Source organism: Lontra canadensis, unplaced genomic scaffold, assembly GCF_010015895.1.
Source record: "Lontra canadensis isolate GAN:19392208 unplaced genomic scaffold, GSC_riverotter_1.0 scaffold38, whole genome shotgun sequence".
NCBI lineage: Eukaryota > Metazoa > Chordata > Mammalia > Carnivora > Mustelidae > Lontra > Lontra canadensis.
In genome coordinates, this window is record NW_022631032.1 from 6,226,084 (window position 1) to 6,370,262 (window position 144,179).

At 48.2% G+C, this 144,179-nt stretch overlaps 1 protein-coding gene across 1 annotated transcript; it reads right to left on the reverse strand.

Moving 5' to 3' along the window:
- Positions 1-10,330: 10,330 nt before the first annotated feature.
- On the reverse strand, positions 10,331-100,465 carry PDIA5 (protein disulfide isomerase family A member 5). The gene is made up of 17 exons (XM_032869511.1): positions 100,288-100,465; positions 80,100-80,226; positions 77,105-77,192; positions 67,406-67,489; positions 67,067-67,112; positions 62,938-63,030; positions 59,561-59,621; positions 50,653-50,720; positions 43,273-43,364; positions 43,111-43,182; positions 36,645-36,781; positions 24,185-24,255; positions 23,501-23,661; positions 21,563-21,693; positions 17,454-17,524; positions 10,960-11,094; positions 10,331-10,567 (listed from the first exon to the last, which is right to left on the reverse strand). Exons 1-17 carry the CDS (start codon positions 100,330-100,332, stop codon positions 10,487-10,489), a joined length of 1,563 nt encoding a protein of 520 aa, XP_032725402.1. The 5' UTR covers positions 100,333-100,465; the 3' UTR covers positions 10,331-10,486.
- Between the last annotated feature and the right edge of the window lie 43,714 nt (positions 100,466-144,179).

The window sequence follows — 144,179 nt, forward strand, 5'->3', positions numbered from 1 at the left end:
CTATCCTTTTCCCAAGGAGTGAAGAGGCAGAAAATTCTGGTGATTTGCAGGAAATTCACCCCTTGGGGTTACTGATTTCCAACGACAAAATGCTGGTGGCATCTCTTCCTTCCTTTTGCTCATTGTGAGGGACTTGGAGCTTGAGGGGGGAAGGCATCTGGGACCCATGGGGGCATAGTCCTCAGCTCAGGCTGTGGGGTGCTCTCATGGAAAGAATGCCTTTCCCCTAAGCTGAAATACTTGGAGTAGGAGATGTGGCTGGAGAGGATGAAGACATTCCTGGAAATGTTTTCTGACTTTACAATTGGAAGTGATCTCAGTGAACAGAAAAGGAACACACGGGGAAGAATCCAGTGGGGGTGCGCTGGGAGGCTGGCTTATATCAGAAAGCAACAGGGAAGAAGGAGGGCATATAAGGAGATCCAGAGGGGGTTCCTGGGAAGCCCAGCAGACTGGGGCTTGCAACAAAGAGCTACGGGGAAGGAAACCTGGGCTCACTGCTCAGAGCCAACTGCCTCATGCTGATGGACCAGGTAAAAGAGTGAACCCCACAATGATTATTTCTGTTTACTCCATCAAAAAGAACCATTACTGTACTGAAAAGGATAGGATGATCTTGGATGATAAGGAACTGAGATCCAAGACAGAAAGCTTAACTGAAAAAAATATGCAAAAACAGCCAGGGAAATTCTGAAAATAAAAAAGTAATTAGAATGGGATTTTATTTTATTTTATTTTTTGAAGATTTTATTTATTTATTTGTCAGAGAGATAGAGACAGTACAGGCAGGCAGAGTGGCAGAAGGAGAAGCAGGATCCCTGCGGAGCAAGGAACCCGATGTGGGACTCCATCCCAGGGCGCTGGGATCATGTGACCTGAGCCGAAGGCAGCCCCTTAACCGTCGGAGCGACCCAGGCATCCCTAGAATGGGACTTAAAAAAACAAATGAAATGAAAATGGACAAAGTAATGGAACAGGGCATGATGGATGGCATCCAAATAGATTTTGAAATTTACTATGAGGTGAAGTGGCATTTCAGTGGGGACAAGACAAACTCTTCAAAATGGTGTTGGGGGGAAGTGGCTAGCCATTTTGAAAAAACTGAAATTGAAATAAATTTGAGATGTACTTTAAAATACCAGGAAGAACACAAATGAATTTATACAGTTGACCCCTGACCAACACAGGTTTGAACTGTGCAAATCCACTTAAACGTGGACTTTTTTGACACAGTACAGTACTATAAATGTGTTTTCTCTTCCTTATGATTTTTAAATGACACTTTTTCTCTAGCTTTATTATAAGAATACAGTATATAATGTATATAACCTACCAGATATTTGTTAGTTGACTTTATATGTTTTCAGTAAAACTTCTGGTCAACAGTAGGCTACTAGCAGTTAACTTTTAGGGAGAGGAAAAAGTTATATGTTGTGTTTTGGTTGCATGGGGAAGTTGATGCCCCTAATCCTCATGTTACTCAAGGGTCAAATGTATGTGACCTTGGTGGAAAAATATTTTCTGGATCTGGGTATCTACATATGCATACATATACATACACATATACATGTACACACATACATACACACACACACATAAAAAGCATACCGTATGTTTGTGAGCCTCAGAAAGAAAACAAAACAAATTCTTGGCCAGATACACATCAAACTTGACAGCAATTATTTCTGGGGCATGAAACTGGAGGACAATAAAGACAGTTTCTCAGGCAATTATCATATGATCTCATTGATATGATGAATTTGAGAAATAAGACAGAGGATCATAGGGGAAGGGAGGGAAAAATGAAACAAGATGCAACCAGAGAGGGAGACAAAGCATAGGAGACTCTTAATCTCAGGAAACAAACTAAGGATTGCTGGAGGGTAGGGTGGTGGGAGGGATGGGGTGGCTGTGGTGGACACTGGGGAGGGTCTGTGCTATGGTGAGCGCTGTGTATTGTGTAAGACTGATGGATGATTCACAGGCCTGTACCCCTGAAACAAATAATACATTATATGTTAATTAAAAAAGTATTTACTAATAGTGCTATTAGATTTGAATAACCTATAAATCATAAAAAAATAAAAACATTTCTCTCTCTCCCTTTCAATCTCTCTCTCTATACATACAATTACATATATGTATATAACTTGATTAACTTAGTGTACATAAATATATTACTTCTATATATAAATATACATATATGTATACACACATATCTAAAAATATATGCACACTAAGTAAATAACTAAATACATATTTTGTGTATAATATAAATGTTATATATTTCATATATATTTAAGTATTAGGTGTTAGTTGATTTTGTTTTGCAGAGAAGATATATAAAACAAAGACAAATTTGTAAAAAATCAACTTTGGTTGAGAGTTTGAAGAAAAGCACTTGCTTGCTCTAAGTATAATTTCAAATTTTTTGGCCCAGAAGAATCTCTCCATTGGGGTCTGAAAGAATGTGAGAGGTGGTGATGTCTTGGTCCAGGAAAGGGAAATGGTACTGAGCAGCATTATGCTGGTTAGTTCTGCAATCACTAGTGGGTGTTGGAAAGGAGGCAACTGAAAGTTCTGTTGGTTATGGGGGAGAGAAAAGGCCCCTGAGTTGCATGTGAGCTCAGCCACCCACTTGGACAAGTTGCCTAACCTCATCTGGCCTCCTGGAGCCTCTGCCTCTCCATCACAACACCATGGAGGGGTATAAGCCCTGGATGAAACGGGGCCACTAAAGATGCTTCCAAGCGGCAGGGGTTGTGCACAGGTGAAGGTTTATTATTCTTTCAGGGGGTTATTAGATTGAGCACAGGAATGTGGTAGCCATAGTATATCCAGACCTGAACAAAATAACTGACGTCACTTTTCACTGTATTTTTCAGGAAAGGCTGGAAGATAGGAGCTGGAGGCTGAGACAACTGACTGGATTAGGAACTTGCTGATGACTCTTGCCTATGGATGCTGGAACTAATGGATTGACAGAAAGTTTCTATTGGCCTGTGACAAAGTTCCAGGCTATCCTCTGTCTTTCATATTTTAATTCTTATAAAATTTGCAAGTGACATGAAGTTAAAGATAGAAAGCTTGTCAGAGACAAAAACAGAATCTAAAACATCCTGGCAGGCTAAAACAAAGATGGATTTTCGAGATAAATGTAACTAGAATAATTTTGTCTTACAATTATATAAAAAATATAATTTGCAAAGATCTTGAAAAATTCTAATTCCCAGAGCTAGCCAGAGTTAAAAAAACAAACAAACCCAGGTAATCTCATATATTCTTGGTAAGAATATAAATAGGCACACCACGGAAGGAGAATTGACAGTATATATCACAGGTGTTAAAAATAAGTATATTCTTTGACCCAGAAAGTCACTTCTGAAAATGTGTAAAATAACAAAACCATAGATGTCCATCCCAGCATTATGTATGACAGAGAATAACTATAAATAACATACACAGATTTGTAACTAAAGGATGGTATTTACATAGGCTGAAATGATATATAGTGACAGTTCTCAACTAGGGGGGTAATTTTGGCCAAGTCTGGAGTCTCTTGGTTATCACGACCTGTTGGGAAGGGGAGTGCTACTGGCATTTAGGGGAAAGAGGCCAGAGATACCACTAAGAATTCTCCAATGCACAGGAAAGCTCCCCACAACAAAGAATTATGTTCCAAAATGTCAATAGTGCCAAGAAATAATGTTGAGACCCTCTACTATACAGTCTTTAAAAATTAAGTTGAGGAAGAATACCTAAGGATACAGAAAAATTTGTACACACTCTGTAAAATGATTTTCAAGTCATAAAATACTAAGAGATTTCATTTGTGTGTGATTAAAAAAAAATTGGAAGACAGGGGTGCCTGGGTGGCTTGGTCAGTTGAGCATCCTACTTCTGATTTCCACTTGGGTTGTGATCTTGGTGTGGTGGGATCCATCCCCGCGTGGGGCTGTGCTAGGAGCTGAGTCTGCTTGTCCCTCTTCCTCTGCCCCTCCCCCAACCTGTGCGCATGCGTTCTCTCTTTCAAATAAACAAATGAATAAAATCTTTATTAAAAAATTAAAAGATAGTACACCAACCTATTGAATAACTGATGAGTAGCAAGGCTATGAGTGATTTAAGTTTTCTTCTGCATGCTTTTCTGCATTTTTCCAGGTTTCTTACAACACATGTGTTACCCTGAAGATCAGTGAAGAAAAAAATTTAATGAAAATGAACTATCAAGGGTTGGTCTTTCTGTAAACAGTAGGAAAGTTTTGATGGCTTTTGTTGAGAGCAAGCTGGTAAGCTTAGACTAGATTAGCCAAGATATATCTTATAGGATCTGGAATGAGGGATTCATGGTCTTTTCCCACTATTTTTTTCTGGTCAGTTCTCAGCTGGACTCTTGTGCTCAGTACTGGGCACTACATTTTATCAGAAATGTAGGAACTGGGGCGCCTGGGTGGCTCAGTGGGTAAGCCTCTGCCTTCAGCTCAGGTCATGATCTCAGGGTCCTGGGATCAAGCGCCACATCGGGCTCTCTGCTCAGCAGGGAGCCTGCTTCCCCCTCTCTCTCTCTGCCTGCCTCTCTGCCTACTTGTGATTTCTCTCTCTCTCTCTCTCTCTCTCTCTCTGTGTTAAATAAATAAATAAAATCTTAAAAAAAAAAGAAATGTAGGAATTGTATATTTACACAGTGCCTATTTATGCAGAAAAATTTGGAAGTGGGTGTGTTTTCCTACTAATTGATTTAGTAGAAGTCGTGATCTCTGTCTGATCCAATAAACTGAAAATTCTCTTCAGGTAACTATAGGATGACGCCCTAGGTAAATGCCCAGTCTTTCAGAGCCGCCTTCTCCTACAAGGTGCAGACAAACTTTCACTTTACCCTTGAGACAGCCAAGTAGGGACCTAGACCCACAGCGGGTCCTGCAGATCCTTGCGTGCCCTGGTAGTCAACACTGCACCTGGTGTGGTAGTTGCTGAGGGCCAACTGGGCCTGCTCTGGGGTACGTTGGGGCTCATGCGCCATCTTTCCTTCTCTAGTCCTGGCTGGGCACCACCTCATATGGTGGGTGGTGTGCCCCCCAACCCCCAAGGCTGCCTGTGATGTCACTGAGGGGACACCCTCTAGCAAACTCAGCCAGACTCTGCCAACTTCTGCAGTCTTCTGTGGGAGCACAGGGGAACTCTGGGTCCTGGCCACGCAGGACGCACAGCTGCCTAGAGACAGTTAAACTCAGGCCCTCCCTGTTAAACTGGGTCGCCGAGTTTATGTATTGAGGGCAGGCTTTTTTTTTTTTTTCCATGTGTAATTTCTCTGTGTGTGGCTGTGGGGCGAAGGGGGGGGTAAGAGAAGCACTTTTTATTTTGATGTAATTTTAAACTTATAAAAAGTTATATATACCCTTTGCCTAAGATTCACCAGTTATTTATATTTTGTGTCTTTGGCTTTATCTTTCTCTGTGTGTTTGTATATACGTATGTATGTATGTGTACACAGACACATTTCTGTACATACACACACACACACATATATATATACATATATACTTTTTTCCTGAATCACCGGAAAGGAAAAAAATCCCAGAAAAAGTTTTGATATAGACAAGATTCTCTAAAATTTATACGGAAGGGGCGCATGGGTGGATCAGTCAGTTAGGCATCTGACTCTAGGTTTTGGCTCAGTTCATGATCTCATGGGTTGTGGGATGGAGCCCCATGAGGGGCTCCATGCTCAGTGGGGAGTCTGCTTGAATATTTGCTCCCTCTTCCCCTCCCTCCATGCATGCTTACTATCTAAAATAGATACAAAAATTTTAAAAATAAAATAAATAAATTTTATGTGGAAAAAGAACGGCAACAGCTAAAACAATTTTGAAAAAGGGAGAAATCAGTCTACTTGATATTGAGACTTACTATATAACAAGTACATTATATAAGCATAATCTTATATAATTATAAATATCATATATGATATACGCTATATATCCATATATAATCAACAGAACAGAGAATTCAGAAGTAGACCTCTGTAAGTACAGCCAACTGTTTTCTGACAAAGGTGCAAAAGCAATGCAGTAGAGGATAGTCTACCAAAACTGGTGCTGAAATAATTGGGACACCACAGGCCTAATCTAAGTCTCACACCTTGTACAGAAATTAACTCAGAATGGATCATATATTTAAATGTAAAACTTGAGAAAAAAACATAGAAGGAAAACTTTAGGACCTAGGGCTTGGTGATGAGTTCTTAGATACGACACCAAAAGCATGATCCACAAAACAAGTTAAATTAATTTTGTTAAAATTAAAAGCTTTTGCCTCTGAAAGACACTGTTAAGATTAAAAAACACACTACAGATAAGAGAAAATATTTACAAGCCACATACCTGGCAAAGGATTAGTATCTAGAATATATAAAGAACTTCCAAATTCAACAGTAAAAAAATAACAGTCCAATTAGAAAATGGGCAAAAGACAAGAGGCATTTAACTGAAGAGGATATACAGATGGCAAATAAGCACATTAAAAAATAGTCAACATTTCTAATCATTAGGGAAATGGACAGTGAGACCATGATGACATATTACTATACACCTATTAGAACAGCTAAAAATTTTTTAAAATGACAAATGTTGGGCAGGATATGGAGAAATTGCATCTCTCATACATTGTTGGTAAGAAAGTAAATGGTACAACCACTCTGGAAATTTTGGCAATTTCTTTAAAAGCTAAACATACCCTTAACATATGACCCAGCAATCATATTCCTGGTATTTACCCCAGAGAGATGAAAATTAACCTCTGACAAAAGGCAGCTTCATTTGTAATGGTCCCAAACTGGGAACAACAAAAATGTTCCCTATTGGGTAAATAGTTAAACTGTGGTACATCCCTCCATACCATGGAATACTGCTCAGCAATAAAAAGAAACAAGTTACTGATACATACAATCTGGATGGATCTCAAGGACATTATGCAGAGTGAAAAAAGTCCAACTTAATATATTACTTATTGTTGGATTCCATTTATATCACATTCCCCAAAGGAGCAAAGGCTAGAGATGGAAAACAAGTTAGTGGTTGCCAATGTTTGTGAGGAGGAGGGGAGAACAGGAGTAAACATAAAGGAACGCAGCAAAAATCTCTATAGTGGATAGTTTTGCATTTTGATTGCAGTGATGGTTTTACAAATTACACACACGATTAATGGCACAGACATGTGGAATTTCAAGGGACCCTGAACAGCTAAAATCATCTTGAAAAAGAAGAATGGAGTTAGAGGAATTTCCCTTCCTAATTTCAAGCTTACTACAAATCTACAATAATCCAAATTGTGGTACTGGCGTAAAGACAGACATCTAGAAAAATGCAATAGAATAGGAAGCCCAGAAATAAAACCTCACATATATGGTCTAATGATTTTTGACTAGGGTGCCAAGATTCAATTAGGAAATGATGGTCTTTTCTACACATGGTGGTGGGGAAAATGGATAGCCTTATGTGAAACAATGAAGCTGGTCCCTTACTTTACATTTAACTCAAAATGAGTCAAGGTCCTAAACATGAGACCTAAAACTATAAAACTCTTAGAGGGAAACATAGGAGAAAAGCTTTGGACACTGGATTTGGTAATGATTTCTTGGATACTAAACCAAAAGCACAGACAACAAAAGAAAAAATAAACTGGACTCTATCAAAATTAAAAACTTGTGTGCATCAAAGGGCATTATTAAGAAAGTGAAAGATAACCCACAGAATGGCCGAAAATATTTGCATATCAGATCAGATAAGGGATTCATATCTAGAAAATATACAGAACTTCTGTAAGACAGCAATGATAAAAAAACAAACAACACGTGGCAAATGGGCAAAAGAGGTTTTTCCAAAGAAGATCTATAAATGGCCAAAAAGCACTGAAAATATGCTCAACAGGGAAATGCGAATCAAAACCACAATGAGATCACACACACACACACACACACACACACACACACACACATCACTTCTTAAACCCAGAGCATCACCTCCTTAAGTTTTTGGAAGCCAAGCACTTCTAGAAAGGGAGGCAGTAGTATGGAGAAGATGAGAAGTGTTGGGGGGCCACCTTTGAAAGCTCCAGTTAGGCAGTGATGGGGAATCACTGGTGTGGGGAGAAGCATGGGGGATGCAGAGGAAGGCAGGAAGCTAAGGCAAACCAGCGGGGAGGGGAAATAGAAGCAGTGACCCAAAGGATAGAAACTGAGGTGAAGGTTATGTCAAAGCCCAGAAAGAAGATTGGGAGTCAGTTCTCCCCTAACCCACAGACCCTTCCTGCAGAGAAATCTGCCTGCAAATGCAGGGCTCGGGGGAACCGAGGCGGGTGAGATGACAGCAGGTCCTCGAGGAGTAGGGAGGGATCTGCACTGAAGATCAATGAACTTCACATGAAACAAGAGTGGGCATGAGGAACGGGACTAACTAGATGCCACAGTACTGACACCGTCTGTGCAGAGCTCCGGAACGGGGGAATGGGGGTGAAGGGTGGGAGACAGTGTATAGATGAGGGTGGGGTGGGGAGTGGAGGTAGGGTGCTCTGTCCATAGAGGCCACCTAGAGCTGGGGTGAACTTGCTCAGGTCATGCCCAAAGTCATGGTAAGCACTAGACATTCTGACAATGCCTTATAAGAATCAAATCCTGCAGAAGAGGATGCCATTTCCCAGTGCTTTCAAGCCCACACCAAGAAGCCAGGCCAGGCAAACCTGACCTTGAGGCTCAGAATAGACAAAAAGCCCGCCCCACACCTTGAAGGTGGGCACCAGTTGTCCTCAGTCGGGAAGTGGCTTTTGTCAGGTATTGTTCTAAAGATGCAGTTAAAAACATTATTATTATTTTTTTTTTGAACACACACGCAAACACGTTCCTCCCACAAAGCCTCCAAGTCAGCATTAGGAAAAAAGCATGTCTGTGCACACATATGCTCTCGGGAGCCCCTTGTAGGAACGGCTGCACACTACACAGTGTCAGGATCACGTGCCTCCTTGTATGGCCGCCTACAGTATCCAGCAGGAGCGCAGGACATGTGTTTAAATACATGCTTCTTTCATGCCCGTTCACCTGAGGCAAGACCAGGGCCACTGCTGAGAAAGTACGTGCTTAGGAGAAAAGAAGCAAGGCTGAAGCGGCAGGGGGTGGACTGGGGAGCTGGGAACCTCCAATTTCACCTGACAGAGCCATGGCACCTGTCAGCACAGCCATGAGGAGCTCTGCGGCTCTGTGCTATTGGTCCCTTCTCAGCAGACCCATTAGCAGGAAGGCTGGAGGCCACCGGGAGGGGACCAGGCTAGGAAACAGGGCTGTTCCTGAAGGCCAAATTGCCAACAGAAACACGCAAGTCAGAAGCTAAGCACTGCAGCTTGGGCAACCCATCTTCTGAACTGCCCAAATCCAAGGCTTGGATGGCAGCTTATAAGTCAAGTCAAGGCAGAGGGAGGAGGGGCCATTCTACCCCCTGAGCAGACAAGACACAGGACAGGGTTCTCCAGCTCCAAGGGCTCCAAGGGCTAGTGTTAAGTCACCCAGCGATGCAGAAAGCATGACTAGTGTAAAAGCCAGTTGGGAGAGAGATGGAATGGAGGAAGGAAGCAGAGTAAGACACTGGGGTAGACCAGGCGCCTGGGTGGCATCCCTCCACAGAGAACATGGGAGTAATGTCTGGAGGTTACTGTGGCAGGGTGACGGGGGGCTGACCCAGCACCTGCATGGCTATGGAGAATATGCCACCCACGTCTGCCCCTTCCAGTGTGCAGAGCAAGCAGCGGCACAAAGACCCCTCTCCTACTCCATTCTTAGAAGCCCGTTTGAGCCTGGGCTTGACCACTGCACTCAACTCTGGATTGGAGATTCAGCTTTTTTGTGAAGGGAGAGCAGGGAGGACTAGAGAGAGGAAAAGAGAAGACAAGAAATGGTTGACAAAGAGAAACATGTAAATGAAGTCCAGGAAAACACACCCAAGCTGAAACTGAAATGATCCAGAAAAAGCTAGTACTTAATGACCGTTAGCTTCAGCTGCCCATTTTCTGATTATCTTAACATACTTCCTCCCCAAACCAGTCATTTCTAACAGGATATGCTGTGGTCCGATCTCCCTGTCCTGGTTTCCAATGGTTGAGAGGGGTAGTGTCCCATGCCATCCTCCTTGTGCCCACCCTCCACCCTCACATGTCTCTCTGCCAGGCAGATGGGACACTGGCACGCAACTAGCTCCCCACCTCCCAGGAGAGGACATGGCATGAGACACAACACGAGTATCCACCTCTTCATCTCTGTTAGTTCAGGCTCTGTGGAAACAACCCATACCACCAAACAATCGGTTTAATTTTATTTCAAAAATTGTACAAAATGGCCATAAGCGGCTATAAAAAATTTTGTCTTTTGAACACGTGGAAATTCAGAAAGAACAACAAAACAGGTATCATTCACAGTGTAATGGAAAAGCTTTCTCTGAGGCAGAAATTACAACTCTTCCTTCTTCTTCCCTAGTTTCTCATGGTCTCCTTCCCGGAGCGTTCGAATAAAATTGGTAAACCCCAATTCCTGCAGGGAAGGGGAAGAGAAAGAGAAAAAAGCCTTTAACCCCTGATGCAGATGTGCACCCTCTCCCCCTCTCCGCTTCTCCTGACCCTCCAGGTGCTCACTCCTCTGGACACAGAGAAGTGGCCAGTAGAGGCAGCCGGCCATGTCGGGAGGGCTTGCCTGGCTACTTGCCTTGCCACCCCACCCTGGAACCCACCCAGGCTCTGGGAGCTGGACTCCAGAACAATCTCTGGGGGCACTCTCCCAGCCAGGCCCATAGCCCTTGCCTTCCCAGCAGCGTGCACATGGCTAACTTCTGTGGTGTCTGGGAAGTCTCCCTTTGCTGCCCTTCTCAGTGGCTGTCTCCCTGCTCAACAGAAAGAGCTCAGAGCAGATGCCTCTCCCCAGCTTACCGTCCGTTCACTGTCATACTTCTCTGCAAACTTCCCATAGTGGTAGTAGTGGAATGTGGGGTAGGCCTTGACAGCTTCCTGCTGACACAGGTCCTGGTTCTTCTCTTTGACGCAGTCCACAGCAGCACAGGCAATCTGCGGGCCCGGAGAAAGGCTGGGTCAGCGCAGGCGGCCTCCCGTTTGAGACCCGAGGCCTGGACCCTCTGCACATGGACCGCACTTTAGGCCCACACTGTGTGCTTTCTCTGATTTCTCTCAATAGAGACAAAGAGCTGAACCAGAGCTTCCCCAGCTCAGAGCTCCATTGAGACCGCCACGGCTTGCTTCCAGTTCTCAAGGCAGATGGGTAAGGTTAGGGGACTCAGCTTGCAGGGGCCTCAGACCACCCTTTAAAATCAAGAGCATAATGGCCATCAAGGAAATGATGACCTGAGAGCATTTGTAAACACTGCAGGTTTTGTGATGCTTTCTGTGAGGCATGGTGGGACTCATTCATTTATCAACTAACACTTTCCGAACGTCTGTTTGGGGAGGCAGTAGAGTACCAAGGTTAAGAACAAGCACTTTGAAGGCGAGTTTCCGAAGTGCAAATCTGGGCTTAGCAGCATAGGAAGACTTTCGGAAAATGACCTAGTCTCTTGGAACCTCAGTTTCTTCATCTGTAGAATGGGGGTAATAACAATACCTAAGTGATCAGGCTATTATGAGGACTGAGCAAGAGAATCCAGGGGTGGTGACTTGGCGCAGGACCCGGCACGTTGTTAGTAGTCAGTAAGTGTTCACTGCTCTCTTAATCACTCCTCCGGCCCCCAGACACGAGCTCTGCCCCTAGTAGGGGCTCAGCGTCTGGTCAGAGGGGTCAGAGAGAAACAATTCCAAGGCACGAAAGGAGGTATGAGGTGATGGAGGAGCTCCAGGGTGCCAAGGGGAGGGGCACAGAGGTGCTCTGCACATTTGCCATCTGAGCAGTGGCCTGAAGGAGGAGAAAGAAGTTCCAGCTGGGGGAGCACATTCCAGGGACCAGAAGAGCTCAGCATGACCAAAGCAAATGGAATTTTCAGTCAGAAGGAGGTTCCCAAATTGGCCACTGGCCTCTTCCTGCCAGTCTAACAAATTCCACAGACTGGTAGTTTTCCCTTATTTTTTACTGTTCTTTTAAAATAAGAGGGTATAAAGCAGACCTGGGGAACCTCCTGTCTGTTGAGGGTCAGAAAGCAGGGAAGGAGGAAAGAAGGTCGCTTTATGGCAACACACCAAACGCAAGCATTGCAGAAGCAGGGCGGGCAGCTTCTGATTAAGAGTGAGCACGTACCCAAGGGCTGCTATGTGCTAGCAGTACACGGTGACCTTGAAGAAGTCCGGCCATTTAGTGACCGCCACTCTTACTGAAGGAAAGCAGTTAATAGATACCTAACAAGTGAGATCATTTTAGAGCCTGGTGAATGCTCTGAAGAAATTAAAAGAGGGTGATTCAAGACAATAGCCAGAGGGGCTGCTTTATGGCCAAGGAGGCCTTTCCCAGGAGACAGGATTTGATCTACAACCCGAGTCAGGACTAGGCAGCAGGTGCAAGAAGGCCCGAGCAGGAAGTACCCGTCCAGGGGGACCCACCCACACCAGGACTGGAGGGGACTGAGCACGCAGCTTCCGGGAACCAGAGCCCATTAAGGCATTCCGACTGAACTCTCACCATGCTTGAAATTTCAAGTGATTACATAGTCACAGCTCACATGGTTCTATGGCTACGGGTTCTTCCCATGGGGATGGAGGCCCCTTTCCAAGTAGAAGAACCCTGCAGGCCACCGACGGTCCTGGTTGCTGCTCACTGACCTGGTGCCCAGGTGAGCAGGAACCCTGCTCTGCAGGCAGTGGGGCGAGAGAGTGCGGAGCGAGGGGCAGCCTCCCCTCCTGTCACCAGTGGGCCACCAGTGCCACCCCCCCGCCCCCCTGCTCTGCTGCTTCCCTCCCACCTCAGCTACAGAACGTCTGTACGATAAGACTTCTTAGAGCCGAGTTTGCAAACTCGCCGCACACGATCCGTATCTGGCTCTCAGTCCTGTTCTATTTGGCCCACATAGAATTTAACAACAACAAAAAAAATAAACCTGAATTAGCTGCCAACCTAGAAAAAGAGCCAGAAGATTTTATATAAAAGTTTGGCTCTCCAGCTTCTGTGTGAAAGCCAGATTGGACGGCATTCGCCCTGCATTCCCGCAGGCAGCCACTGGCTGGAGCGGAGGGCAGCTGTCTCTGTCGGGCAGCTTCAACGAGCTGCTGGCTGGCGTCCGCCCCGAGCCCGATTCACCGGGCCGGCAGACGGGCCCGTATAGGCCTCTGAGAACCCCAGCTCACCCTCTAAAGTGCTCTCTGAATTATTTAGAAACGTAAGGCAGATGCTCCTCCGGCTGTCCTCATAGTACCAGCTCTTGGGGCTCAGCCCGGGGGAGGTGGTACACCCCAGGCAGCCCTCTGCGTCCGCCCCCTGAGAGGGGCCAAGGCTCTCCGCTAGGCTGAGGAAGTGTTTGATGAGGGTTGCTCCGGGTGGCTGCTCTCCCTGCATCTGCTTTAAATTATGAATTTAATTTATATACATGCCCCGAAGCTGTGGGAAATACAGTGTACAGTTTTATAAATCGACTAAATTAAAAATGTGTACTTATTTCGAATCCCCTAAACTAGCTGCCAGCCACATACACATGGAGTGCCGCTCCTGGCCACAAAGGCTCCTCCACACTCCGTTTCTATGGGAGGAGAGGAGTCGAGCGTGGCTCTTTCTCACGGAAGCAGCTTAGATTCTAGAAAGGAGACAGCAAATACACCTCTTCTCACCTATCCCAATTTCTCCTGTCTGGATGCCTGCCCACCCTCCACACACTCACTCTAGGTTTACACGGACTGAACTGTCACTGAAGGTACACGATCATTTCTAGATTTGTTCTGCCATAGTTGGTATCCTGCCAAGACCCCTTAGCCAAACACTTGCCACTGGCACCCATAATTCTTGGCTGCAGGGAGCCCCAAGGAAGGCCAGTGTTGGCCGGAACTGGAGGACAGGTCCCCCGGCTTCCTTGACCTTTGGGTGAGGCGATTCTGTTCCTGGTGATGCCTCCAGGGCTGAACCCAATTATGCATGCACTAATCTGTTCATTAATACAAATGTTCTGGCTCCTGTCCTGACTGTCCCCTCTTCCTCCATCCCTGAGGCTGGGGCCTGAGACCATTTCCCAAATAAACCCCCTACACAGGAGTCCCAGAACCTGAGTCTGCTTCTGGGAGACCTCTGACAAAGCCTGTTTATCTGGTTCTGAGCTGCCCCTTCCCAGCTGAGCGACTTTGGGAGAGCTTTGAACCTCTTGAAGATTCAATCTCTTCTTGTGTAAAATGGGAGACAGAGAATACTTAGTTGCTTATGCTACTGTGACTACTACAAAGACCTGACATAACCCACTTAAGCATCAGTGGAAGAGGAGTTTTCTGAAAATATCAAATGCTACTGTGTGGTCATTCAGTCAACATTTACAGAGGTTTCACGCATCAAGGCTGGAGGGAATTCAAGGACCAATGAGGTCTCTATGCTCAGGGAGCTTTCCTTTCTGATGGACAGACAGCCTTGTCAACGCAAGGGTACACACACCATGGCCAAAGTTATAGCAGTCCCCTCTGCCTCGGGTCGCCTGTCCTGGGATGACCTTCCCACTTCGCTGGCCAGCCTGACCCAGGCTGGGGACACATGGATCTGCCATGAGAGATGAGCCCCACCTTGCCGGCCCAGTGGAACCCTGCCCCTGCCTGCATCGGCCAGCCTTCCACCTCAGGCCCGTGTCCTCTGCGGCCCCTTCTCTACGGCCTTTGGTGCCAACATGAGCAGCACGCAGCCCTCTCTCCAGCCAGTGTGTCAACTTCTCAGGTTCCCTAGTAAGCTCCTAGGAGTGGGGGAGGCTCCCCACCTAAGATATGAGCTGCCTCATGCGGCTTTATTGATTCAGTAAAATAAATCTCTGCGGGAGCTAATATTGACTCTGGCTATGAAAATGGAAGTGAACAACCAACAGCATATTGATTGGGGAAGGAACAGGGACTGGCTTCTGGGTGTGTTGGGGGGTGGAATACAATTCTAGCTAAGAGGTAGCAGCACAGGGTGTCTGGAAGAAGTGGGAGTCAAGAGACTCTGTTCTGGTTGTCAGCGACTGGCGGCTGGCTGTCCCTGGGCAATGGACACAGCTCCTCTCTGGGCCGTGACCCCCATGAGCAGGAGAGGGCTGGATGGGCCACTGGACCCCAAAGAGCAGCCACTGGCCAGTACGAGAGGCAGCTCTTAAAAGTTACAAATTCCTGGGGTGGATAGGTGGCTCAGTTGGTTAAGCATCCAACTCTTGATTTTGGCTCAGGTCATGATCTCAGGGTCGTGAGACTGAGTCCCATGTTGGGCTCTGCACTGAGTGTGGAGTTTGCTTAGGATTCTCCCCCTCCCTCTCTAAAAAGAAAGGAAGGAAGGAAGGAAAGAAAGAAGGAAGGAAGGAAGGAAGGAAGGGAGGAAAGGAGAGGAAGAGAGAGAGAGAGAGAGAGAGAGAGAAAGTTAGATAAATATTACAAATTTCTAGAACCATCCCTAGACCTCTGATGGGACAGTTCTAGGATGGCACCCAGCAGTTGTGACATAGGTAACTTTAGTCCTCCGGGGCGAGAGCGAATGCTTCCCTGGTGTTACCGAGAGCCATGGAACCAGGAACCCCAGGCCTGCCAACTGCCTGGCAGAGAGGACATGAGATTAAAACAAGTGAGAGTGATCTCTGGCTTGGGATAAAGGGAGCTGGAAGGAGAGAAGAAAGGAAATAACAGACAGGATATGACCCCAGGAAAAGGCTAGTAACATTACTGTACCAAGCTGAGACAATTAAGCAAAGGCATTTCAGTGTCTTGGAGAAGGAGGGCTCCCTATGGAAATGGAGTCCCTGTGCATCAGCAGAGGGGAGAGAGGAAGAAGAGGACTGGCCGTTGGCTGCTCACTGTGGGCACAGCCAGCCTGGCCCCACCTGGAATGAGGTGATCCCTTCACAGACCCTGGAGCCATAAGAGACCTTAGCATCCAGGGGACAGGGACACCCCACGCCTCAGTCACTTTCCTGTCTGTCCAGAGTTTTCCAGGTGAGGGGTGATGGGGGTCAATGTGGACTGACTGCCAGTCCCATGCTGGCTGCAGGGAGCAAAGTCTTCTCCACACCAACTAACACCCAGACTGTGACGGAGTCGTGCTGGAACTGAACCTGGGTGGCAGAGGGGTCTGGGTGGGGAGGGAGATGGAAGATAGGAAGCCCCTTCTTGCCACACCCCTCTTGATACAGGCCAAGGGGCAGGCAAAGGAGAAAAGATTTCTGGTCCTTATATTCCCTCCTGATGTGATGAAGGGAGCCTCAAGGCATAGCCAGACTTTGTGGGTGACAACTGGACATCCTGAGTCCAGGGAAGGGTCCAGGGATCTGAGGCCCAAGTTTGTCCCCTCCCCACACATGTCCCTATGCCCCAGCCTGGCTCCCTCTGACCTTCTGTCCCTACAGAGCTTACATGCCGTCACTGTCACCCCACCCAGGGCCAACTCTAGCGTGTCCTGGCGTGTGTGTCCAGCCTGCTCTAGCTGCCCCTAAAAAAACCCCACCCGGTGCACATACATGCAGCTTTGGGTTGGGTGTGTATCAGCATGCTTCTGAGGCCTGGTGGGGGACAGGTTCCCACAAGAGTCCCAGGCTGGGAAGAGTCTTCATGATCATCTACAGCAGGATGCCAACCTCGGTGAGAGGAGAACTCAAGGCCTGGAGAGTTGACAGGACTTATCCAAGCCACCATGGTTCAGCAGCAGTCAAGCTGCACCATGCCTGAGCTCCAGGTCTGCCCCTGCCACGCCACCCCTCGGCCCCAGAGTCACACACTGCCCTCATCTGGTGGCAGCCCACGCTGCCCTGGCTGCTGGAGCTGCCTGGGGAGGTGCCTGGGGGTGCCCTCTCCCCACACTTTAATCCAATCTGCAGTTCTGGCTTGTTAATTTTATGCTTCATCAGTCGGCAGCTGCAGGAGCCTTTTACTTCGGCAGGACGAGGCTCTGCAGACAGCCTTGCCCTCCTCCACCTTGACTGCCTCCAGTTCACTTTTGTTGGATATTTTTTATTTGTATTTTCAATTACGTAAGTAATGCATGACTACAAATCCTACTGTAAAAAGAGTCAAATGCTAAAAATAAGCAGGTGACCCCTTTTCCAATCCCCTCTTCCCATAAAGGGCTGAAACAGTTCAGGGTACCCATTTCAGCGAGCTGATTCTTCAGCAGAAACTCAGCCTGCCCAATCCTGCCTTATGAAAAGAATGTCCTGGTTCCCAGGAATTCCCTGATCTCAGCAGAGTCTATTCAGGAAAGGGAGCTAAAGTGGAAGGGAGGGAAGCAGAGGAGCCAAGGGCTGAGCAAAGTCAGGGGCAGGACAAGAAATGAAGAAGGGTATCCTTACCTTTCGGTCCTCTTTGAAGACATTGGCGGTGGCGGTAAAGTGTGGGATGACCTTCTTACAGTGCGGGCACCCTGCGGGGGAGGGGAAGGATCAAGTGTTGCGCGTGAGGGAGGCTGCAGGGCCAGGGGTCCTTCCTGGCACTGAAGAGAAGCCTTTCCAGGGGCTTCCCTCCACCCAACAGCAGGTGAGGGTTCATCTAACTCCCACTCCTTACACACCAGACTGTCGGTCCACGTGTCAACCCAGCCACTCAAACACTGCTCTGTGTGTCTGCTGTCAGCACAAGGACTTTGGAGAGAGGTCTGCTCTTGCCCGGGACCTACCACCCCAACCTCCCGTCACACACTGAGGCTGAAGAGGCTGGGGGCGGGGGAGACAGTTGCTGCAGTCTTGCTCTGCAAGCTCCTTCCACAGAGGGCTGCCCTCGGAGCCAGCATAGAGGGGGGAGCTCTGGGCTCGGAAAAGGAGGATGTGTGCTCAGGATTCTCTGAGCCTGTCACAGAGTCCTCTTCTTCTTCCCTAGGGACTGCAGTATATGCTGTCCACTTCATGGCTGAGAGAACGGGACTGGGAAAGGTGTGGGGAGGAGGAACTACTCCACCTGAGCCCCCACTGCTCAATCCCCACCCCGGACCACATGGCCAAACCAAGCCCCTGGTCCTCATGCTAGCCTTCCACCCTTCGCTCTAGAGTCCACCTGAACCTGCGATTCAGGGACAGGAGATCCAAGGTCAGGCTGAAAGGAGGAGAAGCTACAGTGAGTCCCCAACGCTTCTCAGGGCCCGGGTTCCTGACTGAGGGAAGAGGCTGATCACAATGGACAAGGACCCATAACTCCAGAGGCCCTGGGTGTGACAGTGGTGCAAGGGTCACCTGACATGACAGACCCCCTTTCCTGGCAACCTCCCTCAGCGTTAGCCGATCCAAACCCAAGCCCCCTTCCTGTAACCATTCCCCAGATGCTGCACACAACTGCCAGGAGAGCAGAACTGCTCTGAGGGAGGAGTTCCCTGATGCTGGTAATTAATTCTGATCAAAACACAGGTGGGAGGAGCCGAATGCCCCACAGGGAGAGCTGGCGAACAGTAGGGCCAGCCACGGCGGGGACAGAAATGGCTTTGCTCATCTGCTTTCTCTCTTTTTAAAATAAGGTAACAATGACCGGCATTTCAAAGAGTTCTGTGAAACCAAGTTAAGGCTAGACTACAACTTTAATATGAATTTAACATGGGAGCCAATTCCTGAGATGGGCGGTGCCCCCCATACGGCCTGCTGGCGGAGCAGCCAGCTGGCCCCAGAGCAGTGGGGACAGTGATGAGGAGGGGCAGTCAAGGGATTCTGCCCACATCCACTGCAGGTGTGGGGAAGAGAGCTGGGCTGCCTATGGGTTCGAGCAGCACCGAATGCAACAGAGTGCCTAGCACAGCCTCGCTCGTGGCAGGTCTAACAGATGATTGTTTAACTGGCTCAATGGCAATTATATATGAACACTTTACTAATTTGACCCAGCAGAGGAAAAATAGCTCAGATTCATGAAAATGTTACACTCAAAAGGAATGATGGTTTATACATTCCAAAACATTCAGAGGGCACAGTGTGCTGGCTGACAAGGCCTGTCAGAGCACCAGCCCTAGAGGTCCCTCAGGAGTGGCACATGGATGCCCCACTAACAGCATTAGGCTGGCTGGAAATAAGTCGTCCCCTCCCTCCAAATCTGGTATCACTATTAATTTTTCCTTTTAAGCTCTTTGCTTACTGAAAGTATAAAGCTTAGTGCAAATTCTGATTACCATCAATTTAAAGTATCTAGGTCTCAGATTAATCACCTGGTGTATCTAATTTTATCATTATCCAAAAGAAAAGGCAAGGCAAATAAGTAACTGGAGGGGAGGTTGATTTAGAAAGGGCATGAAGATGTTTCCCAGGGATCTCAGGTGGGCCAGAAGAGACACGATTTTTTAATTGGGGCTCTTTAAAAAGGTACCACCTTTGTGTAGCAGGAAACCAAAGATTTCCAGAGCAGGGAGTCAGAAACAAAGACCGAGGACAGGATAGAAAATTCCATAGCTAGAGACTCAGCAAGCCGGCCTAAGAAGGGCAGCCATCTGGACCAGACCACTGAGAGCAAAGTGTGTGTGTGTGTTGGAGGGTGGAAATGTTGGAACAGGAGAGAACAATGAAACAGCTGGAGGAAGATCTGTGTAGAAACTGGGGAAGCCGGAGATGGGGGGAGGCGGGAGGCTGGGTACATGGGGAAGCTGGGAAGCAGGGGACATGGTGGGGAGGTGGGAAGTGGGGCAGGGAGGCAGGAGGTGGGAGGGAGACTGGGGAAGGCTATGGGGGTTGGTTTTTGCTTTCACTTTATACCTACCTTTAGCAGGGGTGTGACCTTCCTGTGGTATTGGTTCTTTATATGTAAATAAGCATCAAGAAGTATTACATAATACATAAATATGTATTATTTTTGTAACTGAAAAAATTTTTGAAAGACTTGTCTTTGGATAGATTCACTTCCCTGATGAACACGTCTCAGGAATCTGGAGCAGAGTTCAGGGACAGGAACATGCAGTGGAGGAAAAGGGAACCTCTAGGTGTGAGGCCCTTTGACAGAAGCTGAGTCGCCGGGTGGAGCGGCCCTGAATGGGGTTGTTTCTTGCCAGAGTGGACTAGGAAGCCCTTGAGGCCAAGCAGGGACCACACCTCCTTCCCTTGTATCCTGGGCCCCAGATACCACCCAGCACCCAGTGGTTCTGTGAGGGGGTTCATCAGCAGCCCAGAGGGTAGGAGTCCTGACCCCAGAGGTCTGGGGTAAGCGGGGAGCATTTCTGGGGGGAAAGTATTTAGTCTGGACATACAAAAGCCCACCCAGTAGCCGGTCAAGGACCTTGACTTGTGCGGCCAGGCCTTCACTGCTGCTGAGGAAGCTCCTCCTCTCCGAACGAGGTCTGTGACAGAAAGAGCCCCTCTGTCATACACTGCTCTGAGGCCTTGGGCCGGTCACATGCCCTCTGCTGTCCGTCCTGTACACCCCATTCTGCCCAGACAGAAGACAGCTTCTTAAACCCCACTCAGCCTTCCAGGCATGCCCTAAGGACAGATGAGAACAGCAAGAAGCTCAGCAAGAAAGAACCCAAAGTCCCACTCCCACTTGGAGAAGAAAAGGCAAAAACAGAGTGACATGCTGGCTGCCCGAGGGTGGAGGTCTGAGGCTGGGAAAGGTAGGCAGAGGCAGACCCTCACAGAAAGTGAGAGGGAGGAGAGGCATTAGGTATTACTGACACTGGAAAAGTGGGGCAGGAGGGGAGCCAACAGGAGGGCTGGCTACAAGCAAGCGGGTTTATGACTAGATTGAGTTGCCTGGCTTCTCCGTGGCGCGGAGCTTTATTATCCCCACTCCATTAAGCAGAGCTGTAACCTGGGGGAGAGAGACAAGGGCAGCGGAAGAGTGGGAAATTCAAGAACGTTCCCTGTTAAGTATCAATTAACTTCAAAATTTTATGCACAAAATCCAAAGGTCACAAACACACGTGTCACTTCCTCAACTTAAACTCTGATGAAAATGGGGATCAAGGGGAAGCTAGGTCAGAAGAATGTAGTGTGCTTTTCCCACAGCCTCAAACCCGATGGCGTCAAAGCCATGTGGGGACGTCAGGGAGGTCAGGGAGGGGGCTGGGCTGGGGATGCTCAGGAAGACAAGGAAAGCAGAGGCCAAAATGGGTCAGCTAAATTCCAAGGTTTGAAGGTGAAGTCAGTGCCTAGTAGGATGCCAGGAGAGCCAAGGGGTGGAAGGAAGGGGCAAGTGGGAGGCAGGCAGCCTAGAAGATTCCAGGGACCAGAGGAGACTGAGCAACTTTACGGCAGTTCCTGCCACAAACAGAAGTGGACGGCTTAAGCACCGATGTGAGAAAGGCTCCCCAGAAAGAGGGAGAGACCCTGACAGAACAGACAGAAGGAGGCCCTGGATTTTGAAGGATATCAGCCTGGAATGAGACAGCACAGAGGAGCCCAGAGTCCCCCTGTGGCTGCCCTGGTCCCTGGGAGGGGTCTTCTTGGTCTGGTCTGGCCTACCCCTCTGCCTCACACCATGGTGAGCACCCCCAGCTACTTACAAGGGGCATAGAACATGACCAAGGTGTGCTTCTTCTTCTTCAGGGTCTCCCGGAAGTTGTCCCCGGCCAGGTGCAACACGCTGGTCTGCTGCTCTTCCCAGGTGGGCTCTGGGGGTGGCGGGGCCTCAGGGCTGCAGGAATGGGGGGAAGGGTGGGGAGAGAGTCATAAGGAGAGGCTTGGGTGAGGGCAAACACTTCCACCCCCACCCAGAGGAGCACTCAAGAAGAAATCACTTCATATCCTTTCTAAAATGTAATTCACAAGCCAAGTTTAAACCGAACAACTCTGTACCGTCCGCGGAGATACTCTGATTCCCTCTGAGGAGCCTATCAGGAAGCCATTTTGTGAAGGTGTGGGAGACCCGAGCCCCTTTCAGGGCGGGACACCTCTCCAGGTACCAGCTATCCTCTTGCATGGGGATAGAAGCTCCTTTGCCCGGGCTCCTGCGTCCCCAGGCCAGCCTGCTGGTGAGCACATCACAGTCACCCACAGCACGCCCCTTGTGCACAGCCTGGAAACACCACCGGACTCACCAGTGCCCAACCCTGCTCCTGGGTGACACGTCTCAGCTCTGCCTGAGGATGCTTTCTGAGCTCCCAAAAGAACTGCTATTTGTGTCTAGACAAGGCCCCTATGCTCTCTCTGAACTTCAGTTCCTTCATCAAGGGAACAGGAATAAAAACTCTGACCTGGGGGTGCTTGCATGGCTCAGTCGGTTGAGCTTCTGCCTCTTGGTCTCGGCTCAGGTCATGATCTCGCGTGGCTCGAGCCCTGCATCATGCGGGGCTCCGTGCTCAGTGGGGAGTCTGCCTGGGATTCCCCCCGCCCCCCGCCCCCACCCTGATGCGCACGTGTGCATGCTTTTTCTCTCAAATAAACAAATCTTAAAAAAACAAAAGCTAAAACCCCTGACCTCACAGGATCTGAGCATGAAATGGGCAGCAGATAAAAAGGCACTTGGCAAAGGCTGGGAGGGAATTACCACTTACGTAGCAATACGGTCACTGACAGCTTCCTCTCCCTCACAGGAGAGGGAAATGCTCAGAACTGCAGGTTCCAAAGACCTTGGGGGAGTGGGAGGTCCTTGGGCTAGTAATTACGAGGCTACTCAGGTTCTCTGGACTTGTAGGCCGTTAAAGGCTGAGCTGTGCCCTGCTCCCCATTCACATGTTAAAGTCCCAGCCCCCTTGGAATGTGACTGTCTTTGGAGATGGGGGTCTTTAGAGAGATAATTAAGTTAAGATGACGTCACTGGGGTGGGCCCTACCCTAATCTTACTGGTGTCCTTCAAGAAGAGATTAGGACTCAGAGGCAGATGGAAGACCCTGTGAAGACACGGAGCAGAAGACAGCCAAGGAGAGAGACCAACCCTGCTGACATCTCATCTTGAACTTGTGGTCTGTGGAACTGTGAGAGAGTAAACTCCTGCCATTGGGCCATAAGTCTGTGTTTCCTGTTGCGGTAAATCAGCAAACTACTACACAGACTGAAGAAGCACTTGACCGTCTATGTTCTCAACCCCAAACCGCCACAGGCTGCCTCGTGGATACTCCCAGAGGTCCAGTCAACCACTAGCAGACCTGGGCCTGAACAAGTCCAGCTCTGAATGTCAAGAGCTGTGTATGTCCTTCAGCCATTTCAAGCACATGGAGTAAGATGCCATGATGAAGCCTGGGGCTAGGACACAGGGAAAGGGGGGTCCCTCAAGAAGAGAAACATGCCACCCACTGCCCCTGGTGCCAGTGAAACAGGCTGGGTGAGGACACGTGGCCTGCACACCAGAGATGGCTCTGGAACTGGGGAAGTCAAGTCCGCCTTGGCTCCTGTGGCCCTGAGCCAAGGTCAGCAGTTCCTCAGGGTTCCTCTGTGTCCATGGGGCCAGCTCCAGGGGCCGGTGGCCAGGAGTCGGGATGTGCTGCTGAGCCCGCCACACTTACTTTCGCATCCAGTCAATAAAGTTCTTCTTTGTTCTGAGCGCAGGCACTGCGGATTTCTCTCCATTCTTAAAATACTTCAGTGTGGGAAACTCGGAAATGTGGAATCTCTCTGCCAAGGCCTTGTTGACGGTGGCATCGACAGCTGCAAGGACACCAGAGCTCTGGGATGGGGGAGAGGCCAACCATGCATCACAGCCTCAGACATGGTGCCAGCAGAAGAGGAGCCCAGATGCCAGCCCCCAACGCCCCCAGGACCTGCCAGCACTTCTCTGGGGTGACTGGCCCCCAGGGCTTATACATCCGCAGGATACGTCCACTGGTGTCCACGGTTTATTTGTGGGCTGAAGGGAGACTTTTAAATCTGTCCTACCAACTAGGCTGTGTAGACCCTGGCTGTTCCCAAGAGCCAAGGTCCCAGAAAAAAGTGGGTGAACTCTGGGGCTTCACCCCAGGGCCACAACCTGGCAGAGGCCACATGGACAGGGTGGGAACAGGACCTTAGCGTCACTCTGCGCCCCTCCATCCCGTGTAGGGGCCCCTCCAACCTAAGACATGTGTATTTGGGGCGGTAAAGTGCTGTAGACCTCCGGGAGCTTGCAGGGGAAAGTCCCTGCAGGGATCCGTGTCACTGAGTCTTCAGGGAAAAATGGTTGGCGGGGGGGGGTTTCAGGAAAGGAAGCTTACGTCTGCTTCTCCGTGGAGGACTTCCGCTGCGCTCTCAAACTCTGGCTTCATTTTCTTACAGTGACCACACCCTGTGGGAAGCAGAGAAACCACTCCCATGGCACGGAGTTTCCAGTGAGGTCCCCTGCCTCTGTAAGACAGCGGCGCCCTATTCCCAGACACCAGGGGCACCTGAGAGAAAAGCAGCACCAGTGCAGAGGACAGAAACCTTTCCCCTAATCCACTCAGTGCGGGCGGGGGAGGGAGGCCAGAGGCAAAACCAAAGCAACTACATAAAAAATACTGGCAACATACACATATATATATAGGTCCTAAGGGCCAGGCACTGATCTAAGTGCTTCAGAACCTCACAACAGCCCTACAAAGGTATAAGCTGATATTATCTCCATTTCACAGATGAGAAAACTAAGGCACTAAGAAGGTAGGCAACTGGCCAAGGCTACAGACACAGCACAGACACACAGTATGTGCCTCCCAGCCCCATGCCACTACCCCTGTCATCCCCTCCACCCTCTAGGCAGAAGGGGGTCTGCGCCTTGAGTTGGGAATAAACATTCCCAGAAGCAAGAATACATTCCAACTGTTCCCACGTGGGAGGACGTATGATAGGACGGGCGCAGGGATCTGGATCATCTTTTCTGAATGCCTCTTTCTTGGTATGAACACTGCTGTGCCCTCTCCTTACCACCACACAAATTCAGTAATGTCATGAATAATCAAATATGATACATTAACAAGTAAATGATCACTTTGATAGGTGACGTCAGGACATTTGCAAACAACTTTTGTTTGCATAGAGTACTTTCTGGCTTTTAATGCTGCAGGGCTGTTCAGCGAGGTGGTCCAGACTGGCTCAGGCCCCCACACAGCCAGCTTCCGGATCTTTCCAGACAGGAATCAGGCTAAGCAGCAGACAGGGGCAAACCACGGCCTTCTCATGACGGGGGCTGCTGTGTGGCAGCCGACAGCACCGCGATTCTCATAACTGCCTTGAGAAATAGGGAGGCAGACAGACCTCCAGGATTAGCCGAGGACACCTCCGACAGCCTCCAGAAGCCACTGAGCCACAGAACGGGCATTCCTGCTTTAATTGGAGCAGGGGACTGGGACAAAAGTGCCTCTCTCTTCCAGGTCATTCCCGCAGAGACCAGCCGTAGGTGGCATTGGGACACAAACCTGTTCCTTCCGCTGCTGCCCATCCCCAGCTTCCTCAGTCCCTGCATACCTGTCCCTTGTAGGGACAAGGGGTCCACAGTGGCTATGCTGCACCCACCAGGCACTGACAGTAGAAACTATAAATGATCATTCAGCTCCCGGCCGGAGAGCTGCCGAGCTCCTCGCCTGGACAGAGCACTCAGGAGCCATGACATGACCCATCGGACAGTCCCTGATGGCATCCAGCCCAGGGAGCAGCTACGATTCTCAGCTGCAACAGCATTTTGACCCTTCTCAAATGGGCCCCCAAATGAGGGACACCTATGGGCCTGTGCTCTGACTACAGCCCACTCCGGACTTCATGAGCCATAGGGGTGACATGGTTGTCATGAAATTGAAACACAAGAATGTCGTTTTCCAGCTAGAAACATCTCATGCTATCACAACCCATTTGTAACATTCTAAGCCACCAGGTTACAAAGGTTTTTTGTTTTGATTTGTTTTGGTAAGTGGGTTGTTTGGAACTGAAAATGTGTTTTCCCCAAAGAAACAATTTCGAACAAAGATTCCTTGCAGATTTTCAGGAACAGCCACAAAAACCCATTTAACAGAATGTGCCCAAAGCACACAGAGCACGCACTGCTACTTCTACTCCACTGAACCATCGCCCAGATGGAAAACAGGCAGCCCACCGTCCGCCACCCCGGCCTCTCCCCACACTCGCTGTAGGCAGTGGCTGCCCACAGAGGCGAATGGAGAATGTCTCCTTTGGCTCAGCTTGGGGCTCTGGGCCTTCCTGGGTCACTGACACGCTTGAGAATATAATAAAGCTTCTTTTTCCCTCCTCCAAAACTGATGCCAATATAGTCCAAATTTATGTATCACTTCACAGGGATCCAATCCCCTGACTGACTCCCAGATCCCAGGTTAAAAGCCATGGCAGACGAGGCCAGACTCTGAGGCATTTACTTTTCCGTGCGAGGCGGGGCAGAAGAGCACAGAGTTGCCCCATGGGAGTCCAGGCTTGGGTTCCCTCTCACACCCATCCAGGTAATGAGATGTTCTCAGGAAGATTCCACTGACATAACACAGAATATGTAAAAATGAACATTTTCCTGGTTCTCACTAAAATAAAAGGAATAAGTCATTTTGGGGGGGTTATGGTAGGGATGAAGGGATTCTAGACTCTTAATGGGATCCCCCTGCCCATCTACCTCCAGGCGGACAGCTCCCTGCAACCCACCCCAAGGTACCAAGCACCCCACTGGCCTGCTGCTAGGCTGGCGTTCCCTGACTGGGGTGCTGGAGGCTCACCTAACATGAAGACAAGTCGAGAAAAGGAAGCTCACTCCTGGTGCTGATCTGTCACCCAAGAATTCAGCCTGCCCCGGAAAGGAGAGAGTGAGTGGCTTGAGTCCAGACCCACTCAGCCCAGGAGGCACAAGGGAGAACATCAGGGCAGGCCTAAAAGGACCTGGGCTCAAGACTCCAACTGGCCTCCAAAGAAGGCAGGACAGGCAGGGAGATGTACCCCTGATCACCCTCTCCCCTAAACAGGAGATGAATGCTGCAGTCAAGGTGGGCAGTGGGATGGAGTGGGGAGGGAGTGGAGGGAGGACAAAGAAAAGCCAGCCATTGTCCCTGACAGAAAAACCATTTCTTTCCAAAATATCCCAGTCAATATGGCAGGACCCGTGAAGATGAGAAAATTCACCTTCAAACCTTTATGAGATTCTGGCCCTTGAAGTCACTGCCCAGATGAGGTGGCAAATAGACTCCATATCACTGGCCAGCTTCTCTCAGTGGTGGGCCAGAGATACACTCTGAGCTCGAGAACTCGCTCACTGGGACGAAGGGTCTGTCAGACATAGGAGGGAGAGGTAGAAGATATGCCAGGAAACGTGCAGACTCTCTAGCCTGCACTCACGCCTCTCTCCTGAACTTCCAGCTCAGTCTCCCAGGACTCTCCTGAAAATAATGAAAGTACTTGCCCTCTGTCCTGGGCTTCCACATACTTTCTTTGGCAGCCCAATGAGACAGACAAGACAAAGCTCCTTAGAGCCAGAAATGGTGGCTCTGGAAGATGAAGTGACAAACGTGGGGCCTCCATATGGGATAAAGGTGGAATTTCTGAATCTGGAGTTCCCATCACCATGTCCACATGAGCCACCTTTTCTCCAAAGTTCTCCTGGCCCCCAGCACCTGCTCCTCGTCACCACAACCATGGCCCCGATGGACCAGGCCTCTCCACACAGTGCCTACCAACCAAGCTTCGGGCCCTGCTCTGAGTTCATTCCACCCCACCAAATCGCCCACTCCTCTTCCACTCACAAAGTCCTTCTTATGCATACATTTCCACGCCATTTAATTTTGGCCGGCCTTGTGACTGTTCCATTGCTGTCTTCTGATACTTAGGAGCAGCCAGGACATCTTTTCAAAACATAAATCAGGTCACACTCCCTTGGCTGAAACTCTGCAATGGTTTCCTGTCACAGGCAGATCAAAATCCAGACCCTACGATGGCCACAGGCCACGCACCATCGGTCTCTCCTACCCACCAGCTGCAGCTCCTGTCTCCTCCCTCCTGTCCTCCACTTTGCAGCCCGTGGCCTTCTTTCTGTTCTATCAGACCAAGCTCCTTTCCACCTCAGGGCTCGTCAAGTACAGTTACCTGGAACACGATCTTTCCTCCAGGTCTGTGCATGGCTGATCACTTCACATCATTCAGGCTTTAGCTCAAATTTCACTTCCACAGAGAATCCTCTGACCAGCTAACCCCAAGGAGCCTCACACATCACGTCTTTTCCAATATCCTGCTCATCTTCTCAACGGTACTCAGAACAGTTGGAGTAACCTGCTTATCTGAACCAGTCCGTCCCAACCAGAGTGGAAGCTCCCCACAGGCTTTGCCATCTGTCCGGCTCACCGTCACATCCCTCGTACTGAGGATGACAGTCCGCACGCTTTTTGGATGATTTAACCTCATGGCTGGATGGTTCAGGTTTACACCTGTCCACACAAGGTTTAACTGGGTGAAATTCTTTTGGGGCAAGAGTCCTGCTTAGACCTGAACAGTTGCTGGTTTGACTAAACACCTCTATCTAGCATCTCTGGCAGCCAAGCCGGTCACTAGGCATGTCCCCTCCCTCCCCACCACCAAGTGTACACTTCTCCTGCTCCTTACAAGGTCTGGAAAACAGCTCTGGAAATCCATCTATGGATGTTGTTCTACAGCTTCTCATTCATACCCTAAACTAATCGTGGCTTGTGCTTCTCCCATGAATTCGGTCAGCAATCTGAACAAGATAGGAAGGCCAAGCAACAAGCTTCTATAAAGAAAGTTTATGAGAAGGAGACTGGCCAGGCCCCAAAGAGGAGAAAGGTCCAGCTGCGCAAACATGTCCTTTGCTGGTACCCACCTATTCTGGAGACCCATGGGTCTTGGGTCATGCTTGCCTTGACTCCAGCCCTAAAATCCTGGGCCTGGCCTTCAGGATGTCCTGGTGGCGTGGGCTGCAGGACAGCCAGAAGGGGAGGTTAGAAAGCAGGAGCAGGACTCCAGCCCACTGCGTTTTAGTGTTCTGATTGTGATTTGATAGGCCATTAAGTTTTACTGACGAAGTTCCTTGTTGGGTTTTTATCATCTGTGTAAGTGTGCAGACGCTGATTTTCATGGCCTGGCACAGAGGCTGCATGTCAACTCTTTGAGCACACTCCTTCCTGGCTATGGGAATGTTGCCTCCTGTCAACCCCAAGCTTTCCAATTCCCCTGGATTACATTAACTTTAGATACACTTACGCTTCTATTACAGACCAGCTATGGAGACATTCCTGGATCCTGGAACAGGAATTTTCCAGGGAACCAAGATTAATCTGGAAAGCTCTCTTATAGTTGAGCCTCTACAGGAGGCTGGATTTTCCTATCCACATTCCTACTGCCTTGCCTGGAACCTGGCTGAGGGCATGTGAGGGAAGTGGGGCTCCTACAGATGCCAGCAGAAACACTCATGTTCTAACATTGTGATGAGCGCCCCCAGAGACCTCAGGGCTCTTCTAAGGCTTCCAGCTGTCTACACAACAAAGCTGACTTGTAGATACTCACAGATACTCTGGGGCAGACTCAGACGCTGATGGATGCTTCCATCCATCATGTGGCCCTCTTCGTGCGCAAAAACAGAGTGGGTTTTTTTTTCTTCCTTTGTATTAGTGGAAAATATAGATAACAGGCTTTTAAATTTTTTCTTCTAGGCTTCTATCCTAAGGAAATAATCTGACATGTGGACAAATATTTATGCATAAAACTGTTCTCTGCAGTGTGATTTATAATGCAGAAATACGGTAAACAACTCAAACCTTCAACATTATGGAGCTCGTTAAGTAATTTATGGTGCCATTATACAATGGAATATTATGTGACCACAAAAAGCATATACAGAAAAGCATTTTTAATAATATAAGAAAATACAAGATAATCTTAAGAAAAATGTAAGAGAAAAACATGCATGGAAAAAAAAGGACTTAGAGAAATAAAATTAAATCCTTTCCTCCCATCTGGCACAGTGGAATGAAGAATCCAGATGAATTAAAGAACGAGACAAAAAAAAAATATATTATAACAAAACACAGGGCACTAGTTTTATATCTGAGGGGTGGATTTCCTGAGCAAGCCATGAATCCCAGAGGTCAGGGTGGGGAAAGGCAGTCTTGCAGAAGGCTCAAGGGTGCAGGTTTTAATCCTAGTTCTACCTTCTTAGCTAAGTGACCTTTGGCCAGTTTCTCAACATTCTGATGCCTTTCTTTCCTAACCTGTAAACTGGGGATAATCATAATACCTACCTCATAAGATTTGTTACGAACGTTAAATGAGTTAGTATATGGAAAGTGCTTAGAAGGAATGCCTGATCCATAGTAAGTACCCCATAAATATTCTTCTTACTATTTGACCACACAAAAGATAAAACTTTTGTGCAATGAAAGGTACTATCACGAAAGTAAAAGCTGGCCATAGACTACAAAGAGAACATCTGGAACACAGAAAAGAGATAAATATTACTACCCATAAGTACAGAGTTCTAGGTCAAGAAGAAAAAGACAACCCAGTAGAAAAATGGGCAAAGGATACAAATAGGTGGTTCGCAGAAATACAGAAGGCTGACTAGCACATGAAAGGACACTCGATTTCTCTGGAGGCCGGGGAGCTGTGCACAAGTTGCCCTTTTACCCAGTTTGGCAGGAAGATGAGAGGCTGACAGTGTCCACAGCTGGCAAGGATGCAGGCTCTGTCACACACGGCTGGGGCATGGCCTCTGTCACACACAGCCGGCATGCAGCTCTGTCACACACAGCCAGGGTGCAGGCTCTGTCACACACAGCTGGGGTGCAGGTTCTGTCACACACACAGCTGGGGCGCAGGCTCTGTCATATACGGCCAGGGAGCAGGTTCTGTCACACACATGGCCAGGGCGCAGGCTCTGTCACACACGGCCGGGGGTGGTGGAACCTTTCTGCAGGGAAACTCGCAGTATGTATCGAAGCTCAAGCACACATCCCGCAGCCCAGAACTGCGGTTTCAGGAGTTAGTCATAAATATTTAGACGTGTTCCCAAATACATATGTTTACAAATGTTCATGGCATTGTTTGAATAATCAAAGGCTGTCGGCAAATGTCTATCAACGGGAAATGATTAAAAATCTGTATCTCAATGATTAAATGCTATTCAAAGATTAAAAAGACTGAGGTAGATTTATACACCAACATCTACATGTACACAAAACAATCTTCACGACCCATTGCTAAGTGAAAAGAAGCCACAGAACAGAAAGACAGGAAACGATCCTATTTACATAAAGAATAAAAACAAAAACACTGTTATTTAGGTAGAAGCACAGAAGGAGAAGGTCGTTCTGACTGGTAGCAGTGGTCTGCTCTGGTCAGGGGGCAGGGTGGGCAGCGAGGGCTTTCACTGTTTGCCCTACAGTCTTATATCTCCCTTGGACCTTGGATGGTCAGTAACAAAAATGCCATTATTATCCTTACGTTATTGGTACAATTAAAAAATTAAAGTGATAGGGGCACCTGGGTGGCTCAGTGGGTTAAAGCCACTGCCTTCAGCTCAGGTCATGATCCCAGGGTCCTGGGATCAAGCCCTGCATCAGGCTCTCTGCTCGGCGGGGAGCCTCCCTCCCCTTCTCTCTCTCTCTGCCTGCCTCTCTGCCTACTTGTGATCTCTGTCTGTCGAATAAATAAATAAAATCTTTAAAAAAAAAATTAAAGTGATAGCACGAAGGAGTTTATGGCATGATGGTTACATAAATCTACACATCAGAAAAGTAAGTCAGTTAACTATATGCTAATTGAAAAGCCTTAAAAAATGGGGGAAAAGAAACTAGAAACCAAGTGAAAAATGGTTGCTTCTGGATAATAGGATTATAGCTAGGTTGTTTTTTTTTTTCCGATATCATTTATACTTCTCTGTACTTTCTAGATTTTCTACAAAAGTTGTATTACTTGAGAATAAGAAGGAAACTAAGAAGCAGAAAATGTGGAGTCTGACAGCAATCTGCCACCAAATCTAAAGGGACAGCCCAGCAGCCTCCAGCACACGTTTCTAAGAAAACATCTGCAGGGGGAGGACGGCGTCTGGGTGGCTCAGTCGGTTGAGTATCTGCCTTCGGCTTGGTTCATGATCTTGTGGTCCTGGGATTGAGCCCTACATCAGGATCCCTGCTCAGTGAGGAGTCTGCCTTTTCCTCTTCCTTTGCCCTCCCCCCTGCTCATGCTCTCTCTCTCTCTCTCTCTCTCTCTCTCTCAAATAAATAAATAAATAAATAAAATCCTACAAAGAAGACAGGCTGCTCCTCAGGGACACCCTCCCCAGGAGCCCCCCTATGTTCCTTCTGCTGTCCCCACATGAGTGATGCTTGCTCAGGCAGTGTTATTTCAGCGCTATGACCTCCTCTGGCCCAACGGAGGTTTTTGGAGGAGGAGGAGCAGGTGGATGTTAGTGTAGCAAAGTAAGAAGGACAAGAAGAGGAGTGAACGCATGTAGTCTGACTTTTCTCCTTCAGGATGCCGCAAAAAGAAACAAAAGGCCAGGGGAGCAGCAGAAGTCTGTGTCCTACTGCCACACCCTTTGTGGACACTGTGTCCTCTGGGGATCGCAGAGCTGGGCCTAGTGCTGCAGCCTCCTGCACCCATGCCAGGCTCCACACTGAGGGCCAGATGGAGGAAAGGGGGAAGTGCGGAGTGAGGGCGGGCTGCCCCCAGGGCTCTATGTGAGGCCCCGGCTTGGTCCTTGCCCTGTGCAGTATACACCCTCCTCTCGGAGCCTGCTACTCCCCACGAGGCTCAGCCTGATTCTGGAAGGCAAGGTCCATGGGGCAAGCCCGCTTGTAAATCTCAGCTCCCATCGCTCCCACGGTGTGACCTAGGTCAGGACTGGAGCTCATGTGCACGGAGGGGCCCACCCTGTGCTGGGCCTGTGCTTATTTGCTCAGTGACCACTCAGACATCAGGATGTAGAGGAAGCAGAAGGATCTGTGTGAGGTTTCTAACCTACTCCAGCTAGAATCAGAGGGGAAGGGAGAGAAGGTGATGAGGCTGAGGGGGCAAGTGGCAGGAAAGCTGGAAAAGGGAAAGAAGCAGCCCACTGGACTGCTGATGATATCCAACAATGAGGGGCCCGTGTGCCTTTCCTCAAGAACCCAGGAGAGTAGTTCCATAGGCACCCCATGAAGGTTCTAGGCATGGAAACAAGTAATTTGCCTCTGGAACCTACACGTGCCAGGGAACAGCCACGCGAGGCAGGCAACAGTCAGGTGGAAAGCTGAAGACCCTTTCTCTTCCTGGCCTTTCAAGAGCAGAACCCAGGAAGAAAGAGACACTGAGCATATACTCTGTGCATAGAAATAACAGTGTAAAGAGGGACTGCAGCTCTCTCTGGGAGTCAGTATCACGAGTGTGAATTTTCTTCTCTATATTTTCCCATATTATCCTGTTATAATATGTACATTCATTCCTCTTTAATTACCAGAAAGTCCTAAGAATAAATTCAGCTTTTCGGTTTGGGCCCTACTATTTCAGTCTGTTGGCATCTTCAAAAATCTTACATGCAATTGTTCAATATTTTAGCTAGTTATCCTTTTTCCAGCTCTAACCTTTGGAGATTTAGAAGTATGCCTTTTTTTTACACATATAGTTTTAACGAAACTGCTGAATAAAAAACAAGTACCGCCCTCCAGCTAGAACGAAGCTAGACTCACAGTCATTCAGCACCAAGAAGGTGGGCCACTCCACCCCTTTTCCCCCATGACAGTCAGGAAAGCAGAGACTCGCTTTTGATAAAGCAAGGACATGCTATGAGCCTGGTGGTAGGTATCATGGAGGGCACATATTGCATGGAGCACTGGGTGTGGTGCACAAACAATGAATTTTGGGTCACTGAAAAAAAAATTAAATTAAAAAACAAAACAGAACAAAGACATGCTAATTCATCAACCCAGTAAGCCTGTCAAAAGAAATAAACCAGCGATCCTTTATATAAACTATGGTTTTTTCTGTTGACAGACCCCAACTTGTTTTTCTAACTCTCCAGCATGGTCTGTTTCTAAACCACTCCTTGTTTGGTCTGAGATGGAAATGTGTCATACTGCTGTGATTTCCAGAATTCACCTTTTATGCACATGGGAAACTTAGGACAGCATGGCCAGTCTCTGGCCTCCTGATGTCTGTCCTTTTCTCCTGGTTATCCAAACCCCACAAAAGTGGTTCACAACTTCTCTGGATTCCCTGGAGTTCCAGCATGAGCTGCACAGGTAGGCAGCCAAGAGCTCTCTGCTCCCAGCTATCTCCTCCTGGGTTCCGAATCCTCTCAAAAACCACACACAGTCCATCCCTTGCCAGATGACATCCTTTGCGTGCTCCTGTATACGGAGGGACTGAGCAGAGCTAGGACTCAATGGGAGCATTAACAGGAAGCTTCACTGCATGCTTTTGTCCTGATCCCTGTCCCTGTCAGTCCAGCAGAAATAAACCCACATAGGTGTGCGCACACACGCGCACACACACACTGGGCTAGCCTCATTAGAGAACGCAGGGTTCCTCCCAAGCAAACACCCACCAACAGAAGCCTCAGACGTCTCTGTTTGCTAAGTTTGAAATCAGAGTCCCCTCAACAGGGCTCTGTAAGGAACGCGGTGGGTTTCAAAATATTTATTAATAACAATGACTGACGGGGAAAACAAAAGCTGCCATTTGGTTCCCTGTTCTCTTTTTCTAACTTAGCTCTAAACAACTTCACTGGTTTGTTTCTTGTCCATTAAGCCCTCACTCTGTGTCCACAGAGGCCCTTGCGTGGGGGAGGGGTGAGTGATGAACAAGATCCTTCTGGTTCAGGAAGGGAAGAGCATGAGTCATGAGGGGAAGAGAAAGGGAGGGACACTACAGACAAGCTCCAGCCCCCAGACCCTGGAGGCATTAGCTCCTACAGTGAGTTGCTCACCACCTAAGACTATAACAAAGAACACAGACAAAAAATTCCAGTCTATGTGGTACATACTGTTTTTGGATACTACACAGGATTCATCAAAGGGGATACACACTCTTCACGCTCAGATGCATCAACCATGAACCCCTGCTCAAACCACTTGGTACTGTGTCGGGCTGCAAGGGACAAAGCTCCAGGGAGGAAGTGAAAATGGCCAGTCACTACCGACCTGCTCTGTGGGGACAGGGATGCAGGTGGGCTGATCCCAACTCCACGTGCCACGTGAATTCCCGCGGGCCTGGCTTCTGCTGCAGCTCTGAGATGGGCCCGAGAACACGTGTCAGCCGCGTGCACACTGCGCTGTGCTCATTAAGGCCTGGGCAGAGCTGGGGGTGAAGTGCTCTAAAGGCCCCATCGTTGCCCTTAATCAGGAGGCTCTCTGAAACTTAGCTTTTGGGGGCAATTTGTCAGTTTTCTAAAAATTCAGAAGAAGGGTCATAAGAAGACTTTACCTCTGGATCCGCTCAAGAATTTGGTACTTCTCAGAAAGAAGGAGCTGGGGAAATCCCGAGCAGGGAGCGATCCGCTTATGAATAGCTCCTGACTAACCAAACCCACGTGCTACCCCAAGGCAGGGGCGCGGGGAGGGGGTCAGCAGTACTGCACTTGCGGAGCAGTGAACAATTTGGGCCATTTCTGTGTGACAGTCTCCTTATCTGTAAAATGGGGCTCATCTTCCTGGCCTTTTGGCACTGTGGGTAAGATGAAAGAAGGGGACCCTGCGGGCAGCTGCTTTATCACCACAGGCTGAAACACAACTGTTAGCACACAGATCCCCACCCTGTGCTGATGACCACTACATTCCCCTGCTGAAGGTGCCTCCGTGGACTGGACGGTTATGGCACTGGTCTACAAAGCAGTTATTTCTTGCTCGTTCTTCTTCTTCATAATCCTTCCCCTACCATCACTGGGCCAAAGAGCCAGCAAGAAGCTCTGAGAGAAGAGCACACCGCCGCCCCCCCGCCCGCCACATACGCACCTGTCCCAGGGTTCTGAGGACCCACCTTGCTCACCCATGGGGGTGGGGGGTGGGCCCACCTTTCCCAGGAACTCTGCATCCCTGGGCTGTCATGCCCTTGCTCACCTCCACAGGAGCAATCTGCTCCCGCTTGGAAACAAATTATAATCAATTTTCCATTCTCCATGGGAATGGGGAGGACACTAGCCTAGGAAATTCCTGGGCTGCAGGCTTTCTAGTCATTATTGCAAACGCCTTCTACAGCATTCGCACATTTCCCTTTCTTGATCCACTGTGGCTGCTTCAGGCTATGAAACTTTCAGGTTGAAGCGGAAGGAAGGCATTCCAGATGCTGGGGGATCTGAGGCTCTGGCCCTGGCCTCACCAGGCCCTCTTAGCTATTTGGCAAGATACAGGGCCTGCTGGGGGCCTCAATTTCCCCACCTAGATTCGAGGTGATTACTGTTCTAGCTGGTATCTCAGGGCCCTTCCAGTCCTAATTCCTCCAATTCTGGGCAATTCGTTTGCATTTCCCAATTTGTGCTGACTTAGAGGAAGCCGCTCAGGCCCTCCAGGTTGAGGCAAGGAGCTCTGTGACCTGATCAGGGCGCCGGAGCTGTTCCGATGGTGACATGGGGTGGACTGTGTGCACTGTGGGGGTGGGGACCTCGCCTGGCACCAGGGCATCCGCACAGGGGAGGCATCCAACAGGCAAGGGCTCACTGGACACGCGTCCCAGAGCATTGCCCGCCCTATTCTCAGGGAGGAGAGGACGTGGCAGGAGGAGCAAGGTTCCACTCACATGGGGCGTGGAACATGACGAGGACAGAGGAGTGTTCCTTCACAAACTGGTCAAAGTCTTCATCGGTCAGGTGATAAACGGAGCCGCCCTCATCTGCCCAGGGAGTCTCGGGGACCTGGGGCTGTGGCGGCTGCGGACTGGAAGACCAAAAACAGGCAGAGCTCAGAGCAAGCCCGGGGCCTGGGCAGCCCTTCCGAAATCCAGCCCCCTGGCCGTAGCCCCCACAGCTCGCGTTGCCTGTGGCCAGGGCTCACTGGAAACCCCTCAGTGGAGGAGCAGGGGCTGAGCAATCTGGCCCTGCCCACCTCGCTGTCCCCCCAGAGCCCCACGGGGGCTTAGCCGAATGTCTTCTTACAAACAGTGGCTTTTAGCTAGAGTTTCCCAGGCAGCTCAAGAAATCCCCCTGCCTCCCAGGAATCTGGGGGTTTGACAGCATCTCAAGCTCTTTCAAACTTCCAGCAAACCCGAAGAGAATAAATAACAACAAAGAGTGACCTTTGGCAAGGCTCACTGTTGTGTTTGGTTTGGTAGCTCCCCACAGGCAAGGGCGGAGAGTGGGGAGAGGAAAGAACGGGTTGGGGGGGCAGTGGTGCGCACAGTGGTAAGGAGGAAAGAGAGGCTGAGTGTCTGAGAAGGACCAAGTCTGGGGGAAGGGGGAAAGGGGTTCTGGGCTGGGAAAGGCGGGGGGCTGTCACATGAGTGCTGCAACCTGTTCCCTGACCAGCGTGGGAGGATGGTCATGAGGAGGAAGAGTGGGGGGCCAAGGGGAAGCACGTCGGAGGCACCCTAGCCTTGACAGCATCTATACCACATCACTAGTCCTTCCCAGAGACCAGGAACAAAGCTATCCAGCTCCCCCAGGGGCAGAGAGCTGGAGCAGGAGGAGCCGGGCTTGGAGGTCAGATGCCCACTCCCCACCTGCTGGCTGAAAACCTCGGCAGGCTGCAAGACGCTAGCTGCGTCACCAGCTGCTCCAGGGAGAGGCTCGCAGGGGCCCTCTACTGCTCCAGAGGGAAGGACAAGGCTGCTGGGGGCCACAAGCTCCAGCCACTTTGCTGCCACAGGCACCTTTGCCAGAGCCCCTTAACTGCCGTGCTGAAAAAGCCCTTTAGGATGACAAATGTGAAAAGACAACCACTGTTTTCTGTCTTTGAGAGCTTACTGTAGAAAAATGTGTACAGTGTCGGCAGCCAGGGTAGAGATCATGAGTGAGAACATGGCTGACACAACAGGATGGGCCGCCCCCACCAGCTGGAGAGCCCAGGTTCAATGTCACCTTCAAAAGCCCTCCCTGCTAGAGGCCTCAGCAGGGCCTCCTAGGCCCAGGCAGAGAGACGCAGTGGGAAGGGGGCAAACCATTTCCAGCCCATGTACATGCAGTGTCAGATGGTGCTGGTGGCAAAATCATGCCTTGGGATGAGTCCCTAGCCAGACAATAGTCCCAGACCAGCACCCAGAGACCCAGGCTCCCGTACTTGGGCTCCAAACATCACCAATTCCACTTCAGGGAATTTACCATCCCAGTACAAATGCACATGTGCAACACTATGTACGTTTGAAGCATTCACTGCAGACGGTGTGCCGTGCCAAAGACTAGAACAACCCAGTGCTCATTGGGAGGAAAGGGTTACGTAAGCTGCAGTCCAGCCACACAACGGAGGCTGAGCATGATAAGGAGGAACAAAAAAATCTCTCGAGGCACTGAAGTGGATAGACCACTGGGACACACAGAACAGGCCACAGTGTACTAATTTTTGCATAAAGGAGGGAGAGATAAAAAATAGTCATCCGTATTTGCTTGCATCTGCATAAAGAAACTAATCAAAGTTGTTGCCTCAAGGGGGAAGGAGGTAGAACAGGATGAAGAAAACCGGTGAAAGCAAGACTTTTCAATGTATAATTTTCAAGTATCTTGTAAAGAATTATTTTAATTAAGTGAATGGAATCTAGTCACAAATTAAAATAACTTTTAAACATCCTATGAGAGCACAGAATGGAGAAGCCACGGCTTAGATGCGGTACAAGCATATGAAAGCGCCTGAGAAACTTCTAGTTAAACACAGAGAACACACTCTAAGACCACTAAAATAACAGAACAGGACTTAGAAAACCTAAGAACCCACAGGAGCAAAAGGAACGGGAAAGAAGATGATGGTGAAGAGAGGAAAAGAGGTCAGTGCAATTTTAGAAGCTAAAAAAGTGACCCAGCAAAACAGAGGGCAGAGACCTGAGGTGCAGGTGGAGACAGGGGTCCGGGGCCGGACAACCACACCAGGAACAAAGGCGAAGGCTCTGAAGGACCCCAGGGCACCATCCCTGGAAGCAAGGCCACGGCAGAGGCTGGAAACAAGGGCATATACCAAAAGCCTGAGCAGCTCGGCCCTCAGATCCTGGCCCTCAGGCTACCAGCCAGGTGAACACCCCTCTCCTACCCAGCAGACAACCGCTGAACTTTCTAAAGAGGATTGCAAAGCTAGGCATGGTGGTAAGAGGGCTCACTGCAAAGAGAAGGACTGAGTAGATGTCTGAAGCCAAACACTATTCCTGCCTTAGACCTTTCACAATCTGTGTCCTTGAAGACCGGGGCGATCTCTGACCGCTCCTCACCGAACAGGCAAGCACACACCAGTGAATGCTTTCTGAATAAATGATGGAATGAGAGAAGAACAGCTGAAAGAACCTGGAGAAGAGAAGACGTAGGCAACACAATAGCGATCTCCAAATATTTCAGTCTGCGTCAGAAAGAGAAATTAACTTCTCTGTGGCTCTGAAGAAGAGAAGCAACGCCAACAAGTGGAAGCTCCAGAGAAGGAAACCAGTCACCAGAAGTAAGACTCTTCTCTCTAGAGCAGACTCGAGGAACACTGGGAGTCAGACGAGCTGGGTTTGAGCCCCCTTTCCTCCATTCACCAGCTCCAGGGCTTAGGCAACCAATCTGACTTCAAACATCTACAAGACAGTATATCTGGAGGCCTTTCTTTCCCTCTTTGCTACATCTAGACAGACAATGCTCCAGAGGAAGATACTTTAGGAATGTGTGAAGTCCTACCTGCATGTTCCTAGAGATCATTTATATGAAATCCAGAAATTGTTCCAGCAGGAGTAGATGACCCCCAACATGAGTGAAGGTCTTGTTCTCTGAGATGTTTGAGTGGGGCTGGGGTAACGATGAGTGTTCTGAGGTCATGCAAACATGACAAGGCAAAACTGCTAGGGGCAGAGTCACTGATGTTTCTATTCCCTTCCAACCCTGCGACTCCGATTTCCTGGGCTCTCCAGACTGGGGAGTTCATACAGATCAGACCCTTATCTGAGGCCAGTGCCCATGCGGTAGATAAGAAGATGCAGTAAGCATTATAAGTCAAGCAAACTTTGTGCTCAGTATGCTTCTGGCTGAAATAAAAATACACAGGCAGAAACAATGGCTCAGTCAAAATAGACTACCGTGCATACACCCTCTAGGTGCCAAGCCCAACACAGCAGCATGAAGCCTGTGGAGAGAATGAGAAACGTAGCCAGTGGGAGCACAAGGGGGCACACCTGCCATGATCAACCCACCCACTCCAGAATCCTTGTACACTCAGACCCGGAAGTCTCCACCTGGCCCCACACAGTGCCCAGTGGCCAGCCACTCATAGCGGGGGTGGGGGGGTGGGAGGCGAGATCTGGGTTCCTCTCTCCTGGGCTACTGAAAGTCATGCAGAGTGTCAGTAAGGCCAGATCCACGTTCATTCTTCCATACTTGGCCATACGGAAGCCCTGAGCAGCCAACAGAAAGACCAGGGGAAGAGGTGCTAGAAAGCAGGAAAGGTGGGAACACTGCCAACTACCAGGATGTGGGTCAAAACTGGTAAAGACTTAAAACACCTGCCACAGGGAAAAATCACATACACGTAGGGGGGAAACTGAAGGACATTCACCAAAATATTACAACACATTATCTTTGGGTGGGGAACAGGGAAGGGCTTTTCCTTTTGTTTAAATATATTTTTAGGAGCACATGGGTGGCTCAGTCAGTTAAGCCTCTGCATTCAGCTCAGGTCATGATCCCAGGGTCCTGGGATGGAGTCCCGCATTGGGCTCCCTGCTCAGCAGAGAGTCTGCTTCTCCCTCTCCCTCTGCTGCTCCCCCTGCTTATGCTCTCCCTCTCTCTGTCAAATAAATAAATAAAATCTTAAATAAATAAATATATAGATAAATATTTATATATATAAATATATATTTTATATAATATATACAATATATCTTTTAAGTTTCTCTATAATAACATATCACACTTGAAGAGCCTTGAAAGCAAAAAATATTTTCTTAAAAATTAAGGCAGCTGGCAGCACAGACAGATCCTAGCTCTTGCTGGGGTGAGAGATGAGGGGGCTCACTGGGGGTCCTTTAGGAGGTGGTCTCACTACCCTTGCTGTTTTGGGAGGGTGGGCTATAGTTATGCCTTCAGAGGAGCTGCCCCCATGAGTGCCCCTGTCACAGCGATCACTGGTGGTCAGACAGCTGGACAGGGCTGCCAAGGGAGACCCAGATGCTGTGCCCCACTCCTTGGAGTCACTCCACCAAACTTCCCAGCCTAGAGACCAGGACTGAACCAGGAACTGCTAACATTTCCTCCCCACATGGATGAGAAGAGGGAGAAAAGAAGAGGTTGGAAGTGGGAGAGGGGGCACCAGCCCTGGGCTGCTCCAGGTCTCCATCCAGAGCAGGGTCTGAAGGAGGAGCTGGGGTGGCGGTGGGCAGAGAGGAGGGAACGGGGGACAGAGTGCCAGGCTCCACTACAGAGACAATTACCTGTCTCAGAAACTCCCCGACATGCTCCCCTTGTGTAGGGTTAGCAAGCAATTCTCAACACTTAAAAAACAAAACAAAATAAAAAACCTAAACCTTATCCGTCCAAAAGATAGGAGTATATTTTGAAACCAGAAAAGGTCAGAGAAGGGGGAGGGAGGCAGACATATTTTATGCTCTGGTGACAAAGGAGACTGCTATTTGTTGAAACCTTTTCCCAAAGCAGAGTAAAAGGTGTCTGGCTGGAGGAGAGGACATGCTTATTATCACATGAAAAAGGAAAACAGGGGAGTGAAGACCCAGGTTAAAACAATGAATACATGAGAACAGGGGGCCGCCTTCCTGGGCAGAAGCGGGAAACGAGGGAATCGATGGGGACAGAGACACAAAAATGCTTCCCAGGAACAAAACATGCTGTGCACACACAGGGTTAACGTTGGGTCTTATCTCCCAGGGACCCACAGGACGGAAGACTGAGAGTTTCAACCTTTAGAATCTGCCAGTTTGTTTGAGGGGGGGGTGGGTACAAAATTCACCCTCTTTCCCATTCTGAAAATACACATTTTCAACCTTCGTATCTTTGCATAACTAATTCTTTTTAACCTTGTGCTGCTCAGGGAACAATGTCAGTGAATATCCACCCTGCCAGCAACTGGGGACGGGAAAGGGGACTCCGACCAGAACCCCGGGTAGCTGCCGCCCAGAACAAGTCCCGTGCTGCTACCTGTCCACGGCAAAAGCCTGGACAAGCTCCTTATCACTGTGCTCCACTACTCATTCATTAAATAGAGCTGAGAATAATGTCTTCCTTACCAGGCTGTTCTGAGGATTCCATGAGAATCCATATATGGTGTTTAGAATAGGCTCAGCCATGAAGTGGAGCCCAAAAAAATGTTAGCTGGTATTATTCCAAGAATTACACACAAATAGCCACACATTGGCAGGGACCGGTGAGTGCCAAACTGATGACAGGCAGAGCTCAAAGCAGTGCTTGGGATGGCCCGAGGAGGCTGCCAGGAGAGGTGGCCCCTCCCCAGCTCCCACAGTGGAGGACACAGATTCCCCATCCAACACACCCAGTCAAGGACATGCCAGTCACGTGCCTAGCATAGTGGGGGTCCAGGTAAGGGATACTCTGCATTATGAAGCTCTAATCACATTATAAACAAGGATCCCAAGGTTGCCACGAGGCAGCATCCGTGGGGAGTGCTCATGAATGGCAAAGCACTCTGCAAATCTAAGGTATCAGAATATTTCTTAGAAGCTTCACAGCACCTAATACAGTGTAGCATTTGAAGTAAGGGTTCAATTGACAATGCAATTTTCAGAAAGGCCTGTGGGGGAGTTTCTCTCAAAACTGACATCCTAGATGAGAAATACCCCTATCACAGGATAGATAGTAAGGGGAAAAGAACTATTTGACATGCAGTCACCATGGCCAGAGTCATACCAAATCCTCCCAATTCCCACATCCTAAACCCACAAAGACCCCATCTTCTCCTAGAACTAACCCAGAAACCACTATTTGGGCAGCACAATGGGACCTTTCCCTTCCGGGTTCTCCTTCCCAACCCCAGCCACAGCCCCGAGACTGGAGGCCAGCCTGAGGTCTAGCTGAGGCCCCTCCCTCTAGGCACAACCCTGCCCCCCCTCCCCAGGCAACTCTCCCACTTACTTCTTCAGCCACTCCACAATGTCCTCAGCTGTGGACCCATAGTTGTCATACTGGAACAGAAACCGTCCTTTCCTGTGAAATGTGGACAGACAACGTGGACTCAGCCAGGGAAAACGCCATCCGGGAGGCAAGTGAGCATCGGAAGGGAAGCAGGGGACTTACTCGAAATAGCAGATGGTGGGGTAGCCTCGCACATTATACTCCTCCTTGATGTTTTCAAATTCCGAGGGGTAGACGTTCATCCCAGCCAGCACCTAGGAGCAAGGGGAGAACAGGCCTATCTACACTCTGCCCCGCAGACACCCCTGCCTTGTCCACCTATCCCACTTGGGGAGCAAAGCAAGCTAACCCAGCTGGGACTGACGGCCCGGAGCTCTGGAAGACAACAGGGTCTGGGCCAGGAGCTGCCCTCTGGAGAGGCGTTCTTTTTATTTGCCCTGCAGGGGGAGCCCACCCAGAGCAAAAACAAAATTCCAAGGGCTGAGGACACCTGGCCTTGCTACCAAGTTCAAACAGTTCCTACTGCCATCCAAGTACGAGTTAGCTTTCTCCTTGCCCATGTGAACTCAGGCTTAACTCCTGAGTTACAGCCACCACTCAGCCACTCCACAACGTCCTCGTGGCCTGCCCTCCGTCTGCCCACCTCGGTTTTGTGTGCAACATCCTCACACCTCACAGCGGCCAAGGAGAGTGTGCGGCAATCTACCCGCCTGACTCCTCCCTCCAGACTGTTAGAGCCCTCGCCTCTCTCCTACTGTTTGTAACCATCCCCGACAACCTGGTGGAACCACCTCCAAAGTCTGAACTTGTTCTGGCTGCAGGGTCCCCATATCCAATAGCCCTAGGTGGGAAAGGAGAATTGTAGTAGTTGGGTTACTAAATACTAAGAACAACCCAGAGTCCCTGGAGAGAAAGAAGACGGAGTGGCCAGACACGGGAGGACTGCTCCACAAAGCAAGGCAGCATGGAGGGGAGGGGAAAGGAAGTTCAGAACCACCAAGTTCTTGATATCCCATCAAATTCTCCCAGTGATGGAAGTCACCTGAGCCTTGGGCAGTGTCATCCCTAGAGGCACCTAAATACATCCTCCCAACTATTTTAGGTATCTAGCACAATGCCTGGCATACAGTAGGCACACAATTAATGCTTACTAAATCACTGATTTTGCCCCATCTGTGGGATGCTGCAACGAGAATAAGCCTGAAATAGAACTTACTAGAAGCCCTGGGACCCTCTAATGGCCATTCTGCTCATTTCCCCAGACTGATTCAGCAGCCTGTTCCAGTAATAATCGTCTACTTTAAAGTTCTGTTTTTATTCTAATTGATCTCCCTAGTGTGGGCACACATCCACCACGAGATTAATCTTCCATGTCCTCCTTGTTTATGATATCACTTTCCCGCACAAAACCTTTCAATCCCACAGAATACGGGCTAGCATCTAACTCCACACTCAGAGACCATATGGTCCCTATCTCATTTTTGAGTTTTTCTTTCCTACAAAACCCTTAACCTGCTAGGATCCTAGGAATGGGACAGTCTGACACAGCTGCACAGGGAGGAAGCTGGACTGCCTGTCATCTAAGGGACCCAGCAGATAGGGGTATACCATCGTGGCTAGAACACTTGGGCACAGGCATCAGGGTGTTGCATTTGGGTCCTAACTCCCCACTCAATAAATGCATTTCCTTGAACAAGTCGGTTGCCTGTGTGCCTTAGTTTCCTCATCAGCAGCCACGGTCTGTGATTGCTGGGAGATGGTAAAGGGAAGGGATCCTCAACACTCAAGGTATCTACAGCTCTCAAAATGCGTTAGCTGTTAATGTCCATAGTAGCTGAACTATGAAAGAGCCCAGATGTCCATCGATAGATGAATGGATAAAGAAGATGTGGTATATATATACAATGGAAATCTTGCCATTTCCAATGATGTGGATGGAACTAGAGGGTATTATGCTAAGTGAAATAAGTTGATCAAAGAAAGATAATTATCATATGATCTCACTGATATGAGGAATTTAAGAAACAAAACAGGATCAGAGGGGAAGGGAGGGAAAAATAAAACAAGACGAAATCATAGGACACAAACTAAGGATTGCTGGAGCAGAGGGAGGGAGATGGGGTAACTGGGTGACAGGCATTAAGGAGGGCATGTGATATAATGAGCACTGGGTATTGTATAAGACTGATGAATCACTGACCTCTATCTCTGTAACTAACATATCACTATGTTAGTTAATTGAATTTAAATTTTAAAAAACAAATTAATAAAAAAAATGTTACCTGTTTTCATTAATACTACTGAGAAGCTCTGTGATTCTGCCCAAATTTGTTGAACACATGCTGTGTTCCCCTGGCCCTTACTTTGTGTCTTCTAGTCCTTTTGCTTAGGATGCCCACTCTGACCTCTCAATTTCTACCAAAAATTGATTCATCCTTGAAGGTAAATCAAATTCCACCTTCCTGTGCAGCCTTTCCAAACCACCTTTGCTTGTGATGAACTTTTAATTCTCTGAGGTTTTTTTTTTTTTTTTTAGTACCCTTTGCCTCTTGGGGATACTTATTAACTAGGTAAATGTTTTTTAATGATTTTATCTATTTATTTGACAGAGAGAGAGACAGCACACAAAGCAGGGAGAGCGGCAGGGAGAGGGAGAAGCAGACTCCCTGCTGAGCAAGGAGCCTGATTCAGGGCTCGATCCCTAGACCCCGAGATTATGAATTAAGCTGAAGTCAGATGCTTACCTGATTGTACCACCCAGGTGCCCCAAGACAAATATTTTTTTAAAAACTATGTACAAACACTTTCTGGAGTCCATAAAGCCAAATGAGGCAAAAGGTGGTCTCAGCTTAAAAGTTAAGGTCACAAGTCCTGACCTAGAACCACACGTGCTTGTGCCTCACGATCCGACAGGAACAAGATAGAAGCTTCATGGAGCTGGTGCTCAGGGGAGGGTAAGATTTCCACAGACATGGAAGTGAGACAAAACAAGATGCAGCCCAAGAAACAGGGAATATGCTGGTTTAACAGGACTGTAAGACACAGAAGGGGGTAGGAAGAGAAGGGTGACAGGTTCACTGAGCTCACTCTGGAAAAGGCTTTAATGCCTAAGAAACCAGGACTTTATTCAGGGGGTGCTGGAGGCTTTTCTAGCTGCATTTTGTTTTTTTTCTAAGATTTAACTTATTTTGAGAGAGAAACAGAGAGAGCACAAGTGGGGGGGAGGGGCAGAGGAGAGGGAACAGCAGACTCCCCACTGAGCGGGGCTCATCCCAGGACCCTGGGATCATGACCTGAGCCGAAACCAAGAGCTGGACGCTCAACTGACTGAGCCACCAAGGAACCCACCCACCCCCTTTTCTTTTTTAAATATAAACAGGTCAGGGTGTAAGGGGCAAGTCACGGGTCAGGGAGAAAAGTCAGCAGTCTCTGGCAATCACCCTGTGTGGGCTAACCAAGGCCTGGCCCAGGATGATGGGCAGAGAGAAGACGGAGGACATGAGGGAGAGAGATGTATGATGAGGCCCCAGCAAGAAGGCATGTTGGCAGAGGAGCCTGGGGTACTTGGGAAAAGTCATGAAAGCAAGCTGGCGGTCTGCTGGGTGGGAAGACATGGAATTTTATTTTAGACATCCTGCATTTGGGACATAAAGGAGAAAAATGCAGACCAAGATGTCAAGCAGGGAGTCTGATACACAGTCGTGGAACTTAGGGACTCAGGCTCCACAGAGCTACATTTTGTTGAAACTGTGAACATAGATAAAATCACTGAGGGAGAGGCCATCACAACAAGGAATACAGTGCCGAGCCCTTGCTCCACCATGCTAAAAAGAAAAGAGGCTGAAATGAGGAAGCTTGGGAGCACCCTCATTTATTGAGTGGGAGGAACAGTAAGATTAGGGCAGTGGAGGGAGTGAGTCGTGTGGGTCTGTGAATTATCTGTAGGTTACAGAACTGTTTCCACATGCCAGCCATTCGCTCTTCACAACAGCCTAGTGAGGTAGACGGGGTTTGCATCATCATCCCCATTTTACAGATGGGGAAACAGAGACTCCAAGGCTATTTGCCCAAGATCTCCTAGCTGGGTAGTAAGAGCAAGCACCAGAGTCCAAGTGCCCCAGTCTATCACCATGACGACGCCTGTCATGGTGTTCATACCTAGACAGCCCTCACAGCCAAGGTTAACAAAAGACTCAGTGTGGGGGCACCTGGGTGGCTCAGTGGGTTAAACCTCTGCCTTCAGATCAGGTCATGATCTCAGGATCCTGGGATCAAGTCCCGCATCGGGCTCCCTGCTCAGCAGGGAACCTGCTTTCCCTCTCCCTCTGCTGTTCCCCCGACTTCTGCTCTCTCTCCTTCTCTCACTCTCTGTCAAATAAATAAATTCTAAAAAAAAAAAAAAAAAAAAAAAAAAAAAAGACTCAGTGTGGACCTCAGTTACTAACAAAGCTGGGAAGAGGCGGCAGATGGGGAGAGGCTCTGAAAGTTGCTCAGAGAGGGAGCAGCAACAGCTGCTGATGAGGATGTCAATTAGCAGCAGTACACCGGACAGACACTGATGAGTCAGCAGATGTTAATGACAGCCAAAGAGAGGCCGATCTGAGTCTGAAAAATGGCAATGGCTGATGAGCATCGCTGACCTGGCCTGGCTTCCATCTTAAAGACATCATCAAGTTGAATATGTCCCAAGAAATCTGTAGAGGAGGAAGGTTTCTGACCCTTGCCACAGACACGGCTTGCCCAAAAGGGTTCACAGATGAAGGAGACGAAGAGGAGACTGGAGGTGCTAGTCCAGCTTGCTTGCAGCAGTGGTGAGGGGGCAAGTGTTTGATTTCAGGGGCCTACCATCCATCTCTGCCCTGTACGTGAGGACACTAAGGCATCACGCTTCTGGTCGCCCTCTTTCTGGGGAGCTATGGCTGTACCATGGGCCCCTGCCTCCAGGAGCTTCCTGCAGTGGGCTGTGTGTGTGCGGCCACATCTTTCCCCAGTTATGGAGCTAGGAAAGGCTGAGAATTTTCTGAAGGTACTTTCCTAAGAAACGTTTTGTATAAATGTACCCCAAGCAAGAAGACACAGAAGCGAGGCAATGAATGAGCTCACACAACACAGATGCCTTAGGCCAACGTAACTAACACCTGGCCAAAGCTGGGCTTGATCAGCCAGGCTCTCCAGGCACCCGGACAATCCTACTGAATTTTCTGTAATGTTGTCTAGGGAACTGGAAGGGTCGCTTTTCATGTTTCTGAACTTCGGTCCAGGCAGGAGAAGCATACACTGCTTGTTTGGGTTTTTTTGTTTGTTTTTTCATTTTTTGGGAAGCAAGTACCCTTAAAACAAGTAATCTTCAAGGCTAATCTTGAGAAAGAGCCTCATATGAGCCCAAGGCTAATGGGAAAGCCCTCATCCCACAAACATCCATCCCACTTTGTCTCTGTCCTTAATAACTGATGCTCTGAATTCCTTTAAAAAGGAGGAACATCAGGGCACTTGGATGGCTCAGTCGGTTAAGCATCCAAATCTTGGTTTTGGATCAAATTATGATCTCAGGGTCGAGGGACCAAGTGCAGGGTCTGCTTGAGATTCTCTCTCCCTATGCCCCTCCCTCCACTCTCTCTCAAATAAATAAGTAAATAAAATCTTAAAAAAGGGGAACATCACTTTTTATGTAAATGCAGAGCTTAAAATACAACGTCCCCAGGAGGGTTAAGCCACACACTCATTCATTCATTCATCAACACATACGGGGCACCACTCTGAGCTTGGCCCTGTGCTTGTGCTGAAGAACTAGACACAAACCAAACAGAGCCCTAGTGCTCAAGAAGCTCACACTACAGTGAGAAAATCATAATTAGTACCAATGGGTGAACGTGATCTGGAATAAAAGCGAAGAGGAGCAGACTTGGCCATGCATGGCAGGGACAAGCTCTGTGGGAGCACAGGAGGGGTTGGGAAGAACACTGAGCTCAGCAGGGAGATGTACCGTTGGCTGAGAATCTTCCAGATGTTGCATAAGACTGGCCCCAGGACCTCACCTGCTCTGACGGAGCTGGCCAGGCATTTGTGATTTGACTGGGGCTAGAGTTGTTTGACTTCCACAACACCACAGAGCCAAGAAGTGGAGTCAAGGACTTTTCTAAGGGTATGTGTGGGCAGGCAGAACACTGGGTAATTAAGTCTTTTCTCCAGGTGAAATAATCGTGAAATATGCCATCTACTGAGGCCCCAAAATGCAAAGTGAAACTCCCCCCCAAGTGATGTATCTGTGCCCCAAGGCCAAACATCTCTACGCGAGTTGCTAAAAATTCATTAGTGAGAAACAAGCAGGTGTAGACCTTGGTGTCGCCCCAAAATGAGGTCAAGAGAGAAAGCACCAGTTCTCTGCAACCCAATCCTGCAGCCAGCTTGGCTGGCAGGGCTGTCACTATGCCCAGGTGCTGCCATGTCAACTTTTTAAATTGACTTTGAACTAATCACCAACTTAATTTGATCTATAAATATCATGATTCAGATTTAAGACCTCAGAACTCCCTTCAAGGGACTCTGGCTGGCTCCGTCACGATGGCTCGCCTCCCCACAACCTTTCATAAGACGTGTATGAATTTTTCCATGCTTCCTGGAGGAGCCAGCAGCTCTTTTTCTGTTGCTACCAACAGAAACCAAACCAAATCAAACCAAAACAAAATCCCAAATCTCTGTGGCTCAGGATTCATGCAAATCTGACCAGACCACATGGTAGAAAAGAGACAAGGTCAGCAGGTGGGGGCCACACAGAGATTACCAAGACCATCAGTGAGGGGTCCTCAGCTTGGTGAGCGCTGACTGCCCAGCTTCCCTGCCCTTCCTGCACCATCCTGGCTGCTCTTCCTTCTTGAGGACCGTTTCCTCAGTGACTCCTCTTCCCCCTCCTGTTCCTAAAAGGTGGGCAACCCCAAGACAACCCTGCCTCCTGTCGGATTCCCATCCCTCCACACTCTGCACCCCCTCCTTCAGAGAGCGCCTGTAAGCTCAGGTCTCCAGCTTCCTGTCTGGACTGCTTCTTCCTGCTGTCATTTCCATGGTCATCCCACAGCACAGGAGCCAGAGCCTTGGCAAGCCTGGCAGGGAACTGCCCCTGAACCCGCTTGTACTTTGGGCCCACCACTGGTTACCACGCCCCTTTCTTTACCACTGGGCTACCCAGCACCAAGAGCCTCAGCCCACCTTGGTGCCTAGCCCCCATCATTCTAGAGCCCTGATGGTCTGCTGATGGGCCCTGGTCACCCAGCAATTCCACCTGTGCTTCTTGCTGGTTTCCTGGCTATTGCGTCACTGGCCTTGGTTGGACAGGCACCAGATTCTCCCGGTCTCGGCAACTCTGCTGAGTTCTTACCATCCATCAAGGATAAGTCTGGGTCACAGGCGCAGGGAACAGAGACAGTAGCAGGAGGGTGTGTGCTCACAATTTTTACCCGCCCTCCCCCTCCTCCTGCCCTGAACCCCTCCTCCCACAACTTTCCGGGTGAGCCAGCCAGCCCTGCCAGGCCCATGGGCCTCACTTACAAAGTGGCCTCGCAGCTGGGTGGCAGCCTTCTGGAAATGTGGCATCATCCTCTTGCACATGCTGCACCCTGGTCACAGGTGGGAGAGAAAGCAGATGCCGTTACACCGGGTATCAGGCCCCTGTCCCCTGCCCTCCCCCAGGCTGACCTCTGGCAGCAAACATTCACCCAGCCTGCAGAAGGGCAGGGCCACCCCAGGGCCTGGGAACACAGAAAGAACGGGAGGCAGAGGCCTGGCTCTCCAAAGAGCGTACAGTCTCGATGGCATAAAATAGGATACAGCCCAGCAGTCCCTCATCAAACATGGGCCTAAGCAAACATGACATGGCTGGAGAAGGGCAAAGCAGGGAATAATTTAGGGCTGATCAGGAGTTCACCAGGAATTCCAGGAACCAGAATGGAGACAGGAAAGCTCAGTTAACAGCCTCCCTTCACTGCCCAGTCAGGGGCTATGAATGAACATGAACCACATGCCATCAGGAAGAAAATGGTCCAGCCACCGAGACGATGAGCTTTGGATTTCCACAGCCCTTTTCCCTCCACCCACAAGAATAGCTGGGCAGTGAGTGGAGCGCCAGGCCAGGATTGGTGCTCCTGAGTGCCCGTCTTCCCATCATGCACTGCATGGCCCTGGACAGGTCACCTGTCCTCTCTGGCCGATGGCTCCTTCTAGCAAATGAGGAGGGTTGGAGCACACAACCTCAGGGCCCCTCCAGCTCTGACATCGGACAATCCTATGAGGTCAGCTCAGCCATCTGTGGGGTTCTGTGGTCTACCATGGTCACACTCTTCTCCCAGGACACTGAAGGTCCCCCAAGCCTTGGGGGACACAGGGCCCAGAGAGTCAGGCTCCAAAGATCCACGACTACTTCTGAGTGACCTTGATTTAGAAGCTTGCCCCACCCCGCATCAGTCGGAGCAGTCCACATTTCAGCACTGAGTCCCCCAGGACAGGCGCGCAGGTTTCTTCAGACATAAGGAATTCTGACATGACAGGCTGTTCCTCTTTCTGACAGCCGCTCTGCTGCAAAAAGGCTTTGAGATGCAACCCGAAGGCCGCAGACACCAAAGCTGCCTAGAACCCCATGTCAGGCTAGGTCTCATCTAAACATGACACAGTAGGAACAGGGCCATGCGGCAGCAGGCCGACAAGCTCTAATCCATGTTAGCTAATGCACAGCAGACCTCAGGCAGAGTGATACTGATCAGAGAGGTGCTCTTCCCCACTGGGCCACACACAGACACTGCAGAACTGTGAGCAGGTCCAAGCTACCCCGGGGCCTCAGGAACCTCCCCAGAACCAATTCTACTAGACCACATGTAATGCAGGCTATTCTGACATGGAGTCCCCCAAGTGCCCACAGTCCCTCCCCGACATGCCGGCCTGGCAGACCGACGGACACACACTGGACACATGCCAGCATAGGAAGCGTGGGCTCAGGCTCATGCCATTAGTTCAGGCTTAGACTCCGGGAGACTCAGGAGAGCAGGAGCTGCTGCCAGGCCAGCACGCAGCACAAGCCCACCGCTTCTGCCCTTAGGAGACATGAGAGGTACCTCTCTCCAGCAGCCCACACAGCACCACCCCCACAAGTGTCATGAAGAAAGGAACATGACATTTGCAGGGGACACTGTTCCCACTGTGGGACAGCACAGAGGCTGGAAACAGGGACAACAAGGGTGCCTCGGCCAGGTCCCTGTGCCTCATGCTGGCTGCCACACAGTAGGGACAACAGGCCACACAGAAGAGTAAGAAGGTCGGCTCTGAGGAGAGTAGGAGACCCAGGCCTGTGCCTCCCCTTGGCCATTTGCTGCCTCTGAAAGGCCGGCCACGTGGTCTGAGCCTTAGCTTTGCCATCTGTGGAGTGGGGACAGCACCTGTCCCGCAGGCTTAAGGACAGTGCCTGACACCCAGCACGGCAGCACTGTGAACACAAGACCTGAATGTATGTCCCCGCTGCATCTGTGGGGGGTGGGAGAGCAGAGTAATTTCGGAGGGTGGGGGACACTCCTCCACAGCAGACAGAGGCTGTCACTCTCGGGAGGGAAAACGAATGGGGGTGGGGGGCATTTGCTTTCACCCACCCTTTACCTGGTGACCGGATGAGGGGGTGAGAGTCAGACACCCCCTGGGCCATGTTCATCTGTCAGGAGCCTAATTTATGAACTGTCCCCACAGGGGTGGCATCTCTTGTCCAGCTATGACCCTCTGCAGCGGCAGCGACCTTACCCGCCGCCATGCCCTCCCAACTCCACACCCTCCCAACTCCCCATGCGTGGAGCTCGGCAGTTATGGAAGAAGAAGTTAGTGAGGTGAAGAGGTGATAGGAAGAGTAATAGGAAGCTCCAGGCCAGCCAGTTTCCAATTTAACCTCACCAAAAATAGAGATGGGACTGTGATCCCTATCTGAATTTATCTCTCAATGGATTCAAGTGAGAGGCAGGGGAAGAAATAAGACTAACTGTCACTCTCAAATCCCCAGAGTTATAGTAGTCACTCTTTTATTTGCTAATTCAGTCGACAAACATTCACTGAATAGGCAGTAGGTCCTGAGGACCTTGATTCTTTGTCACAAGTAAAGCCTCCCAATGCCTTTGGGTTCATTCACCCCAAACACGATCAAAGGATCAGAGTCCTAAAAGACTTCCCATTTAGGGACCTGGTGTTTCCAGCAATAAGCTGAATTATGAAGCCATGAAGGCTTGAGTGGACTAGTATAATAAAAGCACAAGTTTGTTCCGATCAAAACAACCACAAAAAAGAGTCCTGGGGTTACCTGGGACCCAGGAGGCCATCCAATCTGAATCCTCCAAGAACCAAACTTAACAGCTCCAAGTTTTCTCCCTCCTTCCCCAACTACTAATTGCTCTGTGACCCCAACAAGGGGTCTAACTTCTCCTATCCCAGCTTTCCATTCTATAAAGACAATAACTATGCTTGCCTCTCTGCCTGCTGTGGTGAGAAGGATGGGCCCACTGCCAGACAGCCTGGGGAAGGGCTAGGGAGAGATGGCTCGCATATTCTAATACAAACTGCTAGGGAGCTACTCTTTTAAGTGGTCAACTAGTGTCATTATCCTGAAACCCACACAACTGAACCATGATCCTGCCTTGTGACACATACTATGTACCGATATGCACTCAGTTTTAGTCTCATTTAACCAGTGCCTTGAGTTCTGAGATGAACCATAAGAGGCCCTGTCCTCAATGGCTGGGTAGGCAGGACAATTCCTGGGGCAACTCGCAGCTGGGCCATTAATAACGTCCCTCCAAGGAGAAACAAAAAGGGGGGAAGCCAACCAGTGAACATTAATGAAGAGAATGACCCAGGGTTAAAGTGCAGATCATTCTGAGCAGAGCCAGCTCTAACAACAAGTGGGACACCAGGACCTCCCTTCTATAGGCAAGCAAGGGGTCTGAGAAGAGGCTGGGTTAGAGGGACACCTGGCAATCAACAGGGGTATCGGAGAGGCTATTGTCATGGTGAATAAACCATAGGTCCAAGTCAGGCAGAACCACCAGATCCTCCTAGAAGGACAGCCATCCAGGGAGGCATGATCACTCAGGTGGAAATGGGAGGAGTCTCTGCTCAAAGAACTTCTCAAGAACGGGGATTTAAGACTGGCTTTCAAGAGTAAACAGACCTGAAATGAGAAGTTACAACTCCCATCACAGAAATACAAAGGATCATAAGAGACTAGTATGGATGATTGGTCACCAACAAACTGGACAATCTAGAAGAAATACATAAATTCTTAGAAACATACAATCTTTGGGGCACCTGGGTGGCTCAGTGGGTTAAGCCTGTGCCTTCGGCTCAGGTCATGATCCCAGGGTCCTGGGATGGAGCCCCGCATCGGGCTCTCTGCTCAGCAGGGAGCCTGCTTCCCACCCCACCCCCCGCCAGCTACTCTGCCTACTTGTGATCTCTCTCTCTGTCAAATAAATAAATAAAATCTTAAAAAAAAAAAAGAAACATAAAATCTTGTAAGACTAAATCAGTAAGAAACAGAAAACCAAACTGAACAGACCAATTACTAGCAATGAGACTGAATCAGTAATCAAAAACCTGTCAACAAACAAAAGTCCAGGACCAGATGGCTTCACTAATGAATTTTCCAAACATTTAAAGATTTAATACCTATTCTTCTCAAACTCTTCCAAAAAATTGAAGAGGAGGGGAATATCAAACACATTTTATGAAGCCAAAATTATTCTCATACCAACCAGAGAAGGACACCACAAAAAGGGAAAATTATAGGCTGATATCCTTGATGAACACAGATGTAAAAATCCTCAACAAAATATTAGCAAACCAAATTCAACATTAAAAAGATCACACAACACAATCAAGTGAGATTTACTCCAGGGATGCAAGGATAGTTCAATACCTGCAAATCAATCAACATGATACACCATGTCAACAAAATGAAGGATAAAAATCACAAGATCATCCCAACAGATAAAGAAAAAGCACTCAGTAAAATTCAACTTCTGTTTATGATAAAAACCTTCAACAAAGTGGGTATAAAGAAAACATACCTCAACATAATAAAGGCCATATACGACAAACCCACAGCTAACATCATACTCAACAGGAAAAAGCTAAAAGCTATTCCTCTAAGATCAAGAACAAGACAAGTATGCCCACTCTTGCCACTTTTATTCAACACATTACTGGAAATCCTAGCCACAGCAATTCAGCAAGAAAAAGAAATGAAAGGCATCCAAATCAGAAAGGAAGAAGTAAAACTGTCACTATTTGCCGATGATATGATACTATATATATAGAAAACCCTAAAAACTCCACCCAAAAACTGTTAGAAGTAATAAGTAAATTCAGTAAAGTCACAGGATACAAAATCAATCTACAGAAATCTGTGGCATTTCCATACACTAATAACAGACTATCAGAAAGAGAAATAAAGAAAACAATTACATTTAAAATTGCATCAAAAAGAATAATATATCTAAGAATAAACTTAACCAAGGAGGTAAAAGACCTGTACATATACTGAAGACTATAAGATATTGACAAAAGAAATTGAAGATGACACAAATAAATGAATAGCTATTCCACACTCATAGATTAGAAGAATTAATATTGTTAAAATGTCTATACTACCCAAAGCAAACTATAGATTCAATGCCAACCCTATCAGAATTCCAATGGCATATTTCACAGAACTAGAACAAATAATTCTCAAATATTTATGAGCTGCAAAAGATCCCAAATAGTCAAAACATACAAAAGAACAACAAAGCTGGCAGTATCATGCTCCCTGGTTTCAAACTATACTGCAAAGCCATAATAATCAAAACAATATGGTACTGGGATAAAAACAGATACACAGATCAAAGGAAAAGAATTGAGAGTTCAGAGATAAACGCACACATACATAGATAATTAATTGATAATGAAGGAGTCAAGATCATATAAAAGAGAAACAACAGGCCCTTTAATAAATGGTGTTGAGAAAACTGGAAAGCCACATGCAAAAGAATGAAACTACTAGACCACTATCTTACTCCATACACAAAAATTAACTCCAAGTGGATTAGAGACTTGAACACAAGACCTGAAACCATAAAATTCTCAGCAGAAAATGTAGGCAGTAAACTCCCTGACATGAATCTTAGCTACGTGTTTGTGGCACAGACTCCAAAGGTAAGGAAAATAAAAGCAAAAATAGACAAATGGGACTACTTCAAACTAAAAAGCTTCTGTATACTGAAGGAAACTATCATCAAAATGAAAAGGCAACCTACAGAATAGAAGAAGATATTTGCAAATCATATATCTGATCAGGGGTTAATATCTAAAATATATAAAGAACTCATAAAACTCAGCAACAACAACAACAACAACAAAAACCCCCCAAATAACCCGATTAAAAAACGGGCAGAGGATCTGCACAGACATTTCTCTGAAGAAGATCTAGAGATGGCCAGCAGAGAGTAAGAAAAGATGCTCAACATCACTAATCATCAGGGAAATGCAAATCAAAACCATAATGATGTATCACCTCACACCTGTCAGAATGGCTTTTATCAAAAAGATAAGAAATATGGGGCGCCTGGGTGGTTCAGTGGGTTAAAGCCTCTGCCTTCAGCTCAGGTCATGATCCCAGGGTCCTGGGATTGAGCCCCACATCGGGCTCTCTGCTCAGCAGGGAGCCTGCTTCCCCCTCTTTCTCTGCCTGCCTCTCTGCCTACTTGAGATCTGTCCGTCAAATAAATAAATAAAATCTTAAAAAAAAAAAGATAAGGAATAACAAGTGTTGGCAAAGATGTGGAGAAAAAGGAAGCCTTGTACAATGTTGTTCAGAATGTAAACTGGTGCAGCCACTATGAAAAACTGTATGAAGATCCCTCCAAAAATGAAGACTAGAACTACCATATGACCCAGCTGTTTCACTACTGGGTATTTACCTGAAGAATACAGAAACATTAATTTGAAAAGCTATATGGACCTCCACGTTTAGTTCAGCATTATTTACAATAGCCAAGATATGGAAACAACTTACATAAGCATCAATGGATGAATGGATAAAGAAATCTGGGATATATGTACAACAGAATACTACTCAGCAATAAAGAATGAACTCTTGCCCCCTGCAACAACATGGATAGACCTTGAGGGCATTATGCTAAATCAAATAAGTCGGAGGGAGAAAGAAGAAAAAACATAACTTTACTTCCATGTGGAATCTAAAAAAAAAAAACAAAAATAGCGGCACTTGGGTGGCTCAGTTGGTTAAGCGGCTGCCTTCGGCTCACGTCATGATCTCAGGGTCCTGGGATCGAGCCCTGCATCAGGCCCTGCTCAGCAGAGAGCCTGCTTCTCCCCATCCCTCTGCCTGCCACTCTGCCTACTTGTGCTCTCTCTCTGCAAATAAATAAAAATCTTTAAAAAAAAAAAAAAGCAAAAAAAGCAAACTCCTAGGTACAGGGAACAGTTCAGTGGTTACCAGAGGGGAAAGAGGCTTGGGCGTGGGTGAAGGGAGTCCACTGTGGGGTGATGGATGGTAGCTAGCCTTTTGGGGTGATCACTTTGCTGTATATGTAGAAGTCAAATTATAACTGGTACGCCTGAAACTTACATAATTAAAAAGAAAAGGAAAAAGAAAATGTGCCATATGCCATACGTCTTCTAGGCAGAAATCCAGTCTAGGCGGGGTGATATATAATTGATTTGAGCACCTACACTGTGTCTTATGCATACTATTGAAATAAACCCAGTAGTTCCAAAGTGGAAAAAACAAACAAACCAACCAAAAAACTAAACAGAACTCTAATGCCATAGCCTCTGAGCCTCATCCAAGCCACAGACAGGCTACGGCACACTGCCCTCCCACCACGCATGGCCCCAGCCTTCGGGCTGTTGGTTTCCTGAAGGGCATATGTTGAACACAGAGTCACTAGGGGCCTCCCATAGGCTATAATCTGAGGATTTTCAGTTAGTGGGTTGGGACCCATCAGATCACAGGGGTGGCCCAGGCGCAGTATTTGAGGCTTTGCAGAACATACTGTCAAGGACTCAACTCTGCTTGGCCTGAAAGCAGCCATAGACAAGGCATAAACAAATGAACATGTCTATGTTCCAACAAAAGTTAACTTACCAAAAAGGTGGACAGTCCATGGGCCATAGTTTGTGGACACTTTATTAGAGGGTTATGAAATAGTAGGAAAAACCAATAACTTCTAAATGAAACAAAACAGAAAAAGAAAATAGTGTGTACTGCATCTGGCAGAGTGGATGGCAAGTAGTAAGGGTTTAAGTATGGTTTTGTAAAACTTGTTTGAGCTTATGTACTATAAGTATACACAAATTCTGTAATTTATGTATATATATCATTTGTGCATAAATATTATGTATTTGTGTGTGTGTGTGTATATATATATATATATATATAATTTGTGTATACTTACAGTGCTAGGCTACAATGAAAAATATTTCTTTATGGTTTTTTAAAACTTTTATTCATTTATTTGTCAGAAAGAGAGCGGCGTAAGCAGGGGGAGCGGCAGTCAGAGGCGGAAGCAAGGCTCCCTCCTGAGCAGGGAGCCCGATGTGGGACTCGATCCCAGGACCCCGGGATCATGACCAGAGCTGAAGGCAGACACTTCACTGACTGAGCCACACAGGTGTCCCGAAAAATATTTTTACATGAATACTATGAAATACAGTCACAGATTCCGAAAGCCACTGCTCTGACCCAACCCTCTTTCTTATAGAAATAGCAACTGAGGGGCAGAGAAGTGAAGGGCTTGACCAAGGTCACCCGGCTCGCTGGTGGCACAGCTGGGATTAGAACCTAGGTCTTCTGGTTGTCATCTCAAGAGTCTTCCTGCTAATCCTGTGGCCTCCTGTCTCATCTAGAGACTGAACCGGAATTTGGGGCCCTTTCCTCCATGGTCCCACTCCCCCCACGCCTCGCAGGCAGCCCCAGCAGCTCTGCTGGGTAAACAGCTGCCCCGGGAGGCCAGCCAGCCTCAGCAGGGTGAGCAGCAGCAGCAGCACCTCGGAGAGGACACCAAGACAGAGGCAGGGCTCCAGGAGCACATGGCTCTGCCAGGCAGGAAGCTGGGAGGAAAGGGCTTCAGGCCCCCTAGGTGCAGGGGGGGTGAGAAGGGGAGCCGGTGGGAGGATCTGGAGAGGAGACCTGTGCTGTCACTGGGTGGAGCTCAGGGCGAGGAGGGCAGAAGGACACATTCTAGTGAGAGACAAACTGATTCGAACAGCAGGAAGGGAGGAGCCAGGTGAAAAGGCAAAGAAGCAGAGAGACAGAGCAGGGTGAGGGACACACTTTGCACTTTCAGGAAGCTGAGGCAAGTTCCCAGTCCCCTGCCTCCCACCCCCCAGCTGTCCCTCCACAAGTCTGAAGGGGAGGAGAAAGATCACTCACAGGGAGCATAAAACATCATGAGAAGTGGCTTGTCTTCCTTTTTCAGGAGCCGTCTGAAGTCCTGAGGCACAAACAGAGAACATGGCAGGTCAGGCACGTCAGGCATGAAAGAACACAATGCGGAGTCAGCATCCGCTGGGTCAGGGAGCACCTAGTCCGGAGAGGGTGGACGGGCACTTCAGAAGCCCCACGGGCTGACCTGAGCTGAGGGACATGTAGTCAGAGTTACAGCCAGTCAGGAGCTGGAGGACTGCGACAATCTGTACCATCCCCACATGTGACAGATGGGGAAACAGAGGCCCCATGGGGAGCACACAGCTTTCCCAAGGCCACTTAGTGGGAGGAAGTAGTCCGCATCAGGCCAACAGCTTCACTTTTAGCTCTGCCTGAACCATTCAAAGACTGCAAGGAGCTAATCTCATCCCACGTGGCTGAGTGAGGCTGCCCCTTCATGGGATTTATGGAGTGGTTTGGTCTTGGGGGTGGTTGTGGTTGTTTTCTCACAGCCCAGCTTGGCCAGATGGGGATCTAGCTGCTTGTTAGGGTAACGCAGGGTTAACCCACACCCGCTAATCTCTTTCCCCAGCCCTGCTGCTGTCCAAGCGCCCAGGAGTCCACTGTGGGCACAGAAGCATACAGAGGAAACGAGCCCCAGAGCCCCAGGAGGTTACAAGCTAAACAGATCGTCTGTATTTGTAAAACCCTAAGAATAGCACCTGGCATGTTATTAGGCAACATATAACTGTTTTCTTAAATAAATACAATAAATGTACAAAGACAAACGGTCACAACAGTGCTAATGGAGAGACTTGGTGTAAAGCAGGGTTGGAGACCTTTCTTCCAACGAGAGTCAATGATGTTCCAGAAAAAGCAAATCTTTGAGGGACTGCAGAGAAGTGCAATGACAGAGCATATTTTGATTAAAATGATTTGCTTCTCTAACCAGTTTCCATAGAAGAAAATTAGAGGTTTTTCTCTTTTGAATAATAAAGAAAATAAAAGGAGATTACAAAATGCAGCTTTCTGGCAACAACAAGGCATTAGGTAAATAGATGAGTTCATCCCGCACAATGGAATACTAGTGCATCATTAAAAACGATGAAGAGGAATATTTAACGTCACAATAAGATATGCATGTTACATTAAGTGGGGGGGGGAGCAAGTTACGAAGCAGCATATAAAATGCAACGACACTTTTGTGAGTAAAAATATTTATGCATGCATTATGTTGAAAGCCCGGAAGGCTAGAGAAAATACCAGCAGTGGGTATCTCTCAATGGGAAGGGAAAGGGTAACTTTTTTTCTTTTAAGCTTCAGCTGTATTTTCCAAATTTTCAACAATGCATATGTATTACTCATAATTTTTCAGTTAGATAAAAAACATTTTGTAGGAATTCAAAACATTTTATAATAAATTCTGAAAATGTTCACTCTTGTTTAAGTAACTAGAAATATGTAATTCTACTCACTGTAAGGAAGAATTACTAAGATCTTTCACCCTGACAATGGGTAGAAAATGCAAACGCTTTGAAAATGATCTTCCAAAATCCCTGGAGATAAAACCTCGTAAGGATCTGAGACAAAAAGGTTTTTCTGGGCCTGTAACAATGCGGTTTCATACACTGGGCAGAAATAAATATTACATTACATTCAAAGATCCTTAACTGCCTTCAACAGTGTGGAATTCTAAGCTCACACAAACGGATCGGCAATTCAAACCTGAATTTGGAACTTTTCGTTATTTTACGTGGGGACTCAATCAGGAGAAAGGCAGCTGTACCTTAGACTTCTAAAAGAGAGCAAACAGCACAAAGTGTAACAAGAGTACTGCCTACAGGTATGAAAAAAATTTTTCTGCTTAATATTTCTAGTTACAGAAGAATGATCTTTGGAGTTTCAGGACATAAACATTTTAGGAGAAATACGAATATTAGGGGAATACAAACTGGTGCAGCCACTATGGAAAGAGTAGGGAGGTTCATCCAAAAATTAAAATAGAAATTCCATATGTTCTAGTAATTCCACTACTGGGTATTTACCCAAAGAATATGAAAACACTAATTTGGTAAGATACATGCACCCCTATGTGTACTACATTATTTACAGTAGCCAAGATATGAAAGCAACCCAAGTGTCCGTCAACAGATGAATGGATAAAGAAGATGTGGTGTGTGTACACAATGGAATATTACTCCACCATAAAGTCATAAAGAGATCTTACCATTTGCAACAACATGGATGGATCTAGAGAGTATAATGCTAAGTGCAATAAGCCAGTCAGAGAAAGACAAATACCATATGACTTCACTTATATATCTAAAAAAACAAAACAAACAAGCAAAACCAACCAACCAACCAGAAACAGACTGATAAATTCAGACAACAAATTGGTGGTCGTCAGAGGGGAAGGGAGTGGGGGGATGGGTGAACCAGGTGAAGGGGGTTAAGAGGTATAACTTTCAGTTATAGAAAAATAAGTGACAGGGAAGAAAAGTACAGCATAGAGAATATAGTCAATAACACTAATAACTTTGTATTGTGACAGATGGCAACCACACTTTTCATGGTGAGCACTAAGTAATATACAGAACTGTCAAATCATTGTTAATATATTTGAAACTAATACACCACTGTGTGTCAACAGTATTTCATATTTAAAAAAAAAAAAAAAGGACATTCTCCTTCCATCTACAACACAGCACTGCCTGCCTCACTGTTATAGTCCCTGTTAATATAACAAAGAAGCTCTTGCTCATCCTATGTGAAGGTACCCATGGGTAAAGATGCACATTCAGGACAGGTAGGGCAGGTTTAGAAAGAAGGAGGGTCACAGTTGTCTGAAGATTATAATTCAACCACCATTCCACCCCAACACCCCATTCTAGCCAAATCCAGAATTGAAAGCTTAAAAGCATAAATAATTTGTTCAAATTTATATTACTTAGAATTGTAGAGACCTGACCCAAGTCTCTAGAAATCCAACCCAAACCTCTGAGATTATTCTTAAAGAAAAGAAAAGAAAAAAAAAAAATGCTTTTAAAAACACACACGCACAAAGCCAAACCCAGCAACAACTGAGTTACATAAGGAAAGGATGTTTAAATGGATATTCCTATGAGGAAAATCTAAACCCATTAAAATACATTAAATAAGGTGGTGAAGAAGGGAAGAAGCTCTCAGGCAGCAAGCCTGTGATCTCCTGTGGGTTCCATCATGGAGCTGGGAAGGAGAACAAATATTAGGGGCCTGGCAGCCCAGTTCCCTCGGAGGAAAACACAACTCGTCCTCAAAGACTCCCCTTTCTCATTTCCTTGGGCATCACTCCTAGGGAGCGCCTGGTTGGGAGAGGCTTCCAGAACTGATGGGGAATAAATTACCTTTTCACTGTCAATGTGGACAACATCTTTGGCTCCAGGATCTTCCTCCCACAGTGGGGGCCCTTTTGGATCCTTCAGAAAGGCCACTATAGACTGAGAAAAGGAACAGAGAAGGAAAAACTCATTTTAGCCAGGTAAAGAGGGAGGTGGGGAAATCAGGAACCTGCCCCATTTCCCTACCCACAGACCCATGCACCTATGGAAAGAGTCTACGTGTGGCATGTGGCCAACCGCACGGGGGGCAGGGGTACAATCCCATTGCCCGCGGACATCCCTGCTGATGGTCCTAAAAACGCAGCCCCACCTCCTCCACCAAAATTTTTCAGCCATGTGACACCTGACTCTGGTCAGCTGATCCACACCTTTGTGCTTCTTCATGCACAGAAATGAGATTTGAGACAATTCACTAGTTTACTGAAATCAGAGACACACTCATGCTTTGGCTAGGTTTCATCTCCTCCAGGAAGCTCTCTGATCAATTTGACTAAAGGCCTCCAGTCCTGTCCAAGTGCTCCACATTCAGGCACCAAAACTGTCAGTTGTATCAGCAGGTAAGCACACCTACCTGTCACCTGCCCAACACTGTGTGATCTAAACTGGCTAGGGAGCAGGTTAAATCCTGCATCCTCTGTGGGGCTCAGGCAGGGTGCTCAACCCCAGGCCTGCCTGGTTGGTGCACTTCTCTCCCTGAAGACTGCTGCCCCCTTCTAGATGCCCAGGATGAAGATCTGACAAAGACCTGCAGGTTAAAGGGCTTACTTAGCCTTTGTCATGTGGACAACTGCCTCAAATCTCACCCCCCTCTGTGGAAGACACACATGGGACAGGAAATGGGGCCACGTCCCCCCACTGCCCTCCAGCCCTGCCATACTTCACTGGTCCGGGACAGGAGTGGCATTCCCTTCCCTCAGACAGCCACTCTGGGAAACGGTGCTCAAAGTCTGTGAGAGCCAGGAATGAGTACCAGAATCCAGCCAACCTCCATGCCTCCATCCCCAGAGGGGAGCTACTGGTCTCTGTGTCAACACACAGAGCCCGCAGTGTCCCCAGTTTGATGCAAGATTTTGAGACTTTTTTCCACTTTGATCAAGTTCCAACAAGCAGATGACAAGTTGGGCATGTCCACAAGTGTGGTGCGAAGGAGGTGGGCTGGGGCGAGAAAAGGAAACGCCCTCTTAGCAAGGCGGTTCATTTGGCCCAGGCACTGGTCACAGACACAGGACCTCAGGGAGGCCGACTAGTTCTGGAAACTCCTATTTGGAAAGAGCTACCAAGGAACACTGGGAGACAGCTAAGATTTCGCAGAATTTCATTCAGGTAATGCTCCTTGTTTGTCTAAATGGAGCTGTGAAACAACTCCTGGCATGAGAAGAGGGGCCATTTGCACCATGGCAAAGGCAGGCCTGTCCTTGCCAAAGCTTCGCCGCTGCTTGCCAAAGCTTCGCCTCGACAAGATAAGCCAAAATGGAAATGGCGGGGCCTCCTGAAACCCACGCTCACCCACAGCTGCAGAGGCACCTGCAGCCCAGGCCATGTGAGAGAGATGCTTCTAGGCGCCCACCTGTTTCAGAAACAACTAGGGAAGCAGTTCCCAACGCAGGGCATGTGGCAGCCTTCGGGAGCCTGTGAGACCTCAGACTCCCACGAGAGCCCTACTTTATACACTACTTTACTTAGCATTTCCATTTACTCGCATGCCCACATTTTACATTTACTTTATGCAAACATACTGTTTCTAGGGAGAAGATCTATGCCTTCCAGTAGATTCTCAGTGGGATGAGGAACCCAAAATAGGTTAGGAACTCCTGCTCCCAGAGGGCTCCTGTCCACACAGCGGGATGAGCTGAGTTGGAGGGTGAGCCTGGCTCCCATCCCCCCTATGCCAGCCCTAGCCCCGCCTCAGCATCAGGGAGAGAAGACATGGGGACACCAAAGGGAAGGGGTCACCTCTGAGGATGGAGTAACTGAAATCCTCATACTTGCTTTTCAGGTGGAGATTACTGTTGTTTAACTGAAGATGACTAACCCCATCCACAGGTTCTAAGTCCATCCGCCCAACAACATCTGAAGTGGAGGTCTGCACCTCGAATGCCTCCCTCCCCCAGCCCTCTTGTTCTCTGTGCCCTGAATCCCGGGGAAATGGCCCCATGACTCACACCCGGTTCTCAGGACATCTTGGTGTCTGAGAAAACACACAGCTACACAGCCTTGGGAGGTCATCAGAGGCTCATCTGAGTTTTGGCTTCCAGGCACCTCCGGGCCTCACTGCTTACACACAGTAAGGATTTTGCTGGACAGACTGCTAACCAGCAGAAGTCCACTTACACAGGAAGGTCCCCTCTTTCCCCTCCCTTGTCTGGCCTCTGGCTTCTGCAGGGGCCACCGCACAGTGCCGGCAGCCAGGTTCCTGCCAAACCATCCAGCAGGACAGTGACAGCAGCCAGAGCAGGGGCCTGCACAGGCACCCGGCCGGGCTGGGACTCCTCTAGCTCTCTGCACATCGAGGCCCAGGAAGCTCCCTGAGAGGAACACCAACCTGTGACCAAGGAGGGCTTTGGTCTTGGTCACTCCTGCTAGATGAAGAGCAGAAGCCATCAGGCAGTCATGGGAAACACTATGCCACTTCCTCTTAGCTCTGGAGAGCTCCAGGGGCTCTACCCCAGGCTCTGATGGCCCTGGGGGCTTTAGGGACCCTGGGACTAAGGATGCTTTCTCTCCACTGAAGACCCTGATCCTGTCCAACGCTTAGCCTTCTTCTCCAGATGGAAGTCACAGGAAGGATGGAGAGTGAGCAGACGCCATACACCTTGTCTTGGTAAAGGGGTAGACAAAGACCAGGCCCTCAGCCTCCCCTACCTAGGCCAGCTCCAAGTGCTCAGGCTCCCTGCTCCTTCCCTGCTTCCACAGCTCTGAGCAGCTACTATCTCCTGCTCCATGACCCCAGGACAGCCAGCTCCAAAGGAGCCATGAAACATAAATTGGACACAGCCTCCGATATGAAAACGAAGAGCCCCCAGCACCCCCTTTCATCCCTGCACGGCACTTCCCCACCTCGTTCCCGGAGAGCACGTGTTCTCTCCCAGGGCTTTAGCTGACATCTTAACAACACTGAATAAGAGGCTTAAGCAACCCTAGTTGGGAGAACTTTATCTAAGTGTCTAAGTGGGTGTTAAGATGAGTAATCAGGCTGAGTCTGTAGAAGGTAAAATCTGTAGACTTAAAAAAGAATGAAAGTTGGTAGGTAAACAGGAAGTGACTGGGGAGCTGAGGATGAACGGCAGAGGAGAGGGGTCCTGGCGGCTGCACAGACAGACGGACGGACAAGAAAGAATGGAAGGAGATGGAGAGAGACAGAGAGAGAGGAGCATGGAGTTCAAGCCAGTGAGATAAGCAGGAGAGTCTGAAAAAGTAAGTTCCGCCTACGTTGGGAAGAGAGGAAATACATGGCCTCAGGTATTTCTGGGGCAGGGGGGATTCCGCCTGGACCAGACACAGAAGGAGACAGGCGTGATGGAGAGGATGGGTATGCTGGAGGAGGAGAATCCAAGGGCAACAGAAGGTCTTGGGGCCTTGGGGTGACAGCACCTGCGGGTCACAGCCCCTCCACACTTATTTTCATTGATGCTTTTCTCCATTGACTTCCCAATTGGCTCTGAAGCAGGGAGCAACTCGGTGACATGGGGATGTCATCTGAACCAAGCTACAGCCGCTGACAGGGGCCTACCTGCCTATGTCCCACCCCCTGTGCGCACCCGGGCACAGGGAGTCCCCCGCCACCCCCCAGCCTCTGAAGAGCCAGCATGGACATTGCCGCGGAGATGAAGGGGGGGTTCACACCACAGCAAAAGGAGACCCAGGCCTCTGGAGGGAAGAGGCAGATGGTGGCTTGCCTCCTAGGATGACTGCTGATAGATTCGCACACTTATCTACGAGGCCAGTCCCCGTTGTGTTAACAGTTACAAACTTCTCCAGATATTCTGCTGACATGTGCTCTAGAGATAAGAATCCCTCAGGTCATTTGGAAGAGCTATCTGTGCAATCTGCCCTTCCTTCTCTCAGAGAGAACCTGCCAGGCCTTTGGCATCTGTTCAGACGCTATCTCTGCTGAGAATGAGGGAAGTAAATTTACCTTAAATGTCACAGCTCGGTTATATTCAGTATGAAATGCACCATCCCTGTCAAATGAGGAGAAAAAGGTGTTAACTTTAAGAATGGTTGTGAAGATACATACCTTTGGTTTCCTGCAGCATCTCAGTAACATTCAGCTATTGAACATGGTTCAAGATTTAAGAAAGAAAGAAAGAAAGAAAGAGAGAAAGAAAGAAGAAAGAACGAACGAAATGTAAACACAGGGAAAAAATATCATTCTGAAATAAAATTAACCTAACTAAAAACCACCATTCCCTGAGAATACCAATGAAAGCTTTCAGCACTTACTTGGAAATTGGAAATGCCCACAGGTACTTACTGGTAATGGAATAATTCAACCTTTTTGTCCTTTGGGCTCAGGTCAACTTTCATCTTCTTGCACAATTTTCTACTCTCGGCATCACTGAAAGACACAAATGTCGGGAACCATTTGTTACTGGAGATCCTCACAAAGGTGTTGACAGAGTAAAATTTGCTGTTGGTCTAAGAAAAGCCTGGTACCTTGGAATTCTTAACAGCAGGTAAGGCCCTGATGGCAGACACATATTCCGAGGACTGGAAAAGGAGGGTAGCCAACAGGAGATAGGCTCAATCAGGAAAGAGACAAGCAGGTGTGGAGAGTGTCTCCCTACATGTGAGGGGCAGCCCGGACAGCTCTGGACAAAGCCAGGGCCCGGTAGCACAGAGGGTGGGCAGCCCATTCTAAGAAGAAAACAAACTACGGTATACATATGTGGGCCCCATCTCGGTTGCTCATCAGAATCATCTGGGGAAGTTTAAAAAAAAAGACGGATTAGCCCAGCCCTCCCCAGATCATTACTTCAGACTCTCTGCCTCAGGGCCACGCCAGTTTTTTGTTTTTAAAGCACAAACGTGTGCCATATGCCACCTGCTAGACACCATCTGACCGGGGTAAGAGGAAGACGTTCTACAATGCTGACGAAGATATGAAATTGGACCAGGTTTGACCAAAGCCACCGGGAGAGAGGAGCGAGCTTCTGCCAAGTGCAGCATCTGCAGTATCTACACTCTAGCAATTCTCCTACAAAACATCGATGGCATCAGTCCCATGCCATTGATGGCTTACAGAGTGCTCATGCCTGATCTCACCTGACCTGGCTTCCTTCCTGGAAGATCAATGGATTTCAAAATGGGGTCCCTGGACCAGCAGCATCAGCACTGCCCAGGAATCTGTTAGAAATGCAAATTCTTAGCCCCATCCCAAACCTACTGAATCAAAACTCTGTGGGGACTTGAGCAAGTGTGTTTTAAAGAGCCTGCAAGGTGATTCTGATGTAGGCCCCTGTCCTGTTTGGGCTCTTCCTCCTCTCCCCAACCTCTCCAAGGTCTGGTGTCTCCTGTGGCCTCCACCAGCTGCTCAGCGGCCTCATCTGACTCAAGGCTTTCCCCATAACCTCACCATACTCAGCCAAGTCTGCCCAGCCAGAGGCAGCCAGCTGCCCCATCCCCGCAGGGCCATCTCCCCAGATCAGCATCGGCTCAGCGAGGGTATGTCAGCCACAGGTCCCCACTGGTTCCCCTTGGCTACACTGCATGAACCACTCTGTTCTGCTGGGAGTGACAGCCACTTGAGGGAAGTCCCCTCATCTCCCACCTGTGCATACATCCCACCACCTTCTACAGCCACTGGCTCCACACAGCTGTGTGCTGGCCTCAGGACAGGCAGATTAAACCATTCAGCTCAGCTCTAAAAGCAACTCCCATCAATGGACAAGTGACATGGTGGCACCTCATTTTCAGTGTGAATAAGCACTGTGCAATTCAAGAAGCCTGTCTGACTGGAGAGATGTGTGGGGATGAGAGAAGGGACCACTCTCCTGCCCCTAGCCTAACTCAGGCCAAGGCTTCTCCCTCCCTATCTAGTCTTACCTGGGGCAGCCACCCCTGCAGCCGCTGTGGCTTCCAGCCCCAGGCCTGGCAAATAGCGGGGACTCAAACGAAATGCATGATGAATTCCAAAATGAAAGGCTAATTCACATGACAGTGATTGCTCCCCCAAGGAGGCAAGGGCACTCAGAGACAGGGAATCCCCAGAGAAGGGATCAGCAGGGGCAGGGAGGAGATGCAGATAGGCCGAGAGGATGCAGCAGAAGGCCCCTCGGGGAAGGGCAGCCCCCAGAATCCAGGAGATAGAAAGCCATACCCACAAGCCCTGTGGGGATGCCATACACACCTCCACTGACAGGAGCCATTACAGTCTGGGCCTGCGCTGGCCGCAGAGGCTCTGTAGTGAAGCCAGGCTGAAGGGGTGGGGAGGTCTTTTTCCAGACGACTGCATATAAGGTGCCCTTTCCCTGCCTGAGCTCACTCCCCACAAGAGAGGACTCCACTCAGGGTGTTTATGACCGTTCACTTGGCCCTTGCCTGGTCCAGCTTTGTTCTGCTGCACTCTACTGTTCTCCTGGGCGACCACCTGCTGTTTGCCCAACCACAACAAGAAACCGCGGCCAGGTCAGAAAGGGATCTTGAGGCTCAGGCCTCCCTCAGCCCCATCCCAGCACCCAGCAGGGGCACCCAACCAGCTTGCTTCCACTGCCACACCCGAGGGGGTCGCTCAGACTGCACAAGGCAGCCAATGGAGGGGCGACGTGCCACCCCACGCTGGCTCTCCTCCAGGAGCCCGGCTGGCACTCTCTTCCTGTGACTTTCACAAAGCAGAGTTTAGGTGGGACAGGGCTCAGAGTCATTCCAACCCCAATCCCCACCTTGATCTGCCAGAACCTGCTCCAAAGAAAAGTCTGGCTGCCACAGCTATAGGTCCTTGGTGAGCTCAGGACAGGCTCAGGGGCTGATGCTCCAATGCAACCTGCTGGGCTGAGCGGAGCCAGGAGGGTACAGAGGGTCCCCCGCCTGTTCCTCAGCAGGGACCCCCAAGCTGCAGCCCCCACCCCAGTGAAGCAAGTCACAGCTGCCTCTGCCACAGGATTCCTTGTTGCAGACTCGGTGCAATGCGCTTCCCTCTGGGTTATGACACTCCCCAAGGATCTCCTCCTCTTCCCTGCTCCCTACACTCACACACGCACGTACACAACTATGAATGCATACGTGCTCAGAGTGGACTGTGGGGAGGTGGCCTCCTGGCCTGTCCAAGCACCTCCGGCCCAGACCCCAGAGCCTCAGCCGAGCACCTTCCTCGGGCCTGCATGCCCTTCCCTGTGGTCTTCTGTCCATGGCAGTGTGGCTCCACATCTGACCATGTCCACTGTCACCCCCGTTGGAATGTCTGCTCCGGGAAGGCGAGGGCTTTGTTTGGCTCACAGACAACTCTGCAGCTGGCCCATAGCGGGCACTCTCTGTAGCCTGAGTGATCGAGGGAGCGAACGAGGGTGTCTTGTCACTCCTGGGGTAAGGCTCTACACTTCTGGCTCTCTGGGCTCTGTCTCCTGAGCGCCAGGAATCATGGCAGGTGACAATTCCTCATAGTACTTCCTCCGACTGGTGCCCCGTCCTCCTGTTTCTCAGAGTACGTGTGTATGTGTGTGCACACACATGCACATCCTAATCATTCAGTACACACAATAAAAGTCTTCAGGAGTTCGAGAAAGGCAGAGAAATTACCCAAGCTCAGGACCTTAAAAGGATCTGAGCTGATAGATTAAGCACAACTAATTGATTTATTGGCTAGCTCCCTTTCTGCTTCCCTCCCCCCGCCAGTGAGTGAGGCTCTGGGGGAAAAAACGCAGGAAGACAAAGGCAGCAATCAGGGAAATGAGAGGCTTTGTTGGGATAAGGAGGGAGGGGAAAACCAGCATGGATCAGAGAGCCGACTGCTATGCAAAGGCCCTCACCTGCCATTCCCCACAGTCCTGCAAGAACAGACTGTCAGCAGGTCTGTCTGCCAGGGAGGCTGGAGCCCTGCCTCCCTCTGCTGTTTACTCACCCAGACCCGCTGTGTCCTGTCCCCCACCCCCCTTGGCCCTCCTCTCCACAGAATGTGAGGGAAAGATTCCAGAGGCTGCCAGGCCGGAGAGACAAAGACACACACACGTATATTTGTAGGTGTTGTGAGCTGGCGGGCTAGGAACCTGGTGTGGCCTCCATGGGGCATGCTGCCGTGTTTACTAGATCTTCCTGTGGGGCACGGCTGTCCAAGAGGCTGGCCACTCTTGCTCCAGGGAATCAGACCCAGGAATGAAAGGTTGGGGGAGACAGCAGGAAGGAAGAGAAGAAACAAGGTGCTGGAGGCTCAGAGAGGGGAGGCATGCCTTTCCCAAATCACAGCCTATGGAACCACGCCCTCCCTGGAGGAAGGTCTAGCTACTGGCGGGAGGGACTGACAGCTTCTAGATCCTGCCCAGCCATCAGCCAGCCTGTGACTTCTGGTGGGTCCTGTGGTATCCCGAGATGGAAAATGTTGCAGCTGCCCACACAAGGCAAGTGGAGCTCTTAATTCCTCTGCAGGATCCAATACTACTAACACATAAAGCGGGCTGCCTATATCCTGACAGGTGAATCAGGAGCCAGACTCCAGGACAGAAGGTGAAGACTCAGAGAGAGCAGAACCTCGGGCTTCTCCCTGCATCCCCTAACCGTGTCCTGGCTGAACAAGTCGGCATCCTTAGAGGCACATGGGCAGGATGTGGAGCACGCTGTCCCAGCCATGGCGTGCCCGCTGGCTAACCCAGACTTTCCAGGTTCTATCGCCCCCTCAAAGCAGCAATAAATCTCTTTCTCCCATCTGCCGGGTCCAACATGGTGGGATTCTGAACAGATGGACCTGGGACTTCCTACAGGAAATGTAGGAAGGGTCTCACTCCCAAGACACGAAGAAAATGGGAGAGGACTAAGAGCGAGTGAGCAAGAAAACGCTGTCAGAGTGACCACTAGGTGCCACGTAGGACAACCTGAAAGAACGCTGCTGGAGGGCTTGAGGAAGGAGACAGAACAGCCTGGAAGGGCTGGATCTTAAACCTGGAACAGCCTTGGTGGTCACATAGCACCTTCTGATGAGGGACTTGCAAAAACAGGGATCATCCTGGGTTGGCTGTTCTGTATGGTACCTACCTCCGGGTGGCACAGGGTGTAAGAAGATATACACAGCCCTCTCCTTCCCCTCGCCACCACCCCCACCAGCCCAGAGATTCTCAGGCTGTGCTCCTCAGCAAGGAGCATGGCCCCCCTCTCCACTAGCATGGGGCGATGTGTTGGAAGGCATCTGAAGCCACAACATAAACACAGCACTTCTCCTGAGAGTCCCCTTTATCCCCTGGTAAGTAGTGTTAAACATGCTTACATATGAAGAAGCAAATGCTAAATGCAAAGAATTTTTAGAAGAAAACAGAAGACTTCAAAATATGTGATACCTGCCCTGGAAGGCCCCACGGCTTGGATCTGGGAAGCCAGCACCACTCCGGGGGAAGCAGAGCAGATGGGAGAAAGAGAGCAGGGAAGACGGAAACTGTGGCTAGGTAATGACCTTACACCCTCAGGAAGAGCCGAGAAGTGAGCTCCAGATAGATATGCAGTCTCGGCCCAGTGAGAATCAGCCTGAGGAATTAGCATACCAGGCTCAGCTCCCACCTCCTGGCTCCAGCTCAGCTGCCCCGACAGCAGCTCTCTGCGCCAAGGCCTAGCGCGATGCCAGGCTGCGGGGCACGAGGGGAATACCAACGCCCTCACACACAACCCACTTCACAGCCGGACAACCGTAGCCAGCCAACCCGAGCGTGGCTGCTGAGCTCTGAGCCAGGAGGTGGACTGAGGGGAAGGGAGAGCTGACAAATCCCTGGACAGAAGCCAGACACCCCACAGACACCTCACAGCGACAAGCTTACAGGGCCTGGGACCTGGGAGAAAACCGACACAGAGGGGCACGTGTGCCTGCAGCCACATGTGCAAGGGTAGGGAGGGAAGAGCCTGAAAATCAAGAAAAGGGGGGAAAGAAACACCCAGAGAGAAAAGAGAGGAGAAGAAAGACCAAAAACCTGGGGGAGGCAGGGACCCAGAGATGGGGAAGAGGCGGTAGAAACTAGTAAGGAAGAGGGAACAAAGCAAGAGAGAGGCCAGCAGCTCTGAGGGAAGGACAGAAGAAACATGGGAGCAGACACCCAGAATGGGGGGAGACACAGAGGAAGACGCCCCCCTCCGAAGACTGCCACATACTCACGTGCATACACACACACACACCAAACCTGGCAGCTTCCAGGATTTTCCGAGCCGTGCTATTCAGGGATGAGAGCAAACCGGAAAGCCGAACTCCACGGTTCACACTAGATTACGCTGAAGCCCAGAGAGGGGCAACGACTTGCCAAAGGTCCCACAGCTATTAGCTGTCCATCTAGACTCAAGGCCAGGTCCCATAACCTACAGTCCTACACGTCCCACTGTACCCTAAACTGTTTAAAGATCAGAGCAAAACAGCCTGTGCACTGGGGCTGACTCTCATGCTCAGAACTTTCTTCAGGGGCATCCTCTCAACACCCAAAGGACCCTCCCCCAAGAAAGCCGCTGAAGAAGGCATGCACGGTTTCTCCCCCTCAGCTTCTTCCGGGAATGCTCAAAACAATCCTGCCCAGATGAAAAGTAACAGGAAAAATGGGATCTCACACTTAAATTACGTTCTAGAAAGAACTTGCATTTACAGACTCCTCACCACAGACCTGGAAAGGCAGCAGAATATATACTATTGTTGCATTTACAGATGAGGAAACAGACTTGTCCAAGGTCATACGGCTCATAAGTAGCAGAGGTGACCCTTCAACCCAGGCCTCTGCCGTTATTCCGCACACATTCAAAGACACTTCACGCCACAGCATTGCCTTCTCTTGCCCTAGGATGCCCTCTATCTCCCTCACCTGCCTTCAGAGGGAGAAAAGCAGAGTGGGCTCTTCACTCGAGACCTTCCTGTCACCCTCTTCCAAGCCCTGGCATCCTCATTCTAGCCTCCAACCCTCTGTTGGCAAGCCAGAAGGCACAGCTGGAAAGGAGGAGAGAAGGGGAACCTCAGGAGGGCCCACGCGAGGGGAGGCACGCTCGGGCTGACCACCTGCTATTTAGTAGCTGCTAGGATTAAAAAGTGAGCAGACGCTGGCTCCATTCCCCCTGCACACTCCACTGCAGATAACAAGAGGAAGTCCTCCCGTGAGCGCTTCTGCCCATCCCTGAGCCTCTCATTCAGACTCAAAAACACACACTGAACACATTTAGGACACAATGAGAGCTGTCATCACCGGGCCCTCGGGTCAACGTGGTGGGTTCCCATAATGGTTTATAGGGCATGTTCAGAAGTCTATGACCTGGAGCAGCCGAGCAGGAGGGCAGAACCAGCTCACGCCCTTGGGGGAACTCCCTGTGTCACGGCTGTCCCTGAGAACCACCACCCTCAGTGGTCTGCATGGACTAGAGCCCCGGGTTCTGTCTCTTGGGCTGCTCTGGGAAGATCTCACTGCACCCTGCCTCTGACTTCAGATCTGGACCCAGATCCTCCTCCTCCTGCTTCCAACACAACCCATTAGAGCTCCATAACCCATCTACTTATCTCAGCTATTTTAAGAGCCATCTAACATTTCAGTTCATACTTCCTCTTGGAGGGATGAACTGAGTGGCAACTATGTGGCACAGTGTGTCCTTCTGTCTTAAGGTCACCCCTCTAAGCTCGAAGGTGCCCCCCTAGATTTTCATCTTAGCACATCAGAAGTCACAGGGTTATTTCTCCCATTGGTACTCTTATTGACTCCAGATGTCGTGTCTCCAAGCAAGCCCTGGATTCTGATGCTCTAACCTGGCCCCCTTTAGTCCTGCCCCTGCAGCAAGCAGAGCAGGACTGCTGCCTCCAGCCCAGCAGCAGAGGGCCCCAGGCCATGTTCGGGGCCCACACCACAGGGAGCTGCCTGCAGGGAAAGCCGGGGCACTTTTAAAGACCAGGTACTCAAAGGTCTTTGCCCCAAACTGTAACTCTGCTTTCACCGTGAAGCTTTTCTCAACCTTTCCAGGCAGAATAAAGGGATACTCCCTCACACCCAGAGCCTCTGCTGATTGCACTTCTCACAAGAATTGTAATCACCGGGTTCGGTGTCTGCTTCCGCCTCACACGCTGAGGACACTATTATCCATCTGTGTACCTTAAGACATAAAGGAAATGCTTAGGAATGTTCCAGGAGAAGGCAACAACTACATCAAAGCTCTCCTTCCCATTTCTGTCACCTGCAAGCCTATGAACTCTCTGGGATAGGCTCTCCTGGTTGGCAGGCCGGTGTCATCTCCAGATATGGAGACTCCACAGTGCCCTGTCCCATCAAAGAGGCTCTGTCGCTTTGCCAGTCACACAGTGCACTCCTGGGTGAATGCAGAAGACTCAGACACACCTAGGACACAAGAACACCCTTGCAGCAACTATGAACTAGAATTAACCAGTGGCCAAGATCTCACCAAATGTCTGGTGAGCAGTCTCTTCCACTAAATCAATGTTTGAGTAAATCAGGAGGGGTGAGGCTAGCGACAGGAGCGCGCACACATGCAGACACCCCTAAGGCAAACAGCACTCAGCTAAGACTTCTCCTCCTGGTCTCATCCAGTGCTTTGTCAGATAAAGTCCCCCTTCAATTTTCACCAAACATGCGGAAGACAAACTTGAGGCCGTCAGCTTATAAATCGGTATGTCCCAGAAGTTCATGCCCAAAACAGCCGTTTCGAGTTCCAACTGGAATGGGAGAAGACTAGACTGGAGCGAAGTCTGCAAAGCCCAGTTAACCCATGGGCTCGTAGCTGGGCTGTGGCCCAGGCAAGAACAGCTAGAGGAAAGGTTAGGATGGCCTTTGTAGGTCATCCTGGAAAAGAACTGCCTCTTTTCCCAGCAGAGCCCCGCCTCTTCCTCATACTAACAACAGTGCAATATCCTCCTTTCCCCTCCTCTTCCCAAGCCCATACCCCTGAGGGACCCGAAGTCCAGGTGACATGTGGCTAGACACAGGGGCTCTGGAAACAGCTCCCGTCCTCAGTCAGAAGCGGATGTCCGCTGGCATCCACCAAGGCCAACACAGAGCCTTGCATACAGTAGGCGCTCCAAACATACAAAGGATAAACCTGCTCCCGGTTACAGTTTTTCCTACGTTCATTCACTCTCTATGTGCCTTTTCTGTACTTAGGCCAATCTATACCAATTTGGGAGCTAATTATATAATGAGGGGGGGTGTGTATGTGCACACACACATACACATACACAAAGCACAGACAGATGTGGAAATTATTCCTGATGATTGAAAGGAAAGGGAAGCTGAGCACACCCTAGACTCAAACTCCCACACTCGGAAGAATCAGAGGAATTCCATCAAGAAACCCCAACCCCACCCTAAGAAGTGGCCCCACTTCCTATAGACTCCTGCCTGTGGGCTGGTGTCTGATCCTGCCACCTTAACACTGACAAGAAGGTCTCTGGGTAGAGGGAGGTCAGGAAGGAGGAAAAGGAGGAGGAGGAGCGGGCAGTGCTGGCACAGGGACAGGTAGGGGTGGGCAGGGAGACATGGGTCAGAAGAGAGCGCTGGAAGGACAAAGCCACCTGTCCAGGCCTGATCTAATGAAGCTACCTCAGAAGGCAAGGCAGCCATCCCTCAGACCAGCTGATTCCACCACTTTCATGCTGTGGGCAGCGGAGAGCTCTATGAATGACCTGGGCTGGGGGTAAAGCCCATGGTTCTTGCCACAGACCCCTTCTAGGCAAGCCTGCCGGGTGACCCTGAAAATAACCTTGCTCTCAGGAAATCAAGGCCCCCTCTCCCATCCACTGGGAAGAAAAAAGTCATGTGATACGTGGCACTATGGAAAAAGGGAAGAAAAGTGGTGGGGCTGGAAAGAAAAGGTGGGAAGCCAGAACTGCCCCTTCTCCAGAAAATAGGTGACCCTGCGGTAAGGTGAGAAAGGCTTTCCTACCCCAGTCTCTCCATCACATCCTCTCTCCCAGCGCCTTCGTCAGGAACCATTCCCTACCCCACCCAAAGAAGGGGTAAAATCCCCAAGGAGGCCCTGCCCTTCAGCCCCCGTGCCCCATGTCCCCCGGACATACCCACAGTCTACCCAGCAGATGGTGCCTTGTCCTTTCACTGCCTGGGCCACAGTGGTTAATAACCTGAGATGACTTTCAGCTGCAGCCTCTGTAAAAAAACAAAGAAAAATTAAACATTTGTGCCCGAGCATGCCAGCCATCTTCCTTCAGGAGCAAGGAAGGATGGAGACCTGTCCCAGGGAGGAGGTCTAGAGCACCAGTTGTAACACTGACCTTGGGATCAATAGTTCGGTGAGAATTCTCAGAAATCCCTGCTTCCGCCAGCCTCCGGAGCCCTCCTCCCAGACAGAGAGCCCCCAACTCACCCCTCCTTTCCACCACACCTCACACCCCATTCTTCTAAGACTCTCTCAGCCAGATGCTCAACTCTCAGTAGAATCTCTGACTCATTACTTTTCTGGGACAAACTGTGAAAATCCTGTAACCAAATGATTACAATTCTATAACTAACACTAGGAACAAGTTTGCCCATTCCACACTCCTCTGTCCTGAAGCCCATGCGGGAGCTCACAAGAGCAAGGACCAGACTCTTCCTTTACTTGTGCATCATATCCTCACCTCGACAGGGGCTCAGGGCAGCCTGGTGGTCAAAGGAGGTTTATATGTGACACCAGTCTCTGATGGACCAATGTCAAGTGGACCCAGGTCACAATTCACAGCCCATTTCCCCAGCAATGACAGAAGGGCCAGCCCTGGCAGTACCTGGAGGGTCACCTGCAAAAACAGGCACTATGCCTTGGGGGCAGGGTGGAGTGAGCACGAGAAAGTAAGTTTGTCACTGGTGCAGGCATCTGGGCAAAGCCCTAGAACCTACGGTGGGAGGGCAGGTGCTTGGGGACAGAGCCAGGATTCCAACATGGCCAGCTTGCGAGGGTCTGTGGCCAGCGCCTTGCCTTTCCCCATCATACCTGGGAGCCCACTTGAAGGGCCTACTGTGCAGACATCATGAGCGAGAGCAGGTCCGCTGTCCCCCGCACCCCAAACCATAAGATACATTCCAAAGCCGAGCAGAAAAGATGTCTGAATTATTTGCTTCCACAGATTCCCTTTTCTAGCAGGCATAATGGTAGCTGTTTGTGAATACAAAGCATGCTGAGCCTTTCACAGAAGTGAACAAAAAGGATCTTTCTAGAGAACTGCATGAAGCCACCCGAAGGAGGCACTCCTGGGAACCCCCACAAGCCCAACCGGAGGAGGGGGTGCAGCAGAGGGGGGAAAAGCCATCGCCCCACCACGCACTGGGGCTCAGACGGGGCTCGCTGGGGCAGCGGGGGAGCTCAACTCAAGCTATATGAAGCACCCCTCTCTGAACCCCATCTTTCAGCCGGGGTAAGGGAGATGCTGCTTGACAGGAGGGGAGTGGAGAAAATCCAGTTACTGCACTGCTCCACAGCCCACTGTGCTCGTCACAGCTCAGGCAGCCCAGGCAAGGGGGCAGGAAGGTAAAATCTTCACGTGGGTCCTACTGCCCGGCAGTCCAAGGCAGAGAGGCACCCAGGAAGCACTGGAACCCCAAAGCCAATGAGTGAGCCAGAGGCTTGGTGAGGGGCAGAAGAGAAATTAAGAGTGGTCCAGGCCCTGCATGCTGCCCCACAGCTACCCTAATCATCTCCTGATCTCAGAGCCCTCCCACCATCGCAGGATTCACACATTTCTTCCTAGGCTCCAGCAGAGGAAATGAGGTGGGGGAAGCACAGAGAGCCAGCTGTATCATCCACCAGCCAGTGACTCAGACGAGTCAGCTAGTCTCCTTCTGCCTCAGTTTCCCCACCAGAAAACCAGACACTCTCTGACAACCTGCAGTGCCTCCCTCATGGCAAAGGAGCAGATGGGAATATGTCCCACAAGTTCCTGTGGAGCCCCTGTAAGATGATGAGCTCCTGTGACAGGACGGACCCAGAGAAGGGACGGAGCGTGTTTTTGCACTGGCAGCCGCATAAGCATCGCAGGAGGTAAGCCAGGCTTATCCAGAGCCCTGCACCCCAGGCCTCAGGAGCAGCTCTGCTTCTCCTTTGCCTCAATTTCCCCCTACTCCTGACAACGGAGAAATGCTAGACACAGGCCAGGCTCCCAACAACCAGCTCAGGAAGGGTGTGCCAAGCCCTCCAAAGGGCAAGAAGTAGCAAGTGCCAGGGCGCTTAGCGGATGCAGGCTTCAGGAGAGACACACGTCCAAAACATCCATCAGCCCCCAGTGCCAATGAGTGTCGAGGATGAGCTGCCAGGGAGAACTGGGCCCGGAACTGGCCCAGCCTCTGGCTGCTGCTTCTCCAGGGCACAGAAACTTGGCATCCTGAGGAGCAGTGAAAACACTTAACTCTGCTGGAACAACATCAACAGTCAGATGTTCGGATGTTCGCGGCCAAGAGCTAAGCAAACCTCTCTCTAGCCACTATGCCCTGGCCAGCCTCAAGGTCAGAGGAGGCAAGCCACGGTTCCTACCCCCACTGAAACTACTCTGTCCTACTCCTGGAGCCCACTACCAACTCCATTCCGTGTTCTGACCCCAAAGTGGGACAGATGGGGATCGGGCAGGACCAGAGCTGCCAGCCTGGGTGTGTGCTCCCGAGCCTGGGACCAAGTCAGCTGACGACAGCCCAGCCCCATCACTGAATCAACACCTCTGGTGAAACATAGCCTGTCGTGGCCAGCCTGCCCCTGTCCAGGAAGCCAGAACATCCATGCCCAGTGACTACTGTCCTCCATCCCCCTTCACACACACCCTCTCCCTCCTGATGTAGTGAGGGTTCCAGAGGCTCTACCTAAGAACGACTAATTACAGGGAATGGAAACAGCCTCTCAGGGATCCAAAAAGACAGAAACAAACACCCCTCTGTGACTTTGCCTCATTTTCTGGGGAAAGCTGACAAGCCTGATGACCGTTGGGCCCTCCCTGAATGCTTTCTGGTCCTGAGGTCTCTGCCTCCCACCTGTGCCCTGAACTCAAACCGTCCCATCCCTGATGGATGACCCCCAAAACCAGGTTGGGCACTCACCAGATTTGGAGTAAAGCACCAGCACATTATTCCGGGTCCTGAGAAGTTTTTTCAAGTCCTTGGGGTCAGAAATTCTCTCGATGAGCGAGGAGACCTTTGTGGAGGACAGCCACGTCGGCAGGACCACCTGGGGATTGAGAGGACAAGGACCGTGAGCCCCAGCTTCCTGCCAGGCCCAAGGAAGGATGGGTGCCTGCAGACACACTGCCTAGAACCCACTTTACTTCAGAGGGATAAGGGCACACCAACCCCTCTCGGGACACTGCATCAACCTTTCCACCTTATTGCTTCTCCAAACCACCAACAGCCCTCCCCCAGGACACTGCCCAGCCCACTCCCAGTCTCCACCTCAGCATTCCTCTTCTGGTCCTTGTACAAAGCTGTAGGAGCTGCATTCCACACAAGCAGGCTGACGGATGTACCAGTCACCTACTCAATCCAGACCTCTCTGGAAAGTCAGTGTCTGTACCCCACGCCGCACCCCAACACCACACACCAGAGCAATGTGCAAACTCCATCCCACCTAGAAGCACTGAAGCACAAATCCACAGAGAAGTAAGATCACTTCTCATATTTAGGATGGGAATGGAAGGTTTTCAGCTTTTCCCACTCAGCCAGTGATCTCAGGAAGCCAGCCAACAAGAAACAAGCAATTCTTCCCAGAGAACCTGGAGAACAACCTTGGGTACTAGAGGCCCCAAGCACCTCTGCAGGCACGAGGAGTGGGCTGGAAGCAGGCTGGGGAGGAAATGTGTTAAAAGTCTGAATAAGGAACAGTCACACAGCAGATCCCCTTACCCAGCCCACAGAGCTGGCCAGCAGCCCCTTGCCTAGCTGATGGAAAACACAGGGCTACTATATGGAGAGACTGAATAAGAAAAGCTCTGCTGGGAGACACCAGGCAAACAGTAGAAGTATGGCCCTGAGAGAAAACAAGGGGATTAAGGGAAAGTCTGCAAACTGAACCTGGAGATCACCCATCCCCCTGAGCCCCTACTCCCCTGACATCTCCCTTCCCTCTTCCAGAATGCTGCCAGTCTTATTCCCCCAGGCAGGAGATTAGAGATTCTCTGTGGAAACTGAGGAGCATAAGAAAAACAGCCTAAAGATGGTGTTTTGGAGAGCCTCCAATGAAATAACTGAGTTCCCACTGAAATGCCCACTGTGAGACCCTCTCAGTAAACAAGTGCCCTCTACCTCCTCCTCACACTCACAGTCTCCAGTGCATGTGCCAGTGACTTGCTATTCAATACGGATAACCCAAGTTCTCCAGATATTTGAGGAAAGCCCTCAATAGAAAAGACAGGGATGAAAACAAAGTAAAAGAAAGAGGATACTTAGAAGAAAAGAAAAAGAACAGAAAACAGAAAAACTATGATTATTATTCTCAGAGAAATGAAATGCCGCATCCATAAAACAAGAATAGAATGCAGGGCGCCTGGATGGCTCAGTCGGTTAAGTGTCTGCCTTCAGGTCAGGTCATGATGCCAGGGGTCCTGGGATCAAGCCCCACATTGGGCTCCTGCTCAGCTGGGAGCCTGCTTCTCCCTCTCCCTCTGATGCTCTCCCCACTTGTGCTCTTGCTCATATTCTCTGTCAAATAAATTTTAAAAATTAAAAAAAAAAAAAAAGAATAGAATGCCACGAGTAAGGAATAGTCAAAGAGGATCAGGAAAAACTCTTGGAAAGTAAAACTCTCAAAGAACTAAAAAAATTCCAATAGAGTTGAAAATAAAATTTTGAAAAAACTCCTAGAAAATAAAATATAAAATTGAGAAATACAAAATAGAAGAAAAAGTTAAGAAAAATAAGAAAATGGATCCATTAAGTGCAAGAGCCAAATTAAAGTAACTTGAGGAAAAGAAACTTAAAAAAGAAAAAAAAAACAAAAAACCCAACTTCAAGAAAATACCCCAGACTTCAAGAATGTAAGTCTCCTGTTGAGAAGGTCCCACACAATGAATAAAAAAAGACTCTCACCAAAGAACATCACTGAAAACTTTCAGAACACTGCTGACAAAGAAGAGATTCTGAAAGTTTCAAAGAAAAAAAAAAAATCACCATATACAAAAAGATCAGGAGTCAAAACTGGCCTAAGACTGCTCATCAGCACACAAGATGACAATGAAGCATTGCCTCCATGATTCTCATGCAACACTATCTCCAACTGGAATTCTATATGCAGCCAAATTATCTGTCAATTATAAGTACAGATTTACTTAGGCTTAAGAGCTCAGATGTGAAAAACTTACCACCAATATACCCTTTCGAAGGACAATACTGGAAGTCTTGCTCTATTAAAACAAATGAGTAAAAAATGAGAAAGACAGGGAATCTAGGAAACAAAGGATCCCACAGAGGGAGGCAAGGAGAATTACTATGTTGATGGTGAACAGGAGTCCAGGATACATATCCTGTAGTCTACACAGCAACCAGCCCGTAATGGAGCAAGGACCAAGAGTTATGGACGAATGTGGCCAATAAAAGGAGGCAACTGTAGATTATCTGATATGCTTAACTGTATTGATCAGTTAAATAATCTGACCAAAGTTACACAGCTAATAAGTAACAGGGCCAGAACCTGAACCCTAGTCTCTCTACTGGACCCAATGCCTCTTAGTCCATTGCCTCTTTGCAGCCAGAAGTCTTGGGCTGCATCTGAGCTCTACCAGTCAGCAGCTAAGAGGCCTAGTCAATATCACCTGACCTTTTACAGCCTAGTGTCTTGCATCTGACATGGAAATAATGATACCTCCCTAGTGGGATGGCTGTGAGGATGAAATGGAGTAACTTCTCAAACATGCTTTATAAATCATAAAGCACCCCAATGGTATCAGTTACCATAATATATAATACAATGTTCCATTTCTGCAGAGTAGAAAACCAAAATGTGGCCATATTCTAGCATTTCTAAATCTGATCTGCCATTGGAATTCAAACATTCCTTCTCCCCAGGGTCAAACCATCAAAGAGGAAGAGTTGAGGAACTCTGTGTCCCTCATTCTGCCCTGCCAGAGCCGGGCAACCCACCTTGAGAGCCCACTAAAAAGTTCATTCCCTTATATTATTACCTGTTATTCTACTGCTCTCAGGTTGCCAATGGACTTCAGACTAAAAAGTCCATAGCTCAATACACATGACTGAAGGAAAAAAAGAAAAGAATCTGTTGGAAAAACACACTGATGTTGCTGTGGTTTTAATCCTCAGATAATACGGTAACTTGGGAAAAACAAACTGCCCTTGCCCAGTGCCTCAGTATTTTGCCCTGTAGAGCAGCCCTCCTGAGACTGGCAGGCACCTACCCTTGTGGAACTGGGAAGAAGGGGAGGGGAAAGGAGCCAGGCCAGGCCCAGTGCCCACCTGCCTGGGCAGCGCAGTGGCACGCCACTGGGCCACTGACAGCAAAGGGTCTACAGGAGAAACCTCAAGAGTCAAGTCCAATGGCATACCCACAGCTTCCTTTCTTTAAAACCCAGTCAGTCCCTCGGATCATCTAACCAATAGCCACCCTCACAGTAAACAAACCACTCTCCAGCCAGCCACCAAAGCCTCTGACCCAACATTTACCCTCACACAGCAGAGAACTTAAGCTCACTCTAAGAAACGCACTGAGCTAACCGAATGCTTGAACACTATCACCCAGTATGATGCTATGGTTTAAACTGGGCACTGCCCGTGGCCAGCCTGGTTTAGAACTCCCTATGGAAGTGTCTCCTTCCCCCTCTCCCTCCATCCCTACCACACCCCTAGACTAAGAGCTCTGGAGGGCGGGGCCCAGCATGGTGCCTGGCCCCTTGAAAGCCCTCAGGAAGTGTCTGCTCAGCATCATAACCACGAAGAATCAATCACACTGGTCACCACACTCCTGACCTCTACAGAGGAGGTCATAAAGTGAGTCTGTGGCAGCTCCTGTGAGACCCAGGAGGGACCACCAAAAGCAGACAGACCACAGGGCAGTCATCAGCTGGACTGGAGAATCGTGGGAGAGCATGGGTGGGACCAACTGGGGGCTCTGGAAAACCTGGCTCAAGAGCCTCATCCGGCCATGACCTTAGACTGGGCAGCCACCACCTAGAGGTAAAAACCAGCTGGGCAGCTGCCCAAGGGGAAAGAAATGGGTCTACCCAAGGGCCTCAGTGGGAAACAAGAGAACTCAGCAATTATTCCTATGTAAGCAGGGAAGGAAGGGAGAAGAGGCTAAAATGATTCCAAGGGTTCTGGGCTAGGCGTGTACAACGACAGCCAAAATGGAAGAACTGAGCAGTGGTGGCAGGAAAGGCTGTGGTCTTCTGTTGAGGAAGGTGGTAGATAATACACTTAGGTGTGGACATGTGGCCAGTACAGACATCCTCCAGGCTGGAGAGTGGGCCCTGAGGCCAGTGAAGGCTCCAGGGCCAGGTTCAGAGGGAGACAACAAGGGAACACCTCAGCTGAGGGGAGGAAGAGGACTGAGAGGAAAGTCGGGGAGGAGAAGGTGGGAAGTGCTGCATCAACACAGACCAGGGAGGAGACCCACAGAAAAGGGGGTGATAACCCTGCAGGCGAGGCCATGGCGAAGTCCCCTGGGACATGATGAGTGAACCCCAGCAGCAAGCGGGGAGGGCGGCCAGAAGCCAGCTTGCACACCCAGCCTGGGAGCTGCAGTGACTGACAACAGGAAGCCGCACAGGTGGCCCAGCCAGTCAGGAGAAGGGTGGGCGGTCTCCCCTGTGGAGGGATGTACGCGTGGGCACAGGGGAGCAGGACTGCCTAGAGAGGAGGAGATTCAGGAGCAAGAGAGAAAACACAGTCAGGAAAGCCAGATCCAGGGGAACCAGATGGCATGGTGTGCTAGGAGCAAAGGTGGCAGGCTTAACATCACTGAGAGGGGGAAGGTTGAAAGGCCCCCTGGTGCCTGGCCCCGGAGGGACCACCCCCTTAGCTCACAACCAGGGTTTCCGCCCTCCCCTAAGCCTCTCCTCCAGCCACTTAACATTCTCCCTTCTCCTCTACTTCTGTCTATTCTTTAACCTTTGCAGAGTGCACGCTCCTTCCCTTCCTTGAGACGCCGCTCCAGTGAGCCTCGGATCGCCTTGCCAAGCCAAGCACTTTCCCACAGACTTCCTAAGTCACAACCCACAAATAACAGCAATAACAACCATGTTAATGGTGCACACATGCTCAGGTTGTCAAGCCTTTGGGGGAGAGGGCGGCATCTGAGAAGCCAGCCACCTGCCCAGCCAGCCACGGAACTGTCCCTGGGTGCGGCAGGCTCTTTACATTCTAAGTCACTAGCTTTGGTGTTAGAGGAGAGAGAGAAAAAAAAAAAAATCCCCTTTGTCCACCTTGCAAACTCCTTCTGACCTTTCCCCATGATTGCTTTCTTTCTGCTCACCATCCCTTAGCTTCAGCAGTGTTTACAGCAAGGCTGGGCTGCCCACCATGGGCTGGGCTGAGGCCCGTAAAACTGCTTCCCCCCCCACCCAATGCAGGGCAGGCCATGGCTGGGAAGGACAGCTGCCCTCTTTCTGCTGCTCAGGAATCCAGGCCCCCAATGCCACCCCTGACCCCGTCACAGTGCACACGCCCTCAGAACACCAGGCACCTCCATTAGAGTAGCAGCTGCCTCCGCCCTTGGGCCTCCACCCACCGCCCCAGGCCCTCTTCAGGGGCAGGAGCCCTCGCCCCACCCCCACCAGAGCTGGAGGCAATGGGTCCTCTCGTCTTCCAGAAGCCCAGAGTGTGCTCCTTCCTGTATCACCGCCAGCCTAGAACCCCACCCTCATCGGAGTCCCACCCCTCAGACACCAGGGACAGAGCACTGCTTCTGGAGCCATACAGATCTGGTGTCAGACCCAGGGGCCATCATTTACAGCAACATGACCTCAGATGTTAGTAGCCCTCTCAGGGGGCATCTCTCCACCCATAAAGAGGGGAGGACAGTTCTGATACTCCCTTGTGGGGCTGGCTGAGGGTTAAATGAGGGGGAGAAAAGTACATAGAGAACCTAACATAATGCTTGGCACACAGAAGTACATAATAATCATAATTATCTTTATTAGTACTATTAGTGAGACAAATCAGAGATAGAGTAAGAACAACAGTGAAATGGGCACCACCTCTTCCTCTCCAGGGCCTTGGCTGCAATCAGGCAAAACAGCAAGTCCAGTCAGGAAGGAGCATGCACGTACACACACTCAGGATGTAAAACCTGAAATCATCACCCACCCACATGGCAACCCAGACCAGGAGCCCACGCAGCACAGGCAGAGTGCTCCTTACAGATTTCAGGCCCGTTTGCCCCACACCAAACCCAATAACTGGGGACTAGCTTCATCCCACAAAAAGCAAACTGAGGCTCAGCAAGGTTCTATCACTTACCAAGGTCACACAGTAGGTAAGCAGCAGAACTGGGACTACACCTCAGGTTTCCCAACTCCTGGCCAGAGGAAGTTTATTTCTCTCAACCCTAAGAGCTCCCTGGACCTATGCAGAAAAGGAGCACCTCTTTCCCAGGCAGGGCCTTTTGGAGAAAAGCCCTGAACTTCCAGAATCCCACAGCAAGAAGGGATTTCTAAACTTCTGCTTCCTACAAGCCCACAGGGCCCAGTTGTCTGTCCTGGTTCTCAGTTTGCTGGGGCAACTGGTCCAGATATGCTGCTCATCAGAGGTCATGTACAGGAGTTTGTGCCCCTTTCCAGCTCCCTCTCTCCCTGACCCACAGCACGCATAAGCTCATCTCTCTTCACTTAACCTCACCCATGAGCCCCACCAGACTAACGAGATAAAGAGCAATACAATTCTTGAAAATAACAGGGAGAACACTCCTTGCCACATCACACCCTCGGCTTTAAAAAGCTCCAGCTCTCTGGGGTGCATGCCGGCACCCTCATGTTCCCTCCAGCCGGGGAGGCTGGTGTTACAGATTCACTCCTCAATGCTGACCGCGAAGCTGGAGGTATTCCGTTATGTAAAAGCAGTTCGCTGAAGAAGGAGGATTTGAAGACAGAAGTTTAGCATTTAGGAAAAAGGGTGGAGGTGGGACTTGACCTTTTTCACTCTGTCACCTGAAAAAAGATACCCTTCTTATGTTGGGAGCTGTGAAGAAACCAGTTTAATTTAGTGTAACCCACATTTGGCTCAAAATAGTTTTCAAATGTCAGAATCTGAAAGTCTAGACTCTTAAGAAGCTGGTGATAAACGAATCCAGGAAAAAATGTTAAAAACAGATGACCTGAACCCAAGATCAGAGAACTTGAGGTGGCTGAGAATTTAGAGCGGAAGGTTCAGTGGAAACAGCTAGAAACCCAAGTTTTGCACTAGCTTTATTTACTGATTGTGTGACCTTGGACAAGTCCTCTCTCTTCTCTAACTTCCTGTGAAATGAAGGGGCCAAAAGTGATTTTTCCAAAGCTCTTTGCAACTGTGACATTGTGGTAAATCCATCCTCATGACACTACCAGAGAGTACCTCAAAGTAATTATACCTTGTGAAAAAAAAAACTGCCAAATTTCTCTGAATATATGTCCACCCACATTAAAAGCCACTCCTCTCAGTCTCCCTTGCAGCAAGTGTACCTATGTAACTAAACTCCAGCCCTTGGAATATAAGCAGAGGAGTCATGTGCAAATTTTAGGAACTGTTCCTAATAGACATCTGTGTCTTAGTCCCTTCCTCCCCCTGCCAGATGGCTGCCAAGATGGCTGGAACTCAGGCAGCCACCTTGAGACAATGAGGAGAATGGATCTGTTAAAGATATATAGCAGTACGATAGAAGTACCTGGGTCCCTGACTTCCATGGGTATATACTGGCCTTAGAACACTGCTTTCTAGGCTTTGACATGAGTGAAATATATGATCTTTGTAAGGTACTATCATTCTGGGTGTTCCGGCACACATACAAATAGATCTTGAGGATCCATTGTGGAACAAAAGCTTAAACTAGAAAGAAACATTAACACCTGCTCCAGTTGGGATATTTCAAAGTGTCTAAGGCATTAAATCATGTATTATACTTCAGATAAATTGCTATAAGGAAGGAGACAGAGAAACTATCAAAGGCTTGATCTACTGTGATCTACTTGATCTACTGTGTGCTTCACTATGTCTGTTCCAAGCAGGTGTGTTGGTCACTTAGTGACAACTACCCACAAATGAAAGGAAAATTAGCTAGTAGCTCTTCAGTTTCCCAGCAACCTCAGGCTTTTACTACTAAAGAGTGGGGCCACTGCAGGAGACAAAAAGGCCTTGCACTTCCCAGGCTAGAGTAGGGCTGGTCAGTTTCCCTGATACAGGACTCCTCTCCACATTCCTCACATGCCATATGCAGCCTCCAGGTAGCCCTCCAGACCAAGGACTCAAAACTAGATACTGTTCAACGTAGTGGGCCCCCAAGGCTTTGGGAACTAAATATTCATACGTCCATGTCCTCCACACTACCATCTCATCCCAGATAGCTTCAGTCATTAGAAGGCAAAAATGGCACCCTCTCCCAGGCCACTCTATCAGCACATCACACTCTGAAGATGGCAAACACATTCCTTCTTAGGATTCTGTAGGTAAAATACCTCAGTTCCTCACCTATGCCCTCAAGCCCTTCACCGTCCTGAATGGCGTACCTCAGACAGGACGATGCTCATGACTCTAGGAGCTATCCCACGCCAGCAGCAGAGTTTTAGAGCTTGGAAAGAACAACGTGCTATATTCCTAGAATTTATTCTGGGAAATAAATACCTCTGCTTTCATAATTCAAAATATAGGAAATTAATCTCAACACAAATCTTGACCAGTGGGTCACAGTGAGAAAGAAAAAAAAAAGTTGAGACACATCATTAACGAATCTCTTAAGTTATGGCGCCCAAATGTCATACAGCGCTGGCAAAAGTACAGTTCTTTTGGAAAGCTACTTGGCACAATTTGTCAAGTATCTTAAAAGTATTTATGCTCCTTGACTTCGTAATTCCACTTTTGGGAATCTGTCCTGAGGAAATGAGCAGAGGTTCTGACAGATGACTCACAGGGTCCCACTCGTAAGAGTCAAAAATTGTAAACAACCTAAATATTCAAGAGCAGGGGAATGGTTATTTAGAGGAAACCATTCAATGGAATAACACAGCCATTTAAGTGATGTTTTCAAAGACTGCGCAATGAAAAAATATTTGCTTTAATATTAAGTGTTACAAAATAAAATCCAGGGAGACGCCTGGGTGGCTCAGTCCGTTAAGGGTCTGCCTTCAGCTCAGGTCATGATCTCAGGGTCCTGGGATCGAGTCCCATATTGGGCTCCCTGCTCAGCGTGGAGCCTGCTTCTCCCTCTCCCTCTGCCCCCCCACCACTTGTGTGTGGGCCCTTGTTCTTTCTCTCTCTCAAATACAGAAATAAAATTTTTAAAATAAAAATTAAATTATAAACAATTCAAATGTGCATAGTATGATTACAACTATACACAAAATTATGCTCAGAAAAAGACTGGATGAAAAAATGCACCAAAGTAAAACTCTGTCCTTGGATAGATTTTATTCTTCTTCCCCTTTGTCTATTTTTCTGTCACCATAATATGCATGTCCAATTTAAAACTTAAAAAAAAAAAAAAAAAGGAATTATCACCATTTGGACACCATCATGGAAATAATTAACAATCTCACACTATCACCCCATAAGCAAATATAACTTCAGAGGGGAGAAGCCTGGCAGAAACGTCCTTAACTAAGGGACCAGTGCTAGCAACACAGATAATGGGTAAAACTGACATCATATGCCTCCAGACAGAACGCACTGAATGAAAACATCATCAAAAACCCAGCTGAGGGGTGCCTGCGTGGCTTAGTCAGTTAAGTGGCTCAGGCGGTTAAGTGTCTGCCTTCAGCTCAGGTCATAATCCCAGGGTCCTAGGACTGAGCCTGCATTAGGCTCTCTGCTCAGTGGGGAGCCTGCTTCTTCCTCTCCGTCTGTATATGGCTCTGCCTACTTGTGCTTTCTCTGTCAAATAAATAAATAAAATCTTAAAAAAAAAAGTTGAAGGACATTCTTAAAAATTATCAAGGTCACGAAAGACAAAGACTAAGAAACCAGTCCAGATTAAAGCAGACTAAAGAGATATGACAACTAAATTCAACATGTGATTCTGAACTGGGTTCTGAGCCAAATGCCACAATCCTGACTGTGATCATTGTACTGTGGCTATGTAAGAGAACAGCCTTGCTTTTAGGAAATACTGAAGGGGGCAAAGGAGCATCACGTTTCTGAACTTTATAAACGTTGGGGGAGAATGTGATAAATGCGATAAAATGTTAATATGTGTGGAATCTGGGTAAAGAGCAGATGGGAATCCTTTGTATTCTTCTTGCAACTCCTCTGTAAGTCTGAAATTAGTTAGAAAAAAAAAATCCCTAAAAAAAGACAGGGAAGAAAAAAAAAAAATGCCCAGAACACAAGCAAATACTGTCCCCACCTCTTCCTGAAACCCTGTGCCAGCCAGCACACACTGGGGGCACTTTCCAAGGTAGGAGGAGTGCTTATCTGTCCTTCTTCCCTTCTAGCTGACTCTCTGCTCCTCTGCTCACCTGACACTGTAGTTTTTTATAGGATCTATTATATGAAATCTGCAAAGCACTCTGCATGCAGCACAAACCTAGAACGGCTTTGATCAGAGAGAGAGAAAAAAAAATACAAAAGAACATTCATTTTTAAATATGGGTAATTTATACCCTTTAATAAGGCAAATTTTAAGCATCTGTCACCAACCACCATGGCGAAACAGCACTCTTTGCCAGGAATGAAGGCCTCACCAGAAACCAAGTTTGGGAATTTCACCACTGATCCTTCCCAATGTGCAAATGTCTACCCAGCAGCCTTTGAAATAAAAACAAGTACCATGAGTCCCTGAACAGGGTGTGTGCGTGAGTGTGTGTGTACGTGTGTGTGTATGTGTGTGTCAGACACACAGAGAGGGCCTGGCTCTGAGTGGTGGAGCCCTGACTAGCTGTAGCTTAGGAGCTAAATGTGCTTATTAAGAGAGAGAGATAGGAAAGCACTTGGCATGGAACAGAACCCAAGACCAAATTCTCCAGTCCCTAAATCCAGGGCCTAGGGATGAGCCCCCAATCATGACAACAGCTCCAAGTGCGGAGTGCTTCCTGTGTGACCAGGAGCAGCCAAGAAATCCACATGCCTGTCTCACTTAATCATCTTGACAAGAGAACTCAGCAGGTCCTTTTGGTATCACTATTTTATAGATAAAGAAACTGAGACGAGGAGGAGCTAAGAAACTTGCTCAACATCAGAGAGCGAGTAGATGGGCGCACAGTGACCCAGAGGCCCATCTCACAGGCTCGGATGCCCCGGCCAGAGCACAGAGACCACAGACCCCTGGAGCCACACACATGTCCCTGCTGGGTCGTCTAAACACCAAGCCAGGTGCACTTCCTCTATGTTGCTTCCTTTAAACACCACACCGCACATGTGGGCCACGCAATACAGGGTTCCTCCCTAGTGCTCCCCACAGCATGCGGCGGTCAACAAGGGACAATTCAGGGGCAGGACAACTGATCCGAGAGCTTACGAAAACAGGTTTTCTTATCCTGAAAATGCAACTGCAGTGCATTTAACCAGGACTTAAGTCCCTAAAGCTTTTTAATGTTTTGAAAAACCTCTCCTAGCGCCAAGAGGGCTTTGGGCCGCTGCCAGCCTGGTGTGCCAGGCCTGCTAACAAGGAAGAGGGGGTAGAGGGAGCAGTGAATCAGGCAGCAGGGAGGGAGGGACAGCAGGTAAATTCCCACTCCGGAAATCCAACTCTGCCTTAAAGCTCCATTAATTGATAAGAAGGTAACAATTCAGGCGCTCAAGACCCACGGTGTATATCCATGCTTTTACACACATTCTCTCTCTCAGTCCCTTAAGGTTGAGGGTTTAAACCAGTGTTTCCTCCCCTTCAGGCTTCAACTCACGAGCCGAGTCACAAAACCAATTCAGTGGATTACCACCAGCATTTTAAAAATGACGCTAACTAGAAAACATCAGTATGTACCATAAACAGCAAGACTAAGTGTTCTGTAAAACCTTTATATCTGTTGTAGTTACGTACATATACACTTGGCAATGATGTAAAATGTAGAGTTGTGTTTGCAGCAGTTGCAGTAGAAATGATCGAAAAACTGTCATAAACAATCTGGGCGGGAGGTCGTGTTATCTCCACTTTAGAGACGTGAAAACTGAGGCTCACAGAAGCGAAGGGACAGCCCTCAGGTGAAGCCGAAGACGTGCCTGACTTCTGAGCACAGCAAGTCCACACGAACACTTCCCAGATATCCCTCAAGCCCGCTGGGCTCCCTAGAGCTCCACCCAAAACAAGACCAGAGAAGCCACCAGGACCGGCTTCCCCTCCGGGGCAGCATTAAGGGACACCAAGTCAAGGAGCTGCAGCGACAACCTGACCCATCTTCCCCTGCTAACCTGCTCCTTGCAGTTCCCTGCATGCCTTCAGAGGAAAGCAAAGCAATGCAGGCTCGAGCCAAGGGCCACCTCGCAGCGTCCCATGCATCACAACACGGGAGAGCGTGTTCCACACCACTCAGCCCAGAGTAACGGCCTAGGCGGGCAAAACACTATGCACAAAAACTGGTAAATCTTCCTGCTTTGTAGGCACAACAGCTCTAAGTATAGGTTTTTTAGAAATAGATTCTTGGGCCTGATCCTTGAAGAGCATCAGCCCACAGATCCGGGGAGGCCGGGAATCCAACCGTACACGTATCCCCTCCAGGGGATTTGGATCCACAGCCAGGTTGGGAAACCTCTGCCACCCACCCATGTTTGGACTCCACGTCACTCCGTTCTCCTTCACAGCAAGAATCCCCCAACTCCGGTCACCCCCCGTCCATTCCTCAGCCCCCTCAGATGCTCCCCTACCACCACCACCAAGAAGACACTGATTGAGGAGGACCCGCAATGACTTCCACACAGATAGTCCCACAGACATCTCCAGTTCTGTGCCTCGACCTATGAGCCCCAGCGGGTCACTCCTAGCCTCCCTCTACCTCTCCAGCCATGCTTCCCATCTTCTTTGCAATCCCTTGTCCCCCCAGCCTTTCAATGTGGAAGTTCCTCAGGGCTCACTTGCCTCTACCTTCTCTCCCCTCTCTACACTCGTCATGGGGGCCTCACCCACCTCTGGAGCAGCACCCCTGAGTTAACATGTCCAGCCCAGACCTCCCTCCTCGATGCCATGTCCTCACATCATACCTACTCAGTGGCTCTTAAATGGGGGTCACATAGAATTCTCAAATGTTAAAAACCTAAATCTCATACAAAGAGATACAGAGCCTCTTCCAAAATGTTACTGAGCTCTTAATAAGGGACATCAAAAAAAGATATAAGGAAAAAAAGACTTAAAAATATTTCAAAAAAAGAAGTTATAAGAAACTAATATGCACACAGGTCATAGGGAGGAAAAGGCATCCTTTAGAAGGCTGCTAAATCCGGTGTCAAACTGGTTAATGTCCTGCAGGGAAGCCACCTCCACTCTCTTCTCTACCAAATAGAAATCATTTGCATATCATCTACCTGTAGAGTAGCCTAAAGAATAATATACAAAGTTATATTCCCTAGAGCACCAGGTGGCCCTTAGCCATCCTTCTTAGACAATGCTCTAGTATGACATTATAAAGACACTAAATCAGCTTTTCTTTCCAAGTTTTGGGATAATTCTTCTTTACACTGAGGTCTATGAACTTGGGTGGGGAAAAATTCTATCTTTATTTTCACTAACCTCTAAATGAAATTTAGCCTTACCTTTATTACAAAGGTAGGTAACAAACTACAGAAGCACTAGTAGGTGTCTGTGACGCAGAAATCGTACAATTTTTTTACCCTCATCCCCCAGAAACCACATTTTTCTCATAACAAAAGGTGCAGAGATCTTGAAACACCGTTGATGCTCATCACTAAATAGTACAGAAAATACCAAACCTGCCATCAGTTCTTCTTAAATGATGCATTTATGAATATAAATATTTTTATCACGTACTTGTTGTAGTATTTTGGTAACTGTATTTCAGTACCATTGGTTTGCTTTGTAATCTTATGCATTGTTTTATACATTTAAAAATGTTATTCTAAGAAAAGGTCCTTAAGTCCTCAGAGAAGCCTTTCCTGCCTCCCTGCATTAAGGTTAGGACCCGTGTTACACATTCGTTTATCACCTTATATTTCCTCTTTCCAGCACTTCCTACCCAAATTAATAAATTAGTGGCTCCCCCACCAGACAAGGGGAGGAAGGGATGATGTCCATCCTATTTACCATTATGTCCCTAATGCCTCAGCATGATATATCTAACTCGTAAGACCATCAAGAAATATCTGTTTAAAAAGAAAGAAAAAAGAAAGACCTGGGGGATGAATGAACACCGTGACACTAGAGTAGCATGCAGATGTCTGTCCACATGCCTTAGAGATACAGAGCATGTACCGTACTCTGTCCAGGGCCTAGCAAAGTCAGACCCCTTGACAAAAGGAGACCCACTTAGTCTTTGCAAGCCAGCTCTACTAAACCCAACAACAGAACTTTCCAGGCAACCCCACTTCTCAACTCGATACTAGATCACCTCCATGTTTCAGCCCCAGCACAGAGCCCTCGACCTAGGTCTCCATCAATACCTTCCAAAGCAAGGACTAAAGCATCTGCTCATGAGTTAAAGACATCTGCTCAAGCCAAAGGGGGGGGGGAATGGTAGGGGGGGGGGGGCCAGAGGGTGGACACCTCTACCCTGACCCCAGCCAACTGCCATGAAGTCAGCCACAGACTTGCCATCAGGCCATCTGGCAACAAAATGCGCATCTACCTGGGGGCTCAGGATGACCTTGGAGAATAAAAAGACATCAGAAGGATATTCTAACCCTACAGCCCATCTGAGTGTATTTAACCCCCCACCCCATGACGGCAAAGCTAGTATTTAGAAGTGGTTTCAGCAGCATAAAATACATGGAGATGCTTTGCAAACTCTAACATCCTCTACAAATGTGCCAAATGTCATATACTCCTTGACAACAGATCAACTGGGTAGCCAGAAGCTCCAGTCAGCGCTGCAAGATACACCAGGCAGCCCAGCGACGGACAGGCATCACTGCTCCTCCCGTCCCCGCTGGGACCTAAGATGCTAGGTATGGGGTGGGTGGGAATCAAAGAAACCACGAAGTCCTAGGAACACAAGAGAACTTGGGCTCCTTACACCCCATGCATCACTCTCTGACCCACTGTCACTAAGCCTCCAAAACCTGCCACCACCACTAAATGACACACGAGAGCCCCAGGGAACAAAACCACACAGCTGGAGCAAACCCTCCGGGGAGACCGTGTGGTTACTCTCCTCATTCTCAAGAGAGGATCCACGTTCAGAAGAAATGGGACAGAAACCCAGAGCGCCTAAATCTTCAGCCCCTCAGCAGCCCCTCCCACTCATCCAGGGGCTCCGTGGGGGCCCACCCACTGAGAGGCACGGAGAGTCCAGAGCCCAGCTCAGAGGGCCTGTGACGGGAGAATCCCAGCAGCAGAGCCCCCCAACTCCCAGCCTGAAGCCTCTGCTCACACCCCCTCTGGCCTTCCACGGCCACAGCCTCCTAACTGGCTTCCTGAGCACCTCTCCTCTCCAACTTGAGATAACTGCCATGGCTCCCATTTACTACCCGCCCCGCCACAGTGTGCCGGCACTGTGCTGGCTGCTTCCTGTGTTATTTCTGATGCTTTCAACTCTGCAAAAGGGTATCACCACCACCACTAACAAGAAAGAAGACGGAGGCAGGGCCCAAGGTCTCACAGCTCCTGAGTGTCAGGCTGGCTAAAAACCCATGTTCTGTCCACAGCTTCACACTTGACTTTATCTTGTAGATAACAGAGAAGAAAGTGTTGTTCTGGGAAAATTCATCCAGTCTCTTCCACTCCAACCCAAGCCTACACTGCGCACTGACTGCTCTTGTTATTAAAAGGGCAGCTTTCATCACATCTCTCCACTACCTACAGAATCAAGTCCCCAAAGCTTTGCCAGTCATGTAAGGTTCTTCACTATCCACTTTCCCAATCTTATTCCCCCTCCCCGGACTCAAATCTTTCCTTCCATTCAGCCTGGACCATAACTCCTCATTGCCCATATTTCTGTCTCAGACAGTTTCCTTTCTCTGCCTGTGACAATGGTTCCCTCGGCTAACTATGGACTAGGGACGACTGTATGCTGGGTCCTGGGCTAGGTGTTGGGGACATAATGGGCAGAACCAGGAGGATCACCACTGGCACAGAGCTCAGGAGTCAGCTCTCGTTGTAAGGCGTGAGCTGGGACCCTTCTCTGTGACGAGGTGCCCCGTGGCCCCACCCTGGCCCAGATCCACAGCGCTCAGTGTCTCCCTCCCATATGGCTCTCAGCTGTTCCTCCAACTCATGTGCCGGTTCTGTTTTAAAACTTCCTCTGTAATGTGTTTATTTCTGTGGGAAAAGTGCACTCCAGATTCCATACAGCATTATAAATGGCAATTAGGTCCCCAGGCCAGCACACAAAAGCCTATTAAATATATAATGGCGTAGAACCTAAATACGTGTACATTGAAAGCTCTGCGGGAAAGACTGGGGACAGACATCTCCTGCTTCCTGCAGCCCCGCCCACCGTCCCACCAGGTGCTGAGCGTCAAGCCACTGTCAAGGGCAGAGACCTGAACAGGGACTGGAGAAGAGGGAAGCAAGTGGAAGGTAGGGGGCTGGGATGGCAGAGATGGAGCAGTAAGAAACCTGCTTTATAATTCAGGAGCCTGGCACCAATCCCAGCTCTGCTTTTACAAACATGGTGGCCTCGAGACCCTTCCCTCTCAAAGCCTTGCTTTTCTAAAATGAAAGAGCTGAGTTACATTGATATTTCTCAGACTTCTGAATCTCAGAGATTGTCAGGATATATTTTTTTAAATATATTTCATATATTTAAAAAATACTTTAAAATACATATGTTTTAAATATAATATATAATGTATATTAAATATTTAAAAGAATTTTATCAATACCTTCTAAAAAGCACACAATATATGATTCCTACTTTGATTTTTCAAAAGGACACTGAAAGCCACCCCCTCCCTCCAACATGACATCACGTCAAAAAAAAAGCAGACAAGTTTTTAAACTGAAAATATCTGGATCCATGGAAAAACCATTCACTGTTGTTACTTTTCCAATGTGTCTATTATCCTATGAAAACTGTCAGAGCCCAGCTTCGGTCCTTGGCCTGACTTTGGAACCAGCTGACCTGGGTGACTTAGCATCCTCTCCAGCTGCAACAAGTCTCCATCCTGAGGACTGGAAAAAGACTACACCACAGTCAGCGTGGACGGTCTGGGGAAGGGGCAGCCACAGAGGGGAGCTGAGCTGGGCAGCAGGAAGGGACAGTCAGCCACAGAGGCATGGGCAGGACAGCACAGCCTCCCCAGGCCGAGGGCAGAGACACCCAGCCAGGAGGGAGGGGCTGGAACTAACTGGTCCGAAGAATTAACTGTGACTCTCTTCATCCCCATATTCTTGTGCAAGGCTGAGAGGCCGGACCCAAAGGAACATTTTTTTCCTTTATTAACTTTTCTGAACAAAAACTAATACATATTCATAGAGAAAACTTGGGGGAACAGAAAAAAAAGCATAAGCAAAGAAGTAAACAAACATCACCCACAACTGTGCCTTCCTAAACAATCGCTATGGGTGGTCCAGTGCAGGGCTAATTCCTCAACCACTTACACAGCTACCATCAGCCACCCTGGGACTCATGTTGTACCCTGCTTCTCCCCTAACTATCACACTCAAGCACTTACCCATGTCTCTAAATATTCCTCATAAGCATCATAAAATATTTTGATAATCATGGCATTCTAGTAACTACAAACATTCTTTATAAACATCACTTGCCACGGCATGGGCAGGACCAAAAGTCATTTAAACCGTGCTCTTATTGTTGAGCATTTAAGCCATTTCCAAATTTTTGCTGTTGTAAAAAATGCGGTAGGTATGGATCACTGTCCATGAATCTCTGTAGACCCCTTTATACTGCTTCATGTTCCTTGGGTCACAGCCTAGTGCTCTGCACATATCAGCTCTCGGTAAATATTGAGTGAACAAGGAAACCCAATACACTCCCAGGACCTGGGAGCCCTTATCAGATGGACATAGAGTTTAAATTTACAGAGGCCCACCCTGGTATCCACAAGCCACTAGACAATGAAACTGCACCAATGACACCTGCTGAGCCGAGCTAGGGCGTGGGGAAAGGACAATGTCTATTTCATGCTGCAGATTCCCCATTCTAGTGCTCCTGGCAAACCTACTCACCACCCTTCCGTACCTCAACGCACCAGCAGATCTCAAAGGCTGGTCTTGGCACTTTGCACTCTCCCCACCCTCCCTCCAGACTGTACAACCCACTGCCTCAAGAAAGCTGGGGCTGACCTTCCCACCAAATTAATGTGTGGCCCCCTCTTCAATGGAGGCTCTCAGCCTTTTGGGTATTAGAGTTCACTGTCCTGTCTTTATTTGGTCACAGGACTGACTCCCCTGCCCAAACCAGCACAGCACTGGGGAGGGTAGGGACAATCTGCTTTGCTCTCCATCCAAAATCCAATCCAACGCCAAACAATGTGGTTGACAAATAAATGTTTGCTGAATGAAACGTCTTCCCAGTCAGGTTCCCAAGCCCTCTACTTTTAGAGACGGGGAGTTGGGAGAGGGAAGCAGGACCCCCTAAAACAGCCCAAGTGCAAAGACCTGCTAGGGGCTCCTGCTGGAGCTGGCCCCCTCTGCCCAGTCCTGTAGCACCACCTGGCCTAGAGGCCAGCCCTGGCCAGCTGGCTCCGGAAAACAGAATGCAAAACAGATCTTACACACACAGATGCGGTGAAGGGACACTGTCCCACTCCACACTCTCTCCCAGAGGGAGAAAGGCCAGATCCAGGAGGCAGGGAGCTTCCTTTCCCACCCACTTCCAGATAACCCGAAGAGACAGGGCCACTCCTCACTGGTGATCCCCAAAAGGCAGGGTATCTGGAGATGGAAGTGTTTCAAGTAACTAAATCCACACTCCAGTTTTCCTCATGTTCCCCTGCATCCTTGCCACACCCAAAAGAAAGAAAAAAAAAAAAACTGAAAAATCTGGGCTGGAGAGGGTGCTAGCAGCAGAAAGTTTTCCACTGGAACTTCAGGGAATAAAGAAAAAAAGGAACCAAGATTGCCCTAAAACAAGGGAGACCAGAAGTTATGGAGATAAGTGGAAACAGGCCGGATTATCCCATCACACCCCCACAGTAACACCAAAGCCAAACCCAGAGAGTCCAGGACACGGTGGCCACACACATTCTGGCCTCTTCTAGGGATGCCCCGGGGCAGCTACCACCCCCAACCCCAAGTGTAGCAAACTCCTCTCAGAGAGTCCACCACTGCCAGCACACCGACCCGACCACCCCTCTTTCACTCTCCTCCGATTTTGCAATTCCCAGAACTTCCTTCATCCGACCCCCTTGACGGCCTTGTGAGCGGGGTGCCTTTACCGTCCCCATTTCATGGATGAAAAGACTAAGTCAGATATATTAAGTGATAGTCTGCGCCACAAGCTAGAAAGTGGCTGGGGTTCGAGCGGGAGGCCGTTGGGTGTATGAGCAGAACTCCTCCGCGGACCCCACCCAGCCCGCCCGGCAGTGCCTGCAGGCGGGGGCCCAGGCGGAGACAGGCAGTTTCCCGGCTGCTCAGCGTGGAAAACCCCAGCTGCTCAGGGTGAAAACCGAGAGCGAGGTGGCCCTAAAGCGAGGTTTCCGGCAGTGCAGGTATAAAGCACCCCCATGCCACCCGGCACTCACACAGGTGCAGGGCCCAAAGCCTGGGCGTGACGCACCCCCCAATCCGCCGGGGTCCCGCCCTAGGCGGCGGCTGCCCCCTGACTTGCACCCCCGCAAAGTTGTGCCCACGGCGCAAGCATCCAGCGCGGGTCCCTCCAACCCTTGCGCCCTGGAGCGCTCCGCGAGGAGGGTATAGGGGCCGCCCCGCCGCCTCCCCCACGGCCACCGGGTCCCTGCCTGCCCAGCACGCACGCCTCCACCCCGGGACTTGGGGGCTTCTCCCCGCTTGTCCCACGAGGGCCGGGAGCAGGGGGCGCGGACCCCAACGCCGGGCACACGTGCCGCCCCCGCCCGGACCCCAGCTCCGCAGCCTCACCGAGATCGCCAGCAGCAGCAGCCATGCCCGCCCGACCCGCGCCATCCCTGCCGCCGCTGCCTACGGCGGGCTCCGCTCTCCACTCAGGCTCCCGCGCCCGCAGCTCCGTAGGGTGCAACAGCCACGGCCACTTCCCTGCCGCTCCCCGCCTCCGAGTTCCCGGTGCCACGTCTGCCAAAGCATGCGCACCAGGGTGGGAGAGGCGGCCGGGAAGAGGTGCTTGCTGGGAGTCGTAGTTTGCAGCAAGGCTGGGCTGGGAGCCTCTAGCGTGGACTTGGCCCTAAGGGCACAGAGGCGCCTGAGTGGAGTGCGAAATGGCAAGGCCAGCCTGTAAGGGAAGACGATTAATTTGCAGGGCTAAGTCTGTGCCTGAAATTTCAGAAACGGAGGTAAGTTTTATTTTCCCCACTCTGAGGATGAAGAGGCAGCCCAGAGAAGTTAAGTAATTTGACTCAAATCACATAATTTGCAAAAGGTGCAAAGGCAGCAAAACGTGCTGCTTGTGGACGGTAGAAAAATCTCACACTTACCTTGTCTTTTGTTCATTCAGAAAAACTTGACTGAGCTATTGGAAAACACTATGGCAGTTCCTCAAAAAAAGTTAAACATGGATTACCACATGACCTAAAAATCCATTTCGAAGCTATACGTAAAAGAATTGGAAATAGGTATTCAAACAAATGTTTGTACACAGATGTGCCTGGCACCATTATTCACAATAACGAAGAGTTTTCCGACTCAAGTGTCCATTGAAGGATTAATGGTTAACAAAATATGGTACATCCCTACAGTGGTATATCACTCAGGCATAAAAAGGAAGTACTGATGCGTGCTATAATGTGGATGAACCTAGAAAATATTATCTATTGAAATATTATGCTGAGAAAGAAGCCAGACACAAAAGATTGCATATTGTATGATTACATTTAAATGAAATATCCAGAAATAGGTAAATCCATCAGGACAGAAAGCAACTAGTGGTTGCCTGGGGCTGGCAGGGAGGAGGGTTTGTGAAGTGAATGCTCAGTGGGTACAGGACCTCCTTTGAGGGTGGTAAAAATATTTTAGAAAGAGGTAATGATTGGACAAAATTGGGAGTGTGCTAAATGCCACTGAATTGTCCATTTTAAAATGGTTACTTTAATGTTATGTGAATTTTACATTGGTAAAAAATTTAAAAAAAAAAACCCACAAAACTCTACTGAGATGCCTGGATGGCTCAGGAGGTTAAGTGTCTGCTTCTGGCTCAGGTTGTGATCCCAGGGTCCTGCGATCGAGTCCCACATTGGGATCCTTGCTCAGTGGGGGGCCTGCTCTCCTTTGCCTGCCTCTTCCCCTGTTTGTGCTCTATCAAATAAATAAATAAAATCTTAAAAAAAAAACTCTATTGAACTCATTCCATGCTAAAACATTCTTGCATGCAGTTATTCATTCAAAAATGTTTATTGAACACCTACTACATCCTGAGGCTCAAGATACACACTAGTGAGATGAACAAGGGCGTGCACAGACTGGGCTTAGTAGGTTATAGGGGAAAGATCTTTGCTCACTGTCTAGAGGTTCAAAGCTCAAAACCTAGAAGTCATCCTTGACTCACTGTCGGTTCTCAACTGACAGTGAGTTTATCCAACCCATCACCATGTCCCATCATTTCTACCTCCACAATCTATCTCTTCTGCCACTTTCTGAGTTGAAGTCACTGACATGTCTCACCTGAGCAAGGGTAAAATCTCCTGGTGCATTTCCTACTTCTTCCTCCTCATACCCCCTATAATGCATTTGTTAATGTCAGTTGGAGCTTGCCTGTCACTTCCTTGAAACCCTCTAATGGCTTGCCGTTGCCCTTAGAATGAAATTCAGACCCTCCACATGACCTGTAAGCCCTGCATGCTCTGGGCCCAGCCCTCTAGACCTCATCTCCTGCCTCTCCCCTACCCTGTGCACTTGTCTCCAGTTACACAGACCATCATTTTTCTGCCCGTCTCCCACCTGAGAGCTGTTACTGCTTCTGGGACAATACTCCTCCTATATCCCTTGCCTTGACATTTTCCCTCACCCTTGGTCTGACTGGCTCCTTCAAATCCTCCATGACTCTCTCAGATAGGCCCTTGGAGCCACCCATCTCCAGGAGATTTTACCCTCCCCACTCCCAAGCACCTTATTCTCTAGCTCAGGTTCTGTTCATCTCTTGCTTAGCACTTACCACAATCTGCAATATACACTTAGTCGCATTGTCTATTGCTACAAGCGAAATGTAAGTTTCACATCTCTCTTGTTTGCCACCTACCTTCAGAGCCTAGCACAGGACCAGAGCCTCTGGTGTTTCTCAGAGTTCTTGATGAGTGACTGGATGATTAGGTAAGGGGATATGTTGGGGATTTTCAAGAAATCCTAATGCAGGTTGGGAACAGGACTTTCTCTGTATGTTCTGCTCTGAACTTCAAGTTCATGATCTATACTGGGGAAAGTGGGCCTTTCAGCTCTGTGGGTCTCCGTTTCTCATCTATATGATGAAGGGGCTGGTGAGGATGTTAGGACAACTGTGTTCTCATACTTGCTAATGGGAGTGAAAATTGGCTCAACCACTTTGGGCAACAGTACAAGGTATGTACCAAAATGTTCATAGCAGTTATATCCATAGTAGCTATTGTGGGCTAAGTTGTGTCCCCCAAAGTTCATATATTGAAATCTTAACCCCCAGTACCTTGGAATTTGACTGGAGAGAAGGCCTTTAAAGAATTAATTAAGGTTAAGTGGATTCATTGGGTGGACGCTCTTATCCAGTGTGACTTGTGTCCTTACAAAAAGGGACAGTAGGGAAGACAGAAGGGAAGACTATGTGAAGACAGAGATAGACAGCCATCTACAAACCAAGAAGAGAAGTCCTCAGGAGAAACCAGTCCTGTGGAGGAGAGTGAACCCTCGTGCACTGTTGGTGGGTATGTAAATTGGTGCAGCCACTGTGGGAAACAGCATGGAGGGTCCTTAAAAAAAATTAAAATGGAACTACCACACAATCCCAGTAATTCTGTTGCTGGGTATTTACCCAAAGAAAATGAAAACACTAATTTGAGAAGACATATGTGCCCCTTTGTTTAGTTCAGCATTATTTATAATAGCCAAGATATGGAAGCAATCTAAATGCCCATTGATAGATGAACTGATAAAGAAGATGTAGTATATATATACACATAATATACAATGGAGTATTACTTAGCCATTAAAAAGAATGAGATCTTAGGATACCTGGGCAACTCAGTCATTTAAGTATCTGTCTTCGGCTCGGATCATGATCCTAGATTCCTGGGATCAAGTCCCGTATCAGGCTTGTTGCTCAGCGGGGAGCCTGCTTTTCCCTCTCCCTCTGCCCTTCCCTCCACGCCCACTTGTGCTCTCTCTCACTCTCTCTTGTTTTCTCTCTTTCCAATAAATAAATTAATTCTTTAAAAAATAAGAATGAGATCTTGCCATTTGTGACAACATGAATGGACCTACAGAGTATTATGTTAAGTGAAATAAGCTAGGCAAAAAACAAATACCATATGATCTCACTTATATGTGGAAACTTAATAAGAAAACAAGCAAGCAAACAAACAAACAAACCCCCCATAAATACAGAAACAATTGAGTGGTTGCCAGAAGAAAGAGGGTGGGTGAAATAGGTGAAGGGGATTAAGAGGTACAAACTTCCAGTTAAGTCACAAGGATAAAAAGTACAACATAGGGAATACAGGCAAAACAGATGAAAGGGATTAAGGGGCACAAACTTCCAGCTATAAAATAAGTAAGACATGAGGATGAACAGCACAGCATAGAAAATATAGCTAATAATATTGTGATAACTTAGTATGGTGACAGATGGTAAGTGCACTTATCATGGTGAGCATTACATAATGTGTAGAATTGTGAAACCACCTGAAACTAGCATAACATTGTATGTCAACTATACTTCAATAAAGAAATTAAAAAAGATTCTTCTCCCACTCAAAAAAAAAAAAAAAAGCAACTAGCCCTGCTGATGCCTTGATCTTGGACTTCTAGCTTCCAGAATTGTGAAAGAGTAAATTTCTCTTGTTTAAGCAACCCTGTCTGTGGCACTTTGTTAGGGTAGCTCTAACAAACTAATACAATAGCCAAGACTGGAAACAGTCCAAATGCCCTTGAAAAATAGTTAAATAAATGATAGCATATTGTGCAATCAAAGAGAACAATGTAGAGATATACAACATGAATGAATGTCAAAACCATGATGTTGAATGAACGTAACCAGACAAAAAGTACATACTGTATCATTCCATTTATCAGAAGTTCAAGAACAGGCAAGCATGATCTATTGTGTTAGAAGAGAACTAGGAATTACCAATGCGGGGTGATGTGGAGTGGGGCAAGATGGCAAGGAGAAATCAACTGGAAAAAAATATGAGCAAATCTTGGTGCTAGAAATGTTCTGTATTTTGATTAAATAATAGTTACATAACAGCCTGCATATGTAAAAATTGACTTATTAAATGAGCTGAATTATAATGAGCTGTACTCTAAGATTCATGCACTTTATGTAAATCATGCTCAATTTTTTTTTTTAAGTCAAAAAAAAGCAGGGTAGGGTGAATCCACTCATCTTTATCATCCCTTGTAACTCTTGTATCTCCAGAGTCCAGGGCTGTCTAAAAGCTCCCGGGTTGGGAGGAGGGCTGGACTCTGCAGAAATTTAAGTGCCAAAAGGGAAAGAGTCCGGGAGAGGAAGGAAGGAAGTCATGAGCCTGTGAGCCAGAGAACCAGAGGGCAAGGGACTGAGAGGGGAAAATAAAAGTTGCCAAGAAAACAGGCCATTTCATTCTGCAATTGAAACTAACTAAAATGAGATTTATGGCCCTTCTGGGAATGTTTAACAATTCTAAGCTCCATTCTCCTTGAAATATTAGGAGACTAGCACAGGGCAAGTGCTGTCCCTCCTCCATTACAGCCCTCCGTGGGAGCCATCCATTTTCCAGCAGTGGCCACAGGGGTCAGGCCAGAGAAACTTCTTGTCCTGTAGTTTATTGTGAATTGTGTCGCCACCTTATATTTGTGTAGCCAGCTCTTCTCCATCATCTCAGCTCGGATGAGGTCTAACACAATGACCATTTTCACGACATTCAAGCACAGATGAGAATTGGCCAGAACAAAACAGAAGGAATGATGAGCCAAAAAGCCAGATACAGAGAGTATATTCCATATGATGCCACATATATTTAAGGTACAAAAAGGCAAAAGTTACCTATTTTGTGAGAAGTCAAGGTAGTGGTTCCCTTTGAGGGAAGGGTGTGGGGAATCGCCAGAAGGGGTCTCTTGGAGTGCTGGGGTTCTGTGACTCTGAGCACAGAGCACCTGGGGAGGCCAACTTGGTGAAAATTCATCACCCATATTCACAGGGGAAGCTGAACATATGTTACATTTCATTAAGTTTACAATTACAATTTACAATTAAGAACAAAAAAAAAAAAAGAGGAAGGAGATGGAGGGAAAGAAAAGTCAGCTCTGAAAAGGAAAGGTGAAAAGAAGGGAACTTGTAAAGAAGAGGTAGCTGGGAAATCATTCTGTAATCCCTACACCAGGGTGAGCATCTAGTCCCAACAAAGAGAGATTGAACACGATGACTCCTAGTGCCCAGAGCTCCTGGTGCTGTTCACGAACCTTTGTCTCTGCTCTTCATGTCAGCTGGTGTGCTGCTCCCCCACCCCTCCCCTGCTCGGCTGGTACACACCCAGGTGGGGCACCCTCCCTGCTCTGCTCCAAACACCTCTTGGGACACTCATGAGCCTCCCACCAATACCCCCACCCATCTGGGTCTAAGTGTCCCTTCTCTGGGCTCCCACAGAGCATGGAGCTCTTAATACCATCCTGTTGGAACGTGGTCCTTAAGAGCAGGGATTGTGACAGATTCCTAGACAAAAAAAGTAGAACAGTAATTTCCAGGAGCTGAGGGGAGAGGGGAATGACAATGACAAGTTTTTGCTTAATGGGTAGAGAATTTCAGTCGGATGATGAAAAGTTCTGGAGATGGAAAGTGATGATGTTTGCCCCACAATGCGAAAGTGCTTACTACGACTGAATGGTACGCTTTAAAATGGTTAAAAGTGGAGGATAGTTTTTTCAACAAATGGTGCTGGGAAAACCAGATATCTGTACCCAAAAGTATGATGCTGGAGCCTTACTTATATATACCATATACAAAAATTAACTCAAAATAGATCAGAGACCTAAACATAAGAACTAAAACCATAAAACTTTAGAAGAAAACACGTAGGGAAAGCTTCATGACATTGGATTTGGCAACAATTTGTTAAATATGAAACCAAAAGCACACACAACAAAAGTAAAAATAAATAAATTGGACAACATCAAAATTTTACAAAAACTTTACATCAAAGGACACCATTAACAGAGTGAAAAGGCAACCTGCAGAATGGAAGAAAATATTTGCAAATCATATATTCAAGGAGGCATTAAAGAAAAACCAAAACACAGGACACAGTTTGAATATAACCCTGGACCTATCATTCATAGTCACATAACCAGAATTTAGAACTCGTCCAATTTTCCTCAAATGCTGACTTGGAGCCTCAACTTAAGCTTTCTTCAGATCTTCTAGCTTCCAAGCCAGTCAGCTACAAATAAGCAAGCTTATGCCATGAGAAGGAATATAAGATTCTAATAATCAATCACAATAGAGAAGAAGGTGTTGCCTCTTTCATCCTTTAGAAACTGAGCTGTAACTGCTGGAAACAAGCTTCTAACCACTTTGGGTTTGAAGCCCTTGTTTTTGAACAGTTTGTTTCTTGCTCAATAAAATATTCATACTAAATAAAACGTTCTGAATGTTTCTTTTGAGAGGAGTAAATATCCAGAATATATAAAGAATACCTACAACTCAGTAACAACAACATTAAAAAACAAGCAAAGAACTTGAATAAATATTTCTCCAAAGAAGATATACAAATGACCAACAAGCCCATGAAAACATGGTCAACATCACTAATCATCAGGGGAAACGCAAAGCAAAACTGCAACAAACTACTATCTCACACCCATTAGGATGTTACTATTTAAAAAAAACAACAACAGCAAAAAATAACAGGCGTTGGCAAGGATGTGGAGAATTTGGAATCCTAACACACAGTTGGTGGGAATATAAAATGTTGCAGCAGCTATATAAAATCATATGGTGATTCCTCAAAAATTAAAAATAGAATTGCCAAATGATCCAGCGATTCCACTTCTGGGTATATACCCAAAAGAACTGAAAGTAGGATCTCAGAGATATTTGTACATAGGTGTTCATAGCAGCACAATAACCAAAAGGTGGAAGCAACCCAAGTATCCATCAACAGATGAATGGATAAATAAGATGTGGAATATACAGTTGATCCTTGAACTATATGGGTTTGAACTGTGAGGGTCCACTCAAGCAAATTGTTTACAGGACAGTACTATAAATGTGTTTTATATTCTCTATGATTTTCTTTTTTTCTTAAGATTTTATTTAGTTATTTGAAAGAGAGAAAGAGAACACGAGTGGTGGGGAGAAACAGGGAGAGGGAGAAGCAGACTCCCTGCTGAGCAAGGAGTCCAACCCCGGGGCTTGATCCCAGGACCCCGAGATCATGACCCTGGCCAAAGACAGATGCTTAATCACCTGAGTCACCCTGGCACCCCCATATGTGGATTTTTGACTGTGCAGAAGAGCCTCTGTGTTGTTCAAGACTCGGAGTATGATCCACATTAAAAAGGAAGGAAATCAGGGCGCCTGGGTGGCTCAGTGGGTTAAGCCTCTGCCTTCGGCTCAGGTCATGATCTCAGTCAGGGTCCTGGGATCAAGCCCTGCATGGGGCTCTCTGCTCAGCAGGGGTCCTGCTTCCTCCCCTCTCTCTGCCTGCCTCTCTGCCTCTCTGCCTCTCTGCCTACCCGTGATCTCTGTCTGTCAATAAATAAATAAAATCTTTAAAAAAAAAAAAAAAAGGAAGGAAATCCCAACATGTGAACAACACGGATGAATCTTAAGGATATTGTGCTAAGTGAAATAAGTCAGTCACAAAAAAGACAAATATTGTGAGCCCATTTATAGGAGGTACCTAGAGTAGTCAGACTCATAGACACAGAAAGCAGAATGGTGGTTGTCGGGGATTGGTGGAGGTGGGAAATGGACAGTTGTTGTCTCATAGGTATACAGTTTTAGTTTTGGGAAGTGAAAAGAGTTCTGGAGATTGGTTGCACAATAAGTGTAAGTATAAAAGTGTAAGTATACTGAACACTACAGAATGTATACCTAAAAATGGTTAAGATGGTAAATTTTATGTTATGTATATTTTACCACAATTTTTTAAAAACTTAAAGTATAGGGGTACCTGTGTGGCTCAGCTGTTAAGCATCTGCCTTCGGCTCAGGTCATGATCCCAGGGTCCTGGCTCAGCAGGAAGTTTGCTTCTCCCTCTCCCACTCCCCCTGCTTGTGTTCCCTCTCTCACTGTCTCGCACTGTCAAATAAATAAAATCTTAAAAAAAAAAAAAAAAACTTAAGACACTTGAAAGTATAAAAAATGAAATGTCAAAATGTCAAAATAAGTAAAAGAATAAGACTCCAGTTTTTTTGTAAAAGGCGATTAAAATGGTAAATTCTATGTTGTGTCTATTTTACCACAATTTAAAAAAAATGAAATGTGACCTTACAAAGGTCACATTTGAGTCCTGTCTCTGCCACTCACTAGCTGTGTGACCTTGGAGAGGTCACGTGATTTCGGATCCCCATTCTGTAAAATGGGACAGGAGGAGTACTTTCCTCATAGGGCAGTATTGAGGATTACTTAGGATTACATGTGCAAAATATCTAGGTAGCATTTCTACTGTATGAATGTTTATTTCTTATTTGACAACCCTCTTTACAAAGCATTATACTTTCCTACAGCTTCCCGTTTCTCAACCACCATAACTGCCTACACCCCTGCACACACATGCGCATTAGATGCGAACCCTTGAGGACGAAGACTACCTCTGGTTTACCTTGTTTGCCTTTGTCCCCAGTGGTCAGCCAATGCCTGGCACATAGCAGGAGCTCATTAAATGTTTGAAGTGAAGTTTAGCAAAAGGCTTTGACAACACAGAAAAGGAAACCTTCTCAACATTAATCCAGACAAATGGCAGAACAGGCTGATCAAGTAATTTGAAGACCAAAAAATAATCCTCACAGGTTCGGGTTAGAGCATATCCTTCCCAAAACCAGGGTGTGGAGGGGACCCCTTCAGGGTCTCTGTCAGTCCCCGTTTCCATGGCAGGCCTGGAAAGAGTGTGCTTGTTCATCGAATAATAATTAGTAATTCATTATTGGACATTGATTGAACATCCATCCTAGGCTTGTTTGCAGGGTCTCCCTCTGACATTTCATTAAAAAAAAAATCACATTAAAAAGCCCAGTTCTCAAGTTAGTGAGAGCACTTTTCTGCTGTCCTCTCGGAGACTGATCCCTCTCTTCCAACTGCCTCACCCTCCTTCCCACCGGCCTCTCCTACCTATGGTTAGCAGGCTGCTGCCTAAACCTGAGGCCCCTCGAGCTGACCCCTTGTCCTTTGGCTGGAACCGTCATCCTTTCCATGTGACTGTCCTCTGGCCTGAGCTTTTAGGTCTTTTTAGAGGTGAGACCATTGCACCCTGAAATTGTGCACCCCGACTCCTTTGTCATGGTCAGAAGATGTCCGAGAGAGTTATGTCCCTGACCTCTTTTTCACTTTCTCCTTTCTTCTTAGAACTTAGCTCTCTATCTGACTTCACCTACACGGCCTCAGGCTCTAGCTCATTAAAAAAAAAAAAAATCTTTGGCTTGCTCAAACTAAATCCTGAATTGACCTTAGATGATACCACTTTCTTCCTTAACAACGGTATTCACATTATGGAAGACTTCGAGTTGACATTTAAAGCCCAGTGTCAAAAGCGAGGATGTCCTCATATCTTCTGCCTTGTGGGGTCACCCTTCTGTTAATAGTTACATGTAAATGGCTCAAAACTTCATCCCACATAGGGTGGAAAACCCAAGACCCTCCCCTACCAAGCACCTCTAGAGGTTTTGGGAATAATCAAGGATGGGGTTCTGAGAAGTCTCAGGGCTGAGAATGCAAATCTGATTTCCACTGAAGCTTTTGAATCTCACTGGCACTTTGGTTTCTCTACGTCCTGTGCTGGCACAAACATGATGCAGTCCCCTTTCCTCCCATTAACATAAACACAAGGATCCACAAGCCTAAATACAAGGATCCAACAGAGTTTTATTGAAAGCTTTACTGATTAGGGGGGAGTGTTGCAATATGTGACTAACAGGCAAACACCACAAATGGCAAATGGCCTAAATGGAATAAAAAATAAATAATAAAAGCCTGTGGCATCTGCCCCAAGGAACTCCTCGCTGGCTGGGGTTTCTTCTCAGACCTCCTCCTTCCCCCATCACCATGCTAACTACATCCCCTCTCTCTGGAACTATGGTATAATCAAAATATATTTTGGGGTGCCTGGGTGGCTCAGTCAGTTAAGCATCTGACTCTTTATTTTTATTTAATTATTTTTATTAACATACAATGTATTATTTGCCCCAGGGTACAGGTCTGTGAATCATTTCACAGCACTCACCATAGCACATACCCTCCCCAATGTCCATAACCCAACCACGCTCTCCCTAACCTCCCCCACCTCCCAGGAACCCTCAGTTTGTTTCATGAGATTAAGAGTCTCTTATGGTTTGTCTCCCTCTTGATCCCATCTTGTTTCTTTTTTCCTTCCCTACCCCCCAAACTCCCTGCCCTGCCTCTCAAATTCCTCATATCAGAGAGATCATATGATAATTCTTATTTCACTCAATTTCACTCAGTGAAATTGACTTATTTCACTCAGCAAAATACCCTCTAGTTCCCTCCACGTCATTGCAAATAGCAAGATTTCATTTCTTTTGATGGCTGCATAGTATTCCACTGTATATATATGCCACATCTTCTTTATCCATTCATCTGTTGATGGACATCTAGGTTCTTTCCATAGTTTGGCTATTGTGGACATTGCTGCTATAAACACTGGAGTGCATGTGCCCCTTTGGATCACTACATTTGTATCTTTAGGGTAAATACCCAGTAGTATGATTGCTGGGTCGTAGGGTAGCTCTATTTTCAACTTTTTGAGGAACCTCCATGCTGTTTTCCAGAGTGGCTGCACCAGCTTGTATTCACACCAACGGTGCAGGAGGGTTCCCCTTTCTCCGCATCCTTGCCAACATCTGTTGTTTCCTGACTTGTTCATTTTAGCCATTCTGACTGGTATGAGGTGGTATCTCATTGTGGTTTTGATTTGTATTCCCCTGAGTATCTGACTCTTAATCTCAGCTCAGGTCTTGATCTCAGGGTCTGGATTCAAGCCCCACCCAAAATATTCATATTTATATTCATATTCATATTTGGTCTCTGTCCCCAGGTCTTGGCACAGAGCTCTGAAACCTTTGGGATTTCCCAAGGGGTGACAGGAGTGTCTTTTGTTATTCATAAAGAGCCTCTTTTGACTATATCTGCGTTTATGCTAAGGAGTATAAACCTAGAGAGCTTCTGGATGGACCTGTCACCAAAAAAGCCCACCTGATTAGGGGGTAGGAACTTACAGCCACCACCCTAACCTCCAGGGAGGCATAGGAAGCTGGAGATTGAGATATAATAAACACTCCTGAAAAATAACGTTGGGAAGGGCTTCTGGGTTGGTGAACACACTGATGTTCTGGGAAGGTGGTGTCCCCGGAGAAGGCGTGGTAGCTCTGTGTGCCCTCTCCGCCATGTACTGTGTTGTTCGGCTATTTCTGAGGAATATCCTCTGTAACAAGCCAGTAAACATAAGTACAGTGTTTTCCTGGGTTCATGTGTTATTTTAGTGAGTTATCAAACCTGAGAGGAATTGTGGGAAACCCCAAGTTTAAAGTCAGGCAGGCAAAAGTGGGGGTCATCTGAGGACTCCATTTGTGGTACCTCTTCCAGCCTGCTTTTCAAGTCTAGTTCTCCGACTTTCCTGGAAGGGTTTTCACTCAAAAATATGCCGACAAATTCTTTGATACTCCTCTCTTCAGGAGCTGGGGCTTCCTTCCCCTCCCATCAAGGATAGGCTCAATTTTGTGACTCACCTCTCATGAACGGAATATGGTAGAAGTGACAACGTGTGACTCACAAGACTGGGTCATAAAAGGCATGGCAGCTCCCTCCTTATGCTCTCCTAGATCACTCCCGCTGGAAGAGGCCAGCTACCATGTCATAAGGACACTCAGGCAGCATTATGGAGAGACCCATATGCAAGGGAAAAGGGCCTCCTGCCAATAGCCAATGAAGTACTGGAGTTTCCTGCCAACATTCAAGTGAGTGAGCCAACTTGGAAGCGGTTTCTCCAGCTCCAGTCAAACTTCAGATGACTGCACCCCCTGCCCCCCACATCTTGACTACAACCTACTGAGAGACCCCAAACCTGAACCACCCCCACTAAGCTGCTCTGAATGCCCGACTCCAGAAACTATGAGATAATAAATGTACAGTGTTTTTAGCCTCTAACTTTTGAGATCATTTTGTGATGTAGCATGAACAGCGAAGGCCCTTGTGGATTCTGTAGGCCACCCAAAAACCTTCCAATAAATTCTTTCTCTGTGGAAGTTAGCTAGAGTCCATTTCTGCTGTTGGCAATCGAGAGCGCTGGCTAGTACCACCTCTTCGCACCTTCCCCCTCGTCCCCCAGCCTGCTGCCTCAGGCTCTCAGCCCTCCCCCTTTCTCAGGCAGGGGAGTTCAGGCTCAGGTTTCTCTTGCTCTCCCAGGCATAGCCCAGATTTGTCCTGAAGGCTTCACCTTTCTCCCTCAGGCAGACCGTCCAGATATTTTCCCAGTTGTGAGATCATCCCTGCCACTCCCTGAGAAGGCAAAAGCAGCTGCAGATTGCTGTGGCATTCAATTCCTTAGGGCCCGCCTCTCCCTGACTCCCTGACATCTGTCTTCCACCCTCATCATCACCTCACACCTCCCTGGGAGTTCCCAAGCTCTGCTCCCTGCTGAGTTAGAGCGCCTGGTCTCTGGCCCCTGAGGACCACTTCTGAAACTATCTCCTTCCTCCATCTCTCCTACAATGTGCGTGCCATGGGCCTGCCCCGTCCCTCAGCTGCTCTGTTTTTTTATTCTCTGGCTTCCTGAGCAAGGTGCCTCTGTCTTTTCTTCGGTAGGTTCTCCTTCAGTTGCCATGGCCTCCCAGCTGAGGGTGACCCCTGGGTCTCTACTCTTACTGCCAACCTGTCTCCCGAATGCCAAGACACACTTCTTTCTGTTCAGTGGCTCATCAGTGTGTGAAAGCCTGCTCATTTCTTGCCTGCCTCCCTCTTTCTATTAATGCACCATCCTTCGTCCTGGAGACCAGGTTCCAATTCCCTGTCCTCTTTGACATTCCTTGTTCTTTACCCTCACATCTCATGTCCTTTCCCTTGACATCCCCCACGTCTCTCCAGCCACTGAGGCCCAGCCCCTCTCTCACACTGGCTTCTGTAGGCACCTCTCCAAGGCTCCCCCAAGTAGTCTCTCCCACACACAGGCTCTAGAGTGAGATTCCTAAGGAACAGTCCCCATCCTACTCAGCCCTTCCCTTAAAGGATAGGGCTTCAATTATAGTTGAAGTATTGAGTTCCTACTGCGTGTGTATTATTTATGATTCTTTGCACGCAGCCTGCAGAAACCATCGTGTGACAGCTTAAACTGAGAACAGGAGTTGATTACTCAGATAAGGGGAGACCTCCTAGAATCCAAGGGCAGGAATGCAACCAAGCCTCACAACTGGAAAACTCTCGGGACTCCACGGGGTTCTCTCTCCATCCCCTCTCTGCCTTTCTCAGCCTCTGCTTCTCCATGTCCCCCGCACACCGAGCTCTCTCTGGTACTCAGCCCCTGGCACAAGGGTGCTGCCTCACCAGAGCCAAGGCTGATTTTTATCCCCACCACTCAAGCAACTACTCCCCAGTGGAAACGGAGTCTCTCAGTCCTGGGTTCCAATCTGCAGGTGTGCCCGTCAGGAATCTTCTCCTTGCAAGTGATGGACACCCAATATAACTAGCTTGGACAAAAGCATGATTTATGGCTCTGATAAACAAGCTTCAGGATGGGTAGGGTGGACGTGAGGCCTCCTGGACAGAGGGTAACAGGGACTGGATGTCATTCATCTCTCCACTTCTCATCGCTGCCTGCGAGTGTCCTTTCCTTAATGCACACCTACTCCTTCCACATGGTAAAGGACACTAATGGCACCCGATAAATCTTGGCTCCTGAGAAGGTTGGCTCTTCTCCACAAAATCCAATTTAAGAAAATCCTTAGAGTGTGCTCGCATTGATCCAGTTCGGGGCACGTCTTGTCACTCCCGGGCCAGGTGGGAGGGGTGCCAGACCAGCGCAGAGGATCGAACACAGATGCCAGAGTCAGACTGCCCGCGTTTTAACCCTGCCATTGTGATTAATTAGCAGTGTGACACTTGGCACTTATGGTCGCTACGCCTCAGTTTCCTTGTCTGTAAAATAGGGATGACAAGAGGACCCACCTCACAGATTTTTACCAAGATTGCATTTAGAGTGCTTGCAGTGGTGCCTACAATGGCTGGCTCTGTGTTATCCTGACAGCCACGGCCCTGAGGAGGGAGCAGGAGCAAAAGGCAGAAGAATAAACCATGGGCTTGCAAGGGGAGGAGACCTTCACCAAAAGCAGTGTGTATGAGTTTTCTGTGACTGCCATAAAAAAGTACCACAAACTGGGTGTCTTGAGCAGAAATTCATTGTCTCAGTGCTAAAGGTTGGAAATCTGAAGCGAAGGTGTCAGCAGGGTGTCCTCCTGAGGGCTGTGAAGGAGAATCTGGTCCAGGTCTCCCTCTGAGCTTTGGTGGCCGCTGGCTTCCCGCCGCCCCGTTCCCAGCACTTCAGCCTCCAGCACTCCAGATGTCTTGAGGAGAGGTGAAAAGAGACAGCACGGAAGGCAGCTACACAGATGACCTTTAAAAGATACTCTCTGCGGGTGTGGTGTTTTATGGGGCTCTGACAGTGTTGGAGGTGTTTTCTTTCTGTCTCTCTCTCTCTCTCCTCTGTCTCTCCCTCTCTACCTCTCTGTCTCTGTCACTCTCTTTCTCTGTGTATGTCTCTCTGTCTCTGTCTTCCCTCTCTCTTCTCTCCGGTTCTCTCTCTCCTCTCTCTCTCTCTGTTTCACTCAGTCTCTCTCTTCTACTCTGGATGGCTCTGCCCCAGACCTTGGGGAATTCAGGCCCAGACTCAGGTGGTGATTGATGGTTAACCGTTTCTGGCCAGGTTTGTCAGGGTTGGGCTGGGAGCCAGGTCTTGGCTGCTTGAAGAGCTGCCAGTAAGGTTCATGCCATGTGTTGCATTTTCAGTTGTCCATGATTGTATTTCCTCCTCTCCCCCAAAACCCTTCCAGCCAGCTCACCCTCAGACTGCCGTTCTCCTCTGTTCAACCCACAGGCTGGGAGGCAGAGAACTATCACTGTAGACCCTCCGGGAGGGGGGCCCTGCTTGCCTCTTGAGTCTCATCTCTGCCACTGAGGTCCTGGAAGGTGAGGTACCTAGCTCTTCTTCACCTCCCATCTCCTCTGGGCTCCTCTGATACTACCTGAGGCCTCACCATGTATGGGGCAGGGACAGGAGAAGCTAGGGCAAATGAAAATAAGTGTTTTCTGGGTCCTCCGAACCCTGTTCCCCTGGAATTTGTTTCTGAAGTATGGGATTATGCAAAGGATGCTGGGGTCAGAAGCTGGAAGTCTGGAGCCTTGAACTCTACTTCTTAGTAGTCCCAATGCTCTTTACTTCTTTGAGCTTTGGTTTGTCTTTAAAACAGGAAAAATACTGACACAAGTCATCTCATAAGAGATAGTAGTAGTGCTTTTAGAACGCTAAGGTACTGAAGGACGTACAAGTTTATCATTGCTATGGTTGTCTTTCTTTCCTGCCCCTTGTTACTGGAAAACCTTGTAATTATTTTCTTACACCTACAATTAGAAGTAACACATGCTTGAGACACACAATAAAGCGGGAGAGAAGGGCTTGAGGTGAAGAGGTCAACTTCCCCTCATTCATCCCATGCCTCTACCCCACGCCACAACAACCACCCCTATTCATTTCCTCTTTTTTTAAAGATTTTATTTTATTTATTTGAGAGAGAGAATGCAGGCGGAGGGACAAAGGAAAAGGGAGAGAGAGAAGTTCACACAGACTTCGAATTCAGTGTGGAGCCTGACACGGGCTTGATCCCATGACCCCAGGATCACAATCTGAGCAGAAATCAAGAGTCAGTGGCCCAAACGATGGAGCCACCCAGGCGCCCCTCCTTTTCTTTTCTTATGTAGCTCTCAAGACACCTTCCGTGTGTATGCAAGTGAATTTGCTATCAATAGGTTCTTTTTATCTCCAAATCAGAACATTCTGTACTTCCCTTCTGCACCTTACTTTTTTCATTCAGTATCTTGAAGAACATTTCATTGTAGCACAAATAAATTCTGTAATGTTCGAATGACACTCCACGAGGTGAATGGAGGTACTGTGAGGTGCTCGAGGTTGGACATTACCATCCTTTTAAGTCCCCTAAGCCTGACAACTCAGAGTCTCCCCAGTTGTCCCTGACATTGTACTCTTCCACATGTCTTAATCGCTAGACACCCTGGGCCTCTAAAGTCAGGGCGTGAGAGCTGAATGCAGCAGACACATCCGGCCTCAGGATGGGAGGAGCAGTGGGAGACTTTTTGGCACCCATGGGCTGTGGCCTCCCTGGGGAACAGGAAACAGAGAAGGAAGTATGTCTGGAGACATCACTCAGGGTCTTTGCTTCTGTTGACCTCTTCTGCCCCCCTGCCTGCCTCTGAGTCCATGCAGGGGAGCTCGCTTGCCCATTAGAATCACCTGGAAAACTTCTGCAATCTCAGAGCTGGACCACACCCCCAGCCAATTAAACCAGAATCACTGGAGACCTGCCCGGGACATTAGCAGTTTGGGAAGTATTTCAGGTGCTTCTATTGTATAATCACAAGAACTACAGCCTAGAAGCCGGGAGATGATAACAACGTGACAAGCCTGAGGGTCTTTACTCTCGTCCTCTCTTTCAACCCTGTGAGAGAGGATCATCCCACAACAGACAACTCAGAGTGCACTGACCTGGGGTGCATACATGAAGGGGTTCTTAATTCCTTGCTAAGTTTTTATTTGGTCACCTTTTTGACCCTTCTTCAAAATTGTTCATGTAAATTGGTAAGAAGCTTTTAGCGGTCAATTTGGCAATATGTGTCAAGAGCCATAAAACTGTTTAGAATCGTTGGCCTAGTTATTTCACTTTTGGAAACTATCCTAGAGAAATAACATAAATAAGGGGAGGGGGGTAGGACGCTCTATGCGGAAGACGCTCATTGCGGCATTATTTGTATTGATGGGAAACCAGAGCGACCTGAATGTCCAATGATACAGGAATGGGCAAGTGAGCAGTGGCACATCTATTTGGTAAAATATTAAGTAATCCTGAAAATTACAGTCATGGAGACGAAGCAATAACATGGAAAGTGCTTGTGCCATAAAATTAAATGAAAATTTGTTTCCATTTGTTCAAATGAAAATTGTGCAGATACACGCTCTTCACAACTGCATGCAGGCAAGACTAAATGTAAAGGAAAAATAATTAGAGAGGAAAAGAACAAAATGCTAACATAGATTGTGTGATGATGACGATGATGATGATAATTTTTTTTCTCTTCCCTACTCCCCAAGATTTTATCACATGATTGCTTTACTACTTCAATGGAAACAAATGGCCTTGTGTGTATTTTCAGACGTCTGTCTGAGACTGGGAACACCTTAATGAGGAAGTCACTACACACCTTGCGGAGGCCCCTGAACAGCTCCCAGTGCTTCACCCAGCCCAAGAGTCCTGATAATTGTCAAAGGGTCTGCTTTTTAGTCCCCGCCTGCATTTTACAGGATGACCATGAGCAAATTGGTCCCCCATTCTGAGCCTCAGTTTTCTCATCTGTGAAACAATGGGTTCAACGAGGAGGATGCCCAAGAAATGTCCGGTTCTGAAATGTGACAATGCAGATGATGTTAATGAGCGACAGGTGCATTCAGAGTCCTTGAATGGGAGACTAAGGAGGCAGAAAAATATCTCCCTTAAAATGTCTGCAGACCGGTGCCTTCGCTCCTTATTTCTACATTCAGAATTGCTCTGGCTCCCTAGCCTGTGTTGAAATCCTTAAAAGCATAACTGAATATGTGTAAGGCAAATCACACAGCTCTGTTCAATATTTGGTAATTTCTCTCTCCATCACTCACACACAGTCCTGATGACTTGTCGATCTAAGTGCTTCTGGAATATGCAGGAGAGTGCGCGCAGCCAAACAGGAAACCTCGCTCCACCCCCACCCCTGACTTTTCATCTTGATAAAGTGATTTCCCTCAACAGGCAGAGGACAGGGAGTCATAAATCAGTGACAACACAGCTCCTTGGGGTCTGTGCAACCCTCTGCTTGGGAGAGATGGCTCTCTTATGTGATGTGATGCGCCAGCCTGGGGCTACAGAATAACAGGGAGAAAGGTCTGGGGTTGTTAAAAGCAGAGTCATTCTGATGGGAAGGGAAATTGAAACCCCGGGATTTAAAGAGAGCAATAAAGGTGATGATGGGAAACGGGATGCCTCACTCATCTGGCAGGAGGGGATAAGCTGTTAGGATTAGGACATTTTCCACATGACTGATGTTTAACTGTTGAAGTGCCAGGACTTGACCTTTAACCCCACTAAGATGCTCCTCCATCTTATCGGGGTCTGTATGGGGCATAATTTAGCCTTTTTCTAATAACGCGGGGGAAAAGCACCAAGAGTATATCATATATCTATTTGGGTGATTATCTGTGTGAATGTCCATGTTCCCCAAGAAACTGGGAGTTCCATGAGGTTTGGGACCGTGTACCCCATCCCCAAAGACATGCCCGGCACAGAGTGGGCACAGAGACACATTTGTTGAATGCATGAGAACCCACTCTTGTATAATACACTGTATTATGGAGGACTCGGTTGCTATTCTCAGAAAATGACTGTTGCTAAGGCAGGCAAAAATGGAGATGATCAGAGCGATTTATGGGGTCTCTAATTGTGGTCTGAGCACCAGGAAATGACTGGGACCAGGCTGGAGCCCTGCCGTTGGGGGAGGGGGTGGGGAAAGTTTGGGGAAAGCAGGGGAAATTCCCTCTTCTCATCTCTACTTATCTTTGGGCTTCTCCTTCCTTTTTTTCTCTCTTTGCTGACCATGTTTTTCTGCTCTACAATATAAGGCTACCTTCTTTTCAGTTTATTGGTTCTCAGTTTCAGAATGAGACTAGCCTTTCTTTCTGGGTTGTTTCCGTTCTTAAACTTCAGTGTGTGTCTTGGGCCCATCAACCGTGGCCATGAGGCAAGGATCTTGGTTCCAATTAGATGAACACTCCGAAAATCTTATAGGTAGAAAGAAGTATTCTAAGACAAAGAGGGTATGGATCCACAAAGCAATAAGCATCCACTGTATTCATATTATCTCCTTTAGTCTTTATAATAAGGCAGGTGAGCCTGTTATCTGTACTTTATAAGAGGAAAAAATAAGGTTTAAAAGAAGATCAAGAATTTGCCAGAGGTCGCAGAGCTGGGGATGGGTGAAGACTGGAGGCAGGAGTGGTAGGAGGTAGGTGGAATCAAAGCCCGGGATGTCCCCCCCACCCCCCATGCCATGCAGTCTCCCGTCAGCCTCTCAAACACTGGCCATCACTTTGCACTGTAGTAATTGTGGCAGACAGGATGGCCATAGGGCTAAATGATCATTGACCCCAGGAAACTCTGCACACTGCTCTCCTGGAAAATCCCAAAGTCAGCTTGCTTTTTGGCTATTTGCTTCTCTTTCATAAAGCTAGGGGAAGGTTGTATCTTGCCTGCTCTTGGGGGCAATGTACTATAACTTGGCTTTCTGCAAAATTAATTAGCCAATCAAAGGTCAGAGCTGCCTCCTCCCCAATGATTGGTTGGTCCTCCAGAAGAGCTTTTCCCTTTCCCCGTGGCCATCCTCTCTACCTGGTAGATTGTACTGGGTCCCACTATGCCTTCACGTGTGTGGGAGGTTTGTGTTGGGGTGTGAAGGAAGATTATATTTTGCCATGGCCAAGAAGTTGTGCAAGAGTGTTTGGACACCAATTTATTCAAAATATCATTGATATTATCATCCTCTTTCTCATCAGGTGACACTTTTCTCCAAATATGCCACTGATCATGATTTCCTCAAGTTGGTTTTTTTTTTAATGTTTGACTTTTGACAGACTCCCAGGCACAAGCAATATGAAAGCCATATCTTTAATATTGTCACAAGACGGAAGAAATCCTCTGTAGTGTCTACATGATAAAGCATCTTGCTCATGACATTTGTTTTGTAATAATATTTCATATTCAGCGTATCCCCTGGTCCATGGGCCAGATCGGGAAAGTAACATGGAGTGGGGAGGGTGATGGGGGATGGCAGGAAGCTGGTAAAAATATTATCAGACCATAACCTTAGGGAGCATTTTATAATTATCTAGTAATAGGATAGCTTTGCTTACCCAGGGAATTCTGTGGTTCTCAAGTAATCTTTCATATAAAGTTCAAAGGATGTTAGTACCAGTTAGGAAAAATATCTTTGCCTGACAGCAACTGCAAACATTTTAAAAGAGAATGTAAAATCCTCAAGGAACAAGCCTTCCAAATATGGAAAACAATTCCAAATGACTGAAAAAAGTAAAAAGACTCACTATTAATTTGCAGAAGTCTAAAGGTAAGACAGTTTTAGAGTCGGTCAATTAATGGACTTAACATTACTGGTGATCCAAGTTCTGCCTGCCTTCTTGTTATCCAAGTATATTAGCTCGCTTTCCTCATAGTCACAAGGTAGCTGCACTATCTCTAGGCATCACATCCTCAAACACCACCATCCAGAGATAGAAGAGGGGCAACCTCTTTCCAGTGTTTTTAAGACTCAGCAGTCTCTCTTGAAATGTTCTGCTCAGCAAATAGATACTAATATCCCAGTGGACAGAATTCAGTCACATGTCCTTTTCAAAGCTGCTTACTAGAAAAATAAATAGAATTATTTTAAAGGACTAAGATTACCCATTGGACTGGGGCTGGGGTGACATATCCTCAAACTACATGACGGCTTGACATCTGAACAGCACACATATTCTATTAACAAAGAAGTGATGGTGGGAGGATGGCTGTTAGCAGGGCACTGACAACGTCTACTACAGAGCTCAACACATTTCTTAATTTTAATCTATTTTATTCCACTTAAACCTCAGGACATTTGATTCACTGACACCTACTGGAATAGAGATCATTAAGCCTCACGTAATAACAAACCAGTTTCAGAAACACTATAAAACTGCTCAAGAGAGACAGTAGTCAGAAAACAGTTTCCTGAAAAAGCCACAAAATTGGTCTATAGCTTCGTAACGAAGTGATTACTTTTCACTAACTTGGTATAACCTTCTAATTATGTGTCTCATTTTGAAATGCCAAAGCAGCTCTTCAGAAAATACGTGACTCCGTCAGCCACACTGGCTCGTTCACAGCCATATGTCATTTCCATCCTGGGCTAGAGAGACGGCTGTACAATATATGAAATAAACGTTTTATCCATATCTGCATATACATCTGGCTACCTCCCTCCCTCCCTACCTGCCACCTTGCATAACTGTCCACATTCCACAAAAGCTGAGATGTGCTCTGTGACATTTTCATTAGAGGAACTTAGGAATCCCCCTCATAGGAGGATACTCGTCACATGGCCAGCTCTGTTCTGTCACATACGGTTTCTCTCCGGTTTAACACTTAGGATCTTTCCGTTACAAGAAGTAGAAACTGGCAATGACGCATATATGTGTAAAAGAAATTTATTTAGGGACACCTGGGTGGCTCAGTCATTAAATGTCTACCTTCAGCTCAGGGCGTGATCCTGGGGTCCTGGGATCGAGCCCTGCATCGGGCTTCCTGCGCAGTGGGAAGCCTTCTTCTCCCTCTCCCACTCCCCCTTCTTCGGTTCCCTCTCTTGCTATGTCTCTCTCTGTCAAAACAAAAACAAAAACAAAAACCCAAAAATAAAAAAAACTTAAAATAAAAGACATTTATTTGAAGGACATGGGGTGGCCCATGGAGTGAGGGAGGGAAAGTTCCAGAGTTCCTATCCTGGGTAGAGGATCTAATTAGAGGGGCAGGAATGAAGTAATTCCAGCATACCAGTCTTGCTTTCAAGGTCCGAGACTCTGGAGACAAAGTCCAACAGACTTAGCTTGGGTATGTGCCCTTCTCTTAGCCAGAGTGAGGGTCTGTCTTGATTAACATGTCTCCCCAAACTAGCACCTGGAGGAAGGCATTTCCCCCACCCACACACGCACAGGGAAATCCAGGGGATGCTACTGGGGTAGGTGGGTGCTGGACAGGCAAATACAGCCATGCGTAGCAACAGCAGACTGCCGCCTGAAAACAATACACAACCAGTAAAAAGGAATCATAGGATGAAATAATAAAACAACATTTTGTCCTGCTGCCCATGTCTCTTTAATCCCGCTTAGCGGACAAAATCGACTTTCTGTCCCTGAATGTATAAACTTTACTCATTTTTAAAGAGTGAAACAGCCTGTGATCACTCCAAGATGCAAACATGGTATTAAATTCAGTAATAGAATGTTAATGCTATTAGCTCTTTAATCTTCATTCAAAGATAGATCTTCTCCCCCATTCCCCAGCTGGGGTCAGCTTCGGGCAAGCTGTCTGCCTTTGGCAATGTGAGTGGTCAGCCTATTTTCTTTCCTTTTCACTACCTAGTGGGTCTCATCCCTCCGTGGTCACAGCAGGGGAAGAGAGAGTGGAAAGGAGGAAAAGGAAGTATTTAACTGGTACTATCATGAAATGGCCTTGTGCTCCTCATAGCACAGCAAATATTTAAAGCTGACTCTCTTATGGGAACTTTCATGTATCTGTTTGAGGCTTCCCTGCTGTGTCTCTTTGATGGCAGCTCTCCTGCTCTCAGCCTCCCAAGGGGTCCATTGGCTTCACTTGCCCTCTAGGTTCATGGGAACAGATACCAGCCTCCTGCACTCCCCTCCTGCAACTGTAGGGGTCACATATCTAGTTTTCTGAGCCCTCCTGTTGAAATCCCCTTCACCAGGCTTGGGTTGATGGGTAGGCACTGGGATCCTACCTTGAGAGTGTGTGTGTGTGTGTGTGTGTGTGTGTGTGTGATTCTCAGCCCAACACTCTCCAAGAAATCCTCTTAAAATAATTCTTTCCTCCCCAATCGCCATCCCCTGTACTTCATTTATATCTTCATAGAATGTGAAGGATTCAAGAATTATACTTTTTAAAAATAATCTTTGCCAACAGGTGAAAATGGTATTTTGTTTTCATTTGCATTTCTTTAATTATTAATAAGTACCCATTTTTCATATGCCCTGTGGATATGTCTAATAATCAAAATAATTAGCAGAACTCTTAATTTGCTTCTGCTAACTCATGCAATCTTCACAGGGATCCTATGCAGTGGGTGCTACTGTTTTGTTGTTTTTTTTTTAAGATTTTATTTTCCTTTTTTTTAAAGAGAGAGAGAGTGTGTGTGTGTGTGTGTGTGATCAGGGAGAAGGGACAGGGGGAGAGGGAGAGGGGAAGAAGACTCCCACGAGCAGGGAGCCCTACTCGGGGCTGGATCTCGTGACCTCACTGAGATCGTGACCTGAGCCCAAACCAAGAGACGCTTAACCAACTGAGCCACCCAGGTGCCGCCACCCCCTTTTTAAAGATTTTATTTTATTTTAGTAAGTACTATTATTACTCCCATTTGGCACGATGAGCTAACTTGGCCAAGGTCACACAGCTAATGGGCCTGGCTCTGGAGTGCTCCTGCCTGACTTTTCCACTGTTTCTTGCTCTGTTCAGTCTGCTCTGCTCCCTGCCCTTTTTCTTCTCCCTCCTCTCCGCATCCCTCTTCTTATAGTCTTCGTTTTCCCAAGGAGCATTCTGACCTTACTAGCTATGGTCAACCTGTTCAGCTCAGTTCAAGTCACATACAGTGAGCAATTAGCCCTGCTGAGCACTGGATCAGGGCCCGAGAGGCAAACGCAGCCCGGTGTGACCCGAAGTCATGGTCTGATAGGGAAAGTCTGCATTGCACGTGTGTAGCTCGCTGCGGTTTCCCACGTGCGCCCACACATCTCCCACAGCAGTTCTTGGTCTCTGAGAGGTTAGAGGACTTCTCCAAGGTCACACAAATAAGATGTGGTAGAAGACAGACGAGACTGTAAAGACTTCTGGCATACAAACCAACCCTCTCAGTGTGAGCTCTTCAGACCTTTCCTGCTTTTACCATTTCGTTGTCACTCCACATCCGGGGACATTTGTCATTAGAAATTGCTTTAGTCTCCACTTTGGGGCTACGCCTGAAGTCTAAAGGCTGGAAGGCTGCTCTCTGGTTAACTGAAGTGTTACTATAGCAACAGAGACAATAAAAACCAAAATAGCAGGTACAAATTTCACATCCACGGATGAGGGTGAGCAAACATCGAACTTCATTTCCTTATAACTCAGGTTAATTCCTGCTCTCGTTCTGCTTGATGCAAGAAATATATTCTAGTCACTTTCAAGAAAACTCAATAAAATTCAGATTTCTTGGCCATTTTTTACTTAACATTTAGTCAGTTTAAGATGATTTCCCCTTTCCCCCTGGGGATGGTACGGAGTTCCTGGAGGAAGATGGAATTCTGCAAATGCTCCCCCTACAGTGGGGTTGGGAGGTGGATGGTGGTGTCCTTCTATAACCTCTTTAGACCCTGATATTTGGGGCTGGCTGGGGTAACATTTGGCCTCCTTTGGAGGGAGACTGCACGGTCCTGGTGCTGGTGCTCCCTGACTTGTGGTCACGCCCTCATCAGATTGGCTGTGGGGACTGTCCACATCACATCCCCTGACGGCTGTCTCTTGATCCTGAGACACTCCACCTAGGGTTCCAGTTTTCTCTGGAGGGCTCTCCAGTGGTCTCTCAGTTAACGCTCTTGCCCCATTCACAGGAGCTAGATGTGCCCTCTCACGTCACTCCCAAGGTCTAGAAAATCCAGGGATCTTTCTCTTCTCTTGCTTTGAGGCCAGAATGAGATGGAGAAGCGGAAAACGAGGTGAAGAAAAGAACACAGTGGTTAACATCTCAAAAGTCATTCTGTTGCACCGCACGAATTGTCTTCTTCCAAGCACTACTATTTTTCATTTCCAAGTTTAAATTCATCAACATACCTTTTTTGTTGCCTTTTCCTTTTTTTAAAAAAGATTTTATTTATTTATTTATTTGGAAGAGAGAGAGAGAGCACAAGCAGGGGGAGCAGCAGGCAGTGGGAGGAGCAGGGAGCCTGATGCGGGGCTTCATCCCAGGAATCTGGGATCATGACCCGAGCTGAAAGGCAGATAACTGGGATCATGACCTGAGCCAGACAGATGCTTAACTGACTGAGCCATTCAGGTGCCCCTTTTCTCTGCCTTTTAACCAGATCTACTTTATTCTTAGATTGACCAGGAAACACTGAGCACTTTCCCCTCATCCAAGAGCTCCCACAGATGTACCCCTATAGTGTCAGCCCCCAAACAACTTACCTATGAGTGCTGCTGACAACCATCTCTGCCCTCCCCAGCCACTGGGCCTTGCACCTTGGACGTGTCATTCTGTCCCCAGCCTTACTCTCTCCATTCTTTCATCACATATGCCTACCACACTGGTTGACATATTTATTCTTCTTTTCCTTCTTTTATTGTATGTGTGTTTGTTTTCCAACCTTTTTACTTGCCTTCAATCCTGTCTGGAAATAGATGAGCATCTAAAGTAAAATTGCAATAAATAAAATCCATGTAGCCTTTTTAAGGTTCAGTGAGTAGAACTACCCACATTCTGTCATACGTAGATGCACCATAATTTTCCTGTTTCCAAGTTGCTTTCATTTTGAGTCAATTTCTTTGTGTGAAGCCTTTGATGTTTTCCCCCCTTCTGAGTCAATGATCCTAGTTAGGCAAAAGAAAGAAAAGGGATAACAATGCTGAGTTATCTATGATATCCCAGGCTCTATGCTGGACACGTTTATCTACATTAGCTCACTGCACGCACCTCAATTTATAGGATCCTAGCTGAAGCCTAAGCCATGTTTATCCTAAGGTTCAGACAAGCCCATCTGGAATCTGAAGAAAGAATGAGGTGAACAAGTATTCAGGGGCTGGTTTGAACCTCCTGGGAAAAAAATTAATTTCCTAAGTTTAAAGAGAGAATCCACTGCAAGAGAAATTTGCACACTAATTCACTGGACAAATATTTGTTGAGTCCTTACAATGTGCTGGGCACCTCGGATACAATTGTGAGAAACTGAAGGGCAATGAGCCAGTTTTGGAGAGGAGGGTGAATTCTGAGAGCAGCAGGCAGTGAACCACTCAGACTGTCCTGTCACCCAAACCCCACTCCCAAGGTATGACAGCTGAAGTACAAAGTGAACCAACACCAAAAATCATTTTGGTTCCATTTTTTAAAAAACAATACAAAAGGGCAGTGGGAGGAAAACAGGGCTTTCTGCGTCCTGTGGGACAAGGTTCTGTGTGCCAGCATCAAGACAGGCCTTGTAGGTACTGTTGGCCACCAAGATGGGACATCAGTCGGGGTTGAGGACATTAACCCCATCAACCAAAGCAAAGAGGAAGAATAAAGCAAGAGCAGCCAATATGTCTTGAGCCCAGAACTTGACTGAGATCTCTGCTGGAGTGTGCAAAGACTGACCAGGAGGGAATTGGGGGAAAGCTACAATTCCACAAGCTGAAGGGGGTGGAGTCCGAGAAATACAACTTTGTGACTTCTGCCAAGTCTCTGCTTTTACCCCCAGGCTAATGCGGCCTGGGGAGGGTTATGTTATTTCACAGAGGCTCGGAGGAGGTTAAGACACTTGTTAAAGGTTATTGATTTAGTAATGATCTTTCTCCAAAGTCCTTCCCAGACCCAGACCACAGTGTGGTTTAATAGAAAAGCCTCAGGATTCTTGTCTCTGCTCTGCTGTTAACACATTGTGGGATCCTGGGCAAGTGAATTCATCTCTTTGTGCTCAAGTTTTCCATCCTAAAGAGGAAAGGGATAGACTGGAAGAGCTACAACATTCTGTGGTTCTTGAACTAATTTTAGCCCCTCGGCTCCACTCTGGGCACTTTTGATAATCTAACCCAGTCTTGCATATCCAGACCAAACCCCCTCACTTCCTAACATGGCCCCTTTACTCTAGCCAAACCAGTTTTCTCACTGTCGCTGAACGTAGCACATTCATATTCATTCTCAACCCTTTGCCAAATCCCTCCATAGGGACACTAAGAAAATTGCAATATACATCCTGGTCAGACCACGGTCTCCACAGCCATTGTTGGAAAGGACAAGCTCATTGCCTTCCCCAACCCCGACCTTCAAAGTGGGCATATGTCAGCTCCCCTGGGCATCCGTTTACATTCTGACATTAATTTGTCCAGATCCTTTGTGAATTCATTTATATCTCCCTCATGAGCTACATCTTGGAGTTTATTATCCATTTCCTTTTTTTTGTCCTAACTGTTCCTCACTCATCTTCCCCTCCAGCGAGTGTTTGAGTTGAATAAGTCCTTGTTCACCTTCTCCTGGTTATTGATGAGTTTACTGATTTCCATCGTGTCCTTTTCCAGGCTGGAGAATTCTAACCTTTATGGCCTATCTGCCCTCCTCAGACCTCAAGTGTACTATCTCCTTTCCTTCTCCAGGGTCAGAATATCCCTTCGGAGGTTTGCTGACTAGAACTCACCACGAATCAATGAAGGGAGGATGTATGGTGTTTAGAGAAACACAAGGGTATGAACTCAGTCATTCTCATTCTCCGCCCCCACCCCTTGTGGAAGCCTGTTTTCTTGGCCTGGAATAAAGCAGCCCTCCAATTCGTGTCTTCCAGAAAAACAGGCTCTTTCCTGGCTTTTGACAGAGGTGTTAGTCACAAAGTTTGGATTTGCTTATTTTTAAACATATTTGCACATGCATGTTAAATTCATCTGCCCCTTCTCTGACAATTTACACCCAGTAGGTCAATAACAATAGTAATTAACACTTAGTAAGCTCTGAAAATGTCCCAGGCACCGCGCTAAATGCTCAGTATCTTTCTTAATCCTCTCTGCAACCCTCCGAGGTAGGGATTATTATCACCCAGTTTTGAAGACAAGAATACTGACAAGCAAAATATTGAGAATATTGAGAAATGAGAGTATTAAGAAATATTGAGAAAAAGTAACTTGATCATTGCACAGCTGGTAAATGGCAGAGCCTAGACTCAACCCCCGAGAGGCTGAGATTTTTCAGCCTGAATGATCTATGCAGTTAACTGGCTGTAGATTAGAATCACCCGGGAGCTTTGAAAAAAGCACCAATTTCCCAGCCCTCACCTCACAGGACAGTGGAGTCAGATTCTCTGGGGACTGGGGTCCAGGATACAAATAGCCATAAAAACGCCCCCAGGCGATTCCATCCTCAATCCAGGATTGAGGACCATTGCTCTGGTGCCTCCTACTGTCAGAGCCTGTTAGTTTATTTCTACCGTATCCAGATTACATGTGTCGTCTGCTAGGTGGAGGTCTGTCCTGTGACTTTCCCTCCCTCCAGAACATGCATTCACATGTTAAATCTGGTCAGTCTCAGCATAGATTCTTTTGTTGTGGTGGTGTTGGTGTTGGTGATAAAGTATATATAATGTAACATTTAGCATGTTGACTAATTTTTTTTTAATTTCCTTTTTAGGGGAGCCTGGCTGGCTCAGTAGGTGGAGTACACGACTCTGGTTCTTGGGCTGTGAGGTCGAGCTCTGTGTATGATGTAGAGATTGCTTAAGTCAATATAAACTTCAAAAAATGAAAAAATACAATCTTTAAAAAATATATATTTCCTTTTAAATATATAAACTGGATTATCCTATCTATATTGGGTTCCCCCCATTTTTAATTGTGGTGAAATACACATGACATAAAATTCATCATCTTCATGATTTTTTAAATGCACAGTGGAGTGGCATCAAGTACATTCACGCTGTTGTACAACCTTCACCACTATCCATCTCCAGAACTCTATCATCATTCCAAACTGAAACTCTACACCATTAAGTACCAACTCCCCATTTCCCCATCACCCCAGTCCCTGGCAACCACCATTCTAGCTCTACTCTCCTAGGTACCTTGTATGATTGGAACCAGACAATCTTTGTCCTTCTGTGTCTGGCTTATTTCACTTAACATAATATCTTCAAGGTTCACCCATGTTGTAGGGTGTGACGGAATTTCCTTCCTTCTTAGAGCTGAATACTATTCCATTGTATGTCTTACCCCATTTTATCTCTCCGCGCATTGCATCCATACCTGGAAAGGGAGTTTGAACAGGGAACCATCTGGAGAGACCAAAATTTGCTCCTAATTTTTTTCACTAATCTTAAGAAAAGAGACTTCATTCCCTCCGATAGCCACAGGGTGACTTAAACTTTTAAAAGAGTCTTTCTTAGAGAACTTGGTCAAAAGTTTTGAAAAAGTCTCAGTAGATTATAGTTATTTCTCCTTTCTATTTATTTATATATATTTTGTACTGTCTCAAAGAACTCCATTAAGTGGGTCTCTTCCCTCCCCGGTGTCTGTCCGCTCCTCCATTTTCTGTGTGGTCTAGGCAATTCTCATCTTCAAGAAGCCTTCCCAGACACAGCTCCACAGGCTCCTTCTCCCTTGAGCCTGTCTGCTGTTGACTGCCTGCCAGCCAATCTGGCATTTACCTGCTATTTACTTCTTGCATGCACCTCACATTCCCAATAACACGATCATCCCCTAAGAATTGCTCATCCTCTGTTGTCTTCTCTGGCCTCACTGCAGAACTGAGCAAATAACAGAGGGGGGGAAATTCTTATTTAATTGAAATGAAGGAGTCTGCTGCTCCTCCCTGAGAATCGGGGCCTCTCAGCTGCCCCCGGCATCACCAGGTTGCCTTAAGGGCACAGATCATCCCCCTGCATTTCCCGGATGTGGGGAAGAGTCAAGGCTAAGCCATACTGGGGGTGGGGTTGGGGTGGCAAAGTTCTCTTCTTCAGGCCTTCCCCATTATTCACTTGGCTCCTGCTCCCAGCTCTCCTGGGCACGCGTATTCCTGCTTCTATTCATTCCACCCCACTCTGTCTCCATTCTCCATCCTGCACTCCAACCCCTTAGCTTCCTACCTCGTGCAGCAAAGGTGGACATGGGTTTTCATGCCTTTTTGTCATCTCTGCCCTGGTCAAAGTCTCAGCGGCTTGTAGGGGCTGTCCTAACAGTCTCTTAGCTGGCCTCCCTCCCCCATCCACCCACTGCCACCCAGCTGAACCCATCAGACTCCTGCTCCAAACCTCAGATGATGCTCCTCGCCTGGCCTGTAAGATTAAATCCAGCCCCCTTCCATGGCATTCAAGGCCTCTCCAATCTGGCTTTGCTTACAGGCCGGACAGGCATCACTCCCTACTATATATTCCTAGTGTTCAATGAGTAACAATGTATGGAATGATTCTTTTCTTCGGGCTAGTGTTCTCGGGCCATTTTGAGGTCCCCGTACAGTGAATAATAAGAAAATGTGCTCAGTAAATAAATTGAAAGGAATGATTGTTTATCCCCAGTCCTGCAAAAGTGCTGTTAGTTTATGGGTTACTTGTCTAGATAAGGCATTATGCCAACCTATTGTTCCCCCAGTGGGAGGATTTCCGAGGTCACTGAACACCAGAGGAGAGACGTTTTGGTCAGGGCAAAGGAATCTTTCTATAACCTCTCAACCAGGTTAGTGGTTTTCCATGCCCACTCAGGCAGCAGGTCTCCTTCCCATTCCTCCTTGTTTCCTGTCCAGAGGTCTGGTCCTGCTCAGGTCCTCTTAGGGCCAGGCTTGGATCTCTTCTTGGTTACAACTTGGGATCCTCTTCTTAACAGGATTCAGGTCCCCCTTCTGGGAACACTGCCTTATGTTTCCTTGGCCAACATCCATCCTGTCCTGATCATCATGGGACCTCTGTGGCTTCACCCTGATCGTGGGAGAAAATCACAGACCCAGATCATATGTTTTCAAATGTCTTTGAGAAGAGTGACCACACTTTGTGTTCTTCCTTGAATCCGAATGTCCTGACAGTGACCCCTGCTTGCTGGCTTAGCGTTGAGTCCTTGACTCGTCCATGTAGCTCATCCACTGGGAAGTCTGGTGTCATCTGTTGGGCCAACTGCGCCTCTGTCCTTCCTTCTGCTCTTCACACCCCTCCCATACCTCACTTCCTCCCGACTCATCTGCAGCCCAGACCTGAAGGTATTTGCTGGGACAGCAGGAAAGAGGAAGGTGGAGAGGCACTCTTGAGTGCCTGGGGACAGACATGTGATTACTCTTCGGTGTTGGTCCCAGGGCGAGCTACGCAGGGAGCCTTCCTTCTCTCTCACCACACCGCTGATTTAGAAGACATGAAAATGGTGTGTGTGTGTGTGTGTGTGTGTGTGTGTTGTGCAAGCATGCATGCATGCACACACTCACTTATACATGTTGCCAGAGATAATGTCTGAGGATAAATATGTGATGGCCTGGAAGGGGATTTACTTTTTCAGGAATTGAGAAAAAAACCAGAACTGTAACACAAGAAACAAAATGATGCCAGGATGAGGGGCACCAGGGTGGCTCAGTGGGTTAAAGCCTCTGCCTTCAGCTCAGGTTATGATCCCAGGGTTCTGGGATCGAGCCCTGCATGGGGCTCTGTGCTCAGTGGGGAACCTGCTTCTCTTCCTCTCTCTCTGCCTACCTCTCTGCCCACTTGTGATCTCTGTCTGTCAAATAAAGAAATAAAATCTTAAAAAAAAAAAAAGGATGCCAGGATGTGTATGTACATGTGGGATTAGTGACACTAGAGGTTCTGGGTTTTCAGAGCTAACTCTACTCTGTCTTGACCGTGTAGGTCAATAGACCTGTGTGGTTAAGTGGGTGGAAAACAATTAATATATTTTTCCCTCTAATATGCATTTTCCATTAAAAAGTTTAAGTGCAAATATAGATGTTAATTAATAACCAGTTGGAGAGCACAGTTTAATATGGGAAAACCTAAGCTCAAATCTCTACTTTGAAAATGACCAATTTTGCTATTGTGCCTCAGTTCTCCTACCTGTAAAATGGGGATAATAATAATTCACACAAATAATTGTCATTGCACAGTTCTGTTTATCAAGCACCATTCTGTGGGCTGAGATGATAGTAATGAACAAATCAGGCAATGTCTCTACTTCCGTGGAATTCATATTCTGGTCAGGGAAGACGGACAATAAATAGGTATGAACAATGTTGGGTGATGATAGAGTGAAAGGGGTTTACTATTTTTGAAAGGATAACAATGTGTCTCTAATGAACTGATATTTGAGCACAGACTGAAGGAAGCGAGGGAATGACCCAGGTGGGTATCTGATGGAAGGGCTTTCCAGGCAGAGAGAACATCAAGTGCAAAGGCCCTGAGGTGACAGTCTTAGGTGTTTTGGAAATAGTGGAGAGGCTGGTGAGGCTGAAGAGAAGTGAAGGAGGGGAGAGTGGTAGGAGATGATGTCAGCAAGTCCTTGTATGCTTGTTAAGGATGGAGCATTTCGTCTGGCAAGCTCGGGAGCCATGGGAGGTGTTTGAGCAGAAGAGTGACAGCATCTGACTTAGAATGGCTTCTATGTAGAGAATAGACAATAGGTACAAAGACAGTAGGTACAAAGGTGAAAGCAGGAAGAGCAAACAACCAGGTGAGAGAAGACAATGTTTTGAGTTGAGGTGTTAGTGGAGGAGAGGGTGAGAAGCAGTTTGTTTCTAAAAACATTTCAAAGGTCGAGACCATGGGATTTATGATGGCCTGGATGTGGGTGTGAGATGACTTCAAGATTTTGTCCTTGAGGAATTCTAAGAACAGAGTTTTTATCTACTAGATTAGAGAAGTTGGGAGGAAGATCTGGCTTTGGAAAAGAAAATTGGAAGTTAGACTTGGGGAATGTTAAGTTTGAGATGTCTATTAGATGTTCACATAGAGGAGAGCAGCAGATAGTCAGGTCTGTACATCTGGGTCTTAAGAGAAAGGTCAGAGCCTCGATACAACCTTGGATGTGATCGGCACAGAGGTGGTGTTTACTACCATGGAGCTCAGCAAAATCATCTAGAGTGTCAGTGGAGCTATCCCCTTCACAGGAGTGTGAAGGTCAAAAGATATCAAATGGAAAATACTTCTGTAAGCTGGAAGTGCTCTACACATGGAAAGGGCAAAGTGCATAAATACGGTAAAGAACATAATTGTAAGGAGTGTCTGCAGAAGAGTGAGAATCATAGCAAGAAGAACTTGGAAAGCAGCTGACCCACCCCTCACTTACCCTCTGTTACCCTCGAGGACCTGAGGTCAGAGAGGTTAAGAGGCCTGCCCAAGGACACTCAGCTCATCAGTGGCTGAGCCAGTCCTACAACTGAGAAGCCCTAACTGCTGGTGCAGTGCTCTTTCCAAACACCACGCACCTGCTCACATTTACTGCTTCAGCTCTCTGAATCTGTTAACCGGGGCCAAGTAATTCTTCCAAAACAGAAATCTAATTATATCGCCTGGTGCTTTCATACATGCTATTTCCTCTGCCTGGAATACTCTGCATCCTCCTGCTTCTCTGTCTGGCGAATCCCAGCCCTGTCTCCATTCCCAGCCCTGTGCCATGAAGACTTCCTAACCCTGCCAAGTGGAGCTGGTCCCTGGCCCTCCACGAGCCTGCGGTCCTCTGGCCCCGAGGCAGTCCTCAGATTTGCTGTGATTCTGCCTGCTTCTCCCGCCTGCTGGTGCGGCTCAGGCTCTCTCCTCTTCCTATGACCTCTCCACCCAGCCTTAGTGAATGGTGCTTAAATGTTTGGAGAGGAAGGAAGGAAGGAAGGAAGGTCTTTTCTCTTGCATTAGCTCAGGACAATGGCAAAGCTGCCATTTAGTGACACTTCAGTTCCTCTGACCTAAGTGTGCTCTTGGTTCACAAATTGACAATGACTGGTGGGGTGGGGAATGTCTTTTTTCTTTTCTCTCCCCAAGCACAATAAGCAGGTGACTGGGGACCGGGAAACTATTCAGACATTCTAAGTGATGGGTGCCTTCTTTTCAATTCTCTCCTATCAATATATGTGTGGCTGTTGTTTGTTTCCCTTTTGCTACAAGGGCAGATTTGTGCTTGTGTCTGGGCCGTGTAACAGGTGTGTATACATACACACACACACCTCTACACCCCTTCCTGAGAGAGGCTGCACTCTAGTTTTCCAGAGGGACCTAAGATCTCCCAGAAAAATGCCCTCAGGTGGGAGGCAGGAGGCAGTGTTGTGCTCAGACTTGTCATCCTCGAGCAGAAAATTTGGACTTTCTTCTTAAACTCTTGGCAACTTAGTTCAAGGTAAGTTTGGAATTTCTAGGTCAAGTGTGAATTCTAAGAACTCCTTTTTTTTTTTTAAAAGATTTTATTTATTTATTCAACAGAGAGATCACAAGTAGGCAGAGAGGCAGGCAGAGAGAGAGGGGGAAGCAGGCTCCCTGCCGAGCAGAGAGCCCGATGTGGGGCTTGATCCCAGGACCCTGAGATCATGACCTGAGCTGAAGACAGAGGCTTAACCCACTGCGCCACACAGGTGCCCCTAAGAACTCCTTTCCACCACCTATGTTGACGGCTCTTTAGCATGTTTGTTTTGGATAATTCTGTATTAATTACTGTATTTGCATTCTACTTAATTAACACCGTTCCAGTAGGTAGAGAATTACTTCTAATAGAAGTAATTACTGTACAGGTTATTGCCAAGTTTTAAGGAAGGGGACAGAAGGTGATGGCCATGCTGTGGTGATGGGGTCAAAGCCCCAGGTTTTGTTCCCAGTAAATGGTCAGAGATCCTGATAGGTTGGATTTGTCCAACTCAGGAGCTGCCTGATGCATGTGAAGAGCCAGGCTAGAAAAGCAACCGTACCTTCCTGAGGTTTGGACTTCTGAAGCTCTCTTTTATTGAGAGCTCTTGAGTAATCACTGTTAATCAATACAATACTGTAGGACACAATTAGGATTAATTAGCCCAGCACCCAAGCAGCTCTGTTCCTCTGTGTGTGTCTCCTTGGTGTCTCCCCTTCTTGGCTCCTACTTCCCCTAGAAAGAAAGAGTCTGACCAGTGTCCCCGGTCTCCTTGCTTCCCTTACTGCATCAAGTCCCCTGTCATTCATTTACTCATTCTTAATGTGGAGAGGGAGAACTAGGAAGTGGCATGAAGTGATGGTGGGAAAGGCAGAAAGATAAAGCAATCAGAACATGGTAGAGAAAGAGAGGGAGGGTGAGAGAATATGGTGAAGGATGGAGATGATTTTTATTAGCTTTCAAGAGAGAGCTGCTGCCACAGAAACACTCAAGGCATTTTGTCTACTCTCCCAACAGACAAATGGGAAACTCTCCTGCTCACCCCTTTCCCCTGCAATATATGGAATATTTTCCTCTTTCTGTATTCATTAAAGGGTGTCTATCTATTGTACACATTTATGTTTTTGCAATCACAACAGTTTCATGATTCTGTAGGGAATGAGAATGGGGAGGTGGGTGTGGGGGAAGCAGATCTCACAGTGGTAGAAGGGTCTCAGGGGATCAGGAGACCTGCTCCCCGCCCCCAGCCTGGAACTCTGGGAGAATTGCTTTCCTTCTCTAGATCTCATTGTCCTTACCTATAAAATAATAGGTTTGGATTCAATGCCCTGCATTTCCCCTTTCAACTTGATTTCTACCCCTAATTAAATGGATGGCTACCAGACTGGTATGCCCTGACACACGCCTTCCTTTTCTCCTCTTGTCTGTGTCTCTCTCTTCTTGTCTAGAGTGTGTCTTACTTTTTCAAGTTCCTCTCCATTCTGCACTTTATGAGTTCTGGCATTTCTGTTGCCCTAGAAAGTCTTTATTTCTGAGATTGTGCACTGTTTCCCTTTTTACAGCATCCCATAAACTCCCTTCTTGGATTCTTTCTTTCCCCTCATCCTGGCCAAATTGCTTCTCATCTTAGTTCAGGGGTGTGTGTGTGTGTGTGTGTGTGTGTGTGTGTGTGTAGGGAAATGCTTCTCTGGGGCTCTTATTGTCTCCATCCCTCTGCTTTATGTAGGATTTCCTTTACTCAGAATTTTGTTCTATAAAATGATTCACTCTAATTCTTCCATTTCCGGCATATTCCAGAAAATCTTTTAATGTTTTTCTTCTTCCGACTTACCCAGTTTTATTTCACAGTTCTCTTTGGTTATCTCTTAAAATCACACTTCTTGATGTTTAATTTTTCTGGTCTTTTGTCTTTATCCTTCATTCTTTCATTCTCTTAGGTCACCTCTTTAAATTTTTAAAATACCTTTTTTTGCTCAGCAGAGGGCTCCCTTCCCATCTCTCGCGCAGTCCGGGCAGATAGAATCTGAAGCCCCCCGCCTGTCGCCCCGTCTCTCCCTCCCGCTTTCTAGCCATCAGACGCTAGATACTTAAACTTGTAAACAATCAGCCCTGATGCGGGATCTCGGTAAACCTTCGCTCTCAACCGAGAACACCCCTCTGCCTCCCGGGATCGCTAATCTCCGGGATGCCCTCCCCATGTTCCTGAGGTTAGTTAGTTCACTCACTGCAGCTTCTACTGTTCCTCCAATCGTTCCGTAGGGTAGGTGTTGCTAACCCTAGTTCACAGTTGAGGAAACTGAGGCCCGGAGAGGTTCACTCAAGGTCGTGTCCAGCGTAAAGTTAACCCTGATCCAGCCAGTTCGGGCTTTCCAGTCCAGCCCCACAGCCTCGCCTCACTCCCTTCGACTGCAGTTTATTCCAGATTTCCCCTATTTCGTACGAGATTCTTTCTTTCCCACTTCCAGTCCACAGGCAGGAAGATCGTCTTTAGCTAACAGGGCTGGAGAATTTGGGAGTCGGGGGTGGCGTGGGTGGCGGGGTGGGGGTGGGGGGTTTCCTCAGGCTCCAAGGGTTGGGTGGGCAGGGTTCGGGTGAGCTGACACCCCGGGAGGAAGTCATGTTAGAGATGGGGGGGCGTCACCGAGGACAATAAGGCAGGATGTAGCAAAAGGTAGCAAGTGCTCAGGGGACCTGGGTCTCGCGGTTCGAACGCCGGCTGCGGAGCGGGACTTGTGTCCACCCCCCGTGCGGCACACACTTGGCAGGCCAGGGGCGGGAGTCGGGCTGAGCCTGGGGACGTTGAGATGCAGGGCGCCCCCTCGCGCTCCTCCGCGCGCCGCGGGGCTGGCGGGTGAAGCTCGGGCCGCCGCAGGTCCTCGCCAACCCCCTCCTCCTTTTCGCTCCCGCTCCCTCCTTCTCTCCTCTCGCTCCCAACTCCTCCCCCACAGCCTCTCCCCCACTCCTTCAGCTCCCTCGGTCTCCTCCTCCCGGCTCTCACCCGCGCTCCCGGTCGGGAGCTAGTTGGAGCGCGGGGACTGCTGCCAGAGCCCAGCTCCGCGGAGCCGGGCGGGTCTGCCGCGCGTTCAGCGGCTGCAGGAGCAGCGGGAGCGCAGCGGGCGCGGGCCCGGGTCCGGACTGCACGGGGAGCGCCGAACCCAGAGCCGGGGCCGTTCCGGCGCCGCCGCCCCGTTCCCAGACGGGCCGCCTGTCTTCCTGGTTCGCCTCCGCCGCTTCGTGCCACCGGGAGCCGCAGAGAGCCGGGCACCTGTGCCCGCAGCCCGGAGGTGAGTCCCGGGAGCCCCGGGCATTTCCCCTGCGCGGGCTGGGGCTGCGAGTTGCAAACTTCAGCAACTCGGGTGGGCAGAGGGGTAGGGGCCCCGAGGCGCCAGCAAGTTGGAACCAGGTGGGAGAGGCCGCGGGCGGGAGGAGAAGGGGGTCCCTGTGCTCCCTCGTCCTCAGCGCTGCCGCTTTCCCGCCGCCCGCCTGCTCCGGGTCCGGGCGGCGCGGGGCCCTCGCGGGGCCGCGGCCAGGGCGTCTGGGCTGCAGCCCTGATGAGGACCCGCGGCCCGGGCCTGGAGGAGGGGACGGACGAATGAAAAGCTGAGAGAGCGCCGGGCAAAGGCGCTGAGACTGGCGCCGAGATGGAGGCTCACGGTGGGCCGACGAGTAAACCGGGTGGAAGGAGAGTGCGGGCGGCAGCGCGCGTGGGAACGCGTGGCCCGCTCGGAGTGTGAAATCTCACGCTCGCGGGCGTCCCCGCGCCGCCGCCGCCTGCGGGGCCCCCACCCGGGCTCTTCTCAGACCCCCTGCCCCGCCAGGGCCCCGCGGAGCCCAAACTCTGCCCTGCCAGGCCCCACACGCCGTGGCCCGGGAGCCCCGCTCTCCCGCCTCGGCGGGTGGAGAGAGGGGTGCGGCGGCGGGAAAGGGGGACGCGAACGGCGATTTCCTGATTTATTTTTCTCATGGTAATTTGTCTTTGTGGTTGGGGCTGCTCATTCACTTTCTGCTCACGTCGTGCGGGAGATCCAGCGCGGAGGGAGGGAGCGGGGGGCGCTCGGCCACAGGGAGGGATGGAGACAGGAGAGGGGATCCGGGACCCGCGCGGGGCGGGAGCGGAGAGGCAAGTGGCGGTAGGACGCGCGGAGGAAGAAGGCGAGGCTGAGGCGACCCGAACGAGCCGAGCAGCGAGCTCGCGGCCCGGGGCGTGGGGGAGGTGGAGGGTGGACAGAGCCGGCTCCTTCGCCTGCCGCAAACTTTAAACAACGAGGAGGAGCCACCTGAAGCGCGGTTCCTGCCTCCTCCGCATCTCCCGGTGCCCAGTCCCCGGGTCATCCCGCCCGCCCAGCCGCCTCGAGCTGGAGTGGGCCCAGAGTTGGATGGGGACGGGTAGCCGCCGGTCTCTGCCCCCACCTCTGCTATCCCCTCCAGGCTTTCTGCGGTGGGGATGGGAGCAGCTGGAGCTGGGAGGGGCAGCCCACCCTCGGGATGCGCTCCTTTCCGGCCCTATGCATGAGCAAACGCAACTGGCCTTGGAGGCTTGGAAGCTCGCCTGTGTCTCGACCCCACCACGATCTTACCTTTTCTGCCTCCAACCCCCATCTTTTTCCTTCAGCCCCTAGCAATTCCAATCTCCTTGCACATTTTTCAGGCACCCCGCTTCCCATTCTCCGCGTCCTCCCACTTTGGCCTCATTTTGCTCTGAAGGCAGCAGCGCCTCTCCCAAGCGCCCTCCATGCCCGCCTCTTCGTCCTCCCCACCCCCACTTTCCCTCATCTTTTAGTCTATTCTTTCCCATCACTTCTCACCCCCCCTTCTTGTTGACATTTAAAAGTGACCTCTCACCCTTTCTGAGACTGGATAGGTGACCTTGAGGGTGGGGCAGGGGGAAATCTTGAGCGTGAGAACTAGACCTCCCAACTAGGAAAAGGGGAGCAGGTTAAGAAGCTGACTGGGAAAAACCGTCAATATCCTGCCCGAAAAGTCGACCCCCCAACCGAGGAGGAAATGGGAGAATATATCAAAGAGAGAGGGGGTGTGCCACTTGGTCCACCAGAAGACAGTCAAGATTGTTTTGGGAGACCTGCTCAGCAGGAAAGGCTGCCTCTCTCCGCGCCAGGAAAAGTGTGTGTGTGGTGGGGGAGGGGTATCAACAACTACCAACACCAGTTTGGGAGGGGGGTGACAGATATTCCGTCTCTTTTCTGTTTCCAGGAAGTAAGTGCAAGAGCTGACAGCAGTCAGCATTATCATCACTTGGACATCAAACACTTTTTGAGTACCTACTGTGTGGGCTGCACCAGACTCGGTGGCTATAGATACAAAGAGGTCCAGGGCTGAGCTCATAACCAGAGAGGCTGCTAAATTCACCAGTTTGATCCAAAGAAGACATGTGTGTATTTGTTTGAGGAGGGGAATGTGAAAGGAGAAATTCATAGGCAATACAAAACATCAAGGACTTGGTGCCAAATGGTGACCTAGGGCATAGGAGAGGACTGTTTGAAGAAAGCTCTGGGACTCAGGTGGGACCAAGAGCTGGGCTTGTTGATTCTGCCTCTCTCCCCAGCAGCTGTCTATATCTGGAGAGTGGGAAAAGAAAAGGGAAGGTCAGGAAGGGGCTCCCTTTCCACTTCTAGAGCCAGACCAGGAAGACAGAGAAGCTGAGAGGTCCACCCTGGCTCTGTGGCTTGATCTCCCATTCAGGACTGGTGGGCTCACAGAAGTTTTCTTCTCTTTCTTTCTTTTCTTTTTCTTTCTTTCTTTTTTCTTTTTTCTTTTTTTTGCAGAAGCTTTTTTGTTTTGGTGTACCCTTCTTGGCTTGTTTGGAAGCCCCTTAGTTTGTTACTTCTTGTTGAGGCTCAAATCTGGAAGAGGGCTTGGAGATTGTCCATATCAGAGGGGTCACAAACTGTGATGCCTACAGAGGGCAGGCAGGGAATAATATGCTGATCAGGCAGTTAGAAAGGCTGGACAACTGGATGCACAAAGTCAAATTGTCCAAATAACAGTCTAAACAAAACCAATGTGTTGCCCTTGGGCAGTCATATCACCTATATTCATAGATCAAGAAATTAAGATCCTAAGAAGCATTATCTCTTTGTGTGTATGTGTTCTCGTGTCTCCCAGCACCTTGGGGATTGGTTGGAACACCCTACAGTCTCGTCCCATCTCCGACCTGTTGGGCTCCCAGCTCGCTCTCATCCTCAGGACCCATTAGGATTCTTCTATGATGACTTCTCTAGATGATGAGTTCCTTGAGGGCAGGGAGTCATCTGTCTTCTGTAAATCTGAGCATTTCACATCCACTGATGCAAGATTCCAGATGCAGAGCCAGGACTGGAGCTCAGGTCTCTTCCCCCTCCCTCCCCAACACCCCAGGAACCCAGTGAATTTAAGCCAGCTTTGTTCTTTCCAAAGGAAGAAAATCCAACCATGACTTTTTGCTTCCCCTAATGCAGTAAACCTTATTCAGGGTTTAGATAAGAAAAGTCTAGAACCTCACCTAGGGGATGTTCAGGGATCCCAAGAAATATCCAGAAAGTCTTGAGCCTTGAGTGTGGGTCTAAAAAAGGGAAGAGGAGCCCCAGCAATGGGGAGAGGGGTGGCAGACATTTACAGATTAGCTTGGCAAGGCTGAGGATTAGTAGGTAGAGTATGTGCACTTGGGAGGAAGAAGATGTTGGGTCCAATTATTTTGAACATTGATCATGACATTCTTGTTCTTAATCTTGGTAACCCTCTTACACCCCACTGGGAAATTTAACAAGGTAGCAACTCAGATCACTACCGTATAATCAACCAGTTTACTACTTTCATTGAGGATGGAGGTGATAGAATGGGCACAGAGGGCAAAGGACAGTTATCTGAATAGAAGTGCCTGCCACCATGTAAACCTTAAATGACACTGGGCTGAGCCCCATGCCTCCAGCCTCCAGATGTTCCCTAAGATCCTCAAGTGTTAGCTTTGTTATTGCCTAGGTGCAAGGTAGATGAGAACAATAGTGGCAGTAAACTCAAATGTTCACCATTTACTAAGCACCTCCTATATGCCAGGCACTGTGCTAGAAGCTGTGGATATTAGTAAACAAGACATATCTTTGATCTGAATGGAGGTAAATTGATATGACTAGGAGGACATAATGACTAGCTTTGCCTCGACTTCTGTGATGGAATTTACTGTGAGGGTTTTTTTCCCCCTTTTCCCTGTGGGTTTGTCTGGGTGATCTGACAGCTAAGGTGGAGTTGTCCAAATAACCTGTCATCCAGGGTTTGTGGCTGGCAGCTCTAGGATGCCACCACCTCAGATCTTCCCTCGGTTCCTCAAATTTCTCATTTATCAAGGGGGCTGAATACCTACCTTGTACCTGTGGTGTACACAGAGGCATAGCCAGGCACCTGGAGATGTGGGGATGAGAACTGTTGGGAGGGAGTGTTGGTTAATCTTCAGAGTCTGAGCCCCACTGAGACCTGAGACCATCCTTCGCCTCACCCAGGCACCTAGATCATTAGTCTGTCTTCACTGACTGGTGACTCTGTGTGTGTGTGTGTGTGTGTGTGTTGGAAATAGGTACCTCTAATGAATGAGTTCTCTTCATGTTCAGATCTTTGCATTTGAGTTTAGCCACGGCGGATTTGGTCTTAAATCTACGACAAAGCTTAACAGCTTGGTCTTAAATACAGGAAAAGAAGCCAAAGCAAGTGGCTTAACTAATGGAGTTTCATTGAACTGCAGAATGGAGCCCTTCTTTTCCAGCTTGTGTGGGCAACACCTGAATTTCACAGTGCTCTACCTTTGTGAACCTCCCTCTCTCCGACTTTCCATTTGATAACATGTACCTTAGCTAAAGAGATGGCTCAACGATGGGTAATCTGGAAGGGGATCTTTGCCTATGCCATTCTCTGTCTTAGATGGAGGACTCTCTCCCCCAAGGCTTTCTTTTCAGAAAAAAAAAAAAAATCCCTTATAACTGGCTTGAATGCTAGAAACTAGCAGGGAAAAATTCCAGCTGGGAGCAGAGTTCTGACAAGGAAGCAGGGTGCTGAATGTTCTGTGGCTCTGCCGTGTCACTTTCCTTTCCTTCTGCTGTAGTGCTTTGCTTTAGTGAGCATGAGAGATGAAAACCAAACCTTTGCAGAATGCACTCTTTAATCCTGACATTAGTCAGGGACTCACCAGTGAGAAATTACTACACTTGATGGCTTCTAAATGGAAGGGGAAAAAATGAAGAAGAAGGTGGCTTCCTGTCCAATTTGCTGCTAGGCACAGGGAGGAAAGCAGGAGGAGGGACCCTGGGATGGAGACCAGGCTTGGGAGAGTTTGACCTTGAGCACACCTCCCAACAGTTGGGCTGTTCAGCCTCCTCCAGTCTGACTTGAAACAGGAGGACGAGGATTCTGTTGGGCTGTTCCTGAGCAAATGGAAGCTTTAAAGGCAATGCTGTATGTGCTGAGTTGTGCCATGACACTGCCCTCATTGATCTGCGTTTAATAAGGATGACTTAATCAGACTTGCACCTGGAACTCGTTTGAATTTGAAGCCTTGTCGATATTATCAGAATATCTTTGCATTTGAACCAAGAATGTCTCTGGCTGGCCTCTTCTGTGATAAGGAAGGGTTGGTACTAGAGGATGGCTGGTGACCATCTGCTCCGTCAGTCCGCTGAGGATCATATCGGAGCAGATCAACAGTTTAAATGCCCAAAGGAGGAGGCCAGGTTAGAAATGAGGGAATCTGCCCCACTTGAGCACCTCTGCTAGACCTCGATTCCCCATCTGTGAAAACGAGGAGGTCAAATGGACCCTAAGACTTTCTGGCCCTCCAGTTCAGCCATCTTGAATGGAGACTCCAGTTACTTCTCGATTTTCCAGGAAAATCTTTTTTTGTGGCTCACTTGTGGAGAATATTTAGTCTAAGACCAGTTTCTAGTTCCCTCCAGCCCCACTGCTGGTGAGACTCCTGACTGCCGGTGTCTTCAGAGGGTGCATTCTCCTTTTAGCCTCTGCCTGAGCTAACACCATTTGCAAGGTAAATCTGCTGCATATTAGGTATACGTGTGTGCATGTGTGTGTAAACATATGCATACACGTCCATGTATAAACATAGACGCAATGCATTGCAAAGCGGTGTTATTATTTGACCATCTGCCATTTTGGATTATCCGCAGCTCCGTTCACCTGCTAGAGTTGATGTAAGGCTGCCCCTAGAGAGACAATTTCAGGAAAAGGGCTGGTGGGGTAGCAGTTAGATCCATCCCTACCTGCTAACCCCACCGTTCCTCCTGAACCCCAACTCCCTCCATACTGCCCTTGTCATTGTCCTGAAGGGCCCCCAAGAA

Excerpts from the sequence above, each read along its gene's own strand:
- PDIA5 (XM_032869511.1), bottom strand. The coding sequence starts at position 100,332 with ATGGCGCGGGTCGGGCGGGCATGGCTGCTGCTGCTGGCGATCTCG. Across the intron at positions 80,227-100,287 it reads TGCTGCTGCTGGCGATCTCG|GTGGTCCTGCCGACGTGGCT; the intron begins GTGAGGCTGCGG and ends CTCAATCCCCAG. Across the intron at positions 67,490-77,104 it reads ATCTGCTGGGTAGACTGTGG|TGATGCCGAGAGTAGAAAAT; the intron begins GTATGTCCGGGG and ends TGTGTCTTTCAG.